Source organism: Peromyscus maniculatus, chromosome 10 (assembly GCF_049852395.1).
Source record: "Peromyscus maniculatus bairdii isolate BWxNUB_F1_BW_parent chromosome 10, HU_Pman_BW_mat_3.1, whole genome shotgun sequence".
Lineage (NCBI taxonomy): Eukaryota > Metazoa > Chordata > Mammalia > Rodentia > Cricetidae > Peromyscus > Peromyscus maniculatus.
This window is the reverse complement of record NC_134861.1, coordinates 5,312,706-5,454,968: the sequence shown is the minus strand read 5'-3', so window position 1 is coordinate 5,454,968 and position 142,263 is coordinate 5,312,706. Positions and strand designations below refer to the sequence as shown.

Here is a 142,263-nt window from a genome sequence, read left to right as displayed (position 1 = left end):
CTATCTGGCTTATGGTCCCAGTGGGCCGGGCTCCTTGCTCTATGGCCCACCATCCCGCCCACTTTCTGAACTGCTGCATTTTCCCATCTTATGACAGCGCATACAGTAGGCTAGGTGCTCTCAGCAAGGTGGACACACACTCAGGCTCAGGGACCCAGCTGCCCTTGGGATGACCATCTGGAAGGAGGGATGAGAGACCCAGATTATAGTTCCCAGAATCAAAGCCACAACCAGCTGGTAAAAACATCCCCAGCTGTCCTCTGGACTCTGTCAGCGAGGGCTGAGACCCCACCAGGTCCTGCACTACCACCAAAGGGCAGGTAAGGTTTGGGCTAAACTGCACAGAAGGGTGCGTGAGTTAGGGCATGAGGGATGGTAGGTAGGACACAGAGACCTTCTGAGGGGATCCCAGAACCCGGCAGCTCTGCTAATGAGGCCTGGCCTGAAAGCCATATGCCCAAAATGCCCAATGGAGAGAAATGGTTGTCAGGAGTGGTAAGTTGATCCCTGAGTGAGAGAGGCCAGGGTGATGTGAGGAAGGAGTATGGCTCCACGCTAGGACCTGGCTCACCTCAGGCAGGGAATAAGAAGTGGAGGGTAGTGTCATGGCCATGGCGGCTGAGCCCAGCCATGCAGGACAATCATAATTAGATAATTCCACTCTAAAAGGTGGGGGCAGAAGGGTCTGCAGGCGCTGAGTCCAGAGCCCCGCCTCTCAGAAAGGCCAGAACAGAAACCTCTTAATTGGTTGCGGGGCAGGGCACATGAAATGCTGTCAATCCCAGGCCAGGAAAGAGGGGACGGGGGTCCTCTAGCCCAGTGAGGGCTGTGGAGATGAAATGGTATTTGCCTGCTTATGGGAAGAATGATGGAACTCTGAATGAGCGGCTGACCTTCTGGAATGACAGGTGACCCGCAAGATAGCTGTGGTGGGCAGTGGCAGCCGCCTCGAAAATTGCTGCTGCTGACCGAAAATAAACAATAAGAGAGCAAATGTGGTTTGAAAAATTGACTCGTCTCAACACTGGGGGAGAAAGTGAATTATTTCAGGCCACCGGTCCGAGTCGTCAGCCTGCCCCTCTCCTTGTAGCTGCAACAGCGAGGCCAGGCTGAGCAAGGAGACCCCTTGTAGGGCACCATGGCAGTGGACGTGGGGCACCCCAAAGGTCTCAAGCCCACCCTTAGTGGTAAAAGGGCCTCTATAGGACTATCTATGCCCAGGAAGGGTACGGAGGCAGGAATAGTGTCCAGTGGGCAGTCTACAAAGCCATCCCAGGGCTGTGGTCACAGGAACGTGAGGCTCTCTGCAGGGACCCAGTCTGACCTCACCCCTTCCCAGAGTCCTGGCTCAGCTCTTCGACAGGATCCTACCAACCAGGAAGCCATCTGACAGATGCACAGACCCTAAAGGGTCTCCGGGATGCTGAAGTTGCTTCCTGAGGCTCTTGTGGTTTCTCCTCCACCCTTCCTCCTCTCTGTCACCTCTCCTCCCCAGGGAGAGAGACTCCATTAAGACTCCAGCATGCAGGGATAGAGGTACACTGCACTACAGATGTGAAATATCCTCATCATGCTCATGCGTTTGAATACGTGGTCCCCAGGGCATGGTGCTGACTGGGGAGATTGTGGAACTTTGAAGCCTTGCTGCAGGAAGTGGGTCATTGGGGAGTGGGCCTTATTGAGTATAGGTTGCCCCATTCTAGCCTTAGCTCTCTGCTTCCTGCTCTGCAGAGGAGTCTTATCACATAGTATAACACCGTGAACTCTACCATGCCTTGACAACCATGATGGACTATACCCTCTTAGTAAGCCCAAAGAAATCCTTCTTCCTCTAATTTGCTTCCTTGACAGGTATTTGGTAACAGTGACAAGAAAAGTAACTAAAACAATGTGGTAGAAATCTGAGGGCCCAGACCGACCAGGTTCCTGCCTTTGGAGCCCTGGTGCCATCATCCCCTCCCCCTGACTCCTAGGAAGTAGCAGCTTCCATCTACAGGACACAGACAGCTAGGTTGTCTCCCTGGTTCTTCAGCCACCCAAGAGCAGGCCTCCACAAGGCCATAGCCTCAGCCCATGGGGACAAAGGCTTTTGCCTGTTCCCATGCTAACAAAGGGGAAGCCTGGGATGTCAGCATGCACAGTACTCCACCCCTGTGAGCAGAGCACCTTCTCAGAGGGACTCCTTAAAGAGTTCCCATACTCACTGGTCAGTATACATGTCTTTGGAAGCCTTGAGGGAGGGGAGAGGCCAGACTTGGGAAGGCATGAGGAGCCTATGAGTATGCTTGGAATACTTTCTGGTTGTGTTAAGACATACCCCAGAGCAGGGTGGTAGTGGCAACACCTTTAATCCCAGCACCCAGGGGGAGACAGAGACAAGTGGATCTCTTTAAAGGAGGCAGAGGCAGGCAGATCTCTGTGAGTTCAAGGCCAGCCTGATCTACAGAACCAGTTCCAAGACAGCCAAGGCTACACATAGAAATCCTGTCTCAAAAACCCAATAGATTATAGATAGATAGATAGATAGATAGATAGATAGATAGATAGATAGATAGATAGATAGATAGATAGATAGATAGAGCTAGATACATAAGTAGGCGCCCTAAAATGTGACACAGGAAGCTGAGGATGGAGCCCCAAAACACCCATGGCTAGGAGCCTTGCAGGCACCAACCCATTCCTATTGGTCTCAACCTCCCTGGCCAGCTGGCTATGAAGCAAGAACATGCCCAGTCAGCAAGGCCCATCCACTGCCTAGTGACCAGCACACAGTCCATGCCCCTTCTAAGCCCGAGGCTAAGTTAGACTCTGAGAGCTAAACGTGATTCAGAGAAGGGCCCCTGTGCCACCACTGCACTCCACGTGTGGGGATGGGGATGGAAGTACTCAAGAAGAGAGTCCATACCTCAGAGAGAGACCCACCTGGGTGGCTTTTGCCTTGATCAGCAGGAGTGGCCAGGAGCTGCACTAGCCATGAGACACCTAGGTCCCAACTGAGTGCTTGTCTAAGCACTCCATTGGAACTAGAATGAGAGCCTGCAGGTACCTGAGCCCAGGGCAGCTCTGCCATCCAAGTGTGGCAGCTGTGTGCTCTCCCATACCCCCATGCCCTCTGGCACCGTGCTTAAGCAGGCTGCTCAGAGGGTCTCCTGGAGAGGCAACTATCAAGGGGCAGAACAGGAAGGACCAAGCCCAGGGACTCCAAGGGAAGACAGGGAAGGGGGTCACAACAGAAGCGTGGAGGGCCTGCGGGTAGGAGAGGCTCAGTGAGGGCCCTGTTAGGGGACACTGTGTATTTCATGGAGAAAGCAGGGCCCATGGCCAATACTCCCCCAGAGGCCCAGGAGTCTCCAGCTCTCCATGCAGCCCTGGCCCTGCCACTCTCCTCCTCCTCCTCCTCCTCTTCCTCTTCTCCTTCTCCTCCTCCTCCTCTTCCTCTTCTCCTCCTCCTCTTCTCCTCCTCTTCTCCTCCTCCTCCTTCTTTTCCAAGACAGGAGTTCTCTGTGTAACAGCCCTGGCTGTCCTGGAACTCACTTTGTAGGCCAGGCTGGCCTCGAACTCACAGAGATCCACCTGCCTCTGCCTCCCGAGTGCTGGGATTAAAGGTGTGCGCCACCATTGCCCAGTGCCTCTCTCTTCTTTTACCTAATGCTCAGCTCATTCGGCTCACATCAACTGGATCCCATGGGAGTGCCACTACAGGGAACCTTCTCCATGGGACACCCAGGACCCCTGTCTCCCCACGTTCAGATCTCCACTCCAGAGGACTCCATTCCAGTAGACACAAAGGGACACTCTAATCCTAATCCTAACTCCATCTGTTCTCTGCTCCAGGGTATATTCTGAGGCAAGAAGAAGCACATGTACCTGAGTGCCCACACAGTCAGCAGCCAGGCCATCCCAGGAGGTGATTTCCCTGGGTGCCGTGTCTGTACATAATTAGTGTGCTCAGATCAGGGCCTAGGCAAGACATGCACACCTTAGTCCCTGGGCCTCATAGAGGTACCTGCTAGGAGCTCTGTTGCCCCCTGATCTTTCTCCTTTTTGGTGCCTCCACCTCCCCCTGCCCCGGGCCCCTGCTCAGCCTCAGATGCAAATGTGGAATGCCCTCAATGGCCCTGTCTCATCCTTCCCAGGTAACCATGGCCTGTTAGATGGCCCCTTTCCCTCCAGGCATCAATGTGGTAAGGGTTTTAGTGTGTGAGTCCCAGGATCCTGCCCAGGATCGTAAGGGACTTGGTAGTCAGTGGTAGGCTCATTTCCTTAGGGGAACCAGCAGGTGGGTAGGCCAGACCAAGCAAGGTGCTGTCTCACTGTGCTCTGCAGAGAAGGCTCAGGCACAACGTGAGGGAGGTAGGGAAGTATGTGCACCTTGGAAGAAAAACAGGAGTGATGCCTAGATGGACGCTCGATCTCCCTGGTTCCTTGGAGGGAGTAAGGAGTCGTGAGAGGTAAGGAGAGCTACAGGAAACACTCAGGCCCCAGGAGCACAGACTTGACAACTCCAGCCTCAGGCCAGGCCAAAGGGCTGCTCAGCTAAGCCCTTGAGTGGGATCCTGCCCCCAACTCCCATCCCTAGAAGATCCCTACAGAAGCCTCTGCTGGCCTAGCAGCACCACCCACACCCGCTTCCCAGGCCTCCTAGCACTCTGGGCGGGTAGGAGGGCCATGGGAAGGCAGGGGTGGGGGAGACGCGCCTGTCTCTCCACCAGCACCCAGTGGCCTCATCCCCATTTATCACCCTCTGTCCTTCACCGGCCCTGCTCCTTGCCCGAGGGAGAGCCATTCAGATCTGCCCAAGCTGAACAATACAATATTTCTATTGAGCTGTGGATTTGATTAATAATTTGGAAATGAAATCAATATGGGCTCTGCTTTTCATTCCTGGAGGGTCCTTGTGCACCAGGCCGGCTGAGGAAGTAGCAGGCTTGGGACCCAGGGACAAGGCACCAGGGACAGGCATCACTTGGCCTGGGAGTAGCAGTGTGTGGTGGCCACCTCCTGCTGGAGAAGTGGATGGTCCCATCCCAGATGGCCATGGCTTTGTGTCCTGGAGCAGAAGTGTGTGAGACTCAGACCTCCTGCTCCAGGTCTCTTGGGTCTCAGGGAAGTGTTTCCTGGATGTAGAACCTGGGGCCTGGACTCCCACCCAGTTCATCAGCCTCCTCTCATCCTGTTCCAACAATGCAGTAGCTTGGCCACACCCACTGTGGCTTCCCTGTGGTCACCCATGATCCCCAGATCTTTGGTGCTGAGCTTCCCACCAGCTTTCCTAACCATAACTCCGGGGCCTAAAAATCCCATCCCCAGGGCGACACCACACCCACACTGCTCCCACAAAAATCTCCCTAGTCCTCATTCAGCTGGCCAGCCCTTCCCTCCAGGTCAGGTGTTGGGGCAGCCTACAGATCCAGCCATGTTTCTTCCTTCCTGCCAAAGGGCTGCTGCCAGCTTACATCAGGATACAGCAGTCAGATGACCCTGCTGACTTTGGTAACCACAGGGCTGAAGCTGGGAGCACTCTCCAGGTCATCACTGTGCCAGCACAGCCCACATTCCAATCCCGCCCTGGCCTGCCCACGTCAGTGGACTGGCCTACCAGACATTTGGCCCACCACCACTACCTCTAGCCAGGCTCCAGATGCCCTCCCACCTCCTTTGCCCTGAAGCAGCATCGAGGAGGTGGAGGAACAGACCAGATGCCCTTCAGGCTTCCGAGGCTCAGAACCCCACCTTGCTTGAGGGTACTGAGGGGGAAGTGGCCACTTCCTGTGTAGGAGGAGCCTGGCTTCTTCCTTATCACCTCATGATGCCCATGGGGATAGCCTCGCTCCTCCCAGCTGCAGGAAAAAATGTCTGACCACGTGGCCTCGGCCCATGCCCAGGGACCTTGGGCCCATCCCTGGGGCCTCATCTGTGTTGCAGAATGGAGTCCACGAACTATCCTAATCATTCATCTTGATCCCTCAGTGCCAGAAACCATACTCACACTTGCACAAGTACGAAGTAAATTCACAGATTCATACGTGTACACACCTGTACCTGCCACGGACACCAGGCGCATAGGCAATGACCTCTTCTCTCATGGGTGTGACAAGGGCCAGCCTTGGTATGTCCCTTGCTTCTCGTGTTCAGCTTATCTTTTGGAGCACAGCATGAACTGGGATTTGGGGAATGTGGAGTCCTGGTCTCTGGACGGATAGAGACCCCTGAGTGGTGGAATCCAACCACCCATCCTGTCTGATTCTTCGGCCTTGAGCGATCAGTCTGCCCCCACCCCAGGAGGCTCCAGGTTCCAACAGCTGAGATCACTCCAACCCCCATCTATCCCAGAGCCAAGTGCTTGGGCATGGGGACAGCCACAGAGGTAGCTACCCAAAAGACCTTTCCTTTACTAGCCAACAGCTAGTCATGGCCAGAAAGCTAATAGTACACCCCCCCCATGTAATCCTTCACACATGAAGACAGGGCACTTATCTCTCAAGTCCCCCACTGGTCCTGAGACACAGATGGGACTGAGACTCAAGAGAGCTCTGCTGGGAAACAGCTTATCAGCCACAGAATAGGGGCCATGGTAGGAACCGGCTCCCTGTCTCAGGGTCCGCAGCCACTTGAACAACAAATCAGCAGGAGGGGTAAGAGGTCCCCACCCAAGATTCTCAGTGCAAGCCTAGAGGCAGCTCCTCTGTCAGTGGGTGGCGTGTGAAGCCCCGGAGCCACTCCCTGGGAGCCAAAGTTCCTTGACCCTCATGTGGGGAAGGCAGTTTTATAGGAGCCATTGACCGGCAGCATTGATCCCCAAGAATGTATCGCACAAATCATTTTGCACTAAACTGCGGAATCGATGGAGAAATCTCCCGGAAAATTTATATTAAAAGTCTCTGTTTGCCTAAATGAGTTCCCTGTGCCCATATTGAATATTTGGCTGATGAATTGAATGGGTTTAAATTTGAACATTGCAGACCCATTAAAGAATGAATTCTTAAATCAAACCCTGCCATTTATGATTGAAATGAGATTTCCTCCGCGATGGACCAGCCACTATATAAATCAGCTGCGCATTTTATACTAAACCATAAACAAGATATAATTCTTTTAAATACACAACAGGTGCCTTAAATCTTTTGATGCATCTTGTATTTATCTGAACTGTGGATTGCTGTATTTACACCAGGTCGCACAGGCCTCTGATGGCCCTGGCTGGTGAAGGTTAAATTCAGAGGGCCACCCGAGCCTAAGCATATAGAGCCTGCTGAGCAGTCCAGGGGTGGGGCAAGGGTACTGAGTTCAGGCTTCTGTCAGCACCCCCAGCCAGGGTGGACCATGGTGAACTGAGTCTCAGTCTCTCTCTCTCTCTCTCTTTCTGTCACACACACACACACACACACACACACACACACACACACACCTATGCATGCACGTACGTATGCACATACATTCTCATATATGGCATACCTGTCCACACTCACATAGCACCCAAATGTACAAATATGCATCCGGCACATGCTGAAATGAAATGCAAATCCTTATGAATGTACACGGGGGTATACCACACACACACACAAGCATACATGCTTACACAGACACATGTGCAGAGAAGCAGGCACACATTAGAACATGCACATGGAGTAAAGCCACAGACTCACACATGTCCACAACTGCACTGATGTGTGTACACAATCACATGTACAAGCAAACCCATACAATGCCCACATAGAACATGCACCTAACACATATGTGGCAGCTGGCCAGATATGCACATGTCCATTTCTGCAAAAATGCACCAGCAAACTGGACATGGTGGCCTAGGCCTGTGGCTTCAGCACTTGAGAGTCTGAGGCAATGAGATCAAAACCAATCTGAGCTACCCAGTAAACTCTTTCCAAAAAGCTAAAGTGTACCAGGGCAAGAATGAACACATTAGGGTTGAAGAGACGGCTCAGTATCGAAGAATGGAGTGCGTACTGCTCTTGCAGAGGACCCGGGTTCAGTTCCCAGCACCTACAGCAGGGGGCTATCAATCACCTGTATTACCAGCCCCAGGGAATATGGTACTTCATGGCCTCCACAGGCATCTATCTACTCACATGCAGAACACATAAAGTCATACAGCTTCACACATGCATAAATAAACCAACAAATAAAATATTTAAAATATGAAATTGAGCATGGTCTGTCTGTGCACACATGTGCCATGAGCAAGCAGCTTCACACATCACAGTGCACACTTGCTTCTCTGTGGGAGCCACTGGACGTCAGGAAAGCCTGACCCTTTTCCTGCCACACCTGTGGCTGACACTGCCCAGGACTAAGGACAGTTTCCTTTTCTGCACAGCTTCCCGTTACTGTGCCAGGCAGAAGCCACCAAAGAGCCACATGCTCCCCAGTTCCTCCCTCCCACAGCCAGGCTCTCCTGTTGGAGGGAACAGTCACGCTTGAGTCTAAGATGTTCCCAGACCACGGAAGACCATGCCTCTTGGAGACTATTATTTTATAAGCTCAAAGCCTGTCCTGACAAGTTTCATGCACAAGCCAGGCAGCCAAAAGTCCTTCCACATGTGGGCAGTGGCCACCAATCAGAGAGCCTGACCCAGACTCCACTCCACATGCTCACTGGGTTCCCAGACCTGAGGCCCTCCTTCCATAACACCTCAAAGTAGCTCTTTATCCAGGTCCATGATCACAAGCCCAAACTGGGGAAACCAAACAGGAGGATTCTAAGTCTAAATCCCATCTAATTGTCACACATTCCTCTAGAACCCCAAACTGACATGCTGTTTGTCTTCCTGCCTCTGTGCCCATGGTACCTGATTGCTGCCTCACATGGTAGAGGGGATCCCACTCCTTAGGGCTTTCTGTACAGTCCTCCTTCCTGAGGACAGAATTCTTGGAACTGTAGATTAAGTTTTAATGTGACTGCTAGAGGGACATAATCCTTCCAGCCATAAGGTACCCTAATGTCAAAGCACACGTAGAGTACGTGTAAGATAACCACGCTCAGCTGTCATGTGTGTGGACATATGTGCACACATTCTCATGTGTGTCTGGCTCTGTGTGTATATCACAGGCTTCTTTTAAAGTGCTTTTTATATTTATTAATTTGTGAGTGTACGTGTGTGGGTATACATACCACATTAGATATGTGGAGGTCAGAGGAAAACCGTGGAAGTCAGTTCTCTCCTTCCACTATGTGGGTTCCAGGGCCACCTTGCTGGCCCCTTTCTTTTTTGAGGTAGAGACTTACCAGTTGGTCTCCAATTTCCTTTTTCTAAATTTATTTATTTTTATATCATGAGTGTGGGTGTTTTACCTGCATGTGTGTCTGTGCACCATGTGTGTGCAATGCCTGAGGAGGCCAGAAGAGGGTGTTAGATTCTTTAGAACTGGAGCAATAGACAGTTGTGAGCTCACATGTAGATCCTGAGAAACAAACCCAGGTCCTCTGGAAGAGCAGCACGTGCTTTTAACTGCTGAACCATCTCTCCATCCCCTGATTTCCAGTTTTTAATCCTCCTGCCTCAGCATCTGGACTGCTGGGATTTCAGGTATGTTTCACCATATCTGGTGATGTATATATTTTAAACAAGATGTTGCTAACTGTATCCAGCGGAGTATTTTAAGTGACACCTCATGACAATTTGGTCAGGTACCCTCAGAAGTCTCCACACTGGAAAATATGCCAGACAAAAGTGTCCTGCCAAGAGCCTAGAGAAAACAAATGATGCAATTGTCTCAAAACATGCTTCATGAAGTTTAATACTAGATTTGCTTGTTTTGTGTATGTGTGTGGTATACATATTCAGGTGAGTGGGGATGATGATGTACATATTCAGGTGAGTTCAGGTGATGTCAAAGTTGACAACAGCTGTCTTCCTCAATTACCCTTCACTTTACTGAGGCAGGGTCTCTCACTGACCCCAGAGCTCACCAATTCTCCTTCCTGCTCTGGCTAGCCAGCCTGACGGAGGAATCCCCTCTTTGCCTCTCAGTTGCCGGTGGCCAGCACACCTGCCTGGCTTTCACATGGTTTCTGGTGATCTGGACTCTGGTCTTTGCTGTTACTCAGCAAGTACTTTATCCCCTGAGCCAGTGCTCCAGACCTTGACATTTAAAAAAAAAACCAAAAACTAGGGATGAAAGTGAATTGGATTATTATATGGAGAAAAATACATAGCTGTATCTTTCCTCAGGCTGAGTGCAAAGACCTATAATGAGAGCATGTCAGAAAGTTTTGGGAATTGATGGGGAAAGTCAGGGTTAGGGATGTAACTCAGTGGGTAGGATGCTTGCCTAACATGTCCAAAACCTCAGGCTCAACCCAAGCACCACATAAAACCAGGCACAGGGGGCTGGAGAGATGGCTCAGCGGTTAAGAGCACTGGCTGTTCTTCCAGAAGTCCTGAGTTCAATTCCCAGCAAACACATGGTGGCTCACAACCCTCTGTAATGAGATCTGGTGCCCTCTTCTGGCCTGCAGGCAGAACACTGTATACATAATAAATAAATAAATCTTTAAAAAAAAAAAAAAACACTGGCACAGTGGCACACACTGGTAATCTCAGCACACAGGAGGTATAGGCTAGAGGGTCAGAAGTTCAAGGTCACTCTCAGCTACATATCATGTTCAAGGCCATCCTTGCATACTGAGATCCTATCTCTCTCTTTAAAAAAAAAAATCAGCACGGGGCAGTGGTGGCACACGCCTTTAATCCCAGCACTTGGGAGGCAGAGGCAGGAGGATCTCTGTGAGTTCGAGGCCAGCCTGGGCTACCAAGTGAGTTCCAGGAAAGGCGTAAAGGTGCACAGAGAAACCCTGTCTCGAAAAACCAAAAAATAAAAAAATCAGCGAGATGGCTCAGTGAATAAAATCACTTGCTGCAAAAGTCTGACCACTGAGTTCAGTCCCCATAACCTACAGTGGAAGGAGAGAATTCTAAAAATTGTCCTCTGACCTCCACATGGGCACCATGGCATGCACATGCCAGCACTCAGCCATGTACTCACGCACATCACATACACACACACACACACACACACACACACACACACAAACACACATCTACTACTACTATCAATAGTAATAACAATACATATGTAATTTTTTAAAGAGGAAAGGAAAAACGTCATAAACCCCCCAAAAGAGAGCTACTGGGTCACTCACTGGAGAAGAGTTTCCCCCAACGGGCATCACACGGCTGTGAACCTGACACACTGCACCCTCAAGAGAACAGACAGCAGTGCTCAGTTCCTCTCTGAGGCTGGCAGACACCAACTGCCCAGGCCATCCAGCTGTAGGCAGTAAGTCTTGGAGGCAAGCTGTGGCTCAGGAAGCTGAGTGTCTGTGGAGCCTCAGGTTCCAAAATCCTACTCTTGAGCTCAGGAGACCTTTCCAGGAATCCAAGTGTTCACTATTGTGAAAGGTTGGGAAAATGTACACTGTGTCTAGCACACCCAATAGGGAACAGCCACAAGGGATTTCATCACAAGAGTTGGGTGGACAGGTCCCCAGTGCCAGCACAAAGTCCCACAGAAGCTTAAAACTCACAATAGAGCCAGGCAGTGGTGGCGCACGCCTTTAATCCCAGCACTGGAGAGGCAGAGGCAGGCTGATTTCTGTGAGTTTGGGGCCAGCCTGGTCTACCGAGCAAGTTTCAGAGAAATCCTGTCTTGAAAAACTTAAAACACACACACACACACACACACACACACACACACACACACACACACTGGATGGTCACTAATAGGTGTTTCTGTTGTAAACCTTGCAGATGCCACCCAGGAAATTCTGTGCCACTCCTTGGCTTGCACAGGGTCAGGTGCTCATGGACCTCTGGGTCACATCTCATCCCTCTGGTAACTCTTTGTTCTGCTTGGCTCTTTTAAGCACAGATGGAATGTACACTTCTGGTTAGTTAACACTGTGTCCACAGCCAACAGTTCAACACATTTGAACAAAACTTCTGTAATACCCAAGTTTTCCACTAAGTAACATGTAGCTGCCTAACACAGAGGAGTACTAGACAGCAAAGAACCAAAAAGAACAGAGTGGAAATGTGCCACAAACTCCAATAAGACCCTTGTCACCCACAGAGTGTGTCCTGCTCACCTCTCCTGGGAACACGCCTCTAGTGACTACACTTGTGTTTAAATGACCACAAAGTACAGCAGGCATTGACTTGGGGTCCTCAATATACTTTAACAGGAAGGCAAATCCACAAATACAGAATCTTACAAAGAGCACTTTCCTCAAAAGCCACACACAGGACATCTATGTCAACACGGTTCAGGGAGGGCTGGTGAGGAACAGAGAAAGTGGGCACAGGTAGCTGGGGTCGAGGGATGTTTGTTTGACCATCGGCACAAAAGCCAACTGACTATGACTCAGGGTGTCCTTGCTCTGCCAGCCCCAGATATAAGTCTGGGGAGGACAACAGAGGCTGGGTTAGGTGAGTGGAGCTGAGCCAAGGTGAAGGGGCAGCGGTGCTGGAAAGGAGTTACAGGGATGAACAAGTGTATAAGGACAAGAGGCCTAGGGTCCAAGTGTCAGAGACGGAAGTAAAGGGCCTAGAACAGTCCTAAGCTGTTGAGTTAGAGTTCAAGGTGACAGACGTTTGCATGGACGGACATAGGCAGATGTGCGTATGCCTGTGGGTTCTGCATCTGCAGATTCTGTTAACCTCAGACCAAAACTATCTCTAAATTCTGTTCACACTGAATGAATACAGATGACTCTTGCTACTACCTAAAGAGGTCAGTGTGCCAACTATTGACATGGCATCCATCTTCTAGTAGGGGCTGTGGGCAGTCTGGAATGACGAGGACAAGTGTGGGCTCTGCACGGTGTTTTACAGGAAGGACGTGAGTGTCTGTGTGTCTGTCTGTGTGTCTGTCTGTGTGTCTGTGTGTCTGTCTCTGTGTCTATCTGTGTGTCTGTCTGTGTGTCTGTGTGTCTGTCTGTGTGTCCGTCTGTGTGTCTATCTGTGTGTCCATCTGTGTGTCTATCTCTGTGTCTGTGTGTCTGTCTGTCTCTGTATGTCTGTATCTGTCTGTCTGTCTGTGTGTCTGTCTGTCTGTCTGTGTGTCTGTCTGTGTGTCTATCTGTGTGTCTATCTGTGTGTCTATCTGTGTGTCTGTCTGTGTGTCTGTGTGTCTGTCTGTCTGTGTGTCTGTCTGTGTCTGTCTGTGTGTCTGTCTGTGTGTCTGTCTCTGTGTCTATCTGTGTGTCTGTCTGTGTCTGTCTGTGTGTCTGTCTGTGTGTCTATCTGTGTGTCTGTCTGTGTGTCTGTCTGTGTGTCTGTGTGTCTCTGTATGTCTGTATCTGTGTGTCTGTCTGTGTGTCTGTCTGTCTGTGTGTCTGTCTGTGTGTCTGTCTGTGTGTCTGTCTGTGTGACTATCTGTGTGTCTGTGTGTCTATCTGTGTGTCTGTCTGTGTGTCTGTCTGTGTGTCTGTCTGTGTCTGTCTGTGTGTCTGTCTGTGTGTCTGTCTGTGTGTCTATCTGTGTGTCTGTGTGTCTGTCTGTGTGTCTGTCTGTGTGTCTATCTGTGTGTCTATCTGTGTGTCTGTCTGTGTGTCTGTGTGTCTATCTGTGTGTCTATCTGTGTGTCTGTCTGTGTGTCTGTGTGTCTGTCTGTGTCTATCTGTGTGTCTGTGTGTCTGTCTGTGTGTCTCTGTATGTCTGTGTCTGTGTCTTGAGCAGCTTTAATGTCTGCAGGGTCCCTGGGACGGGGTCTCTGGGAATTGGAGGGACACACAAACACTCACGTCTATTCAGGAATGGCGAAGTACTGGTGGACACACCATGAAAAGAGGCCCTGCCCACCCATCCTGCTGCTCACAGCCCTTCCTCCCTGTGCTTGTCCCTGGCCCTGAGGTCACTTCCTTCATGACAATCACTGTAACACTGACGCAGACCACACTTTGTCCTTTGCTCCCTAGAGCCCCCACCCTGCCCTGTCCTACCCAACAAACCAACTGCTGACTCTTACTTCTGACACCCCTTCTTTCTCTGGCCTCTTGCCAGCCCTGGGGACACTGGCCCTAGCTATTCCAACCACAGAACACCACTTCCTTGGGTTTTGTTCCTGCAGAGCATTCTTTAGACGAGATCTGGATCCCACCCATAGATGGACCACAGCTGATGACCTCGAGACAGGGCTCAGTTGAGCTACATAGTGTCATAGATCCTTGGGGACAACAACACAGGCAACAGTTAATGTTTTAAGCAAATAAGTTTGGGGGGGGAGCAGCAAGATGACTCAGCAGGCAGGTAAAGGCATTTGCTGCCAAGCCAGAGAACCTGAGTTCCCTGGAACCCACAGGACGGAAAGAGAGAACTTCCTCCTGTGAGCTGTCGGCTGATGTCCACGTGAACATCATGACATGCACACCCACACATATACACAAATAAATGAAGTATAATAAAAATGGTTTAGAAAGTAAGTTCTGGGAAGGGGGCTAAGGAATCCACAATATCACCACTAGAGTTAATAAATGAGACTATAGAGATAAGCTCAATAGACAAAAATTCAACTCTATTACATAAATTAATAGAAAACAATCAGAAAAGTTAGAAGAAATAAGTTCAAATTAACACCAGAAGGAAAGACACACAGAAATAAATTGAACAAATGTGTGCAAGAGTGCTGTGGTGATAATTGAGAGAAACTAAAGAAGACAGATAAGTAGGGCAAAGGTCACGGAAAACTCAATAGTGTTAAGATGTAAATTATCCCCTAAGTTGGTATATAGATCTAACATGATACCAATCAAAATACCAATGGCCTCTCTGTAAAACTTGCTGAGCTATGCAGAAAGTCTAGAAAGACCTAAGTTTTTTTCTAAGAAAGGATAAAAGGCCTAGCATTTCCTACTATAAGATCCCTCTTATGCTTTAAATGTGAAATATCCCCTACGGGGTCATGTGTCCTAAAGCCCAGATCCCCAGCTGGTGATGCTGCTTTGGACAGTTCTTGAAACTTGAGAAGGTAGAACTAGTTAGATGAAGTAACTCACTAGAGGCTGGTCCTTGGGGACCCTTGGCTCCTTCCCATCCTTCTCTCTTCCCTCTTCATGACGTGAGCTGCCCTGCCCTGCCTTCCATGACAGAATGACCCCTCCAAAACCGTGAGCCCAGATCAATCTTCCCTCTCTTACATGTGTAGGTCTGGTATTTCGGTCACAGTGACCAAAGTCTGACAAATACAGAAAATGCTGCCTGAGAGGTTCTTGTAATAAACCCGACCACATGGTTCTCAGGCCTTTGGAACTGGTTTGTGGGAAGAATGTGGAAACATTTGGAATGGGGGCTAGAGAAGCCTGTGAACACTACAAGCAGAGCCCAGTGGGCAATCCTGGTGGGAGCTCAGAGCAGACTGCACTCATAAGGCCTCTGACGGGGACAAGGACACTATCAGGAACCAGGCTGGAGGCCACTCCTGTTACACCCTGGCAAAGTTACATCCTGAAATGCTGTGAGACGGGAAGTCCAAAGGTGCCGGCTTCCCTATAGAGGAAGCGTCTGGGCACACTTATTTCTGGACACCAGGTTCACAGAGAGAATCAGGAAAAATCAGAGACTTGGAACTCTTGCAGTTTGGTCAGAAAAGTCTGTAGAAGTGAAGCTAAAGAAAGTACGGCTGCCTTTTTTTTTTTTTTTTTTTTTTTTTTTCTCATGAAAAAGAACCCAAGGGCAGGGAGTATAGCCTTGCTTTAAATATCCAATTCTCAGCATGGGGGATGGGAGGAGCCAAAGATTTGTTTCAGGACAACAGGAAATACGCTTTGAGGGCATTTCAGGAACCAGGAAGAGACCCACTGCAGGCTCCATGGCAGAACATTATGAACTCATTTAAAAGACTTTTCTTTGAAAAGAGAGCTACATCCAGGACACCCTGTCACACAAGGCTGCCAAGGAAGTGTTTTCCCATTTCAGCCATCGGGCACTTAGAAATCACGAAAGCTATGGGTCTAAGGGGACCCAGCTCAGGCTGTCAGCAGACTCTGACATCACCCACATGATGCTGGTTCTGTGTACATGCAGACTGTAGGGGCGACAGGGTCACTGAGGCAATCAAGACAGTAGAATCTAGACACACACCTCCGATCAGAGGGGCAAGAACAGAGGACACAGAGAGCTATGGGGTCTGCACACACAGTTACTTGTGACAAGACATTAATGCTCTTTAATAGAGTAAGGATGGACTCTCCTAAGAACAGTGCTGCAGCAATCAGTTAATGATCTGCAAAGGATGAACATCAGCGCCTTTCCATGGTAACCGAATATGAACTCAGACCTCACTCCAAAAGCTTCTGGAAAATTCTCAAAATGCCTTCATAGCTCTGACTTGGTGACTTGGTGAGTATCTTGGGTCTATGGCACATTGTGGCTGCAGATGTCTGTAGCTGCTTACATACCATGTACCACAGCTCTTTGCTGCCAGTGTTGTGCCGTCTGAGTGAAGTGTGGAAACATCACCAGTGTCTTTTTGCCTGCCCGACTCAGTGCATCTGTCTCAGCCTCTGTCAGGATTTGTGTGAAACCGCATTTTTTGCCTCCAGCCCCAGGCAGGCTCTAGACCAGTGGTTCTCAACCTTCCTAAGGCTGCGACCCTTTAATAGAGTTCCTCATGTTGTGGCAATTCTCAACTATAAAATTATTTTCATTGCTATTTTATAACTGTAATTTTGCTACTATTAGGAATCATAATGTGAATATCTTGTGTTTTCCAATGGTCTTGGGCAACCCCTGTGAAAGGGTCGTTTAACTCCTGTGAAAAATGGTCCCCAGAGGGAGCAGCATGATTAGGAGGTGTGGCTTTGTTGGAGTGGGTGTGGCTTTATTAGAAGAAGTGGGTCACTGTAGAGGCGGGCTTTGAGGTCTCATATATGCTCAAGCCACACCCATTGTCTCAGACCACTTCCATATTGCCTGCTAGAGTCAAGATGTATGGCTCTCAGCTCCTGCTCCAGCACCATGTCTGCCTGCATGTCGCATAATGATAGTGGGCTAAACCTCTAAAAATGTAAGTCACTCCAATTAAATGTTTTTTCTTTATAAGAGTTGCCGCAGTCATGGTGCATCTTCACAGTGATAGAAACCCCAACTAAGACAACCCCTAAAAGGGCCAAGACCTTCAGGTTGAGAACCTCTGCTCTAGAGTGTTCCTGAGGATGAAGACGTCGAAGCACTCATCAATCACTGGCTCCCTTCTCCACAGCCCAAGCTTCCTTCTCTTCTCACTCTCACCTCTTTCCAGGGACACCATTAGCCGCTCTTCCAGAATGGTCTGCCAGTCACCATCTCTTGACTTCCTGTTGCATGGAATCATCTTGATAAACTGAAAGATAGCATCATGGGATGTTACTTCCTGTAGATACACCCTTCCATCAGCATCATGGGATGTCACTTTCTGTAAATACATCCTTCCATCAGCATCATGGGATGTCACTTTCTGTAAATACATCCTTCCATCAGCATCATGGGATGTCACTTCCTGCAGATACACCCTTCCATCAGCATCATGGGATGTCACTTCCTGCAGATACACCCTTCTATCAGCATCATAGGATGTCACTTCCTGTAAATACATCCTTCCATCAGCATCATGGGATGTCACTTCCTGCAGATACACCCTTCCATCAGCATTGGAAACAGCAGATCCACAGGTCAAAGGTACCTGCATCAGTGGAAACCTGTGTCAGGAAAGTTCTGTGCACACAGCCTGTGTCACCTTGCCATGGGAAGGGCACATCCTCGGCAGAAACTGACGCCTGAAGCATCTGTTTGGCATGGAGTGGGCTGGTGAGCAGAATGACAGGGTACTGAGAAGGCAGAGGTCTATGCTACACTGCAGCAAGATATTTGAAAAAATGCCCATGAGTTCCTTGGAAAGAAGATGAGAGCAAACAAAGTCCTGAATGTAGGGGACAGAAGTGGAGCAGCCACCACCTTTGAGTGACAGACAAGTTAGCTGGAACCCTACTAGGGAGTTAACTTGCACTGAGCCAGGGCCTCCAAGTGCTGCCATTAAGTGGGTAGACATAGAAGATGTTCACCCTAACATGGACTGGTGGGCAAAGAACAGTCAAGCTCCAAGGGAAATCAATCTAGAGAATTCTGTACCCTCCATGCCTGTGAGGGGAGAAGGTTGATGTCCCAGATACCCTGGTCATAAAACTCAGGGTCCCCTGGCTACCCTACTTTGTTTGGATTCTGGGCTAGAACTGGACAGTAAAGGTAGTACTCTGAGCCACTCCCTCAGAAGGGAGGACAGGAGTAAAGGCCCCTGGCCAGCCAGAAGTGAGCAGATGTTAGCCTCTGAGCAATAGATGTAGGCTGGAGTATGATCATGCTGTGAACCTGGCATGACCTTGGCTGTAGAGCTATGGGACAGAAAGACTGCCTCCTGGTTCCCAGTCAGCATCTCCTCACAGAGCTGGGCAGAGCACCTTGGACTTCACCCAGAGTAGCAACCCCTGAGCAACAGAGGGATAGCCCTTCAATCAGTAGTTCTCAACCTTCCTAATGCTGCAACCTTTTAGTAGAGTTCCCCATGTTATGGTGACCCCTCAACCATAAAATTATTTTTGTTGCTATCTCATAACTGTAATTTTGCTACTGTTATGAATTGTAATATCTGTGCTTTCTGATGGTCTTAGGTGACCCCCGTGAAAGGGTCATTCAAAGCAGGGGTCTTAACCCACAGGTTGAGAACCACTGCCTTAATTGGCTCTAATAAAGACATAGTGATATCTGTGAAACAGCAGACATACAGATTAGAACTGAAAACAAGAAGAGGACTGCACACTATGCAGGCACCCAAACAGAGCAGGGTCCCCCTGGGCGGCAGGGCACTGGGGCTAGACCCACTCATGTACTCACTCCCAGCTCCAGCAGCTTCTACAGCAAGTAGCTCATTGACATCAACCATTGCCTGCAGCTGCCAGTGTAGGCAAGGGGTCACCATTCCACCGTGCTGTGGGTCAGGACAGGGAGAAGAGGCCTGTGGTGATGTGCAGGGGGAGGTGGGACAGGACCCAGGGCTCCATGGGACCAGCCACACCAATGGCCTAACCTTGCCTTTCTTGCCCAGCCAGGAACCCTGGGAAGGAGGCTGGAGCTTGGCTCCAGGGTCCTAAAGCAGAACAAACGCAGACAGATAACAGGGCTGGGCAGACTGAGCAGCTGGGCTTAGAGGGGTGAAACCTCCCCACAAAGTCTGACTCGTGGATTAGCTTCACTACCTCTGTCCCATGACCATTTTGGCTCTCATTTCTTGTCTACATGGTTCCAAGCCATCTTGTTCCCATAACAAATCTTTCCTGAGTGTGTTCCATAGCTAGTATTGAATTAAATGACTCTCCTATAAGATATTCCCCAGGGTCTGCCTCAGGCCTCTCCCTTCACCTTGGGGATGATCCGAGATGTGGGAGGATCAGGGCTCTCGCCTCACAGAGTAGAGTGTCCATAGTTACTACCATCCTTGAGCATTGTACAGGCGCACACACAACCCACAACAGCATCAATAGTAATACTACCAACAATAAGAAAGCATCACAGCACACCAATATCTTCACCAATATCATTAACAATAGCCCAACAACAATATTCACAATATATCTCCATCGACACAACTAACATATCACCATCACCACCAATAATACTAGCAATATCAACACCTCACAACACATTCCCACTATTCTCATCAATACCACTAACAACACCCCACCTACCCTTCCCCCACCTGTAAGGAAGGTCAACCTCCTCAGAGTCAGTACAGGACATACCCAGACAACAAATTCTCACCTCAAAGGAGACTTATAGGCCTGGAGGGACATGTGGGGGGGTTAGGAGGGGGTCTGCAAAGACAGCAGCAATAACAAGCAGCAAGCAAGCAAGCAAGCAAACAACAAGCAAGCAAACAACAAGCAAGCAAGCAACAAGCAGGAGCAGGTGTTTCTGCAAGAGTGACTTTTTAAGGGGGAGGGGGAGAGGTCTGTGCTAGGGTGAGTTGGTAAATCCTGATAGAACATGTTAGCCACATAATGAATTTTGATTGTTGGACCTTGGTGTTATGTCTCAGGAATGAGTCAGTGGCCAAATAAGGGAATGGACTTTGGGGTCTAGCTTTAAGAATGTAACAGTATTTAGCAAGGGGGGGGGAGGGACAAAAGGACAAAACCTGTCTGCAATGTTTGCCATGCTCGGGCCTGTGTTTGCCATATTCAGGCCTGCTAGAGACCTTCACCACCATTAATATTAATATCAAAAAACATATCGCCATCAACACCACTAGTAAAACCGCAGCAATCCATCGACAACAAAATAATGCTAACAAAAACACCACCAACACTGTCACCAGTGCCCACACCACCAGCCCCTGGGCACAGCAACAGGCCCTGAAGATGCCCCTCCACGGTGGATGTCTCACCACCCCGTCTCTGGAGGCAACACTGTTCCTCACTGTGTCCCCATATGAGGGATGGGCTCCAAACCCTGGCAGGTGCCTGGAGCCATGAATATACCAACCTTGTACCCACCACTGAGAAACTGAGATCGCTAATCCTGATGACAGGTGGTAACTAGATAACTAGAGGGTGATGGCACACGTGGACATGGCAGGCAGAGGGCGGAGCCTCATTCAGGGTGAGAGGGCACAAGGCCGTGCAAGATCTCATCATGCCACTAGGGATGGCTCACAATTTAAATTAGGAATTGGTGTTTCCAGTGTAATATTTTTGGAGGGAAGGCAACCACATCCGGCATGGATTGGTCCTGGAAACCTGACTAAGTGATGGAGGAATGAAGAATGAACAGGCACACAGACATATGTATGGAAAAACTGGGATTGGGTGAGATGTGTGCTCTCTGATGGAGACTTAACATCAACAACAGTAGCAACTCAGAAACTCAATGAGTATGTTTTATACATCTGAATAGAGGAGGTGGTTTACTATATACAACTGACCAAGGAGGCAGGTTTAGCTAATCTCGGTAGGTGTTTTTGTAGTGGAGCGGTCTCAGACTGCAATCATCCCAGAGGAGGCAGCTGTGGTTGGTAGTTCCTACACATACCGTAAACATTCCCACGCAGACAAGAGGAAGGCTTTGGCATCCCTCTGAATCTCACTCAGGAAGGCTTGCCCCTCCCATGGGTCTGAGGCATCGGGGTCCTTCACATGACCTTGTCTGTGTCACACAATACACATTCACTCACAACCTCATCCTCTCACTGCACTCAGGTAACCAAGACCAGAGGGTGGGTGGCAGGCAGAGATCCCTGCTGGACACTCACACCTCCCTGTCCAGGCCCAGCTCTGTCAGCAGATCAGCCCATGTGACAGAGTTCATATGGGACAAGGACAAAGGAGTTCCGTCCCTGGGAACAACGACATCTAGAACTGGCCTGGACAGATCTACCTCCATTGACCAGTGCCTCCTTGTGGCCAGCAGCCAGAGCAGCAGGGGCTGAGTGTACACAGCACAGGCTGTGTGCTTTGCCCAGCTGCCATTGATCCTCATCCTAAATCAAGCACCAGGCATCATGTCTCGCTATTGTAGAGACAAAAGGCATAAGGTGCCACAGCAATACCCACGGCCATGCAGGTGCATAGCGGATCGCGGGACTCCATGCCTCCATTCTGCCTTCAGTCCCCATGCTGGACAATAGGAATGAAGCTGGTCCAGCCGCCCACCTGGTGTGACAGGGCTTGGAGCAGCTTCCTCAGGACACGACGCTGGCTACAGACATTATTGTCACGCTCCAAGTACGTCCCAGATGCCATCACTGGCAGGTGCTCTGTGGGCCGCTTTCCTGGTGACAGCCTGGCTTTCCTGATGATGCAACTTGGCCCTGCCCTCCACAGAAGAGGCTGCACCATGTGAACAGTGGCTATGAGGCTTGAGAGCCTGGAGTTCAACTGTAAGTTAACAGGACAGGGGTATAGGCTAGGCAGTTTTCAGGGTCTGCGTGGCTGCCTACCCTGAGACTGCCCATCTCCCCCAGAGGCCTGGCCCACTCCTTCTAAGTGTGGTGGCGGCTGCACGGTGACCTTGTAGTAACCCAAGTGCCATCCGTCAGCAGCCGGCCGCCAGCCTCTGGAACGCTGCTGCAGCTCATCTGAATTCAAATTACCCTGGGAGCCGCACGCTGGTGCCAGCCATAACTCAGCACGAGGAGGGACATGGCCGCCCCTGGATTGGACATCACCATACATTCCTGGGGCGTCGGACAGGGCTACTAATGAAAATATCAATCAAAAACTCGGCTGACTTAATGGTCAATTTAAATTAATTAATTGGGGAGGAGAAAAAAAGTTGAGGAGGCCAGCACGGCTGGGCTCTGTCTGGTGGTAGTGAGCAGCACGGTAACGAGCTAAGCACAGTCCCCAGGCAGGACAGATGCCCCATCCCAAGGGACCCACAAGGCGTGTCCAAGAGTCCCAGTGCTCGCACTGCTGGAGAAGGGGTTCAGAACTCGGACTTCCCATCTGTGCTTCCTGGCCAGCTGTGAGCAGCAGCCTGTGCCGCCGCTGGGCTTTGCTGTTTGCAGGGATAGCCCGAGGCCCCCTGCTAGGTTCCCTCCCATCACCAAAGAACAGAAAACCCTGTGCCCAGCAAGACTGGGGAGAGGCTGGCATCATGAGCACTGGACAAATGTTCCTGGCTCATGCCTCTTCCAGCTGCCTGGTCAGGTTTCTGGGCCCTGTCCCTTCATCTGGAATAAGATGGCCACATCCATTGCCAGGACATTGCTGGCTGAGGGCTCACCAGGTACTCGGGACCAGTCAGTAAACATTCTTCTACATATGAGAAGATAATATCCAAAAGAGTGGGCCAGGGTTGCAAGGTAGCCGGAACCCTGGATGTATGGCATTCCTGAGGGTCGCTGTTTGCCCCAGGCAAAGCAGGATTCCAGTGGGGAGATGCTTCCACACATCCAGAGCTTCAGGGATGATTAGTATCCAAACACAACCACCTCAGAGGAACTGAGAAAGTCATCCGGGAACCCCCTGGATGTGGGAAGTTCACCCCAAACGCACTGGGACATTATGCACCCACAAAAGCAATGGCAGAATCCTCTGTGCACATGGAAAGGTGAGGAGGCCCATGTATCCCTGCCACCCTTCAGGGCACAGATGAGCTGATGCACTGCCAGGAAATGGGGTGCAATCTGCCCTGGCCATTCACATTAAGTGACAGACAGCAGGGATTTGGCTCAGACACTTGGAATTGAGGGATTAATGCCACTGGTTACCAACCTACATCCCCCACCCTGCCACAAGGCAAGGGCAGGCTGGGGCAGAACTGGAAAGGCCCTATCTGGGTGAGGAATGCACAGAAGGACTCAGGACTGTGGGGACAGGACTTCCAAGGCCCACAAAGATGACTGAGGCCCGGACTCACCAAGTCTTAACCACCAACCACTTCATTGTACATCCCACATGGGGAGAAGTCAGCTTTCTGCAATTTAGGTACAGTACGGGGGTGGGGGTGATGTGGATCATCTTTATTTTTTATTTTATTGTATTTATTGTATTTATTTATTTATTTATTTATTTATTTATTTATTTATTTATTTATTTATGGGGGGTTTTTGAGACAAGGTTTTTCTGTGTTGCTTTGGCTGTCCTGGAACTCACTCTGTAGACCTCAAACTCACAGAGATCCACCTGCCTCTGTCTCCTGAATCCTGGGATTAAAAGCGGGCACCACCACCACTCAGTTGTGGATCATCTTTAAAGGGATGGCCAAGGCCTTTAGTGCCCATGAGAGACCAGACTTTGGTCCGAAGGCTTGTCCCAGGCTATACTGATGGTCATGGCCCCTACTCCGAGTTTTGTGTCTAGTCCTGACCATGTCTACACCCAGGATCCTGTTCAACCGGCCTTTGCGCCTTCACACAACCTCCCTGACACTCAAGTCCCCAGCATGAGCACCCAGGGCTCTGTCCAGTTCAGTAGGTGGAGGGCATGCTACCTTGATGCTCTGACTCCAAGCAACTTGTCTGGTCTGGCTGGGCCAAGGCCAGAGCAGCAGTCAGCTGCCACCTCTGTTCACTGACCGGCTCATGCCCTCGGATAGCTGTCAGCTGTAAACTGCCCATGTACAGGCCAATCTCCCAGACCTTGTGTGCCGAGGCTGCTTCTCTAAGAACCTACAGTAGAGGGGTCACTCCAGGAGACTCAGAGCAAAGTACCTGGGGTGCCACGAGGCCCACCCAGTCATGACTTCCCCTTGTATCCCAGCCCGGACAGCCCTCTAGCCCACACGGCCAGCTAAGACCTGGGTGTCCCCGGCCTTCTGTCCAGCCTGAGCCTCGTCCTATTCTCAGCACTTAGGCCAAATCCTTGAAGCCAGAGGCAGGGTCCATATGGATATAATGGCCACACATTCATGGCCATTCATGGCCAGCCTGCGGGGAAGTCATGGAAGAAGTCCAGGACCAAAACGAGGTCTAGGTCATACACCGACCTTCTCCCCTTACCCACCACGTCTTTCTCCCTCCCCTGGAGTCCCATCAGCAGCCACTAAAGTCTCCACTCTGAGAAGTGGCACCTCCTAGGACATGCAGCAGCCACTAAAGTCTCCACTCTGAGAAGTGGCACCTCCTAGGACATGCAGCAGCCACTAAAGTCTCCACTCTGAGAAGTGGTACCTCCTAGGACATGCTGCAGCCACTAAAGTCTCCACTCTGAGAAGTGGTACCTCCTAGGACATGCAGCAGCCACTAAAGTCTCCACTCTGAGAAGTGGCACCTCCTAGGACATGCTGCAGCCACTAAAGTCTCCACTCTGAGAAGTGGTACCTCCTAGGACATGCAGCAGCCACTAAAGTCTCCACTCTGAGAAGTGGTACCTCCTAGGACATGCAGCAGCCACTAAAGTCTCCACTCTGAGAAGTGGCACCTCCTAGGACATGCTGCACATCAGGGGGTCTGGACTTGGACTGAGGCTCCCCACGCACCATGAAATGACTCCGTCCGACAAATAACCCCAGCTCTGCTTGTGTGCATCAGGCAAGTGTCTCCTCGTCTCTGGGATCAGAGTCCGGAGCACCGAGCAACGAGGAGTGGGGATTCCTCAGTCCTGGGTTTATACCTGGTACCACGCACAAGGCCCTCCCCCAAATTTATGACCAGTTTTTGATGCCTTGGTTTCCATGGGGCATGAGCAGTGGTCTTCTTATCCACAGCTCTATAGGCCGCCCGGTGCTCTCTTCTGGGGGCAGCATTGATGTCCTCAGGGGACTCCAGGGCCTAGACCAAGCTAGGAGTAGGAGCACAAGATTGGTGGGATAGATATATCTTTCTCTCCACCACAAGAGTCCAGAAGGTCGGTGCACCCACTCAGGCTCGGGTTCTGAGGCCTCTCAGGCTACTAGGCCAACTACAGGATGCCAACGGCACAGCCACAGCCAGGGCTGATCTCTGCTGCCACCCAGTGGCTGCTGAGGGCAGAAGACTGGCCAAAGGAGGCCAAAGCCACAAGGCCTCAGCCTCTGTGGTGGCCCAAGGCCAGTCCTGGGCCTGGCCAGGAGGGAGGAGGGAGCCTCGCAGGTCAGGTTGATTTCTGGGCATGGTCCATCCATATGTCTGGAGATCTTCCTGACCTCAGGGTTAGGTGTCCTAATGCTCATCTGCCATAGTTTCAGCGTCACAATGGCTGACACTGAGTGTGGCACGGTATTGCCCAAGCTCTTAGTCCCCGCACTGCCAGTCTTAGAATGGTGTCAGGCTGGGCTGCCACAGGAAGGACCATGCCTGTCCTCACTATGTCCTCAGGCACACTGATGAGGGGTGGCTTCTTCCTGGATCTGGCCCCGTATGCTTCAACCTTGTCCCTTTGAGCAGCTCACACAAGACTCAAATTGCCACCAAGAGCCAGCATCTCCTAGTGACCTCAGGACTCCTTTGGCTCAAGGACAACATTGGCACTCAGGACCCCAAATGCCCCAAATCCCCTTGGCTTTACACTCTGCCCAACGGGCCTCTTCTACATCCAGTACCTGACCCAGTCCAACACAGCCACCCCCACCTAAGCCACAACTCGCTAGCGAGGACTCAGCACATCTCGGGCCTGGACCCCACTTTAAAAAAACTAATGTGGGGACTGATGAGATGGCTCACTTGCTGCCAAGCCTGATGGCCTGAATTCAATACTGGGGACCCACATGGGAGAAGAGAACCAACTCCCACAGGTTGTCCTCTGACCTCTACACACCTGTGTTACAATCACACACACACACACACACACACACACACACACACACACACACATACAAATAGATGGCTAAAGAAATAAATGTAATTAAAAACACCAACGTGATGCCAGGTGGTGGTGGCGGCGGCGGCGGCGGCGGCGGCGGCGGCGGCGGCGGCGGCGCACGCCTTTAATCCCAGCACTCGGGAGGCAGAGCCAGGTGGATCCCTGTGAGTTCGAGGCCAGCCTGGTCTAAAGATCGAGGTCCAGGACAGGCACCAAAACTACACAGAGAAACCCTGTCTTGAAAAAACAAAAACAAAAAATTAACACCAACATGAAGTCAGTGAGATGCTTAGAGGGTAAATAAAGGTCCTCACCATGAAGCCTGGTAGCCTGGGTTCGATCCCTGGGACCCGTGTAAAGGGGGAAGGCGAGAACTGGTTCCACGGAGCTGTCCCCTGACCGTCATACTCATACCATGGCACAGGTGCACAACACACTCAATAAAACTTTAAAGTTTTTAAATGAAAAACAAAACTAGGGGCTGGAGAGATGGCTCAGTGGTTAAGAGCACTGGCTGCTCTTACAGAGGACCCGGGTTCAATTCCCAGCACACAAGGCAGCTCAAGACTGTCTGTAACTCCAGTTCCAGGGGATCTGGCACCTTCACACAGACATACATGCAGGCAAAACACCAATGAACATAAACTTTTCAAAAATTAAAAAAAAACACAAAACTAGCCAGTCGGTGGGGGTGCACTCCATTAATCCCAGTGCTTGGGAGGCAGAGGCAGGTGGCTCTCTGTGCCTACAGAGTGAGTTCCAGGACAGCTAGAGCTACACAGAGAAACTCTGTCTCAAATAAATAAGCAAACAAATATTTAAGAATAAACTTTAAAAACCTGCAAGTGTGCGTAGATGCACAGGTGCAAGCTGAGCCATTCCATTTTGAGGAAATGTCCAGATGGAAAGGGGCTGCTGGTCACCAGGCTGAAGCAGGATACTCAAGGGGACTTTCTTTTAGGGTCTTCAGGGGTTTCATTCTAGGGCAAAATGTTTTGGAACCAACGAAAGTGGTGTCTTCATAGTTTTATGAATTATTGTTATAAAACTGAGCACTTAAAGTTAATTAATTTAAGAAGACAGGCAGTTCACGTATATAGTAATGTATAAAATTAACATCCCAAATCAGTTTCATATATGTTAGCAAAAGGGCACTCCTGGTAAGCCCTCCCAACTGTTCAAGATAGTATTTGTGGTAGGGGAGATGAACTTGACCCTTAACCTCAGTCCCATCCCTCCCAGCTCCCAGGATGGATCCCACCTGGGGAGCAGCTGAGATGGGGAGGATGTCACCTGAATCTCTGGAACTTCAGGAAACACCCCTGCCCAGGCCCCAAACTCTGCTCTGTACAGCAAGGGCGGGGGGGGGGGGGGGGGGGGGAGGGGGGGGAGGGGGACTCAGGCTGGCATGAGGCTCATGTACCACACATGTTCACCTGGCTCTCCTCTGCCATGAGTCTCTGTGGCTTCCAGCTCTGTGAAGCATGTTCCTTTTGACCTCTGTGCTCCTGAATGGGAGGGTCACTTCTATGAACAGGATCAGCAGAAGTGACGGGTCACTGGGGGAAGCGGATGACAAAGGCTGGCTTTGTCACTTGCCTGTGAACTGTGCTGTCCTTATGGAGAGGCTGAGTGGCAAGGAGCTGAGGGTGACTGACCCTGGAGGAACCATCTGCAATCTGAAGGGCAAAGAGGAGCTTGTCAAGGTGCGGAGCCCCTGAAAGTGGCCATGGCTCACAGAACGGAGAAAACACACGGGAAGTCCAGGCCTGACAGGGCTGCTGAGAGACGAGTGGCTGGCCTGACAGATGGACCAAGTCCAGACTGTCAGGAAGGAAAGTGAGGACATCAGAGCCCAGGCCCTGAGAAAGCGAAGCCCTGGCAGTTTCTAGGGAAAGGGCTAACCAAGGCTGGAGCTCATCTTGTCAGCAACAGGTAGAGATGGAAGGCCCATGACAAGGTTACAGAAGCCACAGCCAAGAAAGTGTAAAACTGGTCAGGTCGGATAAGAAGCTCCCTGTTCCTGAACTCTGGCCCCTGAGGCCTAGGAAGCTGGAGGCCAGAACTGAAGGACATGTGCTACCATTTCTGCCTCAGGCTCAAGCACAGGATAGCAAGGCCAGTTTGCTGTGGGATCAAGGAACGCCTTGGAGAGCCGGGTCCAAGGGGAAGAGCTCCCAGCTGCAGGGCCTACCTAGCAGGGCCCATGCCAGAGCCAGCAGGCATGGGGATTGACCAGGCCTGGCCAACAGCATGAACTACAAGTCCAGAGAGAAGGTGCTCTGACTGGCCAAAGCCACAGCCAAAGCCGCTCCAAAAGTGACCCAGGGGAGCTCCCCACAGGGAGTCAGTGAGAAGGCCTCCAAGGACATCGAAGCAGCATGAAGCATCCAGAGAACCAGCTCAGAGCATCTGTTAGAGAACCTCACACACAAAGATGCGGTGGTGAGGATTTGCTTGTAACTTACCAAGACTTTGCCAGACAATGGGACTATGTCTTCGTATCACAGAAAGGGGCTAGTGACAAGGAGATTCCGTCCCCAAGACTCACATGGCAGGAGGTTAGAACAGACCTCCTCCCCACAAGCTGGACTCCTAAGTCCATGTGTGTGCTGGGGCATGCATGCCCTACAAGCACACAATAAATAAGTGTAATTTTTTAAAAGCTCATGAAGAGACAAGCTCTATCTAGCAAACACCCTTCAAAAATGAGGCAAATAAAGGCATTTTCAGATCAATGAGAGCAGAGATGTCAGACCTAAGCACAGAAAATTCTAAGAAAGTGATCAAGGCTGAAGAGAAACAAGCGCAGAGGGACGCTCAGGTCTACCGGGAAGAGTCAGAAGCAGGAAAGAAGGTTTACCACAAAGATAGTGAGGTATACCTCTGGCAAAAGAGAATTTAGGTAAAAATTATTACCAGAGACAACAAAAGGTCAACTTAAAGTTTCTATCCATAGGAATGTATAATTCTAAATTTCTATGTACCAACAAACTGTGGGGAGAAATAGAGAAATCCGCCAGTGAAGAATCTAACTCAACAATCAGTAACGAATATATCAGGAGGTAGGCATAATGAAGCACGCCTGTTAGCCCAGTAAAAAGAAGAGCTGGAAGCCAGGTTGGGCTACATAGAGAAATCCTGACTGAAAAAAAAAAAATGAAGCGTGAAGATCCAGGTGTGGTGGAACATGCATTTAGATCCACATTTCAGAGGCAAAGGCAGGCAGTTCTCTGAGTTCCAGGCCAGCCTGGTCTGCATAGTGAATTACAGGACAACCAAGGCTATACAATACAGAGACCTTGTCTCAAAAAAATTACCACAAGAAAGTGGGGATATAGATTTGTACAATATTAGCTATTACAGATGTACATAAAATGCTGGATGTGTCTTCAAAATACACACTTTCCACCAGGCAGTGGTGGCACGTGCCTTTAATTCCAGCACTCGGGAGGCAGAGCCAGGTGGATCTCTGTGAGTTCAAGGCCAGCCTGGGCTACAGAGCAAGATCTAAGACAGGCACCAAAACTACACAGGGAAACCCTGTCTCAAAAAAACAAAAACAAAAACAAAAAAACCATACTTTCCAAGTGCACTGGTCAATTGTCAACTTGACACAAACCTAGACATATCTGGAAAGAGGGACTCGAAGGGAGGAATTGCCTCTGTCTGATTGGCCCGTGGACATGTCTGTGGGACATTTTCTCAGTTGCTGACTTATTGAGAGGGCCCTGGTAGTCAAGGGAGGTATAAGGAAGTTAGCTGAATGTGAGCCTCAGAGCACGGCAAGCAACGCTCCTCCGTGATCTCTGCTTGAGTTCCTGCCTCGGCTTCTATCCGTGAGGAACTGTAAGCCAGATAAACGCTTGACTCCCCCAAGTTCCCTTTGGTCACGATGTCTATCAAAGCACCAAGGAGCACACCAGCACACTAAGTAGAATGCAGAATGTCCATAGAAATTGCCACATACAGCCGGGCGGTGGTGGCGCACGCCTTTAATCCCAGCACTCAGGAGGCAGAGCCAGGCGGATCTCTGTGAGTTCTAGGTCAGCCTGGGCTACCAAGTGAGTTCCAGGAAAGGCACAAAGCTACACAGAGAAACTCTGTCTCAAAAAAATTTTAAAAAAAGTAAAAATATATATTTTGGGCTGGAGAGATGGCTCAGAGGTTAAGAGCACTGCTTGTTCTTCCAAAGGTCCTGAGTTCAAATCCCAGCAACCACATGGTGGCTCACAACCATCTGTAATGAGATCTGGTGCCCTCTTCTGGCCTGCAGGCGTACATGCAGACAGAACACTATACATAATAAATCTTAAAAAAAAAAAAAAAAAAGAAATTGCCACATAACGTTGAAATCAAATTGCTGCTGTAATAAATCGAAGTTATATATCAGCAAATCTTCACGGGCCATGTGTGTGAACATTAGGATGCAGAACAGAAAACCAGAGCACATGAAGTGCAGCGAGGACACAGCTAAGCCGGAGTCCTTGTGCCCTATGGTGGCACACACAGGGTACAGCCACCGTGGAAAACAGTTGGTGCCTCAAAAACTAAAAACTGCCATTGCCAATATAGTGTTGGTTACTTTTCTCCATGCTGTGACAAAGTACTCGTCAAAATCAACTTAAAGAGAGAAGGATTTATTTGGACTCCCAGTTGGAGGATACAGTCCATCACGGAGGAGCAAGCATACCATCGGGAGCGTGTGGCAGCTGGTCACATTGCTGGCCACATTGTGTCTACAGTCAGGAAGCAGAGCGCTGAACAGCAGCACTCGGCTTGCTTTCTCTTTTTATTCAGCCCAGGATCCCAACCCATGATGACCTCACCTGCACTCAGAGTAGGTCTTCCTGCCTTGGTTAAACCTTTCTGCAAACACCTTCATGGACACAGTTCCATGGTTATTCCAAATCCAGTTGTTGTAACAGTGTTCTCCTGGGGTGGGTGACTAAGCAACACTTCCTTCCAGACCCTTCTATGGTTCACACTAACGCAGCCATACTAAATGTTCTGCACCCAGCATGGATGGTGACACTCCCACGGCTGTGCAGACAGACCCCACCCCCCCACCCCACCCAGTCTTCCCCAGCCTGTGTACACTATGGCTTCCATGAGACAGCCAGGTGTAATTTGGGCAGAACTGCACACGACTGGCTAGGAGGAGTGACTAAATAGTCAGGTGAGGTTACAAGGACACCCCCCCCCCCCGCCATGCTCCTTCCGTCTAAGGAAATGTCAACAGGTAACAAGCCCAGCTATGACGATCCTTCACAGGCAGACACAGCTGATCATAGGATGGTGGTTCTACTCAAAGGACAGAACCGTACAGCACCAGCCAGGCTGCCGATGATGTAACCGGCACACGTGACCCAGAAACTTTACTTCTAGGTAGAGATTGAAAAGAATGGAGCAAAGTCTCAAGAAGATGCATGAACACCACTAGTTATAGATTCACAAGAATCCAAAAGAAGGTCCACTCAAGTGTCTGTCAACAGTGGGTAAGAAAACTGCATTTGATGCAATACTACTCTGCTTCAAAAAGAATGGAAGTCAGACACCTCCACAATATGAATAAACATTGAGAAATTATGTGGAATGAAGTGGGTCAGTCATGAGAGTGACAAATACGTAAGGGACACAGAGTCAGGTATTGTGGGATATTTGTACACTAGGTGAAGATATATTGCTGTGATTAGTTTAATAAAAAGCTGAAAAGCCAGCCAGGCAGTGGTGGCGCACGCCTTTAATCCCAGCACTCAGGAGGCAGAGCCAGGCGGATCTCTGTAAGTTTGAGGACAGCCTGGTCTACAGAGCTAGATCCAGGACAGGCACAAAAACAACACAGAGAAACCATGTCCTGAAAAAAGAAATGCTGAAAAGCCAATAGCTAGGCAAAAGGTATAGGCGGGACTTCTAGGCAGAGAGAGAAGTAAGAGATGAATCTAGGTGTGCGAAATATACCACGGAGCCACGGAACAAGCTGAACACACAGAATAGGAGAAAGGTAAAAGCCTTTTAAAAATTAATCTATGGTAGAACATAGATTAATTTTTTAAATGGGTTAATTTAAGTTATAAGAGTTAGTGGGACAAGCCTAAGCTAAGGCTGAGCTTTTATAATTAATAATAAGCCTCTACATCATTATTTGGGAGCTAGCAGCCCAAAGAAAAATCAAACTATGTTTGATGCTCAATGTGGAGCATTTAAATCTACATAGGGCCTAAGAAAGCTGAAAAAAAAAAGTTCCCAGTAGGCTCAGTGCTTGTGGCATATGGAGAGGTGTGGCTTCTTTAAGAGGCCCTGCTACAGAGCACTTGAATGGGGTTTATGAGAAATGGGCTGTATGCCACTTGGTCACATGAGACTAGGTACAAGCACCTACTTAGCAGTTTATGGTTTGACTCACATGGTCAGAGAAAGTTGCAGCCATGCAGTAAAGTGGCCCAGACCAAGAAAACCTTTACAGATACAGTAAAAAATGGGTATAGACAGTGATAGAAAAAATAGTTTAAAATAATAAAGTCTTTAAAGAAATAGTAAAGTAATATAAAAAGAATAAGCCACATAAGGATGGGAAATACACAGGGCATCTGGATCCTGTATGGAGCTTTGTTAATTTTAAAGTTTTTTTGTTTGTTTATTTGTTTTTCGAGACAGGGTTTCTCTGTGTAGCTTTGGAGCCTGTTCTGGAACTCACTCTGTAGCCCAGGCTGGCCTCGAACTCACAGAGATCCACCTGCTTCTGCCTCCCGAGTGCTGGGATTAAAGGCATGTGCCACCACCGCCCGTCTTTTCCCTGTCTTTTTTTCCCCCCCCCAGATCTGAGGACCGAACCCAGGGCCTTGTGCTTGCTAGGCAAGTGCTCTACCACTGAGCTAAATCCCCAACCCCATATTTTTTTTTTTTTATTTTAAAGTTTTTAAATGCTAATGAAGAGAGAACAGCAACTGCTGAGAGACACTGGATTGTGTAAGGGACCGTTAAATTAAACCAACCTATATATTTTAAGAATGTCTTAACTTTAAATAGAAGCCAGAAATTATGTTTTGTTGGGGGAAAGGTTATGCCTTTGTTCCCACAGGAAACAAAAAGTTACGGTTCTCTTCAAAATTAATAAAGATCAGATTTGATTGGGGGAGACCTCCTGAGGATCTTGGCTACAGACATGAAGGAATGAAGAAAAGCTGCAGGACAGGTGACAGGTATGCTGGTCTCTCTACGTGGGGACAGCTCTGAGTCTGGATAAGACATGATAAATCTTGTTGGCTACAGAGTTCTCATGACTTATCACATGCCATCCTTTCATATGACATGGATGGAAATTTATAGTTTGGTTCTACAGTCCAAACAAACTTATAAAGTTAACAGATGGCTTTTACATGCTCAAACATAAAACAAACAAACAAAAAAAAGTCTTTAACTGACTTGTGCACATCACACATTCTATACTTGTGCTAATGCAGTTATATACATTACCTTTAAAAGTTTATGTGTTTTCAGAACAAAAGAACCAGACAGCTATGAAGACAGATGGCTCAGGTGACCCAGCTTCTCACGATGCCTCTGTTGCCGTTTCCCCAAAATTCTGCATCCAGAACATCTTCAAAGCTGCCAGCTGAGAAGGTCCAGCCTCACAGACGACTCTATCCAGACAAGCCCTGCACTTTGCCACCACACAGAGACTGGACAGCAAATGACACAGCTAGTTTTCCCAGGACTTGACCATTATCTCAACTTTCTCAGGGTCCCCTACAGATGCTGTCACCCCCAGACAACAGGAAGTAATTTTAAGAATATGATGCCCACATTCCCAAGAGGTGGGGTAGGTGGTTTTTGATTGTTCTGTAGGTTATGGATGTTTGCCATTGTCTAGGAGGGCTGGTTATGAGTTGTTTCTGGTCATGGCAGGGGAGGAAACTAAACAGGGAAGGTTGGGTTCAAGGATCCCTTTCTGAAAAGAAAAAGGGTGGATATGGGAATGATAGGATAAAAGGGTAGATTATTGAATCTACTTTTAGACAAAAAAACAACTACTAGTCTAAAATATTTTACTGGTATGGATTTTTGAATGTTGATTCAAATTTAAGGTTATTTTTGTTATACTGTATATATGTTCCTACTCTTTGTTTAAGGTATTGTACCTGTGCAGCTCATTTAAAAATGTAATGTAAATTTCTAATCCTTAAAGCCATTTAGGATAATGAAAAACAGGTTAGGATAATAAAGAAATAGTAGTCATCTATAACAATCAAACTTGTATTCATGTTAGGTATGTTTTGAAGGTCAAACAGATATATTTTAAATAGATAGATGGTCTTTAAACACTTCAAAGATCTATAGAATATGGCATTTAAAATGTCTTAATTAACATAAGGCTGTTCAAGACATGAGACATGTCTGCTCCTGGCAGCACCAATTTACTTCAAAAGAGGATGATGGGCATCCAAGAACCTCCATATGGAGTTTGCTGGCAAAGCTGGCCATTTGGGCAAGAAACTGCCCTTACCTGGACTGTTGACAGGATGCTGTCCAAACTGGACAAGCGGGACACAAAAGAAAGTGCCAAACTGTGCCAAGACAAAGTAGGACAATCCTTCAAAATTCCTTTTTTGCTTCACAAAAAAAGTCTGTCAGATATTCTAGGACTATAGGCCAAAGATGGATGCACCAACGTTGCAGAGGAACTTTGGGTCACTGTCCAGGCAGTCTTTGTCATTTCTATAGTTTTGGAAGTTGCTTTTGCACTTCCTATTTACTCAGATAATAGATATCCTTCTCAGATCTTTGATAGGGTTGAAAACTAGATAGTTATAGTTACAGTTTTCCTTGTTATCAAATTCAGAAAAAAAAATTCACAAAAGAGGTGTAAAATATATAGGGTTGAGAGACATAAAAGCTTAAGTTGTTTATCTAAGGAAATGATTTGAGACCTAAAAAGATAGTTTTGGGTTGGTAATACAAGTTAGGATAGAAAGTAAATCAGGTACAAAACTTTGGTCTCATCAAGATAGGATAGATAATGTAGTATTTTCTTTGAATTCGCTTATACTAATGGACTGGACATTGTAAATGTAATTCTTACCTGATAATTGTTCTTTTTTCTTTCTTTTTTTTTTCTTTTTTTTCTTTTTCTTTTTCTTTTTTCTTTTTTTTTTTTTTTTTTTTGGTTTTTTTGAGACAGGGTTTCTCATGTAACTTTGGGGCCTTTCCTGGAACTCACTCTGTAGCCCAGGCTGGCCTGATATTTGTTCTTATTGTATATAGTTTTACTATGTTAAGAGTTAAAACCTTCCCTTTTTATTTAGACAAAAAAAGCGAAAATATTGTGCGATATTTTTTACACCTTGAAGATTTCAAGGTGTAAAACATATATTGTTGTGATTGGTTTACTAAAGAGCTGAATGGCCAATAGCTAGGCAGGAGGTATAGGTAGGACTTCTGGGCAGAGAGAGAAGTAGGAGATGAATCTAGGCACACAAAAGACACCATGGAGCCACAGAATGAGCCAGACAGACACATAGAATGGAAAAGAGACAAAAGCCACATGGTACAATGTAGATTAATAAAATATGGGCTAATTTAAGTTATGAGCTAGTGGGGCAAGCCTAAGCTAAGGCCAAGCTTTCATAATTAATAAGTCTCTGTGTTGTTATTGGGAGCTGGCAGCCCAAAGAAAAATCCGACTACAGTCAGGAGATAGGATGGGGGTGCCACAGCTGGGAAACAGGGAGTCAGTGTTTAATGGGCATAGTTTCAGTGTGGGAAGATGGAAAAAATGATGGCCATGGTTGTACAAGTTGTGTACTCATCACCACTGAATCGTACACTTGAAAATGGTTAAAGCGGCAAATTTTATCACTACTTTCAATGTTTTTGAAGAGGTTATCAAAATCCAGCCTGGTTTGTGGCATTTTGTGATGGCAAACCAAGCTGCCACATGGTCTTAGGGGATAAATAAAACACAAGTAAAATCCAAGCTCTTCTCACGATTTTAATTAATGAACTCAGGAGATACAAAAATGCTGTGTTTGAAAATCTCCCAGGACACCTTCCCCGGGTTCTGTGATTTAACTTTGTGAGGCCCTGCACAGGGAGGGAGAACATGGGGCCCCAGGACAAGCCCATCTTCACTACATTCTGTGCAGAAGACCCCACAGTCCTCCGGTGGGCCCAGTGACATCAAAGGTATCTGTGTTCCATTCTGATTTTAGAGAGTTTCTGGTAGTCCCACCCTCAGCCCTGATCATCATAGTGCCAGTGAGCCTGGACATGTGTTATAAACATGGGTGCAGACTCCAGCTAAACCTGGGAAGGCCAGTCTTCAGACCATCCTGAATGATGCATGGATTTCACCAGAGACTCTGAGTCAAAAGAACTAAACTGGAGTGAGTCCTCTCACAGATGTCTGTATGTTCACAGATCCTAGTACCCCACAGATGGAATGTATACCCAAAACCACAGTTCATTCTGCTTGGATATGGATGCAGACTGTACCTGAGTATATACACATCTACATACTAATATAGATGCACATAGTACACAGGTATACACAGTACACACATAGATCCACATACAAACACACACGGGTACATAGACACCACATAACTGTGTGCACATACACAAATAGGTTCATATGAGTTTGTAGACCCCACACAGACAGAGATAGGCACACAGAGCCATTACGGCTAAGTATGTAGGGCTGTGCAATGTATACACATGCATGTGCACAGAGGTACAAGGATACACGTACTTGTATGCGCGCGCATATAATAGTGTGTGGGGGTTCACTTTCATACATACACACAGCTCTCTATAGACGTCATTATTTAAACCAACGCAAGAAACCTAAAAGTTCAAAAGATGATCTTAAAACTAAGCCAGATGGTTTGGAAATTCGGAGATGCTCTCCTAAATTATTCCTAAGCCACAGAGTTAATAAAATACGGTGACAGGCGGTTTTACAATTATTCTGAAAGAGCAACTGCACGTCCATGGAGCAGCTTCAGGGAGTTGGCGGAGAATTCACAACCTTAAATGTTTTTATTACTGAGCAAGAGCGACTGAAAATAAATGAACTAAACATTCGACACAAGGAGGGAAAAACAGAACAATAAAGTAAATCCACAGGAGCAGGAGGGGGGAAGATAAAGGCGGATTAATGAATTGGAAACAAGAAAAATGGGAGTGCCCGTCAGTAAATCCAAGAGCTGGTTCCTCTAAATAAATAAATAAAATAAACAAACCTCGGGCCAGTCTAATCAGCAAAGAGAGAGACACACAGAGGCCCACAAGGATGCAGTGAGGGGAGTCAGAACAGCAAAGGAGATTGAAAGTGACAAGTTAATACAGTTGATAGTCTTGACAAAATTGACAATTTTAAGACAATATAAATTACCAAAATTAACTTAAAGGTGCTTTTTTAAAAAGCCCAAGTCCATAACTGCAGAACAATAGGAAGAGGTGTGTTGTAAGGCTCCAGCTGGTGGACTTGCTTCCGGCCCAACACAACACAGGGGCAGGAACCCACCCCTCAGAACGACCTCTACAGGACCTGGCACACCTCAAGGGGCAAAACCCAGCTGGGGACAGGGAGGGGCTCTATGGCATGGGGGGGTGAATGGTGGGTGGAACCAGCTCAGCCCCCTCTTGGGGCACTGGTTGGTGGCTACTGTAAGGGATGGGGCTTCTTCCTGGCTGCGAAGAGGGCTGAGCTGGAGGTTGAGGACCTGAGGCCCTGGTGGACACAACCTGCCTGTGGCCTTGATTTTGGGGATGGTGGGAGGGGCCTGAGTTTCTTTGTGCAACCAGAACCCCTTGATGAGGTAAAGAGAGCAAGGTGCGCAGGAAACGGCCTCTCATCCCAAGGACCAACTGAGGCTCTAGCTATCCTCTGAGCTCTAGTCATGGTCCCCACTGGACTTGAGGATGAGGTCACAATCCCCCGATGCCATCCAGATATCAGGGAGCACAACGAAGAGAGAGGACCAGCCCTCTGAGTCAGCTCACAGATTCTGTCCAGGTTTCATGGAGATCACATGTGCTGTGTGCTATGCTTTGGGAGGGATCTTCTTTTTCTCTGTTCTCAAACTGTGAAAGATTAGCTGAGCTTGGTGGTGAATTCCTGTAATCCCAGCACTCTGGAGAAAGAGATTATGAATTCAAGGTCATTCTTGGCTACCAGTTGAGTTCAAGGCCAGCCTGGGTTACATAAGACCCTGTGTTTAAAAAAAGAGAAAAAAAATTGCAAATGATCAGAATTTCCTTGTTTTGTAGACGTGGCTCATAAAACTCACCCAGAGTCAGGTGGGTAAGATGGCTGAGCAGGGAAAGGTGCTAGCCTCCAGTCTGACAAACCAAGGCCAATTCTCAGAACCACAGGGTTGGAAGAGAGAACTGACTCTTACAAGTTGTCCTCAAACTTCTACATACCCATATGCACGTGTGTGGATATGCACACATGTGAACACACACAACATAGAAATGTAATTTTTATCTGAATTTATATCTGTGCATCATGTGTGTGTCGGGGACCTGCAGAGGCCAGAATAGAATGTTGGATCCCCTGGAACTGGAGTTACAGTTGTTGTGAGGAGCTATGTAGGTGCTGGGAATCAAACCTAGGTCCACTACAAGACCAGCAAGGGGTCTGCTGGGGATGTCTTTCTGTATGCTGTGAATATATTGCTCTGATTTGGTTGATAAATAAAACACTGATAAGCCAGTAGTCAGGCAGGAAGTATAGTATAGGTGGGATAAGCAGAGAGGAGAATTCTGGGAACAGGAAGGCTGAGTCAGGAGTCGCCAGCCAGACACAGAGGAAGCAAAATGTGAAGGCAGAACTGAGAAAAGGTACCAAGCCACATGGCTAAACATAAATAAGAATTATGGGTTAGTTTAAATGTAAGAGCTAATCAGTGGTAGGCCTGAGCTAATGGCTAAGCAGTTTTAATTAATATAAGTCTCTGTGTGTTTACTTGGGTTCAAGCGATCGCAGGGCCATGGGAGCTGGGTAGGACCAGGAAAACTTTCAGCTACAGTGGTCTTAACTGCTAAACCATTTCTCTACCCCATAAATGTGAGTTTTAGATTTTTTGTTTGTTTTAAATCATCCAGCCAGGTGATAGTAGTGCACACCTTTAATCCCAGTACTGGGAGGCAGAGGCAGGCAGATCTCTGTGAGTTCAAGGCCAGCCTGGTCTACAAAGCAAGTTCTAGGATCCAGGACAGCCAGTGCTATTACACAAAGAAACTCTGTCTCAAAAAACAAACAAACAAAGCAAAAAAAACAAAAAAACAAACAAAAAAAAAAGCACCCCCCCCAAAAAAAAAACAATAAAAAACAAACAACAAAAAACATCCAGGGACCATGCTTATCTTTTTAGTTATTTACTTTATGATGTGAATGCTTTACTTGCATGCATGTATATGCACCAAGTACACGTCTGTCAGCCCCTGGAACCAAGGTTACAGATGGTTGTGAACCACCACAGGGTGCTAGGAATCAAACCTTGGTCTCTGCAAGAGCAAGTGCTCTTAACTGCTGAGCTATCTCTCCAGTCCGCTCTATCACTATTCCTAAAAACAAACAAGCAAGGTCTTACTTTGTAGCCCAGGCTAGCCTGGAACTCATGATTCTTCTGCCTCAGGATGAGTGTTGATATGAACAGGTATATGCTGCCAAATCCACCTCAGATCAAGCATTCTTTGTAATAAGATTTCTAACTACCATACAGATGAGCTTATGGCCACAGGACTATCTGTGAGTTCTCTTTTTCTGGAGTCAGTTTCTGATGGTATCTTCTCAAAGATTTGTCCATCTCCTCTGAGCTGTCCCTGACATCCTCCCTTTTTCTTGTGGTCTACCTTTCTGTCACTGTCCCTTCTTCTGTTCCTAGAAGTGTTTATCATTTTTGAACCCTTGGTCAGTGTGATGGTTAGCTTGACACAAGCTAGAATCACCTGGAAAGATAGTCTCAAGGAGGATTTAGACCAGGTTTGTCTGTGGTGGACTGTCTTGATTTTCTTAAATGATTCAGGAAGACCCAGTGAGTGTAGGTGACATCACACCCTGGCTTTGGGTCCTGACTTGTGTAAAGTGAGAGAAGCAGTAGATGTGCATATGTTAACATCTCTATGCTCCTGGTATGAAAGGAATGTAACCAGCTGTTTCTGATGCTTTGACTTCCTTGCTATAATGGACAACCATCTGAAATTGTGAGCTAAAATAAAATACACCCTTTTTTTCCTCTAAGTTACTTTTTCTTGTGGTATTTTATCACAGCCACAGAAACAAAATCAAGACAGTCTTGTTCATCCCCTAGGCATAACCTGCAGGTCAGTTTCACAGTTGCTCGGTGATCAGTCTCTTGTATTTCTGCTCTCATTTTAGTATTTCTTCTCTCCCCTTGAAGGTTTATTTCAATTTTGTGTGCATGGGTATTCTGCCTACGTGCCTGTCTGCACCACTTGTGTGCCCACGGAGGCCAGAAGAGGTGCTGGGTTCTTTGGAACTGGAGTTACAGACGGTTGTGAACTGCCATGTGGGTGCTGGGAACCAAACCCAGGACTTCAGAAGAGCAGCTGTGCTCTTAACCACCTTGCCATCTCCCTAGCTCCTTCTCTTTCCATGATTTATTCTTTCTCCGTCATTAAGCAAATGATTACTGTTAAGTGTCTCCCGAGTACCGATCAGGAGCTATGGATAGTTTTTATTTTTTGTTACTTTTTTTCTAAAATGGGTTTTTACTGTACAGCTCAAGCTGACCTGAAACTCCTCATGCAGTGAACTGGTGACAAGCCTGCCTCAGCCTCCCGAGAGCTCGGAGTACAAGCATGAGCAACTGTGCTACCAAGTTTTCACATTTTGGAAGGGTTGAGGATGAGGAAGAATACTCAGGAGGGCACCTACGGCTGGTAAAACCCAGAATACTACCTGATGCTTGAAAAGAAAGAACTTGCTGTTCTGTTTTTAGTTCTCAAACTGGAAACTTAGGTCATTCATGTGCTCTTGTTTTTTCCTAGTATAATCACTTAAGATGGTAAATTCCCTTCTATATACAACTTCATATACATCTAATGAGTTCTGGTGTGCAGCCTCTCCACCAACACCTAGTCCTCAAGATTTTCTGGGGGTTTTGGTGGTGGGGGGTGTTATTTTGATTTTGGGAGTTTTTCTTGCTTTTTTAGTGCTATGGATGAACCCAGAGCCTCATGCATGCCAGGCAAGTGCTCTGCTGCCAAGCCATGCCCCCCTCAGTGGTGGATTCTAGGCCAGGACTCAGTCACCAAGCCACCAGTCCCAGTCTCTCACCAGTGACTCTAAGCCTGTACTCTATTATCAAGCCATGCCCTCTGCCTCTTACTGGTAGATTTCAGGTCAGAACTTCACAGTCAATGTCCCAGTCCTTCATGGTGGATTCTAGGCAAGGACTCTGCTCTTCAGTTATGCCCAGGCCCTCACTGTCATGGAGCCCAGTTAGTTCTAAGTGTTTTTTTTTTTCTTTTTCTAATTTCTACTATTTCTTCTTTGACCTATGAGATACATAAGTGCATTTCTCATGATTTTTTAGGATTTATGTGTGTGCGTGTACACTTTTGTATGCCACTTGTGTGGTTTCCTGTGGAGGCCAGAAGAGGGTGTTGGATGCTCAGGAGCCAGAGTTACAGACAGTTGGTAGCCACCTGATATGGTGCTGGGATTGAACTCAAGTCCTCTGGAAGAACAGTAAGTGGTCTTTATAGCTAAGCCATCTCTCTAGTCCTCTTATCAACTTTTTTTTTTTTTTTTTTTGAGACAGAGTTTCTCTGTGTAGCTTTGTGCCTGTCCTGGAACTCACTTGGTAGACCAGGCTGGCCTCGAACTCACAGAGATCCACCTGGCTCTGCCTCCCGAGTGCTGGGATTAAAGGCGTGTGCCACCACCGCCCAGCCCAGTCCTCTTACCAACTTTTTAAAATAAGTTTCTTTGTTGTTATGGATAAGTATCAATTTCTTGACATGTGTTGATATATCCTCCTGACCTGTTCACAGTCACACTTTGACTAAGATTCCCCATGCCTGAAAGGCTGTGACTTCCCATTGTCAGGAGTATCATGAGGGACACAGAACTCAGTCTGTCCTTACTGCTCACCAGAATCCCCTCTGGGATAGGGAATTGGTGACTTTCTCCTCCCATCTGTCCAGTTTTGTCATGGCATGCAGCTGCTGAGAACAGCCACATTTGTAGTTTCTTCCTATTCACAGATTTTAGTGTGTTTTCACTTATATATTTGAACTCAGATTTACCATACTACTGTGTCCCCGAACCCCTGTTCTCTCCTCTGAAGCCCAGGTCCCCTTGCTGCATCCAGCCCCCCAAGCTTGTCCCTGCCCCAGGGCCTTTGCACCATCTGTTCTGCCTGAGCAGAACATGCCGCCTCAGATGCTCCCCACAAGTCAAGAGCAGCACCCAGTGCCCAGGGACCAGCCAGGTGAGAGTGCAGTGAACATGATGGATGCCTGAAATCAGGTTTTCTGGTGAGCCTGCAGAGGTGGATGTGCCTGCCAGGCCTGGGTGAGGTGTCAGGCCACAAGGCCACATTATATTCAAGATCCACGGCCATATCTACACCAGCAGGACCTGCTCCATCTGAGTCCCACAGAGACAGGCACGAGTGTCTGGGCTCAGGAGAGGATACTTCCTGTGAAGAAGGCACTCAAGAGGTAGGAGCCAGCCGAGCAAGGGAAGCTGCCTGAGAGCCTGGGTAGGTCATCAGGGTCCACAGCAGACTGGACAGAGCAGCTGCCATGGTATGTCTCTGTCCCTCACAGCAATAGGAGTCAACATCTATCTCAGTGGATTAAAAAATAAGCAGGCCTTAGGCCACCCATCTAGTATGTCCTTGAAAAACAGTCTCCAACATCCAAGTGCCTCTGAGACATCATATAAATCAGACAAGATCCACATAATGCCACTGGTCAGGGACAAAGGTGGATTAGAGAGGTAGAGGGTGATAAATGGGGAAAGGGGCTTCAGCTGCAAGATATGGAAAGGTCAGGGACTGGAGAGATGGTTCAGAGGTTAAGAGCACTGGCTGCTCTTGCAGTAGGATCTGAGTTCAGTTCCAAGAACCCACATGGTGGCTCACAACCCTCTGTAACTCTAGTCCCAGGAGACCTTCTTCTGACTCCCAAAGACATCAGGCATACACAAGTTGCACAAATACACATGTAGGCAAAACACATGTATACATTAAATAAGTAAATGATAATTTTAAAAAATAAGGAAGGCATGGAAAGTTCTAGAGATGGAAGTCATGGGACTATCTTGATGTCACTGAACTGTGTACCTAAAGCAACAGGACAGTTACCAAATGACAGCTCTGAGGATGGTGGAAAATCAGACTCACTGAGGGGTCTGGAGGGTAGAGGCAGGGTTGCACTCCCACATAGAAGCTAGCACAGGTGCGGATGTGGGAGGAAGTCGGCAGGGTTGTAGCCAGCAGCAGCCTAGCTGCAGTCAAGGGGCAGGAAACAGAGCATCAGTGGAGATTCAGAGGAGGGCCCCACCAAGGCTGAGGTGTTAGGGTGGGGCTCAAAGGTCCAGAGCAGGAAAGAGGCAACTGAGAGGAGGCAGGAAGGGGCAGCAGAGGGCTTTGGGAACAGAAGAAATGGTAGGCAGGCCCAGTAGCCTCTGTGAGATCAGAGTTCTCTAAGAACTAAAGAAAAGACACAGAGCATATAACAAGCAGGCAGATGACAGGTAGCTCCAGCTGGGCTTAACTAAGCGAGTAGCCACTCAGGCATGCAGACGGGGCACAAAGCAAACCTATTGTCCCTATAGTCCTCCATGAGAACACCCCTCCCAGTAGGCCAAGTGGCTGAGAGGTCCTTGTCGGCATGGGGGATACTGAGCAGCCTTAGAGTAATGTCCTCAGGGTGACAGGCCAAGGAATGGGTGAGCTTGCATAGGATTCTAGTGGTCCACAGAAAGGGAGCAAGGACACTCATTACAGAGCTGAGACCAGAAGCCAGAGAGGAGCAGCTCTCAGTGCTAAGCCACAAGCCTTGCAGGGTCTCAGTACCTGGTAATGCTGACACTCATCAGCCCTGGTAATACCACACTGCCCAACAGGTTGCAGAATTATGAAATCATATTTCACAATCCTTGGCCTGAGTGAGACCTCTGAATAACACACACACTGTGATGAGGGCCACTAACCAGATGAGGCTGACCTAGACCAAACACTAGAAGCTTTGGTGTGACCATATAAACTAGCTGGGCCACTGCCTGCCGCACAGGACTCTGCAGATGCAGCCCACGTTCCAACAACAACAAAAAAAGCTTTTGGATATCAATGAAAAGGAAACCTTTAAAGCATATCACAGCTGTGTAAGTGAATGTGTCAGACAAGTACCACTGAACACAGACTTATATGGGTGCCACTGTCTGCTAATGGGGGGAGGCCTGCTGGCACATCATAGTTCCCAGTCACAGGAAAGACAAGAGACTCTGAAAGCCAACCCCCACTAACTTGATGTCCGCTCCAGATCATCTGACAGGGAAGTAGGACTAATGCCAATCCCTTTTCATAAATTTTCTTGCAAGAAAAAAAAAAAGGCATTTTTCTCCAGAGATGATCATTTCCTGTGCTATCACAAAGTCCTTCCTCATAATGGTGCTCCCAATCTTAGGGATTAATCTTAGGGATTAAAATCACTGAAGAGGTGCTGGCTACACTGCCAGCAGCATCACTTTTGGGGACTGGTATGGCTACTTCACATCCCAGAAGCCCAAGGCCACTGGGCCACAGAAAAGCAGACTTAGGACTCAGCAGTGGGATCTCACAGATCAGCCCAGCCAGCACCTCACCATCGCCAGAAAGCCAGGTGGCCCAAGACAGCAGCTGGCCAAGCGCAGACACCAAGGGCCAGCCAAGGGTACAGAACACCCCAAGCACCCCAGGCCTCGATCCCTCCACAGGGAGCCTGCAACCATCAGCCCCAAGGTTGTCAAGCAAATCACACTCTTCTCACAGCAGACTTCTGACAGAAAGAGCAGAACTGGCCAGAATCCAGGCAGAACCATGTTTAATAGAATCCCCTCTGAAAACCCATTCCAAAATAGAGAAGCTCTCCCAAACTGTAGAAGCCATAAAAATGCAAAATACTTCTTTAGGAAAAACTGAATCAAAATTACGCCTCAATTTCAAAATAACACACAAGTTATTTCCACTGGTCAGGCACCAAGGTGACAGCAACCACTGCTCGGCCCCAAGTCAGTTGTTCTCGATCTGCTCCAGGTCCAGGTCACTGTGGTCCAGGGGGAAGACGCCCTCCTCTTCTGCACTGTCCCAGTCACTGGGTTCCCCACTGCTCCCACCCTCTCCTGTGCTGGCCTCTGGCTCCCCCGAAGCCCAGGCACTGGGGCTGGTAGGGCCGGGCCTGGGAATCCTTGGGCTAGAGCCAGGTGTGATGATGTCCACAAGGCCCTGAGAGGTACATGGGGAGGACACAACAGTCTTCGCCTGGGTGTCGTCCTCATCATCTTCATAGTCCAGGGAGCAAAGGCTCTTTGAGTTCTTTAAAGTCTGAAATAGAAAAACAGAGCTGAAGGCATTTCTGATAGGTGTGCAAGACAACATTCTGCCTGCCTGTGAGGGCACTGTGTGCTCAGTGTCTAGCCCATCCCAAACAGTCACCAAGCACCAGTTACCTTGCGCTGTTTCCTGCTCATCCCATCCCTGGCCTCATCCGAAAGCAGGGCCACAGAGTTCCCATAGTGCCTACTAGGCTGGTACTGGGAAGCCCAGCATGGACCCACCCAGACCAAAACCAGGTTTGTGAGTGCCTAATACCTGGGAAGCCCTAGATACCAGAGACCTCAGAGAGGGCTGCACCCCAGAGCCTGTCTTGCTTTCAGTAGACAGACTATCCAGGAAGATCCCCATGTACTCCATCTCCAACAACACCCAGTTGTTCCCGAGACCTCAGGCAAGATCAGCCAGTTGGAACGCATCAGACCCCCACACACCTGTGATTCATTCTCAAACCCTAACTGCCTCAACCCTGCTGCTCACTTTCCTTTCTCATCTTCTAACGGCTGACCTTCCTCAAATGGAGAGCTTTATCATCCTAAAACATCTAAGACAAAAACATACACATACGCTGGGCGGTGGTGGCGCACGCCTTTAATCCCAGCACTCAGGAGGCAGAGCCAGGCAGATCTCTGTGAGTTCGAGGCCAGCCTGGGCTATCAAGTGAGTTCCAGGAAAAGGCGCAAAGCTACACAGAGAAACCCTGTCTCCAAAAACCAAAAAACAAACAAACAAAAAAAAACCCATATATACACACACACACACACACACACACACACACACACACACACACACACACACACACACACAGAAGGGGCCTCTGACTATCCTTTTCCAGACATGCACACTGAGCCCTGCCAGCATCTTAGGCTGCATCCAGCATATACTACCCAAAGCACACCCAGGGCACAGAGCCATAAGGAACAGCTGAGAGGCTGTGCTGTCTGCATGTGCTCTGTGAATTCAACTACCAGTCTCTGCTCCAATCAGTTCTCTCTCAATTCCAAGAGTCCTTGCCTACTCAGAGGGCTTCTTATACTGTTGCCTATGCCTCTCAGAAGTCACCTATGTCCTCAGATGCACACAGGGCTACACCATACCAACTGCCTTTGACATGGCTAGGCCTTGTTTCCCTGCCACTTCCCTGGGGACCTGTGTTCCCCTTCCAGGAGTTCCCAGTCCCTTTCACCCGCCCTGTCAATGTGCTCCCCGCAATCTCCAGCGGGCTCCTTTATCCTGGCCTCTGACAGGTGCCAGCACATGGCTGAAGCCTCTGAAAGGTATATGGGTACCAGGACAGTGACACAGATAGCAGGACCCAGGCCACAAAGCCACTCTGGTCATCAGAACAGGAGCTACTTGGTGCTACAAAACAACAGAAGTAACCTTCCTAAAATGCCTCTTGAATGAGACAGAGAGACACAGAGATAGAGACAGAGACACACACAGAGAGAAACAAAGTAACCCAGGGTGGCTTCAACTTATTATGTAGCTGAGAGTGGCCTTGAACTTCTGATCTTCCCGATTCCACTTTCTGAATGCTGGGGTTTCAGGCATGTGCTATCACTCTTGGCAAAAATCTATTTTTTTGACTAGAACATCCCTAGAAACAGTCTCATCACAAACAGACATAAACACATAAGCCCTAAGGCAGAACAGAGCTTCTTTCTCAGAGCAACGCTTTTATGGGAATTAGCTGTCTCCACAAGACAAGCTGCAGTCTCTTTTGTTTTTATTGTTCAGCTATAAAAAGTGACTCCCTGCTGGGCATATGGCCCTTGACTATGTACACAGCTGTCATCCTAGTACTCAGGAGCTGGAGGGCAGGAGGATCTCAATTTCTAGGCTAACTGGGAAGATAAACAGAGAACCTATCTCGGAAAAACCATAAACTAATTTGAGAAGTAATATTCTAAAGAGCAAATCCTTAAAGATATAAGCAGCTAGGTTCTGGTCACAAAAATGAAAAGGCATAATATATTTTTTACTCAAATCAAGATGGATTTGACTATCCATGTCACTGTACCAGCTGGAGGACACTGTGTCAGCTTATTTCCTGTGGCCCTGCTAGGCAGTGGGAATATCCAAGTGACCCTGGGCACGCAGCAGCAGGCAGATCTCCTGTCTGACATGACAAGAGACACACTTGGGTCTGCAGTCAGAAGCCTGCCCCAAGGATTTACACAGTGGTCTAACAGATGTGTGAGAAAACACTGCTGGGCCCCACTGCCCTCTGAGTCAGCTCAGCAGGGAGCAGCAGCCTCCAATGGACTCCTATTCACAGAGAAGTAACTGCCACTCAACAAAGAACCTGACACAAAACCGCCATCTCTGAGAAAACCAAACACTAGAATACAGAGGTCACAGCCTACAACTTTGCTGACCTGAACTGGCACCATCTCCAAAGGATGTCCCCAAGGGAGGACCCAGCACTTATTGCTACTCAATGATGATCTGCATCCAGGTAAACAAACCTACAAGACTGTTAAAAAAATAAAGATGCCAGAATCTTCTAAGTCGAGTGAAACGGACATATTCTGTAGTATCCAGTTCCCGTAGCAAACCTCCTCAGTCACGGTGAGGCCGGGGGATTCTAGGAACACAACACTCTCCTACAACTGTGCTGCCATGCTTCTCTCCACCAGCACTGACCACATGCTGAGGAAGTCACCTGGCAGATAAAGACGCCTACATCTGTGTTCACAGGCTCCACTTCCTGCCAGTAAAACTGCTGTACAGACCAAGGGGAAGCCAGAGTCAGAGCCAGGTAGAGTAAGCCATACCTAGAGCCTAGCTGTGTGTGTGTGTGTGCCAGGCCAAGACCCCAGTACAACCAAGAAACACCGAGAGACATGCGTGCACATCCAGGAGAGTGTGCACGTCCAGGAGCCTCCCTCAGGTGTCCAGGAGGGAACGATCAGCCTGTTCCAAGTTACAGAGGCCTGAGGACACAGGCACGCATGTGCATGTCCCATATATGTCATAGGGAGTCCCTCTTACCACCGTGCAGTGCCTGCCCCCAGCTCTACTCAAGAAGAGAGGTCTACGCTCAGGAAAGAGTTAATTTCAAAAGTGAATAAGGGTTTTAGGAACAGTGGAGAAAGGGGGATTGAGTAAACTCCTGTGCCCCAAATGCAGAGCTCCAGGCCTCCAGGAGGGCGCCATTCTCCAGGCATATTGACAGTCTCTCCAGAGACTCAGTCTCTAAAGAAATAGCTAGAAACACAAGAGTCCCAACACCAGTCTACTCCATAAAACTCAAAGCTGAGGTGTGCTCAGACCCATATCTCAAACAGGAGCAAACCAGAGAAAACATCTCACCTGAAGACAGACCAGAGTAACCATGGGTGGAAGCAAGCTGTAGGGACAGAAGCCAGGAAAAATTTCACCCTCTCTCAACAAGGTGCAGAATGTCCAGAGAGGTAAGACACCCCTAGCCCTTCACAACAAGAATCACTGGGCTGGCAGAGAACCACCAAGGAGACAGGAATGGGTATGAGGGGCTTGAAGAGGCCCCAGTGCCTCAGCCCCACGGAAGAAAAGAGATAGTAAGGGGTCCTGGTCATGAAGTCAGGATGGAAGAGTCTACAGACTGCGAGAGGAAACTCAAAGGATCATCCCAAAAGTGGGTGCCCAGTCAGCAGGCAAATGTCAGTCCAGCAGAAACACAAGGTTGGTCAAGGTCCCAGGAAGTATGGAAGAATGGCCTGAAGGGGATGAAAGGGTGGTACTGCACACTAGGTACACAGGGCCACCGAGCACTCTGGGCATAGTGATCCATGATGCCCCACCATGGACTGGGGAAAAGGCAAGCCTGGGCCCTACCCACACCCCACAGACCTCAAGGGAGCTAGCTGGCCTCTGCAGGGAAGATGGTGGAGCAGGACAGAGGTCAGACTCAGGTCCTCATGCTTGTGTGGTAACCATTTTACTGACTGAGACACCTCCCCAGCCCCCAAGCATTCTTTTTTGAAGGGCCTCCCTCACAAGGACTTTGGTATGATGCAACATGCTTTTAATCCCAATACTGGGGTCACAGAGACAAGAAGGTCCCTGGGCCCCTGGTCACTTGGTCTAGCCAAACTGGTGAAGCCCATGTCCCAGAGAGAAGCTTCCTTTCAATTTTTTAAAAAAAGTGGTTACTAAACTAACTTAATCCCTAACTACATCCTAAGCATTTGCATATTTGCCCTTCCACCTACAGGTAAGTGTAGTCCTCACCCTCATCAAAGAAACCTGTCTGCAACAGAGGGAGAACCACACCAACCAAAAACACCGAGTCATGGAGTCCAGCCCCGATGGACACATTTACAAAACAACTCTCTCATCTAAGGCTTAGGGAACATTGTAGAAGAGGGAGCAGAAAGCTTCTAAGAGCCAGAGGGCCAAGGAGTTTGCTGTGAGACTGTTTCCTACTAATGTCAGAAGACACAGTCTCACCAACATGACTGCCTAAACAGGAGCTAAACAAGAAGAGACGTGCCAAAGTGGACCAGGGGAAAGACCAGAGGCCTCAACCCTACACAGAGAACTACAGGAATATACATGAATATACATATGTGCATGTAACAAGAATTAATGAAAAAAAGAGGCCGTGAATGCGAAGGAGAGCAAGGAGGGGTATATGGAAGGGTTTGAAGGGAGAAAAGGGAACAGGGAAATGATGTAATTATAATCTCAAAAATAAAAGAATTAATAAATTAAAAAATAAAGTGGGTGACATTCCTGAGGACACCATCGAAGGTTGAACTCTAGATTACTGCACACATGAACATAAACACCCACACATAAATATACACACAAATCAAAGTAAAAACATACACACACAAAACCACAATGCTATTCTCACCTGGCCTCCTACACTACTCACCCTGTCCCTACACCACCATCTGTCTGCACAATTCCAGGTGTTCTAGCCAGTGCCTGCTCAGTACTCAGGACCTCCTGCTGAGCTTCCTGTCCTGCTACCTGAAGCACAGTTCAGATGCTTCCAGCTGAACTGGGCTCACCTGCTACCCAGCAACAGCTAACTGTACAGTGAGTGATGCTGGCTTTCGAGTTTAAGTCACAATGGGATGTGGGGACTAAGTGGAGGCTGACTAGAATAGTGTTCACTTCAGGAACAGGGGCATCTGAATCCTTAAGCAGACAACTGGGGTAGGGAGGGAGGAGGGAGCCACTGCTCAGGAGGTCTGAACAGTGGAGCAGGATGAGGTGGGGCCCATAAGACACCCCACCTCCACAATGAGCTCATCTATAATGTCCTAACACCAGCACTGCCCTGGACAGATTTACTTTTCTTACCTCCTGTGGAGCCAGAGTGTTCATGGCATCTCCAGAGCAGGACTACCCCTTGGTTATCAGTCTATCTTGTTATAAGCTAACCTCCTCCCCAAAAGGTACAAGCCAAGGACTCCTCTGCTGGCATCCTCATTCTATATCACTGTCCACACATGATGATGCCACATACCACATCCAGAGCACTGGCTTGGGCCCCCAGAACTTGTTGCCAACTATCCAACAGCCAACATCACACTAAATGGACACCACTTCCTATCAGCCCTCTACAGTCACACCAGGGAGACTGGGCTTTCAACCCTCAGAGTCACCAGCTTCTAGAAAATCTGACTGTCAGAGTCCACAGCACATCAGCAGAATGTAAAATAGGCATCAACAGGAACTAAGCTACCTCCCCCAGATTGGGACTCCAGACAGGCTTCTCCTAAACCCAGTGGCAGTCTGTCCTATCTGCACTGTCCCAGTATGGACTCAACAGACACACTAAAGCAGCTCCTTTCAGGACAGCCCTGGCACCACCCGTAACACCCAGAGTTTGACATTCACTCACAGCAGTGCCTACAGGAGGCAAACCAGACACGAAGCCCTGGGACAGGTATGGATAATGGGGCAGTCAGGGAACTGCCAATGCCAGTCACCAGGAGAAGAGAGGCACAACCCTGCCTCCCCCTCAGTCCTGCTTCCTGCAAGAAGTACCAAGGGGCCATGTATTTAATCCCAGCATTCAAGGGACAGAGGCAGGCAAATCTCTATGACTTCAAGGCCAGACTAGTCTGGTCTACATGAGTGAGTTCCAGACCAGCCAAGACTACATACTGAGACCCTGGCTAGGAGTGGGGAGGAAGCAACAGGGGTCTACTACTTCCGCCCCTCCCTAACAACCAACACAGAGAGAGGGGAGCAGAGCTGCTGGGCTCCACTCCAGCTCCTACAGGGGGCTAAGAAACCCTACCGAAGCCCCAGATGCATCCAAGTAGACATGCCCTCCTAGCCACAGTGAGAGCCCATTCTCTCTGTTCTCTTCTCCTTCTCCCCATTGCCAGCAGTGGGCACCTCTCTGGGATCACATGAGAGCAGGCAGTGGTCTACTACACCAACTAAAACCCTCCCTCAAAACCACTCTGCTGGGTGGTGGTGGTACACACCTTTAATCCCAGAACTCAGGAGGCAGAAGAGGCAGGTGGATGTCTGAGTTCAAGGCCAGCCTGATCTATAGAGTGAGTTCCAGGACAGTCAAGGTTACACAGAGAAACTCTGTCTCAAAACAAAACAAAACACTCCCCAGAATGTGCCAGGAATGTCCAGGATGTTAGAGCACAGCACAGACCTGCTGGTCTCTGAATGAGGCACAGCCCAAGTCAGCAGCTCTGGCTCCTGTAGCCATCACAAGCCAAGGGTCTGGGCCTTCGGTGGTACCAAGCTCTGCCTCAGCTTCCAGGAAAGGCTTCTCACTTTCTAAGTAACTGCCACCCTCAAAATGTAGTTAGGGTTCCCAAGAGATGAGGATGCACCAAATACAACAGCTTAGTTGAAAATCCACACTCAGTCCCTCCTTGCTTCCTCAGAGCCCAGGGTCCAGGTTCCACATGTGGGGGTTCTGCCTGTGGAGTATGACTGAAGTGTTGGGGGTCAGTTGGGACAGACCATCCCCCTTCCAACCCAGCTATGCCATGTTCCCTGACAAGCTGGCCTTACACAGCACCTTGGTTCAGAAGAAAGTAGTCAAGTAAGATTAGAGGACTGCCGGCCATAACCAACCTTACCCCAAGACCAACACAAGGCAAAGCATAGGCTTCCTAAGCAACCCAGAACAAAAATGTAGCCTCACCCGTGTCATTTTCAGAAAGTCCAAGGATGGGCGCGTCCACCTGGCATCCTCCTCCCGTCTCCGCTTGCGCCGGACCCTCCTCCCATCCAATACGCAAGGCTGTGACCGGCACCGGAGCAGGCCATGGTGTCGGCCTAGCTCCGGTGTGGATGTGGGGGTGCTGCTGGCTGAAGGCAGGCAAGTGCTTGCATCTACAAGGTGCTCTTGTGAGAGAGACAGTCGGCGCCTGGAGGAAAACGGACAGGGTCCTGCAGAAAGCCAAGGTGGACCTGAGCTTGTATTGCCCTCACTGCCATCCACAAAGCCACTGCTGGCTGAAGCTGGCCGGGGTGTCATCGGTGAGGTGGGGCCAGCAGGTGACACAGGACTCCTGGGTAGGCCTGGGCCTCGACTTGCCTGCAGGGTAGGGTTCCCGAGGCCACTGCAGCTCTGCAGTGTGGCACTCCCACCACTGTTGCATCTCCTCTTAGAGATGGGGGTCCACACCCTGGAGTTACCAGGGCGCCATGGGGAGCGGCATCGAGCCAGCTCCTCTGGTTCTGACAGGGACCGGCAGTGTCGCTTGGTCGGTGGTGCTGCAGGTGGCCCTGTGCTCTCACGGAAGTCCAAGAAGCTGCCCATTTCCGTAGACCCTGGAGATGCCAGCTGCCATTTGAGACCTTCGGTGTGAGACACACCAAGTGGGCCCAGTGGGAAGGGGCCTGAGGCCACCTGGCTCCCAATGGGCCATCCTCCATGTAAGGCCTTCCAGGGACTTTTGTCCACTAAGGAAACACAAAGGTGTGGGAAGAAACAGGTGAGCAATAGGAAGCCACACTGTTGAACCCCTTCCCAGGCTCATGGACACATCTGAACAAAAACACCTCTGTTTTACATGGTTGCTACCACCCGATCTTCAGTGGACACTGGCATCTAAATCACCAAGCTTCACCTGGTCTTTATTTGTTAATTTTTTTCGAGCCAGGTTCTCTCTCTATAGCCCTGGTTGTCCTGAAACTCACTCTGTAGACCAGGCTGATCCCAAAGTCACAGATCCACCTGCCTCTGCCTCCTGAGCCCTGAGATTAAAGGTGTGCGCCACCAGGCCTGGCTTCACCTGGTCCTAAGGAGTTGTCTCTCCACCTGTGTTTCCTGAAAACAACTGATTCCATCTTACCTCCATTTCACTAATATATTGATTGTGTCATAAAAATGCTTCACCCCTGTCCCTGGCTAGCCTCTAAAGGTGAACCTTTGTCAGACAGGAGCCAGACAAAGCTACTTCTTAGAAATCGCCACATTTCCTTTTTTATTTGTTTTTGTTTCATTTTGTTTTCGAGACAGGGTTTCTCTGTGTAGCTTTGAAGCATGTCCTGGAACTGGCTCTGTAGACCAGGCTGGCCTCGAACTCACAGACATCCTCCTGGCTCTGCCTCCAGAGTGCTGGGATTAAAGGCGGGCGCCCCCACCGCCTGGCAAATTGCTGCATTTCTTAATGACTAAAGCGGACAGCCAGTCTCAAATCTTCTCACAGAGGCTTTGGCTGAAGCTGGGTATAGTGGTTCATTTCTGTGATCCCAGTATTTGTGAGGCAGAGGCAGGATTGATGAGCATTTGAGTTTTACTTTGTGTCTAAGATACACAGTGAAACCCTGTCTTAAACAAAACAAGACTTGGCCTGGACATCTGCCTGCTGAACACTGGACTGGGACCCCCCACCCAACATCCTCAAGCCTCCACTTCTTCAGCCCTAAAGCAGGGTGCTGGCAATGGCCCCTTGGTGGCTGGTCATCCTGTAACACCATGCACCTAAGACATCACGGCTTAAATGCAACATCAAACCCCCTGAGGAAGATTTAGGAGTCCTTAAGACACTGAGCCCAGATTGTAGCTCACAAGACTCAGTCAGCACTCGGGAGCTAATACAAATCTACACCCCCCAGGGGATATGTCCACATGGCAGCTTTCCATACACGTGCCCAGACCAATCCAGCTCTCCTCTGGTCAGCTCAAGCACTCAGTACAACCTGGCATCCAGACTCTGCATGAGCCTCTTAGAGCTACTATGACCCTAGCTCTTATTCCTCTTGTTAGCTGCAAAGGGCAGAAACCTGCTCCAGCCCTCACACAGAGAAGTGCAAAGTCAGGTACGTGGGTGTCTTCATATAGAGTCAACCCAGCTGTGAAGCCCAAATATCCAATGACCTGACCAGAGGATGCTCTGGACACTCTTAATGGGAGGGCATCCAACAGGTCACTCAGCCTTTCCCTGCTTCTTCTAACCACTGTCAAGCTAAGAGACACTGGAGTAGAGGCCACAGAGACCAACAGGAAAAACAGCCAGGGTCACCTCTAGGGAAAGATACATCAAGGGCCCTGGGGTGACCTGAGACAGCAAGGAGGCAAGAGAGGGGACTGAGGGGGAAAGGGAAGAAAGGAGTGCATAAGAAGCCCTCAGAAACTCTGAGCAGGGACGGAGCTAGTTAACATGGCCCCACATGCAGGATGGACTGGAGGAGCCAAAATCAAGTGGGAGTGAAGACACAGGCCAGGTGAGACGGGGATGGGGACCTCACGTCCTCCAACTTTTCGTGAAAAAGTCAGTCAATCCCTGTACCTTTGTAATCAGCTAGGTGAATCTGACATGGTTCTACCAAGTAAGCTGTTCCCACTGTCAAGACCAACACAGGGTGATTCTAACCCCAGGGTCTTTGCTTGGATTGATCAGAAGTGTGCTGCACAATTAGGGACCACTATCCTCTATAACCACTAAAGAGTAATGTGTCAGGAAGTGAGGGCGAGCCTAGGCAGGTGCAGGAGTACTTATTCAGTCAGTGTACCACAGCAGAATGGCAGCCAGAACCTTATACCACCTGATTATCCTCCCGATGGCTGAAGGAAACCACAAAGTGGGCCTTGTGTTTCACATAAAGGGTAAAGCAGTCCCTAGCTTCCTCCCACATCACCAGCAGCAGCAAAGAGAGGCCTTGCTGAGCCTTGACCCTGGCCCATCCTGCTCAGAGACCAGTTCTGACTCCTAGACCATGAGTGGGTGTGGGGGTGATGTGGGGGGGGTGGCTCATGATCTTCCTGTCCCACATGTAGGTCACACGAAGGCCTCCCTAAATCTTGCTCTAAATATCTGACTCAGTCCAGCTCCAAAACCCCCTCCTGGTCAAAGGTCCAACACCACCTTGCTCCATCATCAGCTTCTTTAGCCCTAGAAAGAGCCTACCTGGGCTTCTGAGACACTTACCGCCAATCTCCAAAGGGAACAAATGGCCACTTTTGTTCAGTTTCTCAGCAGAATACTAAAAGTGACAAGAGAGAAGTCTCAGTACTCATGTGCAAACTTCAGAGTTCACTACAGTAATGCTAATTCTCCCTAACACCTCTGTTGATGTTTAAAATAAAAAGCACTGACCTCTAGAAAATATCTTTTTCTTAATAAAAGGGTTGAGTTTTTTGGTTGTTTTTTTTTTTTTAATATTTATTCTCTGTATAGAGGGGCAGGTTATAGATGTGCTACAGTGTACATGTTAAAATGAGAAGCAACCTACGGGAGTTAGTTCTTTCCTTCCACCACGTGGGTTCCAGGATCAAATTCAGATCATCAGGTTTGGCAACAAATACCTTTACCCACTGAGCCATTTCACTGGCCCAAAGAAGTTTTAACCTAACGAGGTGTAGCTGAACAAATGACATCGTCCCACGCCACTACACACTTCCTCATACTTGCTTTTGAAGTTCTGGCCCTTTACTTTTAGATGATGTGTGCTAATGGTCTTTCAAACCTCACCACCTAGTTACTTTTCAGAAAGACCTTGAGAGGCTGGAGATAGTTCAGCAGTTAAGAGACAGCTCAGCATTGGCTGCTCTTTCAGGACCCCAGCTCAATTCCCAGCACCCACACAGAAGCTCATAACCATCTGTAACTCTAATTCCAGGGGATCTGATGCCCTCTTCTGGCCTCCTTGAGCACCAGGTACAGACATGGTGTATATACACTCAGGCTAAATACTAATCATGGAAAATATAAATAAATAAAACTTTAAAAAACACCCATACAGACAAAATTGAAGAAAAAAAAAAAGACTGAGCCAAGACCTGAGAACCCTTTACTGCTCATGACGGTACAAATATAGGACCCATGCCCTAGCTTGATGGTCCCAGTCCTGAGAAGGGTCCAGACAGCAGGATGACCCCCTACAACATGGCAGATAAGCTACTGGCAGTCTCAGAGATTAGCAGGAAATGCCATAGCAACTGCACCAGAAGCCTTGGGGAACTACTGTTGTTTCACATAAAGAGAAAGCCATGTGTGTGGTACACATTTATAATCCCAACCTTCAGGAAGGCCAAGGCAAGAGGAATACTCCAAGTTCCAGACCAGTCTGAGCTACTTAGCAAGAGCCTGTTCAATCAATCAACCAATCAATAAACAAGACAAGTATAGTGTCACATGCCTGTAATCTAGCACTTGGGATTTCATGGAGATGGAAAAGAAGGATCAGGATTTTGGCTTTATAGCAAGGTGGGCTTGGTAAAACTCCATTCTCAAAAAAAAAAGAAAAACAACAAATAAAAATGAAAGAAGTTGCCGGGTGGTGGGTGGCACACACCTTTAATCCCAGTACTAGGGAGGCAGAGCCAGGTGGATCTCTAGTGAGTTCAAGGCCAGCCTGGCCTACAGAGTGAGATCCAGGACAGGCACCAAAACAACACAGAGAAACCCTGTCTCGAAGAGGAAAAAAAAAAAAATACATAAATAAATGAAGGAAGGAAGGAAGGAAGGAAGGAAGGAAGGAAGGAAGGAAGGAAGGAAGGAAGGAAGGAAGATAAAAGTTGGGTTTATGACTCAGAAAAGGTACCCTTTAACAACAGGTAGCCTGTCTACAGGCAGACAGATCTTCCTCTGCAGTGGATTATGTTTTCCCCACAGCACAGCTGAATGGAGGTGGTGAACACATGATCAGCCTGGGTGCTATGGTCACTGGACCACCTCAGGCTAAGATGGAAAGAGAGAAAGCTACTTTACAGATACTATGAAGCTCTTAGCCACTGTGCATAATTAGTGGGCTGCCCACACCTTTCCAATAGCTGCAAATGCCTCCAGCCTTGGTCCAGCATAATAGTTTCCCCTTCCATGTGGCTGATAACTACTCCCCTAGCCAACAGTCCTCCTGCTGAGGTCCAACCACTTCCCCAGAGCAAGTACCTGCTGTTTTCCTAGCCCACCTTCCCTGGGCCTGCCATCTCCTGTGTGCATAAGAATACACCTACTACAATAACCCAATAGACTCCAGGAAGGACAGGCCTTTCTTAGCCAATAGAAATGGTTCCTGGGGTAGCTGAGGAGCTTTGGGCCTGGACCTAACCAGATGTATTGAGTGCACAGTCAAGGACTGGTCAGCACAGCCAGACACTTCACAGCAGGCAGCTACAAGGCTCTGCAAGAGATGGATGAGTAGGTGAACAGCCCAAGGACACGGTACAGACACCCCGGACAGTGGGTCTAATGCAAGAGAGCAGAGTACTGATCATGTCCATTTGTAGGGACCAGCCTCTGTCTCATGCTACATCCAAGGGCCTTGAGACATGGCAGCTTCTGAACCTCCGTGGGAGATACTCAAGAAAGCAGATTTGCTAAGATAGCAGGCTCCCACTGGGCCAGTCCAAGCCTGGCCCTGCCCAGATGGACATGGCTGGGGAACACACACAGGACACCAACCGCCCATGTTACATCTACCTAAACCAGAGGTATGATGAGCCTTCCATGCTTCTTGCTTCCATCTCAGCCACATCACACTTTCCTCTCGCCTCTTTCCCTGACATCTAGCTTATAGCCTTTTACTCTAGCTCTGCTACATCTGTCCTGGACCAATCTAATGGTGGTGGTCCTGGCTGGCCTTTCTCTCTGCTTCTGCTAGCCTCATTATCCTCTTCCCACAGCTAGAGGGTACTGCTACCCTGATCTGAATCACAGCCCTTCTGCTTCAAGCCCTTGGCACCTAAGAGTCAAATCCCAGGACCAAGGCATATGTCTTAGTTAGGTTTCTACTGCTATGATAAAACGCCATGAGTAAAAATGACTTAGGGAGGAAAGGGTTTATTTGGCTTACATATCCCTAGTCACAGCCCACTGAGAGAAGCCAAAGCAAGAATTCAATCAAGGTATGAACCAGAGGCAGAAACTAAAGCAGAAGCTATGGAGGAATGCCGCTTACTGACTTGCTCTGCAGAGCTTGTTCAGCCTGCTTTCTTATACTATCCAGGACCAACGACCCAGGGGTGGTACTATATCCCTACTGAGTGTGCCCTTACCATCAATCATTAGTCAAGAAAATGCCTATACTCTTATGTTCTCAACTAAGATGACCTCTTCCAAGATGTCTAGGCTTGCGTCAAGTTGACAAAAACCAACCAGCATAGTATATGATCTTCACTGCTACCCTCAGCCAGGAAAGCACTTCCTGCCCAAGTCATTGCCCACTTCCTCCAGTTACACTGGCTCCTGATCTCCCTGCCTCTCCAGAGGCAAATAAACACTTTCCCAGCTCTGTATTAAAAGCCTCAGTGCACAACTGAAATGCACATATGAAATTCAGGTACCAATGTCTCCTGCTGTTTGAAAATACTCTAAGCCCAAATACATGTGACAGCTGGGCCCAACTACCTGTCAACTGCTCCTTCCTTGTTGCCCCCAAATCCCTCATTTTCCCTGCTAACAAAAAATTTCCAAATCTTTTTTAAAAAGTGGGGGGTAGGTGTAGGGGGGTGTCTGGGAGAGATAGCTTAGAGATTAAGAGCACTGGCTGCTCTTCCAGAGGTCCTGAGTTTGATGAATTCCCAGCAACCACATGGCAGTCCACATAATGAATAAATCTTTATTAATAAAAATTAAAAATAAAACCTTTTGCCATCTTCAGTGTATACCCCAATCACACCCCAGATCCTCACTGTTGCTCTGGCAGCGATACCTGAGGCCATCGCCTTCACCAACCCTCCACCTATGGTCACAAACCATCTGTGCCTCTCCTCCCTTAAGGTAGCAATGAGTCCGATACAATCACTCATTTTTCCAGGTCTTTCTGCAACAGCTGGACTATTCACTATCCTCCAAGCATGAAAAGGCAAAGTAAGAAAAGCTGGGTGTGCCTCGGGTTCAGGGTATCTAAGTTGGGAAAAAGGAGCCCATATGACTAAATAAAGTGAACCTAGATAGCAGAGATGGGAGGAGCCAGCCCTGCTGAATCAGAGGAGGACTGGAAGACACTGGCTTTAGAGGAGGACCATGGGTGCAGGATCAAGCACACAATGTGAGCCCATAATGACAGAGTCCATAGCGGCAGACATCAGCTTCTGTCCCCAACAGAGCCCCAAGACTAGGCCATGTCCTTGCATTCTCCTCTAGCTCTACTGCCCTTGAGCTTCAAAAGCTGCATCATTCTGGTGGCCCAAATGCCAGAACTGTGGCCACCACAAGTTGTCCCCACCCAGCACATCAGGGCTCAGTCAGGCAGCCCAAACTACCCAGACTAGCACCACAGTCATGGCAATGGAGGCACTGAGTGTTTAATGACTTTCAGTTTTATTAAAAATGTAATTATTTCAAATTTTACTTTTAAAATTGATATTCAGTTTTGTTATTAGAAAACTCCTAATGGGTGGTGGTGGTGGTGGCACACGCCTTTAACCTAGCACTCGGGAGGCAGAGGCAGGTGGATCCCTGTGAGTTTGAGACCAGCCTGGTCTACAGAGCTAGTTCTAGGAAAGCCACGGCTACACAAAGAAACTTTGTCTTGAAAAACCAAAAAAAGAAAGAAAAGAAAAATTGTTACTTATGTTTAGGATGCCTTGACTAGGTGAATCTACTTTTCCAAGTGTAAATTTTATGAAAAGTTCACTAGGAAGAATAAATGTCCTTTAGGCATCCAAGTTTAGAAAGACTTCTGCCTACAGTCTGGGCATAAACATTACCCAACTTGGACATCATCATCATATAAGACCTTAAGAAAAGAGTGCAAGTTCCAGGACAGACTCCAAAGCTACACAGAGAAACCCTGTCTTGAAAAAAACCAAAAGAAAAGAAAAGAGTTATTTGCATACTTTCTTTGCTTTGTGTTTCTGGAATCCCTAGCTGTATTCAGAGTTTATCTGTGTTAGCTTCAAGTTTCGTGGCACTAAAAACCAAAGACAAAACATTAAAGTGCATCTGGGGTCATGTGATAAGTAATAAGTTACAAACATAAAATATTAAAAATAAATATCCACCAGATGTGATGGTACATGCCTGTAATCCCAGCACTCAGGAGACAGAGGCAGGTGGATCTCTGTGAGTTCAAGGCCAGCCTGGTCTACAGAGTGAGTTCCAGGTCCATGAGTAGTACACAGTGAAACCCTGTCTCAGGGAAAAAAAAAAAAAAAAAAAAAAAAAAAAAACCTAACAAATTAATTATGAATTAATAAATAAATAAATGGCTTCATGGTTTTAAAAAAAAAGGCCCAACCACCAAGCTAAAGCAGGTGAATGAATCTGTGTTGATAAATCTGAAACATCACTGGAAAGGGGCAGCAGGACCACGGGATCACTTACCCTGGCAGATCTGGTAAGCAGGCCACAGAATTCTGTGTAGGTCAGCTTTGCATTAGGAGTTGATTTGGTTTGTGGAGATGATTATGACAGACACTGGCTTCTGTCCAATGCCCCCACTCAGCTCTGCCTCCACCCTACAGTGTGCTGTCTCCATGTCTATGTCTCCGCACAGCGGGCTGTGCCCACCTCTGACCCCCAAGCTGACTCACCGGGCCAGCCTCCCGGGCCCTTCGGGTAAGGTCATCCAAACTCTGGTTCTGCAGCTTCTCTGTGATAAGAGTGACCATGGTCGGGGCTCTTCCTTGGTCCACATCTATGGGCACTGGATTTCCAGAACACTGGATATCAGCAGTCTCAAGCCATCAGATCTGAGCTAAAACACAGGGTTATAGCTCTGACTTAATGATGCTGATCCATTTCCATGAATTCTTCAAGGCTGTGTCTCTGCAAAGAGAAATTGCCATATGACTATATGTAGAATGCTTCAGTCCATATTTCTGTTACATACAACATCCTGTATACACAAAATGTTCCTAACATCCCTCTGACAAATACCTTCCTGATTCCAAGACAACCAAGCACGTTGCTTCCTAGAACCTCCAATACCATCTTCTAACCTATGGTAACCTTCTGGTAACATCTAGTGGTTCTCAATGGGGGTGGCAGGGGGGAGTGTTGAACAACCATTTCACAGGGTTGCCTAAGACCATCAGAAAGCACAGATATTTATATTACAATTTATAACAGTAACAAAATTACAGCTATGAAATAGCAATGAAAATAACTTTATGGTTGGGGGTCATCGCAACAAGAGAAACTGTATTAAAGAGTCACAGCATTAGGAAGGTTGAGAACTACTGGTCTTAGATGAAGGCCAGAGGGTGAGGTCCTTATTAGGACCAGCCTCCAGGGCTGGAGTGATGGCTCAGAGGTTAAGAGCACAGGCTGCTCTTCCAGAGGTCCTAAGTTTAATTCTCAGCAACCACATGGTGGCTCCCAACCATCTACAATGAGATCGGGCGCCCTCTTCTGCCCTGCAGGCATACATGCAGGCAGAACATTGTATACATTATAAATAAACTGTACAAAAAAAAAGGACTCCCCAAAATACATTTTAAAAAGTATGATCATAATATAAAAATATAGAGTTCTTTAAAAAAAAAAAAAAAAAAAAAACAGCCTCCAAGGCCTCTCCCGAAGCAGCAAGAAAGCCCATGGCAGGCTCTGTCCCCAAAGGGCAATGAATGCACAAAAAGAGACAACAGCAGCCACATCCACTGAGAACACCAGCAGTAAGCTATGGGGCCCATACCACAGAAGCCTGCCAGCACTTACAGTTGACCACACCGCCCCCACAACTCCAGTCCCTGAAGCTGGGGTTCTCTTTACAAAAGATGAACAGGTAGGGTGCCAGAGGCAAGCACAGAGCTCTAGACCAGGCCCAACCTGCGGCAAGGGACCAGGACAACTCTGGTAATGATGAAAAAGGGGAGTCGTGGGCTCTTAGCTTTCCATCCCATAATAAGCAACTAAGACCACGCAAGAGGCCTGCACCCTTTGCAGCTGTCACCCCACTGCCCACATACAGCTCTGATTCTCAGAGTCTCACACCTGAATATGAGCAGGTGTGTCAGTCAAGGGCTACCAGCTCAGAAAGCAAAAGTAGCCAAAACAGAGGGTGGAGAAACATGGCAAACTGGATAATCAACAAGTAGGGCTGGGTGCAGTTCAGCGGCAAACACTTTCTTAGAGTGCAAAAAGACCTGGATTCTATCACTGTTGTACGATATTATTTTAAGATGTGTTATATTTGTTGATGCTGTAAAACATTTGTTTTAATGATGCAAAGATGTGTTGCATTCTTTTTTTTTTTTTGGGTTTTCAAGACAGGGTTTCTCTGAGTAGTTTTTGGTGCCTGTTCTGGATTTTGCTCTGTAGACCAGACTTCCGAGTGCTGGGATTAAAGGCATGCACCACTACCACCCAGCTTGTATTGCGTTCTTTTATGTTGCATTTGTTTACCTCTGTGAAGCTGTGTTACTCTGCCTGTCTAAAATACTTGATTGGTCTAATAAAGAGCTGAATGGTCAATAGCAAGGCAGGAGAAAGGATAGGTGGGGCTGGCAGGCAGAGAGAATAAATAGGAGGAAAAATCTGGGAGGAAGATGGAGGGACAAGAAAAGGGAGGGAGGGAGGGAGGGAAGAAGGAAGGAAGGAAGGAAGAAAAAAGAAAGCCCATCCACATAACTTGGTACACTCAGCCCCAGCAGAGTGACAACCATCTCCAACTTACACCAGAGAGGAACAACAGCCAGAGCAGGGCCAGCCTGTCTCGTTTTCTTTCAAATGGAAGAGACTAAATTAGAATCAGTCCCATCATAGGAGCAGCACTGGTTCCCCATAAGCCTGGCAAGCCAGCAGGGACACAGAGCGATGGGCAGCCTAGCCTCAATGCTCATCTAAACCGAAAGCCCCTAAATCCCCAACCTCTGAGCCACACCCAAACAAGACAAAGGCTTTGCAGGGTCTTCCATCAAGGAGAGTGATGATGACAAATGGTCATTCCTGGCCCATGTGCCACCACAAGGGCTCTCACACACCTTGCTGTGACTTTTTATTTAATTTTTCAAGATTTAGCCTCCATGCCAGAAGAGGGCACCAGATCTCACTATAGATGGTTGTGAGCCACCATGTGGTTGCTGGGAATAGAACTCAGGACCTCTGGAAGAGCATCCAGTGCTCTTAACCTCTGAGCTATCTTTCCAGCCCATTGTTATTACTTTTTTCGTTTTTTGTTTTTTTTTTTTTCTTTTTTTTTCCAAGACAGGGTTTCTCTGTGTAGCTTTGCGCCTTTCCTGGAGCTCACTTGGTAGCCCAGGCTGGCCTCGAACTCACAAAGATCCGCCTGCCTCTGCCTCCCGAGTGCTGGGATTAAAGGCGTGCGCCACCACGCCTGGCCCATTGTTATTACTTTTTAAGATTTATTTATTATTTATTTTTATTTTATGTGTGTAGATGTTTTGCCTGCATGTATGTCTGTGCACCACATGCATGCAGTGTCCACTGAGGCCCGAAGAGAGTGTCAGATGCCCAGAACTGGAGTTACAGACAGTTGTTAGATGCCATGTGGGTGCTGGGAATTAAACCCAGATCCCCTGGAAGAGCAGCCAGTGCTCTTAACTGCTGAGCCATCTCTCCAGCTCTCATACACCTTGGTAACCTCAACACAAAGCACACACATCAACCTAGAAAGGCCACAGAAGTACAATGCAACTTTAAAAAAGAAATTAACAAAATCACTAGGATTTTATATCTTAAAATAAGCCACATAGTCATAAGAGAAACAGCTGGTTCTAAAGCTGGAGCACCTGGAGTTTAAAAGGCAATGTATGACTCCAAGGAAGATGAAGGGCTCCTAATGGAACAGGCACAGGACCACTGGAACAATCCAATCCACATGAGGTAGGAGTCCCAAATCCACATGAATGAGTCAATATCTGAGAAAAAAAACAGTGAACAAAAGTGAAGTCCTTCCTTAGAGCAGTGACAATGACCAACAGGGACAAAACAACAGAAAATTTAAAATCCACCACTTTACAATATCCTGGCAAGGATCATCTCTGAATGTCAACCACAGCCAAAGGTAAATAGATTATTTGAGTCTCCAAGTTTCTTCCCACAAGACAATTACAAAGGAAAATAATGAAAACTAGCCTGAACCACAGGATCAAAGTGACCACAGCCACGGACAGGGCATACAGACACCACAAGACTCTCGAAGGGACACTGAGGAAGTCACAGTCCACTGTGGGACTCCTCACAAAAACACAGAACATTAATCTTTTTTCCGAGATAGCGTTTCTCTGCATACCCCTGGCTGTCCTGAAACTTGTTCTGTAGACTAGGCTGGCCTCGAACTCACAGAGATCTGCCTGCCTCTGCCTCCACAGGGCCTGGATTAAAGGCATGCGCCATCACCACCCAACCAGAACCTCAATTTAATCAGAAGGAAATGTGAGGGGAATCCGGTGAGGCTATCAACAAACTAACTGACAGATGCTTTAGAAGTGTAAGTTGGGTAGAAAGATGCCTCAGTGGTTAAGACACTGGCTGCTCTTCCAGAGGACCTGGACTCAATTCCTAGAACTTAAATGGTAGCCCACAACCATGTGTAACTCCAGTCCCAGGGGATATGATGCTCTTTTGGTCTCTACAAGCAATGTATGCACATGGTGCACAGACATGCAGGCAAAACACCCTAAAATTTTTTAGATTTTTTTTTATGTATAGTGTTCTGCCTGCATGTATGCTTGCATGCCAGAAAAGGGCACCAGATCTCATTATAGATGGTTGTGAGCCACCAGGTGGTTGCTAAAAATTGAACTCAGGACCTCTGGAAGAACAGCCAGTGCTCCCAACTTCTGAGCCATCTCTCCAGCACCCCACCCCACCCCATCCCGAACAAATTGTTTAAAAATAATTGTTGGTCATGAAAGAGCAGAGCAAGGCCCCACCCAGGCCAAAGAAGATCAAATGCAATAATGATCCTCAAAGGGACAACATCCAAAGTCTGACTAGTTGCTGTTAGATAACAACACATTACTGGCTTTATTTTCCAAATTTTATCGATATTCTGTGTGAGGTGAGGTGTGGATATTGGGAGGGTCTGCGTGCTGCTAAATAGGGGAGTGGTTAAATAAGTTTGAACTGTCACCCTGTCATAACCACAGATGTTTAAAACATGGAACAAAAAGCCTGTTGGAAACTGCTGAAGGAGGCACTTATACAGCACCATTCACAAGGATAGGCAATGCAAAGGCAGCTCACGGATGAGGGTGTGGCTCAGCGGTAACACCTGTCCCAGGGTAATCGAGGCTGAGCCCCATCCCCAGCACTGCAAAACAAATACAGCAGTTCACAGGTGGGGAGCAGACTAGCCAGGTGCTAAAAAGCCTGTCCTGCAAAGACCCAGTTTCCAGGTAAAGTTACTCCACAGATCTTGGGGTTAGAGCTTGAATATAGCTTTGGGGGATGCAATTCAACCCATAATGCCAAGTGAATCTCTCCTTACAGGAACCTGGATGCACAAAATGAGACATAGCTCAAAAGGCCTACTTAGAGGGACAATCAGAGAAACCTCTCTGAAGGGTGACTCCGGTGCTAACCAAGACTAACAGCTGAGCAAGAGCAGAGGGGGTCAATGGAAGACATAGGGAAGACAGCCTCATCAGAGAAACCTGGCTCAAATGACAGAACTGACCAGCCCTGCCCAGGAGAGGGACAGGTACTCTGATGGGAGCTGAGAAAGGATTGCAAGCTCAGGCACTCGGGGAAATATAGGCAGTCCCACATCCAGCCCTCCTGAATGTCAACTCCCCACATGGAGTGAACACGCCACAAAGGACAGGCTATAGTCAGCTCACTACATCTCAAGTCACCAAAACTGTTTTGCAAGTAAGCCAGTAGCTTGGATGAACCTCTACCCAGCTCTGTTCCTCCCTACTCAGCCACACTTTCCAGGCCTGGCAACTGCGGACTCCTAAGGCAGACCCATGTGGCAGCCTTGGACCTGGGCTCAGCAGGTGATGACAGTGCTCTAGGCTCCTCAGTCACCCTTGCAGAGCTCCAGGACACAGAGAAAAGTCCTCACCCTAGCCCAAGGTCTTCCTCTCCATCCCACACTGCTGCCATGCCAGCATGTGGCACACCCTGAACAGGCACTACACAAAGGCAGTACAGGAGTGCCCACCAACTCAGCATCACCAGCCCGGGGAAGGATCCTCAAAAAAGGCATCAAAGGCTGGGCAGTGGTGGTGCACGCCTTTAATCCCAGCGCTGGGGAGGCAGAGTCAGGTGGATCTCTGTGAGTTCGAGGCCAGCCTGGTCTACAGGGCGAGATCCAGGACAGGAACAAAACTATACAGGAACCAAAACTACCCTGTCTCGAAAAGCCAAAAAAAAAGTCACACATAGATATCATACTGCTTCTTGAAAAGCCTGGAACAAAGCCTTGTTTGAGTGCCACAAAGTTGGTACAAGTTTTTTTAAAAAGCCTTTTCAAAACAAAATGAGGAAAGTACAAGACCTCCCTGACATAACTAATCAACATCTTGATAGTATTAAAATCCATAACTAGTTGATTTGGACAGTAGGATGTTTAGTTTAAAAGTGCACAGGCGTAAAAGTGAATTCATGCAATCCATCACACTGACAGGCTAAAAAAGAAAAAATCCTACTTTGGGATCAAAAGATGCCAAAAAGCCGGGCGGTGGTGGCACACACCTTTAATCCCAGCACTCGGGAGGCAGAGCCAGGCCAATCTCTGTGAGTTCGAGGCCAGCCTGAGCTACTAAGTGAGTTCCAGGAAAAGGCGCAAAGCTCACAGAGAAACCCTGTCTCAAAAAACCAAAAAAAAAAAAAAAAGATGCCAAAAAGCATTTGATAAAATGCAACAAACAATCTATTTGTCTAGCATGCAGGAGGATCTGGGTTCCACCCTGCAGAACCAGGAGGAAAAAAAGGGAAAGGTTGTTACTAATTATATGTTCCCCTCCATATCTCGGACCTTTCAGTGTTATTATCATGAGGACTCTTCTCTAATGAATGAAAGAGCTTCTTCTACAGCTCAGCCTCTACCTTTCCAGTACAGGAGGAAACACCTCCTCTCTTGGACCTCATACATAAGACCACGGCCTTTCTTTCCCTCCTAACAGGTGAGGACTGAATCTCCTTCTACAGCTTCCCTTCCTTCCCATCCTAGGAGAACACGACCTTCCCCTCCCTTCCACCACAAGAGGACACAGCCTTCCCTTCTACCCCCCCCTTCTACCACATAAGGACATGGCCCCTCCTACATGAGGACATAGCCCTCCCTCCTTTCCACATGAGGACAGAGCCTTTTCCTTCCGTCCTAATGTGAGGAAATGTCTTCCCTTTGTTGCACCAGATAGAGATACTACCTTTCTCCCTCCATCACACCATATTAAGGCCTTCTCTTTTCCTTCTATCACATGAGAATACAGCCTCCTTTCTCCACTGCACTATGTGAAAACAGGGCCTCCTCTCTCATCCACATGCCAGGAGTAAGGCACACCCTCCACAGGGGTGAAAAGTCCTGCATTCAGGGCCCTTCCAGACATGACTGAATCTCTTCACCTGGCTGCTCTCTTGCATCCTTGTGGGGTGTAAGTACAGTGTGTCCCAACTACTATGAACAACTCTAGCAGATTAATCAAGTTTGAAGAGCAAGGTGTGAGAACCTCAGTTTATAGCTTGTCAATCAGAAGCTCCAAACATAGACTTACAACAGTCTGAGGTAGGGGCAGTGTTGTATTTTTAAACAATGGGAAAGACACACAGCACACAACAGGGCCCACTAGGAGGTTTACTGAGAGGAGGAGCAGAGAAGGGGGCAGGGACGGAGGGAGAGAAAAAGAAAGGAGACAGGAGGTGGGCAAGGCCCACCTTTTATAAGGGGGTGCTCTTAGTGGCTGCAGCTGAGGTTATACCCTGTCAGGACCCTAAGGGCAGGCCAGGACAGATGCTAAGAGGCAGTCCTGGGGAAAGATCCCTCAACCTGTAGGGGCTAGTGTGGCCTCCATGTAGACAGTGGCAAAAATTAACTGAATTAGGGGGTAACCAACTGGTCTCTACTAAAGGACTTGTTTGCTGGTGGAGAGGTCACACACAACTTTCATGTCAATTACTACAGTATGAGTATAGAAAAATTTTGTTTGTTTTTTTTAAAAGATTTATTTATTATGTATACAGTGTTCTGTCTGTCTGTATGCCAGAAGAGGACACTATATCTCATTACAGATGATTGTGAGCCACTATGGGGTTGCTGGGAATAGAACTCAGGACCTCTGGAAGAACAATCACTGCTCTTAACCTCTGAGCCATCTCTCCAGACCCCGAGTATAGAAAAATTTTTTAAAAATTTTTTTAAAAACACTAGTGTCAGGCTGGAGAGATGGCTCAGAGGTTAAGAGTAACCACTGACTGCTCTTCTAGAGGTCCTGAGTTCAATTCCCAGCAACCACATGGTAGCTCATAACCATCTGTAATGAGATCTAGTGCCCTCTTCTGGCCTGCAGTCATACATGCAGACAGAACACTGTATACATCATAAATAAACAAATCTTTTAAAAAAAAAAAAAAAAAAAAAAAAAAAAAAAAAACTAGTGTCAAATATTTTTAGAACAGCAAAATAGGCTCTGAGAAAAAAATTCCTCAACTTGATAAATATCTACAAAAAAAACAACAGCTGGCCAGGCAGTGGTGGTGCACATCTTTAATCCCAGGACTTGGGAGGCAAAGACAGGCAGATCTCTGTGAGTTTGAGGCCAGCCTGGTCTAGAGAGAGTTCCAGGACAGCCAGGGCTACACACAGAGAAATCCTGTCTTGAAGGGAAAAAAAACAAAACAAAACAAACAAACAAACAACAACAACAAAAAAAAAACAGCTGCCAGGGCTCAAGTGATGGCTCAGTGGTTAAGAACACACATTGCTCTTGCAGAGGACCTCGGTTCAGTTCCCTGTACCCACATCAGACAGCTCATAACTTGTAATTTCAGTTCCAGGGGATCCAACATCCTCTTCTGGCCTCTGAGAGCACCTGTATGCACATGGTGCACATATAGACAAGTAGGCAAACACACACACACACAAATAAATTCATTAATGTTTAAAAATAATTTTTAAAACCAGACATGGTAGTGCATGCCTTTAAAACCAGCACTTGGGAGGCTGTGACAGGTGGATCTCTGAGTTCTAGGCCATCCTGGACTACAGAGTGAGTTCTAGGCTAGCCAGGAATACAGTGAGACCCTGATACAAATGAGACTGCCTAACAAAAAACCAATCAACCAACAACAACAAAACTAAAGCTAACATTTCTAAATGACAGCATAAGAAATTCAAAGCACTAACTAAAGCAAAAATGTCCCCTCACCATCGTTTTTTTAATATCACACTACAAGTCCTAGCTAATTCTTATAAGAAATAAAGGGAAATAAAGACAGGCAGTGGTGGTGTACACCTTTAATCCCAACACACAGAAGGCAGATATGGTGATATTTTATTTGTATTCAAATGTTATTTGTATGTTAATAAATAAAGTTGCCCCAGGGTCAGAGCTATTAGCAAGCCATAGGAAAGCAGGGCAGTGGTGGCGTACACTTGTAATCCCAGCACTTGGTAGGCAGAGCTAGGTAAGTCTCTGTGTGTTCAGGGATATAGCCAGTATTGGATACTCTTGCCTTTAATCTCAATACCAATCATAGAAAACATGGAGGTCTATACAGACAGGCCATGAGGCGGTCATGTGGTTGGGTTTACAACCAATGAGAAGGCAGAACAGAAACACTATAAAAAGACAGACACACAGAAAGTGGTTCTGGTTCAGAGAGGTAAGACCACCGCAGGAGGAAGGGTAAGGTTTTAGCTCTTAGCTCTGACCTCTTGGCTTTCTTCTTTGCATTGGTTCTGTGTTTCTTATTTAATAAGACGGTTGGTTACAACTACAGGCAGAGGCACGTGAATCTCTGTGAGTTCTAAGCCAGCCAGGTCTACAGAGTGAGTTCCAGGACAGCCAGGGCTATAAAGAGAGAAAGCCTGTCTTGAAAAGCCCCCACACACGAGAGAGAGAGAGAGAGAGAGAGAGAGAGAGAGAGAGAGAGAGAGAGAGAGAGAGAGAGAGAAGGAGGAGGAGGAGGAGGAGGAGGAGGAGGAGGAGGAGGAGGAGGAGGAGGAGAAAGAAAGGGGAAAAAAGGAAAATTTAAAAAGGCTGACAGCTTGGGAAATAAAATACACAATCATTATGTAGAAAATCTGAAAGAATTAACAAAATAACTCTGGAAAGATAAGCCATTATAGTTAAGACTGAGACTGTAGGAATTAACACAGAAAAAGCAATCTCAGCTGAGCATGGTGGTCCACATCTTTAATCCCAGCAGAGGCAAGCAGATCACTGAGTTCAAGGCTAGTCTGGTCTACAAAACAAGTTCCAGGACCACCAGGGCTACACAGTGAGACCCAATATCAAGAAGAAAAAAAAAATCCTTTTACAATATACTAGCAATGAACAAGTGGAAACAAATTAAAAACCCAATGTTATTTATGTAAGCATCCACAAAATTACTGACATATAAATTTAACAAGCTATGTTCTACAACTATGAATAAAACTATGAAACTCTAATGAAACAAATCAGAGAAGCACTAAACAAATGAAGTAGCTCATGTCCATGTAAAATGCTAACTTGTCCTAATTTGATCTACACAGGCGATGCAATCCTAGTTTTACTAGTCCATACGAATATCATAGGGTCAGGATGGGGACTGGAGAGATGGCTCAGCAGGTAAGAGCATTGGCTGTTCTGCTGGAGGACCCAGGTTCCATTTCCAGCACTTATATGGCAGCTCACCATCATCTAGTCCCAGGAGATCTGACACCCTCCTCTTGCTTCCTTGGGCACTGCATACATTTTGTTCACAGACACACATATAGGCAAAACATTCAAACAGATAAAAGAGTATTTATTTAAAAAGAGAATACCATAATAGGTCAGGTGGCTTGTAAAAAAATCTTTTTTGGGGGGGGAGGAGAGGGAGGTTGAGACAGGGTTTCTGTGTAGCTTTGGAGCCTGTTCTGAAACTTGCTCTGTAGACCATGCTGTCCTTGAACTCACAGATATCAACCTGCCTCTGCCTCCCGAGTGCTGGAATTAAAGGCATGTGCCTGGTGTAAACAAAATCTTATTTCTTATATTCTAAAGACTAGGAAATTTCTTACATTCTAAGACTAGACATGTCAATAACAGATGTGGTGCCTGGCCAGGGCCTCCTTTCTAGTGCACAGAGGTCCATTTTTTCCTGTTTCTTCAAATGGTAGAAATTTGCTAGAATTTGTTTTCTAAGGAGATAATCTCAATTTAGAAGGCAGCCCCCTCGAGACCTAAGCGTCTCCAAAAGCCTCACCTTCAAATCCTATCACACTATGGACTGGGTTGCAACATACAAACTAAGGGCATAAACATCTGTTTATAACCCTAATCAAAACACCCAGCCAGTGGTAGGGCTGGAGATCATCAGTTAAGAATACTTGTTGCTGCTGGGCGGTGGTGGCGCACGCCTTTAATCCCAGCACTCGGGAGGCAGAGGCAGAAGGATCTCTGTAAGTTCGAGGCCAGCTTGGTCTACACACTGAGTTCCAGAACAGTCCGAGCTACATGGTGAGACTTCATTTCAAAAAAGAAAAGTAGCTGGGCGGTGGTGGCGCACGCCTTTAATCCCAGCACTCGGGAGGCAGAGCCAGGCGGATCTCTGTGAGTTCGAGGCCAGCCTGGGCTACCAAGTGAGTTCCAGGAAAGGCGCAAAGCTACACAGAGAAACCCTGTCTTGAAAAAAAAAAAAAGAATACTTGTTGCTATTGCAGAGGACCTGGGTTTAATTCCCAGCACCCACATGGTAGTTCACAACTATCCATTACTCCATTACAGGGGATACAATGCCCTCTCTGACCTCCACGGGCACCAAGCACATACATATTACACATATATACATGCAGGCAAAACATTCACACATAAAATTAAAAAAATTAAAAATCAAGAGGACTGGACAGATGGCTCAGTGGTTAAGTGTGCTTGATACCATTCCAGAAGACCAAAGTTCCATTCCCTAGCACTCATCTGGACATTCACAATTGCTGGTAACTCCAGTTCCAGGAAATCTGATTCTCTTTTCTGGCCAATTTGGGCACTGGTACATACATGGCATATACTCACATAGACACATACATACATATAAATAAACCCCCAATGAAGCTGAGGCTGGATTTGAACTTCTGCAACTTCTGTTTCCACCTTCCAAAAATACTGGGATTACAAGCATACCACTATGCTCAAATCTGATTCTAAAGTTTATGCAGAGATGCAAAACACTTGGACAATATATACAGAAACAGAAGAATAAAATTAGTGAACTAATACTACCTGACTCGGGGATTTATTACAGAACTACTGCAATTAAGCTAGTGCACTATGAGCAAAAGAACAGACAGACAGAACAAAGCCTAGAAACAGAAGTTCATCAATACATCAAATGATCTTCGGCAAAGCAGCCTGAACAACAGAGATGGGACAACTGGATATCTACATGTTAAATAAATAAATAATCTAGAGCTAGCATGGTAGCACACACCTTTAATCCAAGCACTTAGGAGGCAGAGACAGGTGGATCTGAGGCCAGCCTAGTCTACAGAGCAAATTTCCTGACAGTTCTCTGCTACACAGAGAAACCCTGTCTGGGGTTGGGGGGTGGGGGAATAATCTAGACACAGACCTGATAACCTTCACAAAAAGTAACTCAAAGGATCATAGGCCTAATTGTGGAGTTTAACACTCTAAAACACAGTGCTGGAGCAATGGCTCAGAGGTTAAGAGTACTGGCTGCTCTTCCAAAGGACCTGGGTTTGATCCCCAACACCCACATGGCAGCAACTGTCTATCACTGCAATTTCAGGGGAGCCAATGCCTTCTTTGGCCTCCAAGGGCACTGCATTCATGTGATGCACAGACATAAATACAGGAAGCAAAACACCCATGCACACAAAATAATGTTGCTGGAGAGCTTCTCTCTAGGTTCCACCAAGCCCCACAGTCCCACAATCCATGTATAAAATAATCACTCAGACGCTTATATTACTTATAAACTGTATGGCCGTGGTAGGCTTTTTGTTAACTGTTCTTTTATCTTAAATTAACCCATTTTTATAAATCTATACCTTGCCACGGGGCTGGTGGCTTACCGGCGTCTTTACATGCTGCTTGTCCTGGCGGTGGCTGCAGTGTCTCTCCCTCTCTCTTCCTGTTTCCCCAATTCTCCTCTCTCCTTGTCCCGCCTATACTTCCTGTCTGGTCACTGGCCATCAGTGTTTTATTTATATAGAGCAATATCCACAGCAAAATAATTTTTAAAAATCATAAAGACTATAAAACTCCTAGACCAGTGGTTTTCAACTTTCCTAATGCTGCAATCCTTTAATACAGTTCCTCACGTTGTGATGACCCCAACCACAAAATTATTTTCATTGCTACTTCTTAACTATATTTTTGCTATTGTTATGAATCATAATGTAAATATCTGATATGCAGAATAACTGATGTAACCCCTGTGAAAGGGTCATTCGACCCCCAAAGCAGTCTCAACCCACAGGTTGAGAACCATGTCTTAGATGATAATATTCATGTCCTTAATTTTAGTATTGACTTTAAATGGGTACAATCAACCAGGCATGGTTGTACATGACTTTAATCCCAGCACTGGGGAATCAGAGGTAGACAGATTGCTGGGAGTTCAAGGCCAGTATGATCTACATAGTGAGTCCCAGGCCAGCCAGAGCTATATGATGAGACCCTATCTGAAAAGTAAATAGATAGATAGATAGACAGACAGACAGACATATAAATAAATAAATTGCCAAGATGTCCTTCATTATGTGACACTGGGGACTGAACAAATGGCTCAGCAGTTAAAAACATGTGTTAGGGTTAGGGTTTCTACTGCTATGACAAAACACCATGACCAAAAGCAACTTGGAGGGCTGGAGAGATGGCTCAGTGGTTAAGAGCACTGGCTGTTCTTACAGAGGTCCTGAGTTCAATTGCCAGCAACCACATGGTGGCTCCTAACCATCTGTAATGAGAACTGGCGTGCAGGCAGAACACTGTATACAAGATAAATAAATCTTTTTTTTAAAAAAGCAACTTGGAGAAGAAAGGGTTTATTTCAGCTTACAGTTCTACATCACAGTCTATCAACAAAGGAAGTTAGGGTTAGAACTGTAACAGAAGCCATGGAAGAATGAGGCTTACTGACTTGCTCTTCATGGCTTGCTAAGTCCGATTTCTTATAGCACCCAGGACCACCAGCCCAGGGGTGGCACTGCTCACGTTAATCATCAACCAAGAAAATGCCCAACAGGACTGTCCATAGGCCAATCTAGTGGGGGCATTTTCTCAAGTGAGGTTCTCTCTTTCCACGTGTCCTAGCCAGCATGCAGTGTGTATACCTTCTTGCAGAGACCCTAAGCTCAGTTCCTAGTACCCACATTGGGTGGTTCACAACTACCTCTCATTCCAGCTCCAGGTGATCCAACACCCTCTTCTGGACTCCTCCGGCACCTGTACTTACAACACTTGTACATAATCACACATGCAATACACATAATTAAAAATAAACCTTTAAAAAGTGAGGTATCGCCGGGCGGTGGTGGCTCACGCCTTTAATCCCAGCACTTGGGAGGCAGAGCCAGGCGGATCTCTGTGAGTTCGAGGCCAGCCTGGGCTACCAAGTGAGTTCCAGGAAAGGCGCAAAGCTACACAGAGAAACCCTGTCTCGAAAAACCAAAAAAAAAAAAAAAAAAAAAAAAAAAAAAAAAAAAGTGAGGTATCAGGTCAGTAAATACATGGAAGAAACTTAGACCTCATATTACTAAATGAAAGAAGTCAATATGAAAAGAATGCCCAATGTATAACATTCTAGAAAAGGCAAAACTATAGAGACAGTAAAAAGGATAAGTGGTGATCAGTGGCTGAGAGAGGCAGGGATGAACATGTGGAGCCAAGAGCCATTATTAGGGCATTGAAAATATCCTTCTTAGCATTACAATGGAAAATTGGTATCACTACATATACATTAGTCAAAACTCAAAAAGCTCAGCATCTGGGCTATACATATGACTCAGAACTTAAGAGTATTTGTTGCTGCTGCTGGGCAGTGGCGGCGGCGCACGCCTTTAATCCCAGCACTGGGGAGGCAGAGTCAGGCGGATCTCTGTGAGTTTGAGACCAGCTTCATCTACAGAGCGAGTTCCAGGACAGCCAGGGACTGTCCTGGTATGTAGAAAGACAGTCTATATAGAGAAATACTTGGGGGGGGGGGAATAACTACCCATTAGCAAGACCTCAAGGAGTTAAATAACACATGTGAAAGTATCCGAAACTCTATTACATGTTTAAATTACAGTCGCTCATGGAAATTAATTTTCCTTTGAGAAACATCATTGTATAATATATAGAAGGAGTTTGTTATTTTTTTTCATTATTACTAATTTTTAAAGGTGTAAGCCACCACACTGAACTTGATTATTTTTCTTTTTTTGTTGTTTTTGTTTTTTGTTTTTCAAGACAGGGTTTCTCTGTAGCTTTGAAGCTTGTCCTGGAACTCACTTTGTAGACCAAACTCAGAAATTTGACTGTCTCTGCCTCCTAGAGGCGTGCGCCACTACCTCCCAGCTCATACTAATTTTTCAAGTAAGTATACAAAATAATGGCTTTTATTAAGCCATAAAATTGTTTTTGAGCTGAATATACTGATAATGCCTGCAATTCTAGCATACAGGACATGGAGGCTGCAGGATCACAAGTTGGAAGCTAGCCTGAGTCACATAATGAGAGCTTGTCTCAAAAGTTAAAATAAAGTGTTCCTTTAATTAAAAAATTTTTTCAGTGTTTCCAAAGCACCAATGTAAAATAACTAAGGATTTTCTTGATTCTTGTCTCTACCAGTAAAATCATGTTCTCTCTCTGGCTGGAGCTCCTTGATATTCCTGGTCCCTGAGGGTGTGTGTGTGTGTGTGTGTGTGTGTGCGTGTTCACAAAATCTCTGTTCTGCAAGTTTAAAAAAAAAAAGTAAAAAAAAGATGCTGGGAAGTGGTGGTGCACACCTTTAATCCCAGCACTCTGGGGAAGGCAGAGGCAGGTGGATCTCTGAGTTCAATACAGCCAGGGCTACATAAAGAAACCCTGTATGGGGTTAGGGATTTAAATCAGGGTAGAGCACTTGCCTAGCATGTGCAAAGCCCTGGGTTCAGTCCTCAGCTCAAAAAAAAAAAACCTGTCTTGGGGTGGGGGTAGATTGCTTGGGCTTGAGGAATAGATAATTCAGTGGTTAAGAGCATTGGCTGTTCTTGCAGAGGACCTGTGTTGGATCCCCAGCAACAACATGGTGTCCCCACAACAACCTGTAACTCCAGTTTCTTGGGACCAACACCCTCTTCTTGCCTCCAGGGGCACCAAGCATGCATGTGGTGCAGACACACAATCACACAATCAGGCAAAACACTCACCCATACACAGAAAATAAATGTTTTAATTAAAAATAACAAAACAAAACATTGTTTGGCATTTTCTCTGTCTCAGAGTAGCAACTACAACTGTCTCTTCAATGGTTGTCAAATTCAACCTAAATGAAGAAAAACTAAAAGGCCATGTAAATTAATTAGTATGGCTCCAGTCCAAGCCACAGGCTCCTACACCAGAAAGAAAAGTTCCAGAACCAACATCTAAGTTCCAGGGACAGCTAGAAGAATCATTTATCAAACAATAGGAAGAGACCAGGCCTTCTCTACCCCATACACACAGAGGCAAGGAGGAAACTAGGTGCCAGATCCAGGAAAGCCTGAAAGAACTTCCACATCCAAGCCTGCACTGACCAAATCCGTGTAAAGAAAACCCAGTTACTAAACAATTTCAATTTCCAGTTTGGAGTAATATTCAGAATTTCAAAAGAAAACCATCCTCAGTCCTACCTTTCAAAGACCCACTTTCATCAGAAACACAAGGTTACCAAATACATATTTAAAGAAGCAACGTCAGTAAGCACCAGTCAAATTTCTTAATGTAAAAACTAAGCCGGGCCGGGCGTTCGTGGCGCACACCTTTAATCCCAGCACTCGGGAGGCAGAGCCAGGCGGATCTCTGTGAGTTCGAGGCCAGCCTGGGCTACCAAGTGAGCTGCAGGAAAGGCGCAAAACTACACAGAGAAACCCTGTCTCGAAAAACCAAAAAAAAAAAAAAAAAAAAACTAAGCCGGGGTGGTGGTGCATGCCATGCACTCGGGAGGTAGAAGCAGGTGAATCTCTGTGAGCAAGGCCAGCCTGGTCAACAGAGTGAGATCCAGGACAGCCAGGCTACACAGAGAAAACCTGTCTCAAAATGAATAAAACTAAAGTACATTCTTAAAGTCAAACTAATTCATCTTTAAAATTCTCAGAATTGAGACATTATAAACTAAGTAATGGCCTGGAGATGTAGGTATGCCAGGCTCAGGGATAAGGTCCCAACGCCAGAAAGAATATAGAAGCTTAGATTCATACTTAAAAGATATATCCAATAATGAAATACTCTGAGGTGCAATTTAAATTGTCGTGATATATTTCATATCCGTACTTAAGACTAATGGAAAATAAAATCCAACCTACAAAGTAAGGCAATAGCCAATCAGGAGCAGCAAAATACACTGTATACATCTCACATTCCATCCTCCACTCACAGGAAGTCTTAAAGGGACTTACACACCCTTCAGTCTACGCAGAAAACTGGCTTCGGAATACACTTCCAAGTCACCTTCCACAGGTCCTTGGGGAGTCTCTGCTCTTGGGATTCCCTTACGGGGCCATCGTATCTCGTCAAACTTCCTGCTTCCTGAGTACAGAATAACAATCACTGAGTCTCAGCAACAGTGGGCTCAGGGGCCCACAGGCTCAGCATGGCGACAAGAGGTCTCAAAGTCGACCCGAGAAGTGATTCAACAAGTGGCAGCGCGCCCCAGGCGCAGCGGGCAGGCCTTACCGCCCGGCGTGCAGGAGCGCGCACAACAGGAGTGCTTGGGGCCTGGCCTGCTTGGAGGGGTCCCGGGACGCGCGACGACTTTGGAGAGCTGGGGCCCAGGGGACTCTGGGGGAGCTGAGGCCCAGGGGTCTTTGAGGTGCTGGGTCCCCGGGGACCTTGGGGTGTCGGGGCCGCGGGACACGAGGACCGAGCCGGGCCCGGGGCGCGCGGGGACCTTAAGGTGCCGAGACGCCTGCCGGCCCGAGGGGCTGGTGTTCCGCGCGCTGCGGCGATGCACCGGGCTCTCGACGTGCGGCTGCGCGGCGCCGGCCGACGTGCGGAGACTCCGGACTGACAGCACAAGGACACGGCGTTCCGGCGGCCAGAGATCGTGGCGGTGCTCGGGCGAACGACGGCCCGGAGCACTCTCCGCGAGGCCGGCGAGCGCCGGGCTCCGTAAATGGGGCGGGGCGCCAGCCGCGCAGGCTGCGCTCCGCGCATGGGGACGACGCGCCTCAGCCACCGCGGAACAAAACCGCAGCCGACGCCCCGCCCCCTCCGGCCGCCCTCATTGGCCGCCGCGCCGCTACCGCCGCCGCGAGCCGTCAGCGGCCCGCTCGCGCAGAAGCGCGAGGAAGCCGCCGCAAGCCGTGGATTCTCAGCCTGCCTTGTTGTGGGCGTGGCCTCCTGACTTCCCGCCCTCCGTTTCTCTCCCTTTCCTCCCGCGAGCAGTGTGCGCCGCCGCTGACCCCGCCCCCGGCAGGAGCTCCGCCCCCTTGTGTGCGCCGGCGCGCACAGGGTATGACATTGACCTCCAGATCTTGGCGGGGTGGCAAAAGCGGGCAGCAGCGACCTGAATGGCTCCGGATTCCAAAGCTTGCCGTAGCTGCCTTTCTTCCTCTCTCTGCTTTTCTTTTTTTACTTTTTTTTTTTTTTTTTGGTTTTTCGAGACAGGGTTTCTCTGTGTAGCTTTGCGCCTTTCCTGGAACTCACTTGGTAGCCCAGGCTGGCCTCGAACTCACAGAGATCCGTCTGGCTCTGCCTCCCGAGTGCTGGGATTAAAGGCGTGCGCCACCACCGCCCGGCTACTTTTCTTTTTTGAAATGAAGTCTCACCACCAAGCTGGCCTCGAACTCACAGAGATCCCTCTGCCTCTGCCTTCCGAATGCTGGAATTAAAGGCGTGCGCCGCCACCACCCAACTCTCCCTGCCTTTTTCTGGTTGTTAATGTGTCTTTGGGGAAGTCCATTCCCTCTGGGTCTCACTTCTGGACCTATTATAGTGTGTGACTGGGAAGCAGGTGCACATTGGTGCTACATCCACATTGGTGCAAACAGAGAAGGCTGTTCTACTGGTGAGTGTGATTGAGGAACACTTCCCAGAGTGCTGGAGGCCAGGCACAGCAAAAAGAAAATACATGTTTACTTGGCTAGGACTTGACGACTCCCATCTGTAATGGCAGATGCCTGTATTCCATAGACACCCTTGTCCCCAAACAACAAAAAGTCAAAAAGGTTGCTACTTGAGATAGAAAATGGAGTAGTTATAAAAGTATTTGAAATAAGACCTAAAAATAAATACATTAGAGAGCCACTGGGTATTCCTGGGGCTGAGTACTAGGAACAGCAGATGTCAGGCCAGGCCTCCACAGGTGGACCCAGTAAGTCCAGTCCTGTACAGGTTCAGAGGCCCAGCCAACTGGGGCCAGGATCAACTAGAATGTCCTCACCTGCCACATAACTAGCTACAGGCCTTTAATGCCTTCCTCCAGGTTTCTTGAGGACAGGGGGCTTGTGACCTGGATCACAGCAGGCAGGCAGCTGGCACACACACACAGACATCTGGCAGGCACCTGTGCCTGAGAGGAACTCTGCCCAGAACAGTCCTCATCCCTCTCTGGGCAGATCTGGACCCATGGTGGCCTTCTCAAATCACCATGGTCACCTTGTGTTTCCCAAGCCCTGTGGCTGATTAAATTACATACACCACACAGCTCAGCTGTATTTGAATAATTACTAAAGGCTTTCAGGGATTGAAAGTCTGTGCCCTTTTAGGGTAATATTCATTGAGTTGGTGAATTCACATAAACCAAAAAGTATTTCAAACCTACAGGTCAGATTGAGGGGAATGGCTTGCAGGCCAGCAGTGGGGTCTCACCCAATGTGTGATGGTCCCACTTGGGCCACACTGGTGATGCTGAAGACAGGTGCCAGCAGGACGGTGTTTGTCAAGTCCCAAAGGTGACCAGCCAAAGGAAGGTACTAAAATCATCCTTGGTTCACAGGTAAGGAGGCTGCTGCTCCACCAAGGGGCTTTGTCCCCTCCCGTGACATCAAGTAGCAATGTCACCAGCCTGTCTCCTCAGTGCCTGCCTCCAGCTCCCTCTGAGAATGTTACACGCAGCAATCTGGAAGAAGCCGAGTCCTCTCTGGGCCATGCTACCTAGGTTGAAGCCCTGCTGAGGGGAAGGAAAGAGCTGGCCTAACCTCATACTTCCACTCACAGGGGTATACTACTAGAGCACTGGGACAAGACCAATGGACTACCAGACCATTCCAGTACATAGGTTCGCTGGCACAGCTTCAAGGAAAGATGGATGCCAGAGGAAGATACCTGGATTATAGCCCATCTTAGCTCACCACAAAATACCCTAGCTCACCTTGGTCTACCTTAGCTCACCCCAGGACACCTCAGCATTCCCAAAACATTAGACACCTTAACGTGTCCAAGCATATCACACACACCCTGACATCTGCCAGGACATCTCAAATCACCCCTACCACACTTAAGCACAGCACAGGGTCTAGATGCCACAGCGCTTAGGATAAGGAGGTTAGTTGGAAGAAAGGCCTCAGGCTGCTGGACATTGCTCTCATTGCCTCCTATCCTATCCAACGCTGGTCAGACCAGAGGGGGTGTTAGTGAGCTGAGAGGTACCCAAAATGCATGACATCTCCAAATGCATGGCCCCAAATGCATGAGCCAAACCAGCTCCAGTCACAGACATGTCTGGGCTAATATACAGAGACCCCATGCACTCCTGTCCAAAGATGCTAAATATTCATATACACGACAATAACTTTTATTATTTTTCTGTGTTTGCCACAAAAAGACATCTCTCAACAACAGAAACAATCACCAAATGTGATGGTGCTTGGACTCCCGCATTCTGGAGGCTGAGGAAAGCTGTAAGTTCAAGGCCAGCCTTAGCGATGGAATAAGACCCAATCTCAAAAAAATTAAAAACTACAAAGCTTCCAGAAACCTATTCTCCTGAAATTGTGAGGCCAGAATTGTGAGATGCAGGTGCCACAGGGCTTCATTCCCTCCAAAGGTCCTGGGGAGGGTCCTTCTGCCTCTTCCAGAGTCTTGTGTCCATGTCACACTCCAATCTCTGGCTCCTCTCCTCTGTGACTCTGTTCCTTCTCCTTGGTATTGATTTTTTATTTTTTGGGTATTTAAAATTTTTGTTTGTTTTGTTTTTCAAGACAGTATTCTCTGTAGTTTTAGTGCCTGTCCTCTAGACCAGGCTGGCCTCAAACTCACAGAGAGATCCATCCACCTGCCTCAGCCTCCCAAGTGCTGGGATTAAAGGCGTGCTCCACCACTGCCCAGCGGAAAGACCCACTTTTAATTAAGATCTTTGGAGATGGGAAGAGCTACCATTAATCTGGGCCACAACTTCTGCTGGTAGCCTACATAAAGAACATGGAAGAAGGAAGCTTGCTCTTTTGCCTACTTGTTCTCAATGGCAAGTCCATTCCTTCACTGGGATTCTGGTGTATACTGAAGACCAGCTGAGACATCCAGCCTTGTGGACTGAACAACTACTGGATTCTTGGACCTTTCACTGATAAACAGCCATTTTTGGACTAGCTAGACCACAGCCTGTAAGCCATTCTAATAAATACCCAGATAGGTAGATGAATGAATGGATGGATGGATAGATAGATAGATAAATAGACAGACAGACAGACAGACAGAGATTCATTCTATCAGTTCTGTTCCTCTAGAGAACCCTGACTAATACAACAATTATAAACAGTTATGAGCCACCATGTGGGTGCTGAGAATTGAACTCCAGTTCTCTGGTGGAGCAGCCAGTGTTCTTAACCGTTGAGGCCATCTCTCTTCTTTGTTTTTATTTTTCCATTTTTTCTGGAGCTGAGGACCGAACCCAGGGCCATGCACTTGCTAGGCAAGCGCTCCACCCCAACCCCCATCTCTCCTCTTTTAAATTGGTTCTGTCAGGTTATTTTGTCACAATGACCAGAGAAGTAACACACCAAATAAGGACTCAGTCACAAGATTCAGAGACTTTTGAATATCTTTTAGCATTTAACTAAAATTCTGGATATCAAGAAAATCCAGGAGAGTCAGTCGGGGATTATAAAGACAGATTCAAGGGATACACAGAGCCTTCAAGTCAGGACAGTTCACACATTTTCTTTTTTTTTTTTTTTTTACGTTTTATAAAACCTTTATTGACAAATAATTCATATCGTATACAATTTGCCTGTTTGCACAATTTGATAGACATTAGTCCAGCATCCTCATAGGCCTATGACACTATCACCACTTCCATTTAGATCATCGCTGTCTTCAATTTCATACACACATATAATGTATGGTGGTTACACTCCATCTTATTTTTTTAAATGAACATAGTATTTGCAATTGTAACCATTTTTAAGTTCACAATTCAGTGGCATGAATTACATTCAAGATATTAATTACACTTGCAGGGTGATGGTGGTGCATACCTTTAATCACAGCACTCGGGAGGCAGAGCCAGGCGAATCTCTCTGAGTTGGAGGCCAGCCTGGTCTACAGAGCTAGTCCAGGACAGGCTCCAAAGCTACAGAGAAACCCTGTCTTGGGGGAAAAAAACAGATATTAATTACATTCAAGATATTCATTAATTACACTCATGATATTAATTACATTTGTTGTATTCATTGATTACATTCACAGTATTCATTCAATAACTATATTTATGATATTCATTAATTACATTAATTGTATTGAGTTATTACATTCATGATATTATGTCCTTACTGTCCATTTGTCACACAACATTTTCAGCTGCAGGAGAAGGCACAGGAGAGAGCTCCCCATTATTACCAGCTCCAAAGGGACTGGAGGCAAAACAGCTACCAGGCCATGGTGAGAGACACCACCTCCACAGGAGGGCCTGCCTGGCCTTCCTCTCCTCCCTCCTGTGGTATTTATCCCAGGTGTCTGTCCAAAAGAGGCCCCCAATGCAGTCCCAGGTTCAGTAGAGGATAGATAAGGGTGTACTACAGACCGAGAGTAATATATGAAGGACGACCACCCAGGACAGACATCACAGATATATCTGCTTCTTAACATGAATAGATGAAGAAGCTGGAGTTATGATCACTGAAATGTTTTGTTTTGAAACAGAGTCTCATTATGTAGCTCCGGCTGGCCTAGAACTTACTATGTAGACCAGGCTGGCTTCAAACTCAAGAGATCTAGCTGCCTTTGCTTCCCAATCTCACTCAGTCATTTCTTTTTCTTTCTTTCTTTCTTTCTTTCTTTCTTTCTTTCTTTCTTTCTTTCTTTCTTTCTTTCTTTCTTTCTTTCTTTCTTTCTTTCTTTCTTTCTCTTTCTCTCTCTCTCTCTCTCTCTCTCTCTCTCTCTCTCTCTCTCTCTTCTTTCTTTCTGCTTTATTTTATTATCTATGATTTTGGGGGGGGTTTCAAGACAGGGTTTCTCTGTGTAGCTTTACACCTTTCTTGGAACTCACTTGGTAGCCCAGGCTGGCCTCGAACTCACAGAGATCTGCCCGCCTCTGCCTCCCGAGTGCTGGGATTAAAGGCGTGCGCCACCACCACTGCCCGGCTATCTATGAATTTTTGTCTTCAGGCATGCATGCCTGGTGCTCACAGTGGTTAGTAGAGGGCAACAGATCCCCTGGAACTAGAGTTAAGATGTTTGTGAGCCCTCATGTAGATACTAGTTTTCTTCAAGAACCTGGAGGGCTGAAGAGATGGCTCAGTGATTAAGAGCACTGGATGCTCTTTCAGAGGACCCAGGTTCAATTCCTGTGGCCATGACAACTCAGGATTGTAACTCTAGTTCCAGGGCTTCTGACACTCTTTCATAGACATACATGCAGGCAAAACACCAATGTACAGAAAGTCTAAACAAATACATTATTAAGTAATTAAGTAATTAAAAAATAACCTGGTGATTGAGAAATGGCCATATGGTCCAGATCCCTGGTTTGGATGAGAATGGATTGTGGGGGTGAGTGGGGAGGTAGTGGGAACAGGAGATTGCAAAAGCCATCTAGCCTATTTACCCCAACAAGGTGCTATCCGCTGGCAACAGACCCAGGAAAAGCCCGCATAGTGGCTATGTGGCATTCTGGGGCAACATCCTGGCAGGAGGTTGACTGCCCTCCTTGTCTCCAGACTGGTGAGAAGTCAACCTGTCCCAGGGAGTACTGGAGATGCTAGTCCCTTCTCTATGCCGTCTTCAGTGGCAGGAAAGTCAGCTGCCCTCTAGGTGTGATCAGAAAAGCAGGGAGATTTCCAGAAGCCAAGGCACCTGACAACCAGCCCAAGGAGGACTGGAAATGGTTTGCTTCTAACTACAGAGGACCACGGCACTGACCATCTTTTGGGCACATTCTCTCCCCTGCCTATGTGAGGATTGGAGGGGACCTCAGGCTCAAATCTGTAACAGTGAAGTTAAAGTGGGTCCTCCCTTCAGACAAGAGTATAGCCTCAGCCAACATCCTGCACACAACCCAAGAAGCTACCCGAGACTCCTGACACAGATGCTGAGAGGACCAATATTCCTGCAGGTCATACATATTATAATTTGCCACCCAAAGGTCAATAGTCTCACACACCAGATAGGTAATTTCTACTCTAGATTTCATGCAGATTTTCACGCACCGGAGGACATGTGTGTGCCCCATGTGGGTGGGAGCTCGTGTGAGAAAGCTGGCAGTCCCCGTCTGGGTGACCAGGTTCTCTTTGTGCAGACCTAGTCACTCCCCAGACTCCACAAAGCAACTGAGACGGCCCTGCAATCAATTTGCTCTTACTCTTTGCTGCTGTCACCCCTGGGGACCACCCTACCCAGCTCTGTATGGGGTGGGGTGCTGATTACTGGGGTGTCCTTCGACAAGACAGCAATGCCATGGATTCGGAAAGGGCGCAGAGAAAAACCACTCCAGGGATGGTTTCAGGGAACAGGTGTCTGCCTTATTGCAACATGAGCAACCACACACAGTGGAAGCCTATCACTGGGATTGGTGAGCACATTACCTCAGATTGGACAGTGAGTGCTCATAGCACCAGGGTCTCCATGAGGAAGGAGAACATTAGAGGAGACGTAGAGGGTGCAGACTCCTCTGTGGGCCAGCTACCAGCATGCTACCTCAGAATTCAGTGTTCTGACTGCAGGGGCATGGTGTGCCATGCTTCTTATTTAGAAGTGCAGTGTGCTAAGCAGGCCGACCGCCAGGTCATGTCTGCATTTTCTCCTAGAGCTGAGGAATCAGGCTACACACAGGGGTTCAGAGGTACCAATGTGCCCTTCTGAGTATTATCACCCCTGGAGCCTCCCAGGAGAGGAGGATGTGCAGCACGAATTCTAATTAGTCTTAATACTAAAAACCCAGAGTCAGATATCAGGGTAAATGCTGAAAGACCAGAGAAGTAAAGGAGCAGCCACCATCACCTCTTACCTCCAGGACTCCTCAGAATGAAAAGGGGCCAAGCTCCTGTCTCTGACCACCTTATATTCCTCTCTCTGCCAAGCCATATCACTTCCTGTCTATACAGACCTCCAGACCTCTATGGCTGACTAATGGCTCGCTCCACCCTCTGATCTTCAGACAAGCTTTATTTGTTAGAGCACAAACAAAATATCACCACAGGGATGTTATATTATTATGTTGATTTTTTTTTGTTTTGTTTTTCAAGACAGGGTTTCTCTGTGTAGTTTTGGTGCCTGTCCTAGATCTCTCTCTCTCTGTAGACCAGGCTGGCCTCACACTTGCAGAGTGTGGCTCTGCCTCCCGAGTGCTGGGATCAAAAGCGTGCACCACACTGCCCTATGGCTATTATGATGACTTTATAAACGTAGACCTGAAGGCAAGCCATGCAGCCACAAGGACACAGGTCTCATCACATTGAACGCTCCCTGTATGACAGACTCAGGGCAGCCACTACAGAGCACAGTCAGCCAGTGTAGGACCCTCAGCCATCAGATCCTCAGAGATCCATATTTGAAGCTTTGCTTCCTGCACTCACTCCTACCTAGACAAAGTTTGTTGTTGTTGTTTTCCCAGAAAATGTCAAGGCATCTTTGTTGTTGTGTTTTATTGAGATAGGGTCTCGTGTATCTGAAACTGACCTAGACCTCCTGATCTCTGGGTTCTCCTGCCTCCACCTCCCAAGTACTGGGATTACAGACATATACGGCTATGGCCAGCTCTCTTATGCATCTTTGAAGTATGACTTTTATAAAGTGGCTTATGTCTAAAGTCTACATATTAAAAATCAAACAGTGGGAGCTGGAAAGATAGCTCTTAACAGTTAAGAGCAGTGGCTGCTCTTGCAGAGGATCCAAGTTAGTTCCTAGTACCCACTTGGCAGCTCACAACCATCTCTAACTCCAATTTCAGGGGATCTGATGCCCTCTTCTGACCTCCATATGGTACACATGCATGCAGGCAAAACACCCATACACCTGAAGTAACAAAAGTTTAAAACAATAGCAAAGAAAAAAAACCTCAACATTCTTAAATATATTGAGTTATGCAGATTGCACCAGTGCAGATTCAAAGTAGACAAGCCCACATGCCAATTTACAAGGGATGTCATTTGCCCAGTTATAATATGACTGTCCCATAGACCGGTTAGAGCTGCCCATGATGGATGGAGGGGGGACTGGCCCTGGGCCCCATGAGCTCATCAGAAGAGCTGCCCAGAGCTCAGAAACTCCTTAGGATCCAGCAGAGTTAACAACTCACCTAGAAGTCTCGACTGACAGCTTCCCACCAAAGAGACAAAGAAGTTAGCAATTCAGCAGCTGCTAAAAAGACAGGATCCTGACAGCAGCCAGAAACAAGGACAGCTTCACAACAAAGAAAGCCAGCCAGAGGCTGTGGGATGACAACCCCGATAAGCTGACCCATCTACCCCGAGACACAGAGAGAGACGAGATAGCAATCAGCCTGGGATTGTGAAGAATTAATCATGCTGGGACCAACTTAATTTAGTTCTGACATTTCTTGGCTCTATGTTGAAGAGTCAAGACAACTAGGGCCAGGGAGATGGCTCAGCCGGTAACAGCACTTGCTGCTCAGGCCTGATGACCTCAGTCCATTCTATCCCCAGACTCCAGAGTGGATGGAGAGAACCAACTCCTGAAAGGTTTTTCCTGACCTCCACAAGCACACAATGGCACATATTTTCAGTATACACATACACAAATAAATTAAAAACGTAATTCAGTCCCTAGCTTACTGGTTACTCAAATAGCAGTTCATATAGAAAAATACTAGACTGACTATATTACCAGCATTGAGAGGCAAGACCTGAAGTCTGAAGATTGGTTTTCTTGCTAGGAAGAGCATTTGAAAAATTTAGAGTCAGACGTAGAGCCGTGCCCTTTATGGAGGCAGATGGCTGCAAGTTTGAGGTCAACCTGGTCTATGGAGTAAGATCCCAGACCAGCCAGAGCTATCTAGGGAGATCCTGCCTTCCCCCACAAAAAAAAGCATTTTTAGAATTTATGGCAAAGTCTAGTAGCTTCAGCTACTGCTAAACCTGAGTCTGAATCCTGCCCTGGATCCAGGCTTCCCTGGTTTCTCATCCTACTCAGAGCAAATCAGGTATCACACTGCTGAGGCTTGCTAGTCACCAGGTGGGAATGCAGCAAGTCATGGGTATGAACTGCTGTGACCCTCTGCCAGGTGGAAACCCGATCAAAGCCTACCTGCCTCCACCATCTGCAGCTTGCATACTAGAAGACGACATGCTGTCTGGTGGTCAGTCCACAGCAATGCTTGAAATCCCATCAGCACATGCCATGTAAGCAGTCCCAAGTAGGTCTCATCTCTTCCCCAAGGGCCAGATTCTAGGCTCCTGGCTTTGCCTTCTAGGTTGTTGGGTTCACCCTCAAAATTATCCTTCTGGTCCATGGAGAATAACCTGTGTGCCTCTGGATTTTGTTTGTTTGTTTGTTTTTGTTTTTCAAGACAGGGTTTCTCTGTGTAGTCCTGGCTGTCCTGGAACTCGATCTGTAGGTCAGGCTGGCCTCAAACTCAGAGATCCACCTGCCTCTGCCTCCTGAGTGCTGGGATTAAAAGTGTGTGCACCACTTTGCCCAGCATGCCACTGGATTCTTGAACCTGCTTCCTGTTTGCAAGATCCTATGGGCCCAAAAAGGCTATTTTACTTCCACTACCCATTCCTGTTCAGCCTATCATGTTTCTGCTAAACTTTCTTTTTTCTTTTTTTTTTTTTTTTTTTTTTGGTTTTTTAAGACAGGGTTTCTCTATGTAGCTTTGCGCCTTTCCTGCTAAACTTTCAAAAAAAGAACTATTTTAGCTTTGTGAGTACATGTATGTGCTCTTGAAAAGATGCCCTCTTTTTTGGGCTTCTGTTGGGAAACAAACAGGTTTGTAAGATCAGCAGCACTATGGTTTAGAGTTCTTAACTTTCTCAGTCTTAAAGCCACAATCCGGCCGGGCGGTGGTGGCGCACGCCTTTAATCCCAGCACTCGGGAGGCAGAGCCAGGCGGATCTCTGTGAGTTCGAGGCCAGCCTGGACTACCAAGTGAGTCCCAGGAAAGGCGCAAAGCTACACAGAGAAACCCTGTCTCGAAAAACGGAAAAAAAAAAAAAAAAAAAAAAAAAAGCCACAATCCTTACCTTTACTAGAAAATCTGTATTCTAGAATGTGCTTAATTTTAGCACTGTTTGCCATCAGGAAAGGAAAAGTTACTCAAATCCCACTCTGTGGGTTCAACAGGCCTGCTTTGAACTTCTCAGTAAGCATTTTATCTAGAGCAGAAACCAGGAGGTACTGCCCCCCCACACACACACCCACACACACACACAACGCAGACAGCTGCTTATCTGTATCACCCAGCATTATCCAGCACAAGGGAAGCAGGGGCAAGAGCAGCTTTCTGTCTCCTGCAGCTCTCACCAGCTGTTCCAAGACCTCCTAGCCTCCACATTTTAGGCTCTTACAATGTATCCATACCTCTACCTCAGGGCCTTTGTACTTGCTGCCCTTCACGGCATGACTCAAATGCCACCTATCAGGCCATCTCTAGGCTCCCTGAAAAAGTGGCAGATCCCTACCTCACCCTCCTCACTTATCTCAACCTGACCACTAAGCACCCACTATAATAATACAGCCTTCAGGGCCATCTACTGTGGCTATAGGTAGACAGATGTCAAGTATACAAAGGCAATTAATTGTCCTTTGGAAACACCTTGAAGGAAGCTGCCTGTGCTACCCACCTCTTGCTCGTGGCAAGTCCATCATCACTTTCAATATAGTTGAATTTACATGAATATACATGTGGTCATGGTTTTGGGTTAATGTCCAGAGACGCCAGGGCCCAGTGTTTAGTTTGACCAGGATTTAACACAGGAGACATGGAAGAGTCCTTGTGGCTTGAAAAGAAAATGGCTCCCAAAGGGAGCTGCACTATTAGGTGGGGCTTTGTTAGAGTAGGTGTGGCCTTGATGGAGGAAGTGTGAACCCTGGGGGTGGGCTTCGAGGTCTCCATTGCTCAAGCTATGCTCAGTATGGTAGTTCACTCCCTGTTGCCTGCAGATTAAGACTTAGAACTCTCAGCTCCTTCTCCAGGACCACGCCTGCCTGCATGCCATCATGTTTCCCACCATGATAATAAACTAAACCTCTGTAACTGTAAGCCATCCCCAATGAAATGTTTTCCTTGTAGGAGTTGCATGGTCATGGAGTCTTTTCACAGCAACTGAAACCCTAACCATCCTAACACCACAAATGCACACGAGTAAGAACTGAACATAGGTCAGATAGCATGCTGGCTTCTTCGGAAAGGCACATGAGAATGGTTGGGATCTGTAGCTAGCGTTTTCCTGGTCCTGCCTGGTCCAGGGTCAGGACAAAGCTCTCACCCGCCAGTCCTGCAGCTGCTCAAATCCAACCAAGTAAACACACAGAGGCTTATATCTCTTATAAACTGTATGGCCGTGGCAGGCTTCTTGCTAACTGTTCTTTATCTTACATCAACCCATTTCTATTAATCTATAAGTTATCATGTCGTTTGTGGCTTACCGGTATCTTAACATCTTCTCATGGCCGTGGCTGGCAGCATCTATCTGCCTCAGCCTTCCACTTCCCAGAATTCTCCTCTCTCCTTGTCCTGCCTATACTTCCTGCCTGGCTACTGGCCAGTGTTTTATTAACCAATCAGAGCAACACATTTAACATACAGAACATCCCACAGCAGGGATCTAAACTGACATGTAACCAGGTCCCATGCCAGAGCAGCAAACTTATCAAGGTCCCCTTAAAGATGGAATGGGTGGGGACTTAAAAGGTCAGTAGTGTCTGTGCTTACCACTGCCCACCAGATCTGGGCATGGTTCTCTCACCAAAAGAAGATGCCATTCCCTCCCGTATGCCATGCAAGTGCTTCAGGTGCAAAAGAAAGCTCTGACCCTCCCCTCCACAGTATAGGGCAATGTTACAAATCAGTTAAAACATCTTTTATTTTTGCAATTAACATCCCATACAAAAGCAATAGAAATGCAAATATCGACAAGTTTACAATTGAATACATGAACAGAGTATCTGTACACATTATCATTTACAGCAATATTACATGGTAAATTAACTGATCATTAAAAAAAAAGTTCTAAATCCCTCTCTTCTGCCTCAATTCTCAGAGCACATGCTAAGATCCTACCTCACACTAGTGCTATTCCAAGTTCCAAATTAACACTATATAACTTACATAAAGCCCATTAATATAACAGCTTAACATTTTTGTTCAGAGCTCTGTATGAGAGAAAACTACATTCACATTGATAAAAGACCAGAAAATAAGTTTTTACAAAGTCACTGGAGCTGCCTGACTGAGAGAATACTCAATCAGTTACCTAGAAAGACAGCTGACTCTGGATTGGTCCCATAAACAAATGGTTAAAATCCACCGCCAACCCATCTGAAAAGTGGCAACTGAAGCCTCAAGTTCTCGTGGAAAACTACAAGTATCCTGTTGTCTAACTTGGGGGCGCAGGAGGGTGGACAATAGGGTTCAGTCTTCACCAGGTTTGGCTTCATTTACAACTTAAAACATGTGTAACACTCACCATACATAAAATAAGGCAAGAAAAACAATTTATCATGAGAAAATAAACTCTTAACAGAGAAAAAAAAAATACAAATGCACAGCAGCCCATGCTTAACCAGCTTTGCAGATGGCTAGGCAGAGCCAAGTATTTCCGAGAGTTGCCACCAGGTGGCAGTTAACTCATGGCAGAGAAGTCTTTCAAGGGTTCAGTTAAACAAGCGTCCAAATCAAACTCATCCTCCACTTGGCAGTCTACATGTCTGACTTTGGTGGGTGTGCCAGCGTACATATCCTAGAAAACAGAGACAGTCACACCTACATCAACTGATCACATGGGCTTCCTCTTAAGTTACCCCGAGCACAAGTGGGCTTGCCTAGCAGCAAGACAAAGCAAAGAAAACCAGCATCATTTTGCTGTTTCTGTAGGTACACTTCCAGTTTGTCACCACATTGTATGGTGGGAAAAAGATCAATAAATCTGAGTGTACCTGGAGTGGCACAGCTGAGAGTCAGGATAAGGCAATGGATTTTTGTTTATATTTTCATAAGAACAGCTTTGTAATAACTTATGATAGTTGAGTCACTTCAAAACTGAAGTTTTGCCACTTCAGATCCTAGGAATTTACATATATAATCAAAGGAAGGTCCACAAAATAAAGAGATCTTTTTATCGTAAATCGTACAAATACAGACAGATCTGAATATTGTACCAGGTCATTAACTACTGAAATCAGAGATAAGGCAAAATTTCAGTATAGCTCAGTTTATTGGGGGTAGGGGAGGGGGACCCTCACTGTGTAGTCCTGGTAGCCTGACATTTGCTACAGACCAGGCTGGCCACATGCCACATGCCTCTGCCTCCTAAATGCTAGGATTGAAATACTCCACCCTCCTACCCTCACCTCCAGTCATAACCCATAGGTTTTGTTTTTGTTTATTCTTTTTTAAATTTATTTAACTTTATGTTATATGCATTGGTGTGAAGGTATCAGATCCCCTGGAACTGGAGATTACAGACAGTTTTAAGCTGCCATGAGGGCGCTGGGAATTGAACCTGAGTCCTTTGGAAGAGCAGCCAGTGCTCTTAACTGCTGAGCCATCTCTCTAACCCTGGTTTTGTTTTGTTTTTTTAAGACAGGGTTTCTCTGTGTACAGCCCTGGCTGTCCTGGAACTCTTGCTGTAGACCAGGTTAACCTCGAACTCAGAGATCAACTTGCCTCCACCTCCCTCCTAAATGCTGGGATTAAGGGTGTGTGCCACCACTGCCTGGCTAACCCATCGTTTTTGAAATAGGATCTTGTGTAGTCCAGGCTAGTCTTCAATCTCTGATCTTCCTGCCTCTACCTCACAAGGGCCGAGGTTACAGGCACACAATATCACAACTAGCTTTAAAGTATGAAACTTTAAAAATTATTTCTCAGGCCAAACAAATCTCAGCACACAGAAGGCAGCAACAGGAGGACCTCTGCGAGGTGAAGACCAGCCTAGTCTACATAGTGAGCTCCAGGACAGCCAGAAGTATAAAAGAGAGATCCTGTCTCAAATAAAAACAAAACAAACCAACAATTATTCCCTACATAAGCACTCAGGAGATGATCCCTGCACCAGCAGTTCACTAAAAGTGGAGATTAAAGGTAGAATGAACCAAAAGCCCAAACTGAGCTCAAATGCTCAGAACCCAATCTGTGATCAACTTGGTATTTCTTGATGGGAAAAAGTCCCCCTTTCATAAACATTATAATCCAACTTCAGTTCTAACCTCAGTATGTAAAGTGGTATATTCTCAAGTGATTTAAAACACCCAAGCTGAGAGACAGAACCAAAGGAAGTACTTACAAAGTTATCCTGTGAACTTGTCTGGGACTCGGAGCTGCTTTCTGTGAATTCTGTTTCCATTTCCCCAAGATCTACAGGTTGTCTGAGAAATGAAATTGAATAAGCATGTCAGTCACCTGCTACCATCAGAAGAGGAGAATTTCTAAGTTTGTTCACTAAAACCAAACACCACCCACATCACAGTGTGTGTTGTCCCCAAGGTCAGCTTTCACACATTTGCCAAAATTTAATTCTAACCAATAAACCCAACATAGAAAGCTGACAGCAACTACAAGTGAAAACCTGCCAGGCTCACAGAAGATCAGAATCGGACAATCTGTGCTGTCATTCATACACACCTGTAAATATCCTGTTTTGTTTTGTTTTTGAGACAAAGTTTCTCTATGTAGCTCTGGTTGTCCTGGAACTCACTTCTGACCCTGTAAACATTCTTGCAAAGCAGTAACAAGACCAATTTTCTTCTGAGATTAACGGAATGGAATGCTATTAAGCCAAATATGGTAGTACCTCAATATCTTCTAAGGCAGAACTTCAAGTTGAGCCTGTGCCACAGAGTTAAGACCTTAATCAAAGCCGGGCAGTGGTGGCGCACTTGGGAGGCACAGGCAGGCGGATCTTTGTGAGTTCGAGACCAGCCTGGTCTACAGAGCCAGATCCAAGAAAGGTGCAAAGCTACAGAGAAACCTTGTCTTGAAAAACAAACAAACAGCTAGGGATGTGGCTCAGTCTGTAGAGTACTGCCCAGCATGAGGGCCCTGGACTACCTAAGACCCTTTCAGAATCAAAAAGGGGGCAGGCCATGGTGGTGCACACCTTTAATCCCAGCACTCAGGCCCACCTGGTCTAACCTCAAGCTCTAGGACAGATAGGACTACACAGAGACCCTATCTCAAAAATCCAAACCAAAACCCGTCAAATAGGGTTGGGGAGATGGCTCAGTGGGAAATGCCTTTGTACGTATAATGTCCTAATTCTGGATTCCCAGAACTCACATCAAAGAAAGCTCACAGGCCACTTGGCCTACACAGTAACAAACATAACAAAACATGATACCCTGTCTCAAACAATGTAGAAAAGATTGACACCCAAGGTTGTCCTCTACGTTTTCTAGCTCCAGAAGACTGAATCCAGCACAAGGAGTGAGTTCTTCCCTGGCATCCACAACCCTGTGCAATATAACGAGGCCTAAAGGCTAGTGTGTCTGTTCTCGATAGCTTTCAGGATAATCCTTCACTGTGACAGAGAAAAAGAAAGCAACAAAGACATACATTTCTTGCAAATCACATCCTTCTTCAGCAGGAGGATCCCAAAAATGCAGAGCCACTTTCCAGAGTTTGATCTGTTGATCCCATGATCGCCGGCTATACTTCTTAAATTTGTTGGGGGTCCTAGGATGGATTCCAGGTTGTCGCAGGTGTCTGGAGGACATAAGATTGCCTCAGTACAAGCCATTCACATCTGCACAGAGCTAAAAGACTCAACACACTTTGGGGCATGCACCACCACACCCAGTAGTAACTGAGATTCTATAGGATGAGCAAAAAAAAGGGCATATACCAGCACACCCAGCTCTCCAATTAAACACTTACATTCTTAACTACATACTTTATAAAACCATACCATATATTTTTAAGTCCTGAGGATAAAATGCTCTCTAATAGTCAAAGCTATGAAAATGACTACTTAAGTTCTTATGAGTCACTAATAAACACTTCCTAGAAGGTATGTCTAATATAAGCAACTCCTTAACAGATACAATGCTGTTGGGCAGGACTAAGACAGACGTATGTGACAATACTACCTGGGAACCTCTTTAATATATCGGTCATAGGCAATAGTGTTCTTCCCATAGTTGATCTGCTTCTGTCTTCTCATTAAGACACTTTCATCCGTCTCCACATCAGCTGGTACTGAAGACATAGACTCCTTTGAATCAGAACTGAAAATAATGAAAGATCAACAAATCTTGGATTTAAGATCACTGTGTGCCAAGAAAACACTGCAAGAGTTCCCCTCTCAATTTCAAATGATATGAATCCACGAAAACCCAGTCTATACTATAGGAATTTCCAGTACACACAATGAAGAACAAATAACTAATAAATGCTACTGGAACAATCCCCTCAAAATTTTCATTAACAAATTAGAAATGTTTCAGTATATACCTTCCTGATGAAGATTTCCTTTCTCTTCCAAAGTCATTTATGAGTAGTTTTCTCTTGTATCTGAGAAAAAAAAAAAAAATTCTGTTTTTAAAAGGATAAAATACATAAAAACAAAAAAATAGTGCTTCCAAAGCAAGAACGAAGCCTTTTTCCTGAGTAGCATGATTTGGGAATGGAACAATGTTGAGTCTGAGGTTAGCCTGGGCTTATTATATTAGCCCCTGACTAAAAACTTTGAAGGGTTGGATTAGAATAGGAGATGAACTACTTTTTTCTTTTAATTTCTAAAAACATGGTTTTTTGGGTTGGAGATAATGCATGGCTCAGCAGCTAAGATCACTTGGCTACTCTTCCAGAGGACCTAGGTTCTATTCCCAGTACCCATATGGTGGCTAACTCCAGGCACAAGGGAGATCTGATGCCCTCCTCTGGCTTCTATAGATACGAGACACATACATAGGACACACAGACATACACACAGGCAAAACATCCATATGCAAAAGATTTATGAGCTACCAACAGCTGTGAGCCTCCATATGGGTGTTAGAAACCAAACCTTGGTCCTCTGCAAGAGCATTAAGCGCTCTTAACCACTGAGCTATCACTTTAGCCCCATCTAAAAAAAAAAAATTAAAAAGACTGTGTTTGTACATGCATGCCACAGCACACGTGCAGAGGTCAGACGACAACTTGTGAGAGCCAATTCTCTTTTCATTATCTGAGAGCTGGGAGTCAAACTTAGGTCATCAGGCTTAAACACAAATTTTACCTACTGAACCATCTCACTAGCCCAGCATTGTTTCTTTTTTCTTTTCTTAATTACGTATACAGTATTCTGCCTATATGTATGTGTGCAGGCCAGAAGAGGGCATCAGATCTCATTATAGATGGTTGTAAGCCACCATGTGGTTGCTGGGAATTGAACTCAGGACCTCTGGAAGAGCAGCCAGTGTTCTTAACCTCTGAGCCATCTCTCCAGCCCCCAGCATTATTTCTTTGAGTCTATTCCTTTGCAATTTATGTTCCAGGTAAATTTTAATCCTGACATTCAAAAAAAAAAAAAAGTTCCAAAAATGTCTGTCCTTTCCTGTGTCTAAGTGTGTGCTCATGCGTGTGTATGCTCATGGAGGCTATAAAAACTTCATATATCATTCCTCAGAGCCATCCCACTTTGTTTTTGGCACAAGGTCTCTTTCTGAGGGGCTAGGGCTTGCCAATTCATCTAGACTAAGTGGCCAGCAACTTCAGGGACCTTCCTACCTCTGCCTCCCTAGTATTAGAAGCATACAACACCTCACATGGCTTCTTTACATGGGTTCTGGGGCCCTAACTCATGTCCTACATGCAAGGCAAACACTTTACTAAGCTCTATTTTAGTCTTGCCTTTTTTCTTTTCTTTTTTTTCTTAAAGATAAAGTCTAAGTTGCCTAGTCTGGCTTTGATGCCAGCTGGTCAATTTTCAACATCTCTCAGTTACATCATTTCAGAAGATAAATTATTTGTCAAGAGCCTAGTCTGTTGTTTAAAGCAACCTGAATAAAAAAAAACATTGTCTTACACTCTCAGGTACACCACCCTATGCAGAGCTTCCCTGGGTCCTAAGAAATCTTAACAAAGTGGCTAGCAAAACCCAATCATCATCTAATGCCAAGATGGAGACAGGAAGCCTTGCTGCAGAATTGGCTAACAAATCCTATCTGATCTCCTAGCTACTTGGTTTACATTCATTAACTCAGTCTATTTGATTTGAGACAGCATGTATGAAAAGAAAAAGACCAAAAACACAAACAACAAAAAAGCAGGTAACAAAATCAAGGGAAATTTGGAGTACCTCAAAGTTTGAGGCCAGCCTAGTTGACATAGTGAAATCTTGTCTCAAAAAAATCTTTTAAATGCTGGGTGTGACGGTGAATGCAGAGACAGAGGGATCTCTGTGAGTTCGAGGCCAGCCTGGTTTACAGAGGAGGGGAGAGTTCCAGGACAGCCAGGGCTGTTAGAGAAACCGTGTGTGTGTGTGTGTGTGTGTGTGTGTGTGTGTGTGTGTGTGTGTGTGTGTGTGTGTGTGTGTGTGTGTGTGTGTGTGTGTATGTATGGGGGGTTGGTTTAAAAAGTGACTGAAGATTGCTGGGTGTGGTGGCACATGCCTTGAATACCATCACTCGGAAGAGGCAGGCAGGTCTCTGAGTTTGAGGCTAGCCTGGTCTACAGAGAAATCCTGTCTCAAAAAAACCCAAAACTCCCCCACTCCCCCAAAAAAGTGCCTGGAGTTCTAGGTTAGTTGGAAAGTGCTTGCTTAGCATGCATAAAGCCTTGAATTTCCGAGCTCCACATAATTAGGGCATGGTTCCATGACTGGAGGTGGAGGCAAGAGGATCAGAAGTTTAAGGGAAAACCTTGTGGGGGGTAGGGGAGGAAAAAATTGGGATTATGTCTTATGTGCTACAGCCTTCGGTAGGTTCTCACTCTTCCAGATATTTTTTTTTTGGGGGGGGGGGGGGTGACAGGGCTTCTAGGTGTAGCCCTGGCTATCCTGGAACTTACTATATAGAGCAGACTGGCTGCTGGGTTAAAGGTGTATGCAACTACACCCAGTTATTTTCTGGGAGCCTTAAAAATAAGACTAAGCCAGAGAGTCTATCAACTGTCTTTCAAAGGCACTTTCTATTTTACTGAGGCAAGGTCTCTCCATGAACCCAGAGCTCATAGTTCACCTAGTCTACTACTTGTAGGAGCTATTTCCCAGGAATTGAACTTAGGTCATTAGGAGGCAAGTGTCCTTCCTTACAGAGCCATTTGCTGGCCTTGATCTGGTTAGTCTAACCAGCTTGCCACTAGCAATTCCATTTCTGCTTCCCAAGTGTTATGGGATCATGGGCAAGCCACTGTGCCCACCCAGCTTTTATGCAAGTGCTAGAAATCCCAACTCCAGGCTTCATTCTTGTGCAAATATTCCATCCACTGAGCCACCCCGCCATTTAGTTTTACACTATCAATTGAAATATCCAAACTCGGAAGTATTTTCTTCCTTCCCCATCATCTCTTTCTAGTAACCCCTGTGCTTAAAATCTATGTTAGAATGTTTTTAATAACCTCCAACTCTGTGTCATACTGGCTCATCCTGAAATTCTTTTCTCTGGCAAAGCCAGGGATCTGGTTTTACCTGAGTAATGGTGTCTAAAAGACAAGGCAACCCCTCAGGCTGCTATGGGTAACAATATGGACTGATTTGAACTGGCTTCTTCACTCCAACCAACTAAAATAAGTACTCTTGTGGGAGAGCATACCCAAGACCCTGGATTCAACCCCCAGCATTGCCAAAAACAAAAAATAAAAACCTTTTAGAATTGGTGAGCTAAATCCATGGATGAAGAGTTGTTTTTCCCCCCACATAAATGTAAAGACCAGAATTTGGATCTGTACCACCCAAATAAAATCCCGAGTGGGTGTGGTGGTCCATCCCTAATTCCAGTGCAGTTACATGGGATCCCCAGGCTAAATGGCTAGGTAAAATAACCAAATTAGCAAGTTTAGTTCAGTAAGAGACTCAAATTGTTAGAGAGCAATTGGAGGGAGACACCTGATGGCAACCTCTGATCCCGACATACAGCTGCATGTGTGCATGCACTTGTGCTCTCTCCCACACCCACACCCACACATTAACATGAAAAGAAAGCCCCCATCACTGCAATCAAGCACCCACCCTCCGATTTCCACTAAAACAGTGGTTCTCAAACCAGGAAGCACTCAGTTAGAAGAGCATCTTACAAAATACCTGGGCCCTACTCATCAGTGGGTCAAGGAGCCTGCAAATGTGTATTTCTAACAAGTTCCCAAGAGACACTGATGCTAGCCTAAGGACTAGATCTTTCCCTTTTTGGTTGTACAGGGATCAATAAACTCAGGGCTTTCTCATGCTATGTAAACTCATTACCACTGAGCGGCAATCCCAATCCCTAAAGAACAGATTTTTTTTTTTTCCTTTTCTTTTTGGTTTTTCGAGACAGGGTTTCTCTGCGTAGCTTTGCGCCTTTCCTGGAGCTCACTTGGTAGCCCAGGCTGGCCTCGAACTCAAAGAGATCTGCCTGGCTCTGCCTCCCGAGTGCTGGGATTAAAGGCGTGCACCACCACCGCTCGGCAAAAGAACAGATTTTTAAGAACCATTCTTCTTCATATTTATTCATTTATTTATTTTGTTTTTTTGAGACAAGATTTCTTTGTGTAGCCCTGGTTGTCCAGGAACTCACTCTATAGACCAGGCTGCCAAACTCACAGAGACCCACCTGCCTCCGCCTCCCAAGTGCTGCAATTAAAGGCATGTGCCACCACTGCCCGGATAAGAACCATTATTCTAAGACATTCTGTGAATACAGCAATTGAAAACCACACACAAACTATTATAAAGTGTGTACCTTGCAATCTCTTTGTTAACTCTGGTCCTCATTTCATCTTCTTCAACTGCACTTGCCCAGTCAGAACATCTAGAACGGGGCTTAGGGCCTTCAGGAGTTGTAAAGCTACAATAAAGGGAAAATGCATTTCAATGAGTGCTTCATCTCAGTTTTTTGAAGAAAGAATAACACTGTTTTGGCAGAATGCCAAAGAAACAGGTGAGTTTAAGCAATCTCTCAAAGTCTTCTAGACATCATTAGACAACTATCTACCTACTATGAATCAGTGCTAGATTATGGGAACAGTCTACTGAGAAGGCAGGGGAAGTAAAATATTGTCAGTACCATGAAGAATACCTAATATGGAACTTGGCTTTATGTTTTGAAACAGTCTCACCATATAGTCTTGAAAGCGCTCCTGCCTCAGCTACTGCATAAGTGTTGGGAATACAGATGTTAGCCATTATACCTGGCTTTGACCATGCTAGCTGTAACACAAGGTATTCTAGGACTTTTTTAAAAAATATTTATTTATCTATTATTATGTATACAGTGTTCTCCCTGCATGCCACAAGAGGGCATCAGATTTCATTACAGATGGTTGTGAGCCACCATGTGGTTGCTGGGAATTAAACTCAGGACCTCTGGAAGAAGCAGCCTGTGCTCTTAACCTCTGAGCCATCACTCCAGCCCATATTATAGATTTTTAAGACTCCAAATAATAAAATGAATAGGGTCAAACACTGTGACCAACCCACAATGAGAATCCAATAGAACAGATGAGGTTTACCTTTCAGATGCACAAGACTCACAACATGTAGTAATAGGCATCACAATCACAATGTGGAAAAAGGTGAGACTATGAGTCTTGTGGATACATTTTTTTTCTTGTTTTTGAGACAGGATCTCACTATACAGACCAGGCTGGCTTTGAACTCAGAGCCTTCTCCCTCTACCTTCCAGGTGGTGGAATTTAAGGCATGTGCTGACACATCTGGCAGTTTTAACTTTTTTTTTTTGGTTTTCCGAGACGGTTTCTCTGTGTAGCTTTGCGCCTTTCCTGGAACTCGCTTTGGAGACCAGGCCTGCCTCTGCCTCCCAAGTGCTGGGATTAAAGGCGTGCGCCACCACCGCCTGGCAGTTTTAACTTTTATTTCACTAAGAATTAGTCTACCAAGCTGGGGGGTGGTAGCTCACGCCTTTAATCCCAGCACTCAGGAGGCAGAGGCAGGTGAATCTCTTTGAGTTTGAGGCCAACCTGTTCTACAGAGCTAGTTCCAGGACAGTCAAGACTACACAAAGAAAAATCTGTCTCAAAAACAAAACAAAACAAAAAAGTCTACCTTAAAAGTGTACCCCTAATGCCAGGTGGCGGCGGCAGCGGTGGCGGGCACGCCTTTAATCCCAGCACTCGGGAGGCAGAGCCAGGTGGATCTCTGAGTTCGAGGCCAGCCTGGACTGCAGAGTGAGTTCCAGGAAAGGCACAAAGCTACACAGAGAAACCCTGTCTCGAAAAACAAAACAAAACAAAACAAAAGTATACAACTATACTTGAGTTAAATCTATTCAAAGGGCTTAGTTTCATCTCAAAGAAATCTTTGGACAAGATAACCCACATGAAGCCAGGTAGTGGTGGCATATGCCTTTATCTCAGCACTCAGGAGGCAGAGGCAGGCGGGAGAGATATCTCAGCAATTAAGAATGCTTTTTAAAATAAGAAACTCTATCATACTGCTTGAAGAGGATTGACAAAATGATCCACCTAGATAGGATGTTCTTTAACTTGTAGATATGCTTACAGGTGTGCAGTGAGCTCCAGGTGTCCTGTGTTCTTCTGCCGTATCCCATGCCGATTTTGGAGAGTGCCCTGTGCTCCAGTAATCAACTACTTCCCCATATTCCTCTAAGTAACCCCAAAATAAAGCCCACTGGTTCAACAACAACAAAAATGGTTGTCGTTCTTACAGAGGATATGTGTTCAGGACTCACATGGCAACTCACAATCACCTATAAACCCAATGCCCTCTTCTCTACAAGCACTAGGCACACATGTGGTACACTTATATACAGACAAAAAAACACTCATACACATAAAAATAAATAAATCTAGCCTGGCATAGTAACACATGCCTTTAATCTCAACATTTGAGAGGCAGGTGGACCTGAGTTCAAGGCCAGCCTGGTCTACCTAGTGAGATCCAGGACAGCCCCATCCTTAAAAAATAAAATAAAATAAAAGACCTAACATTTTATCTTCAGATAACTGAGACCACGGACAGGGTTCAAATCTTCATTCACCTCAATTAGGTTTTCTGTTTGGTTAGTTTTGGTTTTCTGTTTTCATTGAGACAAGAAAGCCCAGGCTAATCTCAAATTCACGATGTAGCAAAGAAAGCCCTTGGACTCCTGATCCTTGCTTTTAACTCCTGAGCACTACTGGGATTACTGATACATACAATAGCACCTTCCCTTTGACCTCCTTAGGGCTGGCCTCTGGCCTCCCCTATACTCCCATAACTAGTCCAAGGTTTTCAAATATGTGCTGGTAACTCACATTTGCACTTGACAGCCTCCCCAAACTTAAGCAGATTCCCTCCCAAAAGAGATCTGCCCACCCACTGCCGCAGCTACCATAGGGACTGACTTTAATCAGAGATGGCCAAGGGTTCAAATCAGTCTGACTTTTTGATCTTCAGTCAGCATTGCCTGTGTATTTACAAGTCTGAATTCAACCACCTTCACTGGGCTTGGCAGCTCTGTCCTTATCTTCCCTTCTAGTCAGCCTCCTAGCAGGCCACATATCCCCACAGAAAGAGGCATGGTCAAAAAATTCTGAAATCACTTTCCTCTTCATCAGTCACTACACAAAGGTCCCAGAGAGCACTTCCTTGAGCATCCCACATCACCAGCTTACTCTTCAGACACTCCTGGTCTCTCTGAATGACTATTTCACTTGCTGGCACACCTCTGTGAGGCTACCAAGAGACCTCATTGACTTCAGCACACTGCCTCAACTAAAGAAAAAAAATTTCACCTATGACTTCAGCATGGTGCCTCACCTTAAAAAACAAACAAACAAAAAACAAACCTCAACACTGTGGCAAACGTTTATCAGATGGAAGGGACCCATGAACATGACTAAGGATGAGTGACCCGGGAATTCAACTTTGGCTTGCATCTGGCTTTCACTCAGATAATAAAATCGAATTTCTCCCTCCCTCCCTCTCTCACACACACACATACACACAGCGTGGGGGGAATGTCGAAACATTTTAACAAGGTGTTCAAAGTAGGAGTGCCTGATATAATGCGTGAAAAATATAAGGGCTCCTCCACTCCGGATAAAACCAGTTTTGCTGCCACCTATCAGTCGCTGGTAAGATGCTTCTTCGACTGAACAAAAATGAAGGGAATCCAGAGTCACCTAATTTATTCCAACGTCTAAGAAGCGAGTGGAATGGGATGAGGGTCCCTTGGCCCTCTTCCAGACCCACCGGGGGACCAACCCGTTTCACTCGGCCAGGGCCCACCTTTCAGGTCGACGGTCCGCAATCTGGCGCTCGCTTTCCTCGGAGTCCTCGGGCTTCCGGTCCCTTCCGTCCGCTCGGCGTTTCCGTCCGAGGCTCCATCTCGCAGGGGACCGCGGGCTGAGGACAGAGACGGTGGTCAGTGGGCGGGGTCCCGCAAGCACGGGCGGTTCGTGGACCCCTGCCTCACAGCCACCCAGACACGGAAGACTTGTAGACCGCATGGCCCACGTACCTTGCAACGCCGTCGCGGCCGCTCCCATACCGGGGTGGGCTTTTGGGTCTGCAGGCCATGGCGGCAGAGGGTTGAAGACCGGTTCAGCAGCGAGAAGCTCCCTCGGCGACAGCGCTGACGAGGTCTGAGCTCGGCTAGTCCAACCGCCCTTAAGTGCGCAGCGGCCCCGCCCCTCAGCAACTCCCGCGCGCGCGCACGCGCGCGCGGGGTCGGACGAAACCATCGGACGTTCACCTGTAGGGGAGCCCTTCTCGGCTCTGCGCGCCCCGCTGGCGGACCCGGTTCGGACCTAAGCCTCGGAACTGCAGGCAGTCGCCAAACTCCAACTCCTGATGCGGCTGCCCAGAAGGGTGGGAAAAATGTAGCAGCCCAACCAAAGGGAAAAGGAATTGGCGACCCCCGTCGGGCTTCCAGCAGGCTGGCGCTGTCTCTGCCGGGCCTCTGATTGGTTGCGTCTTCGCGGGCCCGAGGAGTATTGGCGGGAGACTGGGCAGTGCGCGCCAGTGTCACTCAAGATAGGTGGGCGTGGCCACGTCTCTGGTCCGGGCCGGAATACGGAAGACCCAGTCCTTCTCTGCACTGGTCCCTCCTGCCCACCGCCACAGTACTTCCTGAGCGCCCGCCCATAGTTTAAACTCCGAACTCTGAACCGGTGATAGCTTAAGAGCCAGCACACTTAGTGGTCTCTTTTTCCCTCCAAGGCTGTCTGCCCCGTCTCTGGTGCCGTTCTCTCTGCTTGAGTCACTAGCACGAGGACCGGGCCTCTGCAGACCTGTTCTAGTCGCAGACTGTGTGGGCAGCCGCGACACTACCTTAAGGGTGGATCTGGCCCAGAGCAGCTCAAAAGAGAGTGGATTGGGGCGGGTGCCATCGAAGGGCACTGTGCCCAACCATTGATCACTGTGTCTGAAATGCTAGTCCTGTTTCCCCTTCGGGACAAACTTAACACTGACATTTTTTTCTTTCTTTTTTTCGAGACAGGGTTTCTCTGTAGCTTTGGAGCCTGTCCTGGAACTCGCTCTGTAAACCAGGCTGGCCTCGAACTCACAGATCCCCCTGCCTCTGCCTCCCGAGTGCTGGGATTAAAGGCGAGAGCCACCACGGCCTGGCTGACACTAATTTCTAATATGGCTGGTTTACAACTATACTCATCTCACTTTCCCAACACACCCCAGCCACAACCCCAAACGTTGCAAAAATTTGGTTTTACTACCAGGTAAACAAAATGAAGTACATCACTTAGAAAGTAACACTTTATTAAATACTGAGTCGTTTGGCGACGTTTACATTTATCTTTATAAAATTAACTCCTCTGTGGTTAAAAAAAAAAAATAAAATAACCTCAAACCATTTGGCCTCTTCTTAGGCAGCCCTTGAAACTGCCTTGAAACTTCAGGGACAGGCAGAACTGGGCTTGCTCTGATAGGAAATCCCTGGAGTTAGGTGTGGTGCTGGCTGGGTAAGGGGCTGGCTTGATCTGTCACTACTGCTATAAACAGTCAAATGTGGGAGCTTCAGGGCCACAAGCTGAAAGAGAGGTCCTCCCTCCAGCAGCTACTTGTGTCAGAGACGGTGGGTAAAGGGCAACCTCTTCTCCTCCCATCTGCACCATAGGTAAGTGAATAGTATGTCCATCAGAACCTTAACCACTGAGGTACCCTCTCCTGATCCAAGCAACCCACAAGGGCCCTAGCTAACTCTGTGCCGAATCCCTGGTGGGTTTCTTTCTGGATAGTGCTGTGGCTCTCTGGACCTTACCTCCCTAGGGCCAGGGGTGTGAGATCTTGGCCTCCCCTGGACTAAAGCAAGAGAAGACACCAAAAGCACTGTGGGCCCTCTAAAGCATATGCAACCCTCATGAGGAACTTGGGAGAGCACGCTGGCCCGGCCCTAGGTTGCTGCTCCTGCCTCCCTATCCAGAAGTGGTCCCTTGGCTGGCTGCAGTCATCAGAATACCCTAGAAAAGGACTTTACACTGGAGTGGCACCCCTCTCAAATGTCAGCGTCCACCCAACACCACAGGTCCTGGGACAGATGTAGGTCTGGCTTGTAACTGTCAGTGTTCTGAGGGGCAGATATGATCTGTAATAGAATTAAGGCAAACCGGCCAATGAAAGCTCTTAGGCCAAACTCCAACATCTTGAAGCTTTGGAGCATTCTGTGTGAAATATCAGCCCCACCTGAAGGTAAGTAGGAAGAGAGGATGCTGAAGGTATGAGATAGGGCATTTCCATTAGAAGTTCTTCTAAATCACAATCCTCAGCCTACCACAGACTCAAGGCAGAGAGTGGCTGTAGATAAGTGTGTGCTTTCACTAGAACCTTTCGCCAAGGTCAAGGGGCTTTAGCCTCTCCTCGTAAGTGGCTAGTGGAGACACAGAATATGCTGTGATGCTCAGCGTACACAACACACATCCAGGATGCAGAAGCGGGCACGGCAAGTTGGGCAGGGCACACGGCTGGCCAGCCAAGTGTCAGGGCGCTGGGGATCCTGGCGGCTGGCAAACCACTTGCCCATGCAAGTGAGACACCACATGGGACGGCAATAACACTGCTGGCACTCGCCCACCGCTGGCTCCTGGCAGGTCTTCACCAGCTTCACACTGGCCCGTGTCTGCATGCAGCCTATACAGGCCTCAAGCTCCTACAGAGAGATAGTTGTAACAAAAGGGGTCACAAAAAGGCCTATAAGATGGTCTTGGGAGGAGGAGGGGTGCCCCCCCACTCTCCCACTTGGGCCAGCCCCCACCTGGTTGCTGGGCACTGAATAGGCAGGGTTGACCTCCACCAGGGAGGCAAACGTTTCTAGGAAGAGGTCACCCAGGCTCTGGTGGATGACCACGTTGGCTGCACTTCGGATTGGGGCATGGAGCTTCTCACATAGTTCGCCATATTCCGCTGAGTTCAGTCTGGAAGAGGCATGGCTTGGTGAGCTGAGCCAATCTGCCCTTGAACCTAAAACCACCCAAACCCAAAAGCAGGCAAGGCCAGGGAAAACAAGCTACCTCAGTGAAGTAGCCACTGAAGATGGCCCTGAAGGCAGAGTCCACAGACTCAGTGGTCACTCATCCCCAGTAGAGAGGATAGGAAGAGCCTGGAGCTGAGGTGCCACCAATCTACATTCCTAGGGGATCTCAAGAAGCTGTTGGGACAGCTCGGTGATAGAGCAGAAGGAGCAACAAAGAGAAAGCGTAAGGCAAGAGGGGCCTTGAAGGAAGATGGCGCTAAAGGGGTCAATTGACTGTTGTCATATAGGCGCCAGGAGTGCCTCAGTTCTCCCCCACCCTCAGCACCTCCTAAGAGGTGCCTGAGGTACAGACAGGCTGTCTCGTGCCCTTCCTAACCACCACGCACTTACCGAATATCAAAGGACTGCAGAGCGGGGCTGGTGCTCGCCACACGGATGGTAAGAAGCTGCACAGGTAGGTTGGAGTCTGGTGAGAGATCATGTTGCCGAGACTCTGTCACAGTCAAGTGAACATCCTGCTGCTGAGCCACATGCACACGGTAGGTGGTCACCTTCATTACCCACGTGTCTGTCACAATCACTCGAGCACCAGGGGCCCCAGTAGCAAACTTGTCGATCCGCCGGAACTCTGTGTTGATGGAAGAGGCAACCGCTTGCCAACCTGACTGTGGAAGGGCATAGAGGGCCAGGGTTTGGGCCAGTGGGTGTCGGGTCCACTTGTCCCAGGACCAGTAGTAGATCAGGGTACAGGAGACAAGGGGAAGGGTCACAGCCAGAAGAAGGAAGAGCTGCCAGGCCTCTGAGGCCTGGCCAGGGGAGTAGAGCTGCTTCTCTGAAGCTGCAAAGCACATGCCCATGTAGTAGCCTGCAGAAGAAAAGACATCTCAGGGCAAGTTCAGGCTGCCGGGTGCCGTCTTCCTCCCGTGGTGACCCATCTGAAGACCACAACGATATCCCTGTGTTTAGGTGAAGGGAGGAGCTACTTCCTTTTTTTGCAGCTCTGGGCATAGGAATGGTTGGTTTGAGGATACAGCAGCCCAGGCTCCAGGGTGATGGAGGCAGGTGTGGTAATAGAAGCACTCAGGCCTGTTTTGAGAGGAAGGTGGGTTGAGGAGACTCCACTGGAGAACGGAGATGGAGCTGGCCAGCCCTGATCCTTGCCTTAGCTGCTAGGACATCGTTAGCTCCCAGAACATACTGTCCTTACTCCTGCACCTCCACAGCGGGCCTGCCTCAGCCCTTAGTCACAGCAGTGGTACCACATACTAAAGGAAAATGTTTTCAATTTACTACTATAATTTCACAGAAACAGCCAAATAGGAAAAACAAACAAACAAACAAACAAAGTTGCTAGGCGGTAGCAGCGCATGCCTTTAATCCAAGCACTCGGGAGAGGCAGGTAGATCTCTGTGAGTTTGAGGCCAGCCTGGTGGTCTACAGAGCTAGTTCTGGAACAGCCAGCCTAGACAAAGAAACTCTGTCTCAAAAAAAACAAAAACAAAAAAGTCCAAGAAAAACAAAAGGACTATGAGTTCAAAGCCAGTGTGGTCTACTAAGGGAGTTCCAGGACAGCCAGGGTTGTTACACAGAGAAACCCTGTGGTGAACCACCCCCATCCCAATAAAAACAAAAGGAAACACAATGACGCATAGAACTGACCACTGGTGTACCTGAGGCAGTTCTTTGGGCTACTTCTTGGTATCTGAATTTTGCCTCCTCTGAGGAGGCAGATCCAACATAGTCCATCTCAGAGCTGAGACACTGTCCAAGAAAGTAAGCAAGTACTCAATGAGAGGGCATGTTGTAAGAACAATGGAACCAGTTTTAGGGCCCTGTTGGCACAACAGGGAAGAACTCAGACATCAAAACGGATTATAAATTAGATGGTAAGGTACTATGTGGGCAGGCTCCAATCTGCAAAAACCAATAGTAAATGTTTACTTTTAGCCAACTCTTTACATGTCAAAATTACTTGTTATGGTTCTGTAGCAACCAAAGTCAGCTCTACTGTCTGCTCTCGATATAATCTCCATGACTGACTTGTGCTTACTAACTTTGGGTTCCTTGTTCAGGCATGAGATGAGCACAGCCAGGGGGCATCCAAAACCCACTGGACAGACCTTGGTCAAGAGTCCTGCCTCAGAGCTCCACCTTCTTGATCTCCTTTACAGGGCACTAGGTTCTCAAGCCAAACAACTACGTGGCCATGCCAGCTCCATCTCCAGTTCTCCTCAACCCACCTTCCTCTCACAACAGGCCTGAGTGCTTCTATTACCACACCTGCCTCCACTTCCCTGGAGCCTGGGCTGCTGTATCCTCACACCAACCATTCCTGTGCCCAGAGCTGCAAATCTGGCAGGCCATCAGACCTCTGTTCTCCGAGACCTGCCTTTCCGTGTCCCTGTATCCTCCAGAGGTCTCCCTCATCTGGTTCCTAGCCTCCAATCATTGCTATATCCCAGCAGTTCCCCTAATGCATCCTCCAAACAGCTGACATATGGACCTCTCCGAGGTTCCACTAGCACATGGGGTGCCCCAGACCACTCCCTTGGACAGGGCCAGAAACCTAGCCTGGCTAAGAAGACTGCATCAGTGTACCCAACCTTGAACGTCTTCATCTCGGCCTGCTCTCTCTCTCCACACCCACCTTTGCCAGGTAGCCCTCCGACTCCTGTTGTAATGAGTCAACAGGAACCCTTTCCTAGAAATCGCCCAACATCGCAACGCCAGGCACAGGGATGTCAAAGACTGGAGTCCGCCCCCCCGCCGGAGCATCACTCTCAGGCCAGCGCCTGGGCCACCGCCTCCCAACCAGGAAGAGCACAGGGCGCCCTAGAGCGCGCAGCTAACAGCCTAGGCTGCAGGGATGCCGCTAGCTTGCACCTGCACTGGCCGGCATCTGCGCCGGTTCCGGCGGGGAGCCTCCTCCCTCTTGGAGTCTCCAAGCGCCCGGTTAAGCGCCCACCACCGGCCCGCGCACAGGAGGCTCACCCAACGGCAGCAGTGAGTGACACAGGAGCGTGGCGGAAGTGCGACGAAGGTGGTAGGGCACGAAAGCGGCGTCCTCGCTGCCCAGCCAGCCCGACAACAGGTTCTGCACCGTGAGGCCGGCCGAGTAGAACTCGTTGGGCGTGAACACGAAGCACACTGCGAAGACCAGGTAGGCCAGCGTGAAGGTCACCTCAGGGCTGTCCATCGCGACGCCGCTCGCCGCACCGGGGAGAGACGGGGGCGTCCAGTCCAGGACAGTTGGTAGGTTGTCGGAGCCACGGCAAAAACCGGCCGCGAGGCACTCTGGGAGACCGAGTTCTGGTCAGCCTGCCCGTGGGGCATTCTGGGAGACTGAGACGCTCCTGTCAAGGGACCCGCAAAGCATTCTAGGAGATGGAGTCCCGCCTCCGGCTGCCCGCGGGGCACTGTGGGAGGCAACGACCCCATCAGGTGACCCGAAGAGCACTCTGGGAGACAGAGTCTCGTGGGGCCGCCCGGGCACTCTGGGAGGACCCTCCGAACCCCGCGCCGACCCACAAGCTGTGAGCCACCCAGAGGCCCCCGCGTGGGTGCAGACTCTCCCTTACAGGCAGCTCGGAGAAGACACTGCAGCTGGTTCCATTGAACAGCTGAGAAAAGCCACGCAAGGGCCGAGCCGCTCTCTGACCGCGTTCGCGGCCGACGCTGAGATGGTCGGGGCCATGATGGACCCCACAGCGGCAGGCTACGGAACAGCCGGCCTGGCCTGCGATGCTAGGCTACGGCGCCCACACGCCCCGACGCGCCCACTGTGCCCTCAGTCCCGGAAGCGGAACTGCTTGCTTGTGAAGGGCGGGACCGGTGCGGCCTGCTATTGGCCGCCGGCGGCCGTGGCGTTCTTCTCCTGCCGCGCGCTGATTGGCCGCGGGACGTCAACTCTCGCTATTTGAATCTGGGGCGGGCTCAGCGGACCACGGTCACGGACGGCCAGAGCCAGCGCTTGTTTGGAATTACTTGGTCTCGGTTTCTCCAGCTCGGACTCCTAGCGTGGAGCAGGGGCGGTGCTCCTTCCTTGCGGTAGGCGGCGGCGCGGGCCCAGGGCCCGTCGGCAGTAGGCAGGTAAACGGCGACTTCCCATTTCCTGCGGGCGAGGGGTGGGGACCAGCCCCGCGGATCTGGATTCCTACAGGCTGGGTTGCGGGTCCTTTCACCCGCAGCTTCGCCCTCTCCCTTTGTTGAGGGCCCACCCCGGGCCCAAGCGTCCTCTTTTCTGGGCTAACGGCCCACCAAGCCTCCTAGGCAGGACTGGCGCCCGCGGGCTGCATTCCGTGCAGGTCTGAGCCAGCTGATGGCCTCCAAAGAGGCCACACGTGACGATTTATCTCCCCAGGTTCCTGTTGTTGTCGAGTGTGTAGTGGATGAGACTCGCGTCTCGGAGCCAGGACATTCTTCGCCCCAGGTCTCTTTCTTTCACCTTTTCTGCAAAACTGTCTGTTGTCTGTTGTCCTGAACCCACTTATCCCAGGGATGGTTTCTTGTTCCTGGGCCAGTGCCTCTAAGTGACCCTTCTATACAGCCTGGCCACAACCTCAGAAGAAATGGCTTTTCTTGGAGACTACAGATGATCCTGCCAGATGGGTTTCCCTTCTTTATAGCATTCTTCTCTGAACAGGGTCCTTCAGGGCCGAGGCCTTTTTCCTCAACTCTAGCTACCAGGGTGACCTCATGCCTGTACCTATAGGATTTGATTCAGAAATGCTATTTTCAGTCATGTTCCCTTAATTTTACACACCTGCCAACTCACTGTTCCAGGTGAGAGAGGTCTCATCCTTCGTTCTCCCACTCCCCATACTCCACCTGGGAGACCATCATCAATTTTAGCTGTATCGTCTCTCATAGGCACCTGACCCCAAGCTTCATCTCACTAAGGCAACATCAAAAGCTTCCGTATGCTCCCTCTCCCACCCCACAGTCACTCCTGCACCAAGAAGACAGCAGAACCAAGAAGCCTGGCTTGTCAAGCCTAGCGCCCAAAAACTCCCTCCAGGGCCTAGGGACATGGCTCAGTCAGAAACATGCGTGACAAACAAACATGAGGACCTGAGTTCAGGTCCCCAGCACCACCTAAAAAGTGGGTGGTGTGGCTGCACTTGCCTGTGATCCTAGCACTGGGCAGGCAGACTGGAGAATCCCTGGGGCTCACTGGCTAGATAGTCTTGCTGAATCAGTGAGCTCCAGGTTCAGTTAGAGAATCCAATACGGTGGAGAGTGATTGAAGAAAACACCTCATGTCAATCTTTGGTCTCCCCTTCACCCCCCACACCCACCCCAACACCCCCAAAAAAATCCCATCCTAAGCAAAAGCTGGATCAGCTGTTCTTCCACTTTCTTTCTTGAAAGACTTCATCCAAGGCCACACAGCCTAAGCTTGTGAATTCCATAGTCATCCCAGTACCCTTTTCCCCATGCTTTCTGATAACCAGCTTTTCAGGCCAAAAATCCTAAACATTGGTCTTGATTTCTCTTCTCCTTACCCCATGTCCTGTGTACCTTGCTGAGCAACCTAGTCTACCTCTCTTTGGCTACAGGAACCTCTGGTTCTGTCCTTTCCCTTCCTGTTTTTCCTCATGGACTCCTAAAGCAGAGTTAGCAGCAGCTTCTCTTTGTGATGACCCCCCCTCCCCGCTACCTCTCCTTGTTCTTGAACCCTCAGGAACCCATGGTCCCCTGCCTCTGCCTCTCAAGTGCTAGGATTAAAAGCGTGTGCCACTCCTGCCCAGCTTCTTTGGTTTTCTTAAAGGCAGGATTACATCCCCTTGCTCTTGCCCTACAGTGTAATACATTAATGGAAGTTATTCTAAATACTTGGTTCTCTTTCTTTCTCAACCTGAACTTTATTAGCAGTTGGCAGTATACCTGATACAATACAAGGGAGCCTGAGGCTTTCTCTGGCAGATGACACCTACTTGAAGTACTAACAGTATACCTATGAAGGATACTAGCTTTACCAATTCAGGAAGAAGTATCTCACTGATGTATTTGTGGGGTATTTCTGTACATGGGGCTGCAGCATCATTGACTTCCTAGTGACTAAAACATACTCTTTTTTTTTTTTTTTTTTTTTTTTTTCAGAATGAGTCTGCATATCTTAAATGACGAAAATGTCCCCAGTGAAAAGAGTTCAGAAAGCTATGACTTCCTGTTTTCACAACCGGAACTTACCGGAAGATCCTCTGTTCTCCGTCTGTCACAGAAAGAAAATGTACCACCCAGAAACCAGGCCAGAGCCACAAAGGTAAGTGTGGACTATAATGTATGTACTCATCAGGTGCTCTGGGATTGGCTTTCTGAGAACCTTAAACTGTAGTACTTTGGCTTGCATGTGAGGGCTTGTATCATGGAGCATGTACACTCTCCTCACCTTTCACTAGGTGACTTTTCAGACACCTCTTCGGGATCCACAGACACACAGGATCTTAAGTCCTAATATGACCAGCAAACTTGAGACTCCTTTTGCTCTGGATGATGATATTGGATTAGAAAACAATCACTGCGTCTGCTTACAGAAAGAGAAGTAAGTGTTGATGCCATTTCATGTCCTGCGAGTCTGTCTGAGGGTTGTTGCAAACCTTCAGTCCTGTCATAGCTGGACTATTTTTTTCCTCTGGTCACTGCCCTTAGGAGAAAAATCTGGCACAGTTGTTAGTGGAGAGTTAATCATCAGATAATTGGACCATTTTAATTCCATACTTCACTCTTTGGCTGGGCCTCTACCACCCAGTCTTTATTTTTATAACTTGATGGAATGACCAAATCGCATTTCCAGAAAAGGTTATCTATAGTCTCCTTCCTATGGAGTTCCGCTCATCTCTCCCTCCTTGAAATCAGCACTTGCCTTCCTACACTCAACACTTGGAGAGAGCAGATAGAACTCATAGGCAGAGAAATTATCATGTGATCAATTAATCAGAGCTTGGGAGGTGACTCCCTTGGTACTGTTTGCTACACAAGCATGAGGCCCTGAGTTTAATTCTCAGTACCTACATTTTAAAAAACCCAGAACATGGGCTGGAGAGATGATTCAGTGGTTAAGAGCACTGGCTGCTCTTCCAGAGGACCTGAGTTCAGTTCCCAGCAACCACATGGTGGCTCACAACCATCTATAATTACATCTGATGCCCTCTTCTGGTGTGCATAAAGACAGAGCATTCATATACATAAAATACATAAGTAATAAATCTTTAAAAAAACAAACTCAGAACTATACACCTTTAATTCCAGCCCTAGTGAGGTGGACATAGGAGAATCTTTGGTGCTTTCTGTCCAAATCAGTGATCTCCAAGATATAAAGTGGAGAATGGTTGAGAAAGCTATATCAAGTATTGATTTCTGGCTGCTTAGGCACATGTACAAACACCACACATGCACAATGTGCGTACACATCCACATATCTGCATGCAAACATCCACAAAAGAGAAACTAGTAAGGACAGTTTTGGCTAAAAAGGATGGGGAGAAGCTTCATCCATAAGTACATTAGGCATTTCCCTGTAGGAACCCTACTGAAATGACAAGCAGATGTTAAGGCTTTGCCTAGAGAGGAGGACCTTGGAATTAGTACTTCACCAAACTGGTACCAAGAACACATCTTTATCGAGAGTAGGAGGGGTCTCTGGTATGATTTTGTTCTGTTTTTACTGATTCCACTGTTGAAACTTTATATTTTATATATATATGTGTGTATGTACATATATATATATATATATAATAGAAAAATATGAGGAATAATAAAACATCACTCCTGTTCACTCCTGTGCTCTTAACTTTAATGCCACGACATTTCTCTGGGTTGTGTGCCAGCTCTGTCCTATCAAAGCACCCCTAAATCTGTTGCTCTTTTCAGGTGTCCCTGTTAATTTACAATTTTATTTTGTATTTTTCTGAAATCCAGTCAGATGAGATTAGCGTTTAAGTCAAACAGTTTTGGTCTATAACAGCTTCCTCAGAAACACAGAGCCAGCATTGGCACTTGGCTGCTATGACTCTAGCTTACTTTGAGGCCAAGGAAGTTCTTGTCTCTGCCTTATCTACTGGGAGGGCAGCTCTGAGTAGTCACTTGTGAGTTTATCCTTGGCCTAGACACATGCATGTTCCATAATGCCATTCATCATTTTAAGGTATTCTGCTGAGCCTGCATACTAAGGACAGCATGATGCCCAAGCTCATGGAGCTTGTTTGGTGGAGGATGGGGGAACAACCAGAGTGATCAGCTAGGTGTTTGATTTTTTTCAGGCATTATCTTTTAGTATGGCCAAGGTCCCAACATAGGAGGTGATATGGCAGTCTTTCAGTTCTTACCTTATGAAAGAATGGGTCCAATCAAGAGAGACATAGGCAGTTTAAGTAGATTATTTAGCACAGAACCAGTTTAGTTAATAAAGCTAAGCGGAACACTCAGACCTAATTTATAAGGCCTCAGCCTGCCCCAGGATTGTAGCAGCAGGCACCCAGACCCCCCTTCCTTCCATTTGTGTTCATCTAGTTCTAAGAACTCAACCCCAACTGGCCCTCTTTAGGCAGATGGGGCCACAGACCCAAGTCCTCATGAAGAAGCCACTGGCCAAATGGTCATCCATTCAAGTCATGACTCCATAAGGCTAGAATTTGACTTCTCTGATGATACCGCCAACCCAAAGGTGTCTTCACCAAGGAGACTGGCAGAGAGACCTGGCCTCCAGCTTCTTCTGAAGAAATCAGAGGCCAGCCAGGAGCAGGCCCCCAAAGAAGCAGAAGAAAGAGATGGGACCAGAGAGAGAGATGAATGTCCCCAGCCTGCTTCCTGGGACTCTTACCACCTTAACTGGGAAAAATTGGATGACTCAAACTTCAGTCTTTTTGGAGGTGACTCCAAGTATAATGGCAAAAAAGCTAAGTTCCCAGAAAGTCCCAAGAATAGGTTGACCTTGCTTGTGGCTGAGCAGCTGAGTGCTGGGCCTACAGACGCGGAGAACTCTCCAACCCAGTAAGTAGGAAAGGGGAACATGGGCATGTCAGGAGCAGTTTTGTTTTGCTTTGTTTTCCAAGACAGGGTTTCTCTGTATAGCTTTGGAGCCTGTCCTGGAACTCACTCTGTAGACCAGGCTAGCCTCGAACTCATAGATCCCCCGGCCACTATCTCCCAAGTGCTGGGGTTAAAGGCATGTGCCACCACTGCCTGGCAGCAGGAGCAGCTTCTTAATGGTGTGTGTAATCTGGAGCCTAAGTGCAAAAATAGTTCATTATTTTATATGCATTGGTGTTTTGCCTGCATGTAGATCTGTGTGAGGGTGTCAGAAGCCCTGGAACTGGAGTTCCAGACAGGTGTGAGCTGCCATGCGGTTGCTGAGAATTGAACCCAGGTCCTCTAGAAGAGCAGCCAGGGCCCTTAACTACTACTGAGCCATCCCTCCAGCCCCGATGCCACTTCTTTACATAGCCAGCATACTACTTCCCTTCATGGTCTCAAGACAAGCAGATTTCAGGATTGTCCAGAACTAAAGCGGCACAGCTTTAGAGTCCTGTCCCAAGACCATGGGAGAGGTGCTCCAGAGTTGTCCGTCTTGAAGCACAACAGCACATGTCAGCTTAACTAACAATCAGTACAGGTAGTTCACCTCTAATCTAGGACCATAGCTGAGGAAGTCAGGTAAGAGTTTGAAGCCAGACTTGTCTGTGTGGTAAGACTGTCTTTCCACACACAAAAAAAGGAAAAGCATAGGCTACCACTCAGGTGAAAGCTGGTTGGTTGGTACAGCAATCCACTGACCTTAGGTATTCCAGGAGGCAGCTGTGACATGAAATTAGGTGCTAACGTGCCAGCAGCCAAATAATCTGTTACCTCCAGAGAAAACTTCCATGTATCTTTTAGCATGAGCAGCTTCTCAAGTGAACCAACGCAACAGGGAGGAGGTAAATTAATGCCAGAGCAGGGAACTTAGGGAAGACCCAACTCTGATGACTCTGTCTCTCCAGTCAGCTGCCTTTAGCCCCAGTGGATGATACACCTGTGGTTCAGATGGCAGTCGAGATCCTAAGCGCAGAAGATGGTGTACAGGTATGTATGTGTGTACGGAGAGGTGCTATCACCATCGTTATATACTGTGTAGAAAAAATGAACAGGGCATCCAGGTGTGGTACAGACTTGTAATCCCCAGCCAGGTCTACTGAGTGAGACCCTGTCTGAAAACAAAGAAAAATAACATGGCAGAAGAGGCCACCAGCAACCTTCTGGTGACAGGGTGGGACACAACACTACTATTTCCATCCCCTAGAGCTGCCTCCCCATCTGGGTTTATTTTAAGGAGAAATGGGTAAGACAGAGCCAGCCTCCCCTCCCCATCTGGGACCTCACTGTGCAAGGTGATGCTTCCCTTTAGGAGGGAGTCTTGAATTCCTCAAGCACTTCAGCTTCCACAAGTTTTCTGGACAGTGAGCTGGTGGCTCCTCCTGTTGAGCCGGTGCTGGAGCCTTCCCTTCAGGGACCAGAGCCTATCATGGATGACAAACTGATGGCTCCTCCTCCTGAGCCAGTGCTGGAGCCTTCCCTTCAGGGACCAGAGCCTGTCATAGATGACAAACTGATGGCCCCCCCTGACCCGGTGCTGGAGCCTTCCCTTCAGGGACCAGAGCCTATCATGGATGACAAACTGATGGCCCCCCCTGAGCTGGTGCTGGAGCCTTCCCTTCAGGGACCAGAGCCTCTCATGGATGACAAACTGATGGCCCCTCCTGAGCTGGTGCTGGAGCCTTCTAATCAGGGACCAGAGCCTATCATGGGTGACAAACTGATGGCTCCTCCTCCTGAGCCAGTGCTGGAGCCTTCTAATCAGGGACCAGAGCCTTTCATGGATGACAAACTGATGGCCCCTCCTGAGCCGGTGCTGGAGCCTTCCCTTCAGGGACCAGAGCCTGTCATGGATGACAAACTGATGGCCCCTCCTGAGCCAGTGCTGGAACCCTCTCATCAGGGACCAGAGCCTATCTTGGACCCAAATGAGGAGAGCTTCAGAGACCCAGCAGAAGGTATGTGGCCCCAAGGTGTCACCATCAGTTGCTTTAAAATCCCTGTGGATACTTAATATTCCTTCGAGTTGCAGGTAGTTATTCTGCAGGCTGTTTCTCTGACTAATTCACATGTGAACTTTTGGTCCTTAAGATGAGATACTCGGGGATGGGGATTTAGCTCATTGGTAGAGTGCTTGCCTAGCAAGCGCAAGGCCCTGGGTTCAGTCCTTAGCTCAAAAAACAAAAACAAACAAACAAAAAAGATGTTATTACTGCGATGATGTAAAAAAGATGTTATCACATTGTGATGATACCCAATGACCAGTCAGGCAGGAGAGGCACACATCTTTAATTCCAGCACTTGGGAGACAGAGACAGGCAGAGTTCTGTGAGTTCAAGGCCAGGCTGGTCTATAGAGTGAATTACAGGACAGCCAGGGCTACACAGAAAAGACAAAGGAAAAAAAAAATTTCAAGGTCCTCTTTAGCTACATAGGGAGTTCAAGGCTAGCCTGGGCTGTCTCCAGAAAGAAAAAGTAACAGTTAGGTCACTCCATGGGTTCCACATCCTCACATTCAGTGAAACTTGGATAGGATTTTAAGTGTTGTTACTGAATATGAAGCGGGAGAGAAAGGATTCCTCTCCCTGTAAAACACAGGGGCTTTGGCTCAGGCTTCCTTCGTAGAAACAGGGAAGCTGCTGGTCAGGCTGCACAAAGAACAGTGATCCTGCTGGGCGCTGGTGGCTCACACCTTTAATCCCAGCACTCGGGAGGCAGAGGGGTTTCTGAGTTCAAGGCCAGACTGGTCTACAAAGTGAGCTCCAGGACAGTCGGAGCTGTTACACAGAGAAACCCTGTCTCAACAGCCCCCTAACCACCCCCCTCAAAAGAACAGTGATCCTATTCTGTTAAGTACTTGGGTATGCAGCCCTCGGGGCCTGCAGTATTTGAGGTGAATGACCATTATTATTCATTCTTTCAGTTCTAGGTACTGGTGCTGAAGTGGATTATCTGGAGCAGTTTGGAACTTCCTCGGTAGGTACTTAGCACTTGATGGCAGCCTTAACTGAAATGTGTAACCCAGTCAGCCTAGGCCATTTATCCTTGGTGCCTGGAGCATCCTGCAGTTCCTGTATAGTATCTGATCATGTCTGAGTCTAAGAGCCCTTGCCCCCTTTGCTCAACAAGATCACCCTAGCTCATGGGCTGTGTCTATTAAAGTAATGGTGAATCTTACTGATTTTCCTTGCCCCATCTCTCCAACTTTCAGTTTAAGGAGTCAGCCTGGAGGAAGCAGTCTTTGTACTTGAAATTTGATCCCCTCCTGAAAGAAAGCCCTGTGCGGCCAATGCCAGTGGTCCCGGTGACAAATAGGTATGTCCTTCCTTTGAAGATGTTAGCATGTATACTAACTGATTAAAAAATTATAGAAAAGGGCTAACTGAACTAGAGTAAGTAATGGTGCCGGACAAATAGGACATGTATCAGGTAGTGTGTGTTTTAGTAAGGAGCTCTGCATCCTCTCTTCACACAAGCCACCTAGTAAACACAAGTAATAAATACACAATAAGGTACCAAACTGGACCAGGTCAGATAGTATTTGCTTTTATGAGTGGAATTCTAGTTCCACAGTCATGCCTGTTCCTTCATGAATCACCTAGGACAACTTATACTGTGAAGGCAGATCTGAATAGTTGGGACAGAAGCCATAGGGCTTCAAATCTAACATTTATGGGAAAAATCCAGGCTAGTGTCTACTTTTTTGGAAGAAAATGTAATCAAAATATACTGAAAATTACTTGCTAAATCAAACATAAGACCCTTGAAACCAGAGAAGAAAAGTTATGCCACCTCTAACTAGGTATTCACCCTGTGCAGTCTGAAGACACCACAGTAAGGTAGCTACCACATCTGCATAGCTTGCCATGACCAACGAAGCATCAGGCATGAGAAGACAAGTAGGAGAAGGGGGACATGAGCCAGTAACTGCCAGGCCCAGTTCTACATTTTGGACTCCTAACCTTTGTTTGTGTGTAGACTAAGACCCAAACACAAAGCTTGTTAAGACAACACAACTGACTTTTATGCCCTAGTCAATACTCAGAGCATAAGGTGATCTTGCTTCCTGTTTGGTTTCAGTATACAGGATGCAGATGAGTCTAGCTCGGGAAATCCAATGGAAGCCAAGCTTGTGGACCTAGATTTCTTGGGAGCTCTGGATGTTCCTGTAAGCACTTTAGCATCATTGGAGCAATTTTTGTGGTCTAAAGAGATGAATGAGATCTTGAGGGCCTATGTTTTACCCCCACAGGAGCCAGGCCCACCTCTGTGTGTCCTTGAGCCTAGAGGTCTCCTTCCTGCGGAGCCTATTGTGGATGTGCTGCTATACAGCCAGAAAGACCTGGATGCATTGGTAAGAACAGGCTGGTAGCTACTTGGTAAAAATTGGAGACTGTTTGGAGAAAGAGCTGAGAGCTAGATACAGGTTATTCTAAGTGCAGTTTGTACTATGACCAGATACACACAAGCTACATACAGGAATTTCCTACATGCATCTATCTGTCTCAGATCAAGGAAGAGCACCAGGACAGGCCTGAGGGTCCCACACTGAACTTGGGCCTGTGATACCTGCTTACATACAGCCAACTGGAACGGGGTTATGGCGCCCCCTTGTGGCTAGTTGGTTAACACACATACTCTCTGGGTGCCTGCTGGGTTCCACCACAGCAGGTTGCCCTCATGAGCATAGCCAGCATAACTCAGTGTGGCATGGCTCCAGAGACCTTGGATGTGAATGAAACAGTCCCTGGTGAGAAAGACACCCCACAGACCTGTGAGTGGTATGTGTGGCTTTTGTAGGTGAATGCGACACAACAGGAGAACTTGGAGCTGAGGAGCAAGTATGAGGACCTCAACATGAAGTACTTGGAGATGGGGTAAGACTGCAGGCACCAATGCTGACCTAGATCTACCTGCACCATGAGCCACAGATACTCATCCTCTCTCCTTCTACAGGAAGATCGTGGATGGGTTTGAGAAGATTGTGTACAAATCAATGGGTGAGTGCTAGCTGTGCCCCTCTCCTTGTGTTCTGAGGTAACAATATACTGTCCATTTCTTCTCCTAACCTGTGCTCTGAGAAGTGAGGGTTCCTGTTTGGTTTCAGTATACAGGATGCAGATGAGTCTACTCAGGAATGCAGTGGAAGCCAAGCTTGTGGACCTAGATTTCTTTCGTGAGGGTTAATGAAGGGAGGAAGTACCCATGTGACTGACATTCACTGAACAGCTGGTGGCCAAGGCTCTAAAGAGGGACAGATGCCATGCAACTTGTTACACCATGCACTGCCCTGGCTTCCCCTCCCCAGAGATAATTGCAAGTATCAGAGTGGAAACACAGGTGTCCTTATAGGGATCTGTCAAGCCAACAGTGGTCAAGACAGGTCTTCCTGCTCTCCTTCCCCCTAAGACCCATACAGCACATGACACATGTCCTCACATGAACCTTAAGTCCAGCACACTGGCACTTGCTTCCTCCAGTCTTGCTGGTGTTTCCTCAGCATCACACTGGTAGGTCCTGGGCCAAATCCTCATGAGGCTGACAAGAAAGAAGCAGGCATGTTCTAGGCCTGTGTTACATCCCAGAGAACATGAGGGGGGCAGTGCTTGTCGTGTTATGGACACTTAGTAGTGTCCATACCTGATGCACCCTGCCCCGGCTCCCCATCTCTCCTGCTGCTCTGTCTCACCCCTTGTTTCAGAGCTGTTTCTGGCATTCAGTATAGTAGCTGCTTCCTAATCCCAGATACTTAACTTTTTAAAGAGGATGCTGAGAAACAGAAGGAACTCTCAGAAGACAAAATCAAGAAGGTTCTGAAAGAGAGAGACCAACTTACTGCAGACCTGAACTCCATGGAAAAGTCCTTCTCTGACCTTTTCAAGAGGTTTGAGAAGCAGAAAGAAGTGATTGAAGGCTACCGCAAGGTGCGTTGTTTCCCCTTTGGTCCTTTTACAGGGCATAGCCCGTAAGAGTGGGGCCATGAGCTGTGCTAAGTGTTCCTGGGTCCTTGACTACTTTTCATTGGCACCAGGCCATGGGATGGCCTATCAACAAGACAATCTGTACCCAGTAGATTCTGGTGGAGAAGCATACCCAGATCTGTGAAGCATAGATTTTGGAGGCTGTAAGCATGGAGTCTCAGAGGAGACTGGGGGTTTCCCCATTCAGTGTTAGTATGCCTGGCATACATGAAACCCTTGGCTTAATCTCTAGTAACAACCCTCCATACACACACACACACACACACACACACACACACACACACACACACACACACACACACACACACACCAAAAAAAAACCTTGCAAGAAAGGGCAAACTGAGCTGGGCAGTGGTGCACGCCTTTATTCCCAGCACTTGGGAAGCAAAGGCCGGCCTGGTTTACAGAGTGAGTTCCAGGACAGCCGAGCTACACAAAGAAGCCTGTCTCAAACAACAACAAAAGGTCAGGTGGTGGGTAAACTGGGTTTTCCCCATGGTGTCTATGGAGAAAACAAGTCATTTGGGGAGCCAGCTACTGAGTTCTAGTACCTCCTGCTACATGACCCTCAGTAGTTCACTTTTCCCTGTGGGTATGAGAGGGCCAAAGAGTGCTGTGGGGAGCGAGGCTGCACATATCCCTCATGGCTGTGCTGCCGTCAGCCTGCAGTGTGCAGTGGTTCTATTCATGACTTGCACTCTTAAGCAGAAACTGATGTCTGATACTACAGGGTCTGGGGATCAGACCCGAGTCTGAGGTGCAAGTCCTGAAGCTGTCTGCACCTTGAAGGTGGGATAGACTACATGTACATCAAGAGGACTTTTGTGAAGGGAAAATGCCAGGTTCTGAATCACTAATGTCCTCAAAGCCTTAAGTGTCTACAGTCTGCACCTGACCCTGGGACTCCCCACCTGCCAAGTCTGGACAGGCTCTGGCTCTGGTGGAACAGTGCACCATTAGTGTTTCCTGTCTGCTTATTCTCAAGAATGAAGAGTCACTGAAGAAATGTGTTGAGGAATACATAGTGAAGGTTGAAAAGGAAGGCCAGAGGTACCAGGCATTGAAGACCCATGCAGAAGAAAAGCTCAAGCAGTGAGTTCCAGATACCCATCCTGGGGGGAAGGCCTAGCCAGCTTGTTGCTGGGCCAGGCCTAGCCTGTGTCTGTTTCTGTCCCTCAAGGGCAAATGAGGAGATCGCCCAAGTACGTAGCAAGGCCCAGGGAGAGACACTGGCCTTCCAGGCAAGCCTGAGGAAGGCCCAGATGCAGATCCATTCACTGGAGAAGACTGTAGAACAGAAGGTAAGGCACAGGGACCCCGGGCCCTGCTCTGGGAGTTGACTTTGATACAGAGACTGCCTGGCCATATCTTTTTTTTTTTTTTAAATTTATATCCCTACTAGCCATTTCTTTCAGGAAGTCCAGGGCCAGCCTTTTCCTTTCTAGTCCCCTGTCCTACTTGAGATGGGTGGGACCTTCCTAGCCAGTTGCCACTCCCTCTGAGACCCTACAGAAACCAGCCTCATCCTTTCTCTTTCAGACTAAAGAAAATGATGAGCTGACCAGGATCTGTGATGACCTCATCTCGAAGATGGAGAAGATGTGACTGCAGCAGGCCATCACCACCCCTCTGTTTACCCATTTCTCTGTCTGTCTGATTTGTCTCGTGTGTGTGTGTGTGTGATCTTTAACCCCTGTTCATTTCTAAGTTAAATTACTTTGAAGACTAAAGTTTAATTTCAAACTCAAAGTCAACCTGGGTTCAGCTTGTTTGAAAGTGTCTTTCTACAGTCCTTATGGTTTTCAACCTTCCTGATGCTGCGACCCTTTAGTACAGTTCCTCATGTTGTGGTGACCCCAAAACCATACAATTATTTTCATTGCTGCTTCCTAACTGTAACTTTGCTACTGATATGTATTATAAATATTTGTGTTTTCCGATGGTCTTAGGCAACCCCTGTAAAAAGGTCATTTGACCCCCAGGTTGAGAACCTCTGTTATGGAAACTTGGGAAGGAAGGTGGGGTCTAGTGAATCTGGTTAGTTTCAGAGATTTCCTGAAGCTGTTGCGTTTTTACTTCCTGGAGGTTCAAATGGAATGTTTTGCTTCCCTTTATCCTGTATCTTCAGTAAGTTTCCCTCCAAGATGGAAAGTTATCTTGGAAGAACTGGCCACACAAAGCCCAGCTCTGGCCTGAACCTCAGCCATCTTGTTTCCTTGGCTGTAAGAAAACCCCTCTTTTTAAAAAAAAAACATTTATTTATTTATTATGTATACAGTGTTCTGCCTACATGCATGCTTGCAGGCCAGAAGAGGGCACCAGATCTCATTACAGATGATTGTGAGCCACCATGTAGTTGCTAAGAATTGAACTCAGGACCTCTGGAAGAACAGCCAGTGCTCTTAACCTCTGAGCCATCTCTCCAGCCCCAAGAAAACCCCTCTTGAGCCTGCTTATCTGTATCTCCCTAGGGAATGAACAGATAGGAGATGGTGGGTTCAAGTCCTCCCCAATTTCCAGGCATCTAGTCAGCCACGTAGCTCAGGAGAAAGGCACCCTGTATTTAAGTTTTTGTTGCCATGAAGAGACACCATGACCACAGCACTTCTTATAAAGCATGGTAAGAAGCATGGTAGCATGCAGGCAGACTTGGTGCTGGAGAAGGAGCTGAGAGTTCTACATCTTGATCCTCAGGTAGCAGGAGACTGTGTGCCACACTGGGCATAGCTTGAGCATATATGAAACCTCAAGCCCTCCACAGTGACATATTTCAAGGCTACACTTAATAGTGTCATCCCTATGGGCCAAGCATTCAAACACATGAGTCTATGGGGCCATTCCTATTCAAACCACCACACACCCTATCCTGGAGACCTTGGGACTATATAGATCAAAAGCCAAATAGACCTAAGTTTCTACATAAAATCAAAGCTGTCAGGCGGTGGTGGCACACGCCTTTAGTCCCGGCACTCGGGAGACAAAGCCAGGTGGATCTCTGTGAGTTAAAGGCCAGCCTGGTTTACAGAGCAAGTTCCAGGACAGGTTCCAATGCTACACAGAAAAACCCTGTCTCGAGGGGGAACGGGACCCAAATGCTTGATAAGTTTGCTGCTGACCTAACACAAGGGTATAGACATACCTACACCTGTGGCTGCTAAGTAGAGACTCCACGTGGCAATGAGCCCAAACAGGCCGGAAAAAGAAATGCTGTCTCAAGATGGTAGCAGCAGCTCCCACTGGTTTCCAGCTTTCCACCATCCTGCAGATAATGAAGGGAAGCTGTGGACCGTGGTACACCAGGACAGACACTCAGTGTCTAAAGCTGAGGATAGGTAGACCATCTCAAGTCAAGCAGCAGCTAGGGTTAGTGCCTCAGAAGACAGACCCTATTGTATGCTACCCTGGCCCTGTAATAAGAGTGGATGGGCACACGTGTTGACTCCAGGACAGGCCCAGGAGCTCTACAGAGCCCAGGAATTCTGAACAGGCATGGACCCACCCTCTGGTCCTAAACTCAACTGTGACCTAGTCAGCCCCCTGAACCATCAAGCAGACTGAGGAAATCTGCATGTCTAAGTGGGACTGAGAATCAGTACTGTTCATGCACTTCCAGAAGACTTGGTGTAGGGGTTATAGCACAGCATACAGGGACAGGTGCCCAGGCCTGTGGCTAAACTGAGGCAGTGTTTCCTCTGAAAAAAGAATATGGGTCCCACCCAGAGAGAGACCCAGGCCAAGGCCCCAGCCACTCCAGAAGTAAGCACCGCTCAACCAGTGAAGATTGTGGACCTGCTGTAAAGATTGCCTGCTAGTCTGCAGCGGGGGGGGGGGGGGGGGGGGCGGGGGGGGGGGGGGCTGGAGGTCCTCAGGTAATTCCTGCCAGGAGTTAAAGCCAGCTGTGAGCCACAAGAATCAGGGTGAGCTGCCGGTAATAGAGATAAGTGGGGACCTTTATGGGGAACAAACTCAGAAGCCAGTAACCTGGGCCTCCCAGAATGCCTGTGTTAAACCTGTTTGGAGGATAGTGTCTTGCTAAGGCAGAAGGCCGGTAGAGCTAGATCAGACATTACTGGGACAGATGTCTGACCAGCTCTGTGGGGCCCGGTATCTCTGGGCCTTGGACCTCTCTCCTCAGCCCAAGTCTCCCAACTCACTACCATGTTCTTCCAGATCCACGGACCTCCTGACTGGTCTCTTAGGACCATGGCACTCCTTGCCCAAGACCCGTCCCACAGCAGCCCTACACAGATAAAGATGAGGCAAGCACCCTTTCCCCTAGGGGGTTCTGCTTGCTTTTTTATTTTTATAAATTATCCCTTTTTTCCATTTATTTTACATACCAACCACTTCAGACACAGGTACTGAGCCCCAGAGAAAGCACTCACTGAGAAAGGCCAGCAGATGCAGGACATGGCAGCACCTCTCACCTGGGTTTAAGGGTCCATCGGGGCCTGAAGCCTTGGAACTGACCAGCTGCCCACAAGCAGGGTAGCAATGTGGTTGCAAGGGTTTCTTGTTGCTTGGGGCACTGTTAATGAGGCCTTGAGAAGTAGAAGGCTGTATGTAGCTAGGCCTCCTCACAGGCTCGCTGTCTGACTTCTCCAGTCCTTCTGAGAGCTGCCCTGTACCCTGCCGGTGCCTCTCCCAGCCAAGCCAGAGTCTGTCCAGAGAAAGTCCTGCAGGCAGCTGGATGCATTAGGGTAGCCAGCCTGGCCGGGGGCCATGCTAAGGACACCGGCCGCCCAGCAGCAGCCTGGGCTGAGCCACTTGAGGACAAAGGAGCCTTGTATGGCTGAATGGGCATTTATCCTGGGGGCTGAAGGGGGCCCTGGCACTGGTCCTCCATGAGTAAACATGACCCTAGCTGGGCACACAGAGCAAGGCCAGACTTCCGTAGCCCCGTGTCCCTTGACATTACACAGTGGGTACTTGTGGGCCTCTTGCCAGGGCAGAACATGGGAACAGGGAATGCCATGCCCTAGAGGCAGCTGGGAGGAGGAGGGGTTATCACAGCGCGCAGAAGTCAAGCATCACAGAGACCCTCCCACCATGCCACAGCTCCCCCGGCTAGCAGCCAGACTCCACTGTTGAAGATAAAACGTGAGTCTTCCCTAAAAACGTGTGCGCTGAAGCCTAAGTTCCCAACAGGATAGTATGAGACTTTAGTACCCTTGAGGTCACGAGAGTAGAAAAGCCTGATAAGAGGAGTGTTAGCCAGGCATGGTGGCGCACACCTTTGATCCCAGCAACTGGGAGGCCGGGGAAGGCGGATCTCTGAGTGTGAGGCCAGCTTGGTCTACACAGTAAGTTTCAGAACAGCCAGGGCTACGAAATGAGAACTTGTCTCAAACCACCCCCTGACCCTGCCTCCCCCCAAAATAGTTGATCTCAGCCATATGAACATGGGTAACACAGGCCAGGGCAACTGCTTCCCCAGACACTGAATGGGCTGTACCTGTCCTGTTTAAGAGGTCAATGTCCTGTTTAAGTCCCTTCCCCAGCCCATGGTGACTTTACTTTCACAGCCCTGGTAAAATAAGCTCAGCATCAGAGCAGCAGCCTGGCCACAGCCCACCCCTTTAATCAGCAGTCATGGGCCAAGGCAGTGCTTCTGGGAGCTTGAGCCCCACCAGATGAAGCCTACTGATCCTAGTGGATCTCCAAGCCGAGCACCATCACCCACAAGATGGTGCCTTGCCGGTTCACAGCCCTGGCTCCCTGGCTCCCTCCTGCACGGCCTCCTCCTGGACCAGGTGCTGTGCCCAGCCAATGATGAACCCTAAACACTCTGGACCCCTCAGAGTCCTCACTAGTGAAGGTCCAGCCTCTGGAAGGCCCTCAGGAGTGTTTGCGTTAGAACCTTGACATCCAAACCTGAACCCTGAACTCCCTCTTTTGAATCCATCTCTGCCTGAAGTGCGATGAATCCATGTCTCTTGTCTTTCTGGAGAAGGCCTCAGAGAGGCAGGGCTTATAAGGAGGCCACCAAGAAATAGGAACACACTGGAATGGGTAGACTCACCTCTATATCTGAAATGGGCTCTACCTTTCTGGGGTGTACTCAAGGATAGATCACAGAATTGAGGTATGCCCAAGGAATATAGAGAATCCCCACGATGGCCCTATGTATGTAGGGGCAGACACATCTGTGCTCATGTTACTCAGTGGCCTCTGTTCCTGACCCCAGGAATTGATCCCAAGCCTTGGATTTATCAGCCATCGGGTCAGGCAGCCTGCAGGGGGCGCCATTGGACAGGCCTCAGCCTCTAATGTAATCCACAGGCGCTGTCTCCACCAAGCCCGCCCTTTGCTTCCAGGCTCCCGCACCTGGGCCTCTAGTCGCATACCTTGGGGCAGGTGCTGAGGACCCTTTTGGCCCTCTCATCAGACTTGAACCAGCTAGCTATAGCTCTGATCATGAATGCCCTCGCCAACTCGCACCTCCCCTCTGTCAGGAGGAACCCCATGCCAGGCCACAGCAAAGAGGTTTCAGGCCTTCAAGGGGAGGAACTAGTCATAGCAGGGGCCATCCCATGCTGTAGGACAGGAGTCTGTAGCAAAATAAAACCTTACCCAGGGCCCAGTGGTGAGCAGATGTGGATACTGCATCCCTTAAACTCCCACTCACCATCATCTATTCAGGGCTGGCTACTCTACGCCCCTGAAGGAGCAGGCCAGAACCCCCAGAAAACCTGGCATCAAGGTCCAAAGTGAAAGATCACAATTATACGTAAAATGAATTGAATAAATTACACACACTAAGGCACTCACACACGTACTTGTCTCTTCTACTCAGGTCAGCAAGGAGTAGCTGAGAACACCGTGCCCCAGCAAGGCCAGAGTCCTAAAAGTGGCCCCCTGAAGGCATCATCCCTGTATCCCTGGGGCCCCGCTGTGTTGGTAGCATGAAGGTCCTCACACACATAGACACGTCCATGGATGCCAGGAATGGTAACCATGCAGGGCTGTCCTCAATGAGGGAGATAAAATAAAATACCTGTTTTCCATTCAGAAAGCTGAGAGTGGATATTGTTAACTAACTACCTGGTGACCTTTTTGCTATCTGTGGAGGCAGATCTTATCCACCTTTTGCTATAGAGGCAAACCTCACCCAAATTCCCCAGAATGTTTATTCTAGATTCTCCCTCCCTAGATCCCAGTTAATAGAATCCACTCTTAGGGGAGATGTCACATGTAAAGCTGACCTCTATGCTCTCATCAGAGACCACACTAGATTCTAGGCTTTTTAGCTATAGAACCCACCCTCGTGATCACATGTACTTTGTAAAGGAGTTTCTAAGTACTCACTCTTTAAGCTTTATTGTGCACTTGGGAAGGGAATGATTGTTGCCTGGAAACTGTTCAGATTGTACTGTGTGTGTGGGGGGGGGGCGGTTGTTTTGTTTTGTTTTGTTTTTCATGAAAGGGTTTCTCTGTGTAGTTTTGGTGCCTGTCTTGGATCTCGCTCTGTAGACCAGGCTGGCCTGGAACTCACCGAGATCCGCCTGGCTCTGCCTCCCAAGTGCTGGGATTAAAGGTATGCACCACCATTGCCCGGCTGTACTGTGTTTTAATTAGAATGACAATGAACCTCCCTGAAGTCTGAGCCATCTCTTTAAAGGTCACCTCCTTGCTGTGACCACCTGTAGGGTCCCCCACACCTCTACAGCCCCCCACCCTTTCTGCCCACCCCTCAAACCCCACTGGTTGTCAACAGCCCCAATCTGGGCTGGACTTGCAGGGGCTAAGGAGCTGCCTTCACAAGAAGAGGTGGCAGGGGTGTGGCCTGAACGGTGGGAGGGAGAGTGAGTCCACGCAAGTGAACAAGAGCAAGAAGAGCCATGTGCTAGCTGAGCGTGACACTCACCGGGGGCCTTCTAGAAAAGGACAGACCGCCATGTGGTAGACAAGCCACCTGCGGGCAGCCTGTGTGCCCTGCTGGTGGTAGCCCCGTGATGAAGACAGGCCTGTCACCTGACCCCTAGTTCCCCAAGGTATATCCCTCCTGGAGGACTGGAGGAATTTGCGGGGAGGCATGGAGGGTTACTCCTGAAGGGCTGTTCTGGCAAGAACGGCAGTTCAGGTAGAACCCCAGGCCCTCTAGGCAGTGCTTACTAAGGCTCAGAGGCTGAAGGCATCCTGGAATCCTCTGAGTTGAGTAGGAAGAACTGGGGCAGAGCTGGGTTACAGATGATCTGTGGGAACCCCCTGGAGAAAACTCTTTGAGCCTTACTTGGTCCACCACACACCACCTAACAGGGTAATTCCAGAGCTGAGCCCATGAGGCCAGCACTGCATTTGCTTCAGGTGGGCACCCAGGGCCCTGCCAAGGGGCTCTAAAGCCTGGCAAGGCTAGCCCTTCTGCCAGGGGCATCTGTCTGGTGGCCTTGGAACTGTCCTCCCACATAATGCCAGCCCTTGGGCAACCCATAGTCACATAAGGGTGGGACCCAATGACAAGGACTGCCGGGTCCTCCAGTCTCCCAGTGCCTGTCTACCAGGGACACAACAGTCCATCTACCATTTAGCTAGTCTTCCTAGCTGCCCTGACCTAGCAGACCTGGGCCTGGAGTCTTCAGGATTTCTCTCCACCATGCCCAAGCTCCATAGTATGTCCAGACAGTGGGGCTGGCTAGAGATCAGAGAGTGGTACTCCATGTCCAGGGCTGAGGTCAGGCAGGGCCAGGCATAGACAACCCCCCCACCGGAAATTCACTGTCCTCATCATATAATGAGGGCTTGGAACCCCAAGACTCAAGGAGTTCCAATGTACTTGACCTTTCATTCTCATGTCACATGTGAGCATATGTGAGCATGTCATGTGAGACCATGTCACATGTGAGCACCTCCTCTGTTCCAGACCAGGAAAGTGTGAAGGGGACAGAGGAGAAAGGCATACATTTGGGACATGTTAACTGGACACATTGCAAGGACCAGGGTAGGAAGAAAAGGGTGGGTTCCAGGTCTCCCTCTGTGGCCACTAATGTCCCCCAGTGCTCTCACTGTGTCCTCTGACCCTACCCAACACCCACCTTTAAAGGCTCATCACTTCTCCACTCTTGGGCTATGTTGATGGATCCCCACCTGTGCCAGCCAGCACAGGCCCCAAGGTCCCTGAGTATTCAAGGCCAAAACAACAGCAGGGCATAGGAGAGACCTTTCCCCAACCAGGGACAATCTGGCTAGGGAACCTAGCAAGACCCAGCTTCCTGCTGTATTCAAGGAGATACCAGCCCCAACTAGCGCAGGGCTCAACCAGTAAATGGGTAAACATGGTAGCTACTGACCATCTGAGAGGTCAGCTGGATAGGGTTATAGGGTTCGCCCACTTCATACTCTACCCTGGACCCTGTGACATTTAGGTTCCTCTGGACCAGGGTCCACCCCTACTCACCATCCCAGACAATGTAGCAGCCACTGAGTGGCTCTCATCCCGAACCCTGCAGGCCAGACAGCCAAAGCAGCCTGGCACCGGATAGGCACAAGACAGAGTGACTCTTATACATGGGCTTCACTGGGGAGGCACCCAGAAATCAGAAACATATGGCCAGCAGTGTCTCCCACCCAGCCCTTGGGCAACTTACCCACAGTCACATAAGGGTGGGACCCCACGTGACAGGGACTGCCGGGTCTTCCAGTCTCCCAGTGCCTGTCTGCCAGGGACACAACAGCCCATCTATCATTCAGCCAGTCTTCCTAGCTGCCCTGGCCTAGAGAACCTGGCCCTGGAGTCCTCAGAATTCTCCTGACTCCGTGCTCATTCTTTCTAAGCGTTTTGTTAAGGGGCTCCTGCCCCTCTACGCTAGAGATGAAACAGCAATGGCAGAGACCAGGCCTGTTCCTCATCCCCCTCCACAGGGGACACTATGAGCCAGACTGATGTGCGTAGGGCTAGGGCAGTGCCCTTTTACCACATCAGGGGCTTCCCAGAGCAGAGAGAATGAAGTCTTCAGGGTTAGGGCCTTTCTTCTAGAAGAGCCTTCAAATACTGCTTATGGCCTCATTTGTCCAACCTCCGAGTCTCCAAGGGATCTGCTATGTCTCTGGGAGGCCCTGCCTGGCCCCAGGACTGCCCAAGGCAGGAGGGCTGGGCCAGGTCTGTGCTGCCCCAACGTGCCTGCTTGCTCCCTCAGGAGGCCTGATGCGCCAGGTGCAGTTCCGCTGCCAGGAACATGAGCTCACCTCGACCCGGGGCAGGATGGGAGGGGCGTCCCCACCCCACAGGCAACGTGACTTGCCCGAGGTCACAAAGCCATCTCTTTGGCTCCCCACCCTGTCCTAACTGCCCACCCCCACCACTTCCTGGAACACTCCAGGGGGCCTGAACCTGTGAGTTTCTCATAGAAGTCCCGGGCCTCACATGCCTGGTGATAGTGCCAGTCGGCTCTGACAGGGAGCCAGGGAGAGCAGGGAGGGTCCTGTAGACTAACTAGATGGGTTCTGTGTTCAGAAAACTGAGCCCCAACAACTGTCTCAAGATGCCAAAAGATGTGAAGGCAGGATGTCCCATCCGAGTCAGGGAATGCCAGAGCTCCTTGGACCAGGCTTCCTAAGAAGGGGAGCCCAGGTCCTGGCAAAACCATTCCAGGCCAAGGGCAGAGGGGGCTCTGTATAACCTCAAGCCGGCAGTTATGGTTGTTGTTGTTGTTGTTGACATCTTTCCCCTTGGCTCCTGCTAGCCAAGCAGGAAGTGCCAGGGGCTCTCCCTGCGGGCTGACAGCCAGGCCTCCTTGGCGTTTCTGGGAACCCCCCTCCCCACACGCCCAAAAAACAGGAATGTACCCTTGTCCTGAGCCTAGGCTTGTCTGACTCCAGGTGCCCCACCAGGTCCTGCTGCAGCGTCCCCTCCTTCCAGCTGGGGATAACTGGGTGAGGCCGGAGCAGTCAGCAGAAAAGACTTCCTGTAGTGGGAAGCATCTTGGGCCTCAAAAGGTATAGGACTCAGGCCAAGGAGAGGTGTGGGCTGGGCTGATAAAGGATGCTTGAAGGAGGAGGAGTTCATCTCAAGGAAAAGGGAGGAGGCCGAAGAAATGGGCCAGGTGGTAGCAGGAGCCTGGGCTGGGGACACTGCCTATTTTCCCTAGTGGTTCCTCCTGTATAGACATGCTTTGGACCCCCATCTTCCTACCGACTCCAAGCCTGAACCTCAAAACCCAAACCCCTAACCTCACTCATAAAGAGAATATGCAGCCTTTAGACCAACAACAGTACATGGAGAGAGGAGAGAAAAGCCATGCTGGGAGGTGGCCTATGTCTTTCATCCTAGTACTTGGGAGGCAGAGGCCACAGATCTCTGGGAGTTTGAGGCCAGCCTGGTCTACAGTGTGAGTTCCAGGACAGCCAGGGCTACACAGAGAAACCCTATCTCGAAGACAGATGAGAGGGAGGGGGAGGGGGAGAGAGGGAGGAGAGCCAACACAGTGACAATTACTGTTATGTGAGTTTGGGCCCACTTCTGGCTACCAGCCTCCAAGGGGAAGAGGAAGGAGTCCCCTGAGCCTGCACATACAGCATAGTGAGAGGTCTCAAGCCCCTTGTTTCCCAGTCCTGCAACTACCTATAGAGTAGGAGGGCCTTGTAGGAGCCTGAGCCCAGAAATTTCTCCCTGACAGAGTTCATAGCTTCAGGCCCTGCACTTCCTGCTCAGGAACCCATGGGCTCCACCTAGCCATGGCCAGGCACTTTTCCACAGAAGAACCAGAAACTGAGACAGGCTCAGCAACAGCTGGAACTTGAATCTGAAGGTAGAAGAGGGTGGTCAGCTTTCTGGCTGCAGGTCAGAGATATTGGGACCTGGGGATGTTCCAACAGGGAGACTCAAGTCCGAAGAAGTGGCAGGTCTCAGGGAGCTCCAAGGGTGGGGTGAGGATGTGCTGGGAGCCATGTGGTGTGGTTACATGGTCTCTGGTAGGGTAAGGATGTGCTGGGAGCCATGTGGTGTGGTTACATGGTCTCTGGTAGGGTAAGGATTGCTGGGAGCCATGTGGTATGGTTACATGGTCTCTGGTAGGGTAAGGATGTGCTGGGAGCCATGTGGTGTGGTTACATGGTCTCTGATAGGGTAAGGATGTGCTGGGAGCCATGTGGTGTGGTTACATGGTCTCTGATAGGGTAAGGATGTGCTGGGAGCCATGTGGTGTGGTTACATGGTCTCTGATAGGGTAAGGATGTGCTGGGAGCCATGTGGTATTGTTACATGGTCTCTGGTAGGGTAAGGATGTGCTGGGAGCCATGTGGTGTGGTTACATGGTCTCTGGTAGGGTAAGGATGTGCTGGGAGCCATGTGGTATGGTTACATGGTCTCTGGTAGGGTGAGGATGTGCTGGGAGCCATGTGGTGTGGTTACATGGTCTCTGATAGGGTAAGGATGTGCTGGGAGCCATGTGGTATGGTTACATGGTCTCTGGTAGGGTAAGGATGTGCTGGGAGCCATGTGGTATGGTTACATGGTCTATTTGGTGCTGGGGATGGGGGTTCCTTTGGGTCCTCTTTTTTGTTGTTGTTGTTTGTTTGTTTTTCCAGACAGGTTTTCTCTGTGTAAGAGCTCTGTCTGTCCTGGAACTCACTCTGTAGACCAGGCTGGCCTCGAATTCACAGAGATCCACCCGCCTCTGCCTCCCAAGTGCTGGGATTAAAGGCGTGTGCCACCATGCCCAGCCCTTTGTGGCCTCTTGAAGAAGTCATGGTGGGAGTCTTAGAGCAGGTGCCAAGACCTGGGGGTATAATTACCAAGCTCTGAGTCTCAAACACTAGGTGGAGCCCCTCTCCTGGCCACACAAAGTAGCCACTCAACCCTATGGGGAGGTGAGTGTCCTGGCCTCAGTTCTTGCTGGGAGGATGGTCCAGTGCTGTACCACTCAAGGGCTTCTTCCTGTGAGGGAAAGCCAGGCCTCGGCTGCTGGGAGGCTAGAGAGGGGGCGTGGCCATTGAGGGGCTATCACTTGTTCTCTGGTTTGAAAGACAGTGGGAGAAGGATGAGACAGTCATGCTGGGGACTTGTTTCTGAGCCAGGTGACTGGGGAGGAAGGCTGGGGGGGGGGGCTTCAGCTGGATACACAGCAGGCACTTAGCAGGGCACACACAGTAGATGCCTAGATATACAGCAGGTACACAGTAAGTGCCCAGGCACACAGTAGGATCTTAATCCATAGGATAGGTGCCTGAGTATACAGGAGGCATTCAGCAGGAATAGCTTTCTCTTCGGGTCTCTGGAGTTGAGCAATGTCGTGTGTCTATTACATCTGTCTGAGGAACGCAGGACCAAGAGGGACAAGGCTGTGGAGAGGGACATCTTGGCAAAGACTATACTGGAAAGCTGCCTCCAGCAAGAATGGTGATCTCCTCATGGTCACTCTATCATAACCTTGAGGTGAGGGCCAGAGGTAGCCACTGTTTGAGGTGGTGAGGGACCAGGGAACACTGAGACCTGAGCTGAGGGTGGCATGGAGATACTGTAGGCTTAGGGAGTGGAAAGAACCTTTGGGGCAGAGGAGGCATCTCCAAACAGAGGAGGAGGGCCTGGTACGACACAGGCCAGGGGTCCTACCAAGTGCACATCCCTTGGGATCCCCAGCAGGCACTTCTAAGAGTTAGGAAGCACCTATGAAAGGAGCCAGCAGAGGCAGTAACCCAGCAAAGGGCAGGGTTGAAGACCCTCTTGGTGCTCCCCTTGGGGCACACGGTGGCTGCCTCTGAGGATGCCCCAGGCATGAATCCTTGCCCTGGTCCCTGCCCATGAACACCAGTTTGCTGGGGCAGGGACTTTGGTCACCAAGAAGCCGTGGCTCTATTCTCCCAGGGGACACCATAATAGAAGAAAGCCATGAAGCCAGCTGAGCCAGAAAAGCTCTCTATGCCCGCATGCCCCCAAGCTCAATGTCAGCATGATCTGATTTCATAACTAGTCTGGATTCTGCCCCAGTGGAGAACGGAGCATACAACTCGATATATTTTAATTATATCTTTGAACACCACCAGTGCAATTGTTTCCAGATGGGGACCCTGAATGGGCACTCTTCCCAGCAAACTAGTGTGGAGGAGGGGACGTAGACCACAGGCCCACCCCATGCTGACCATGGCCCCCTGGCACAGGGCTTGCCCCAGTGTTTGCCAAGAAGGCTGTGCTGGCTAGGAGTGTCTGTTACTCTCCAATATACTTTCCATTTGACAGATGGAGAAACTGAGGCTCAGGGAATCAAGTTTTGGAAGGGCTGACCTGTCTGAGCAACACAATAAGATGTGGCAGTTGGTACCCTCACCTCAGGCTGGGAGATTGCTGGGGTGAACAAAGTGAAACCCCAGAACAGTGACAGGCAGAGTCCAAGATGGCATCTCATGCAACCTGCTTAGAAGGACTGACCCAGGAGTTCCACATGCAGGATAGATGACCCCAATTCTCATCTTAGCTGGGCAGCAAGGTGGGAGGTCACTAGGCAATCAGTGATGGAGACCTCATTAGTCTGCCAGCTAGTAAGATTTACCCACTTTGTCTTCCTATCACTTCCCATGGAGGGGCTGCCTGGACAGTCAGTCTGGAGACACTTCATCCTGCCTGGCTGCACCCCACTTCAGCTTGGCAGGTCTGAGACTGAGCACGAACTCAGGTCTGTACACAGGGGATGGATGGGCAGCAAGGCTTCCAGGAGACCCCATCCGAACCTCATTCTCACCCTGTTCAGCAGAGGCTGGCTAGCTAGACTAGGAAGAGTAGAGAGGAAGCCAGGCAGTGGTGGCGCACGCCTTTAATCCCAGCACTCAGGAGGCAGAGGCAGGCAGAGCTCTGTGAGTTTGAAGCCAGCCTGGTCTATAGAGTGAGTTCCAGGACAATGAGGGATACACAGAGAAACCCTATCTTGAAAAAACAAAACAAAAACAAAAACAAAAAAACCCAATAACAACAAAAAAAGGAGAGAGAAGGTGGAGTTCCAAGGCTTTGGAGGCAGAACTGCCCTGGCCTCCAGGTCTGACTACAGTGTGCCTGGGTAACGGAAAAGCCCTACCCTAGCCCGACCCATGCTTACCTGGATAGGGTCGCCCAGCTCAGGGTTCAGTGTCAGGGCTGCAGACAGTCCTGCCTCACCTCACTCAGTGACCTGTGACATGAACACCTAGAAGGTGCAGGTGACCCAGTGGTACCCTTAAGTTAAAGACACATGGGTCACCAACAATGACATCTAGGTCATGGCCTTGCTCATGGAGCAAGCTCTGTTGCCCATGTTTGACCACAGCCAGCAACACAGAAGTAACCCCAGCTCCAGCCTGGCTCCTTACAGGCCCCTACCAGGAGGCCAGAGGAGAGAGGAACATTTGGCCACACTAGGCAGGACAGTCTAGTACCGAATGTGAGGAGCTCAGAAGTGCCCAGAGCCCACAGAGGGACTTCCAGCCTGAAGGTCACCAGTTGGCTTTTTTGGGGGGTGGGTAGGTAAACACCATTCTGTCTCCTTCACAATACTCTACCTTCCTTGTGACCCCAAAATGACCTGAATGAATATAGGCTGCCAGGGTCAAGGTACAGGCACATGGTGCCCTGGGCTCCAGGCCAGTTCACTCTCTTGCCGCCAGGCCTGCGGCACCCACAGCAGACATGATTTCATCCTCCTGCAGCCTCATGCCTGCTGGGTGCAGAAGAGGTGGGGGCACCCACTGGGCCCACCGAGGCAAGCGTGGGTGCTCGTTCCCATGGGCTTTCCAAGGGAATGACTCATCTCTCCGCCCACTGAAGGCCCCCAGCTCTGTTCTAGGCAGGGGGAGACAGAAGCAATCTTGTCTGTGCCAGGTATCTCCAGGCCAGACCCTCACTGTCTCTAAGGGAGATTTGTGCTCTTTGTGGCTTCCCCGGGGCCCTACTCTACTAATACCAACAGCGCAGGAGATGGGCTACCTCTGGCCTGACTGCCTGTCCTTAGAGATTCATTATCTCCCATGGCAGGCAGCTCAGAAACCACATCTACCTGCAGGTGCCAGGATCGCTGGAGATGCCAACTCAGCTTCCACTCTCTACACTCCACACCCCTATCACCTATCTTCTTATGCCTGTCACACCTGCAGGTGCCAGCTCCCAGGATTCCCCAAAAGACTAGCTCAATTTCCACACCTCCATCACTCTTTAGCAAATGACCCCTCTTCTCCACATACCATTCCTAACAGGTGCTCACCCCCTCTGCTTCCTGTATCCTCCCTCCCCACATAGTTGACCCCTGCTGTGAGTTCACCCCCACGACTTCATTCTCTTCACTCTAGAGCCCACCCTTAGGGACAACGAAGCCATGTGTAGCCTGTGGCTCCTCCAGCTCTCTGGCCACATCAGCTGCACCCTCCAAGCCCACTATGGAGCCTATCCACCATATCCTCCCCTTGTCGCCGGAGTCCTAGTCAGCCTTGTGCATGTCCATCCTGATCACCCCACCCCCAGATCACTCTGTCCATCTGCTGGTGGTTCGTCCATTTATCTGCTGGCAAACATTTACCAACTATGTGCATTATCTCTGTGTTGTTGGGGAGAAGCCAAGTTCTCATGGAGCTTGCCCCCTGCCTGGGTGATGTTGTCAATAAATAAGCCAAATGGAGTGGCCACCAGCTGGCACTGATGGGTGCCCTGGTGATCATTAGGGGTGGGCATGGTGGGAGAATTAGAGAGGACAGCAGGTGTCAGGGGAGGGAGTCCATGAAAGTGAGTACTTGGAGAGACAGTCCCAGGGCAGAACTCCTGAGTGTCCACTGTATACCTAAAGTTAGGGTTCCCAGGAAGGAAGCTGAGGGCCCATTTGAAAGCTTCGGGATCTGTGGGAGAAACACTGAACAGAACTCAGGGAGCCTTGCACCATGGGCCAGCCTGAGTGTGGGGGCTGTCTGGAGGGCTTCACTGAAGTAGAGGGACACAGAAGCCCTTTGCCCAGGACCATGCAGGTGGAGTGACAGGTCACATCCACATACTGCCACCTCCATCTGCCTTGGCCTTCAGAGCCGGGTGATGGTGGCACACGCCTTTAATCCCAGCAATCAGGAGGCAGAAGCAGGTGGATCTCTGTGAGTCTGAGGCCAGCCTGGTCTATAGAGCAAGATCTAGGACAGCAAGGGCTACACAGAGAAACCCTGTCTCAAAAAAAAATTTTTTTTAAAAAGTGAGTGACAGCATTGGCATCTTCATGGCAGCCCTACATCCCTTATTGCTAGCCTCCAGCTTGGCACCTTTTCTTGGCAGGAAAGTCAGGGTCCTCACCACCCTCCTCCCCAAATAGCTCATGATACTTAAAGCCTGCTACTGGTGGAATTCTGGCTTGGCCACGAAGAACAGCTTTGTACTGATTTAGAAAGCACTCACCCTTTAGGAGGTCATGTGTACCTCTGGTGACTGGATCCTCCCAGGACATCAGCACCAGCTAAGTATGCCTTCCTTGGGGTAGCCCTGTGCCCTCTGCTCTGGGCCTGACAATAGCAAAGTATGAGTATCATTCTGCATGGTCATGTCCAATGCCTGTCTCCCATCTGGACTGGCAAGTAGAGTCCAGCCTGACCCAGTAATCTCTTCACTCACTGAGCCTGGAGTGGGGCAAGAAGACCTTCCCTCATCTCATCTTCTCCGGACATCTCAGCCATGTTCCCCCAGGCCCGAGAGGTAAGTCACCGAGGATAAGGTTAACCCTAAGTGGGATCCTGGGGGCTCCACCACTGGACTCCAGGGGCCTGTTAAGGAGTTGCTAGGCTTTGGTCCCAGTTTCACTAACCAGGAGGGAAGAAGGGCTGGTTCAGTCCCACAGAGAGGCTGGAGGCCCTCGGGACCCATCCACACCCCTGCCCACCCTACTCCCTTCCCCAGCTCCCAAGACTCTTGCCAGAAGACAGGCTCAGAGATAAGGTCTGAGGGAGAAAAAACAAAACACAACCAGTGTCCCGCCCCGGGCCTGATTAGTTGCAAATCCCAGGAAGTTTCCACCCCATCCTGTAACCCCATCTCTCCACTCAGTGCCATAATTCCATGGTCACCAACCCTATCACTACCCTGCAGCCTCTAACACCCACCTCCTCTCCAGGGGCTCACAGCCTTGTTTTAGAGGTGACCCAAATGAGGCAGGAACTGACCTGTCATACATTTGCCTTAAAATACACCATAAGTTCCCTATATCTCCGCTCTGGCCAGCCAGCCCTGCATGGTTGATGCCCAAGGAGCCCGTGGTCCAGCAAGATGTCTCTGTCACAGCTTTTTCCCACTAGGCCAGACTCCTCAAGGGAGGCAGGGCCTGCAGGCAAGAATCAGCTTCACCAGACTGGGGAAACTGGAGATCCCCCAGGTCCCAGAGGTGGACAGGCAGGACTAACGGAAAGACAGATGAGGCCAGATACCTGAACAAAGTGGCTGTGTGCCCACCAGCTGCCCTGGTCAGCCCTCCAGCTTTGGGAGCTGACAGCTGTTGAGACAGCAGGCTGCAGGGCACAAGAGCTGGAGACACTTTAGACTTTGGGGACGGCCACGTACTTCCCCAGCCCGAGGCACACTGAGGCCCAAGGACATGGGCCTGGTCACCTACAGATCAGCAGCAGTGCTGAAGAGCAGAATGACAGGCATCGGTAGGACACCATGGGCACTGGAACATAGAAGCTGCATGGGCACTGGGGAGGCAGCTACCCCAGGGAAGGGGACAGAGCTGAGGACCCAGCCCAAGGCAGGAGGCTACACTGGCCACAGGGCATGGGCAGGGCCAGCCCTCAGTTGGCTGCACGGTGTGGATCGTGCCGTCCGGCAGATGACTTAATCACAGGCGGGCTTTGTCCCTGGGCATCAGCCCCCCTACCCGGATCCTCCGCCTGGCCTGGCGGCAGGCCGCACCCCCCCACCCCCACCCCCCATCCGGCTCCTAGCAACCTGCAGCCAAGCATGGGCAAATTCAGAAGGGCTGGGGGCTCTCACCAGGCCTGGGAAAGACGCGGGGGTGGCCATGGGGTGCGGCCAGGGTGGATCCATCCAGGGCTGGACTCTGGGGACTCCCTCCCAGCCTGGCCCGTGCCAGCCCCCGAGGAGGGCATCCTGGGAGTGGCTATAGCTGGCATTTTGGCAGACAAGGCACCAGGGCCAGGGGCCGGGGGCTTTGTATGCTTGCGGCCCCCTTCTCTTCCTGGGGCCCCCACCCGCCTGATCCTGTCAGAGCCTTAGAAAGAGAGACAAAGGCCCTGGGAGGCCCTGGGAGGGCTGGGACAGAGGCAGGAGATGGAGTTTTAATGACCACGCTATAATGGTGGGAGCAGAGGCAGCTCATTAACCCTGTCGGGCCCTCATACTGGGCCCACCTGATGTTGGCCAGGCCCCGACCCAGCCCTTCTGCTGTATCCATCACTAACCAAATGAGACTCAGGAAACAAGGTGCAAATTTTACCTCCAGAAACAGGGCCAGGGTCCCACCCTTTATTACCCAACCACTGCCTAGCACAGAGCAGGCTGTGAAGTGGGTGTGGGTCATGGCTGGACCCAGGCCCAGAACACCGCACGCCCATCCGCCATCATTTCCTTCTACACTTGAGACTTTCCCGTTTCCTGACCCTGGAACTCAAGTCCAGCCTGGGTGTCTCCTGTATGTGGGAACCTGCCCTCCT

The 142,263-nt window shown here is 48.4% G+C and overlaps 4 protein-coding genes across 13 annotated transcripts; 1 reads left to right on the top strand and 3 right to left on the bottom strand.

The window, feature by feature from the left end:
* Positions 1-45,317: 45,317 nt before the first annotated feature.
* Positions 45,318-79,526, bottom strand: Fam53a (family with sequence similarity 53 member A). 6 transcript variants are annotated; one of them, XM_042285773.2, is made up of 7 exons: positions 79,389-79,526; positions 78,902-79,027; positions 64,910-65,038; positions 61,751-61,985; positions 56,202-56,256; positions 52,967-53,730; positions 45,318-45,834 (listed from the first exon to the last, which is right to left on the bottom strand). In XM_042285773.2, exons 4-7 carry the CDS (start codon positions 61,826-61,828, stop codon positions 45,523-45,525), a joined length of 1,209 nt encoding a protein of 402 aa, XP_042141707.1. In that variant the 5' UTR covers positions 61,829-61,985; positions 64,910-65,038; positions 78,902-79,027; positions 79,389-79,526; the 3' UTR covers positions 45,318-45,522. The 6 variants fall into 6 exon arrangements, with proteins under 6 accessions (XP_042141707.1, XP_042141706.1, XP_076401853.1 ...); XM_042285772.2 differs by lacking the exon at positions 79,389-79,526 and adding an exon at positions 79,175-79,308; XM_076545738.1 differs by lacking the exon at positions 64,910-65,038 and having other exon boundaries at positions 61,542-61,985.
* A 12,376-nt stretch (positions 79,527-91,902) lies between these two features.
* On the bottom strand, positions 91,903-104,846 carry Slbp (stem-loop histone mRNA binding protein). The gene is made up of 8 exons (XM_006972890.4): positions 104,657-104,846; positions 104,425-104,541; positions 100,916-101,020; positions 96,507-96,566; positions 96,143-96,280; positions 95,610-95,759; positions 94,342-94,423; positions 91,903-92,796 (listed from the first exon to the last, which is right to left on the bottom strand). Exons 1-8 carry the CDS (start codon positions 104,713-104,715, stop codon positions 92,680-92,682), a joined length of 828 nt encoding a protein of 275 aa, XP_006972952.1. The 5' UTR covers positions 104,716-104,846; the 3' UTR covers positions 91,903-92,679.
* Positions 104,847-105,895: 1,049 nt separating this feature from the next.
* On the bottom strand, positions 105,896-110,819 carry Tmem129 (transmembrane protein 129, E3 ubiquitin ligase). Of its 3 annotated transcripts, none has more exons than XM_006972888.4 (4): positions 110,615-110,819; positions 108,014-108,488; positions 107,405-107,564; positions 105,896-107,299 (listed from the first exon to the last, which is right to left on the bottom strand). In XM_006972888.4, exons 1-4 carry the CDS (start codon positions 110,817-110,819, stop codon positions 107,051-107,053), a joined length of 1,089 nt encoding a protein of 362 aa, XP_006972950.1. In that variant the 3' UTR covers positions 105,896-107,050. The 3 variants fall into 3 exon arrangements, with proteins under 3 accessions (XP_006972950.1, XP_042141712.1, XP_042141713.1); XM_042285778.2 differs by having other exon boundaries at positions 110,507-110,640; XM_042285779.2 differs by lacking the exon at positions 110,615-110,819 and adding an exon at positions 110,271-110,294.
* Positions 110,820-111,424: 605 nt separating this feature from the next.
* On the top strand, positions 111,425-124,425 carry Tacc3 (transforming acidic coiled-coil containing protein 3). Of its 3 annotated transcripts, none has more exons than XM_076545734.1 (16): positions 111,425-111,712; positions 113,726-113,888; positions 114,025-114,167; positions 116,169-116,614; positions 117,604-117,685; positions 118,008-118,653; positions 119,619-119,671; positions 119,907-120,010; positions 120,776-120,863; positions 120,948-121,049; positions 121,496-121,572; positions 121,652-121,695; positions 122,459-122,619; positions 123,662-123,768; positions 123,857-123,977; positions 124,216-124,425. In XM_076545734.1, the coding sequence occupies exons 4-16, from the start codon at positions 116,217-116,219 to the stop codon at positions 124,279-124,281; spliced, it is 2,049 nt and encodes a 682-aa protein (XP_076401849.1). In that variant the 5' UTR covers positions 111,425-111,712; positions 113,726-113,888; positions 114,025-114,167; positions 116,169-116,216; the 3' UTR covers positions 124,282-124,425. The 3 variants fall into 3 exon arrangements, with proteins under 3 accessions (XP_076401849.1, XP_042141709.1, XP_006972949.1); XM_042285775.2 differs by lacking the exon at positions 116,169-116,614 and adding an exon at positions 111,984-112,052; XM_006972887.4 differs by lacking the exon at positions 116,169-116,614.
* The last annotated feature ends 17,838 nt before the right edge of the window (positions 124,426-142,263 follow it).

Coding starts and splice junctions, on each gene's coding strand:
- Fam53a (XM_042285773.2), bottom strand. CDS start 61,828: ATGGTCACTCTTATCACAGAGAAGCTGCAGAACCAGAGTTTGGATGAC. Junction 53,731..56,201: donor GTTCCCTTTGGAGATTGGCG/GTAAGTGTCTCA, acceptor GTGTTTCCTTAG/TGGACAAAAGTCCCTGGAAG. Junction 45,835..52,966: donor ACTTTCTGAAAATGACACGG/GTGAGGCTACAT, acceptor TTTCTATTTCAG/ACTTTAAAGAACTCAAAGAG.
- Slbp (XM_006972890.4), bottom strand. CDS start 104,715: ATGGCCTGCAGACCCAAAAGCCCACCCCGGTATGGGAGCGGCCGCGAC. Junction 96,567..100,915: donor GTTAACAAAGAGATTGCAAG/GTACACACTTTA, acceptor TTTTTTTCTCAG/ATACAAGAGAAAACTACTCA. Junction 96,281..96,506: donor AGGAAATCTTCATCAGGAAG/GTATATACTGAA, acceptor CATTATTTTCAG/TTCTGATTCAAAGGAGTCTA.
- Tmem129 (XM_006972888.4), bottom strand. CDS start 110,819: ATGGACAGCCCTGAGGTGACCTTCACGCTGGCCTACCTGGTCTTCGCA. Junction 108,489..110,614: donor TCACTCACTGCTGCCGTTGG/GTGAGCCTCCTG, acceptor TTTCTTCTGCAG/GCTACTACATGGGCATGTGC. Junction 107,565..108,013: donor CTGCAGTCCTTTGATATTCG/GTAAGTGCGTGG, acceptor TGCCTCTTCCAG/ACTGAACTCAGCGGAATATG.
- Tacc3 (XM_076545734.1), top strand. CDS start 116,217: ATGGTCATCCATTCAAGTCATGACTCCATAAGGCTAGAATTTGACTTC. Junction 121,573..121,651: donor ATGAAGTACTTGGAGATGGG/GTAAGACTGCAG, acceptor CTCCTTCTACAG/GAAGATCGTGGATGGGTTTG. Junction 121,696..122,458: donor GATTGTGTACAAATCAATGG/GTGAGTGCTAGC, acceptor AACTTTTTAAAG/AGGATGCTGAGAAACAGAAG.